A 102,094-nucleotide genomic window follows, 5' to 3' on the forward strand; every position below is an offset into this window, starting at 1 on the left:
TAGATTCACCTACAGTCTAATCAGTCACTGCTCCTGGTTGCTGCCTGCTTCAACTCCACTAGGAAATTTATCTCATGGTGGAACTATTTAAATTTAATCAGGGAGAAAGTTTCTAATCTATTTTGTATTTTATGGATAGTTTATGATGAGCTCTGCTGTCCATTCTCTTCGTATCAATTTTTTTCGGGTTATTTGCACCGAAGTCTCATTTGGTTTTAGATTTGGCGAGTTTCTTATTAAATGCCATTTGGTTTTAGATTTGGCGAGTTTCTTATTAAATGCTGTAGACAAAGAAAGCAATATTTTTTATACGAAGGTGATTGATTGGATGTTGTAGGAAAGAATTGAGATGCTTTTTTTTTTCTTCCAATTTGTGTATTTGGAAACTTATCTTCTATCTTGTCTTGCCCTTGTTTATTCATTATATTCATAAGAATGGAACATTTATAACATGAGGGTTTTGTTTCACTATAATAGTGCTATTATTTTGGACTATAAGAAGAGATTTTTGCACTATGAGAGCAGTTGTTAGATTTAAAGTTGAAATTCTTCGAAGTAATGCAAATTCCTCTAGGTGAGTTTGAAGTCTCTTTAAAGTACTTATTCCCTTCGGACAACCACGATATATATGTCAATTTCTAGATAGTGATGTTGTAGAGATGTATGATTTATCACCTTTATTCTGTTGAGCTATACAAATTTTTGGGACGAGAAAAAAGAAGAATTTATTCGGGTGAGTTAATATTCTTATGTTCGTGATTACATTGAATATATGCATAAAAATTACATTTGCTTACTTTAATGACGATATTGAACATAAAAGTCGTTAACCAGTATGTTGTATTTTAATGACGACATTTGTAATTTTTAGCTATAAAATTCATAATTGAACTACGAATTTAGTTATAAATTTTGCAATTGAATTATGAATTTAGATACGAATTTCAAAATTAAACTATCAATTTTCTATGAAATTCGTAATTGAATTACGAATTTAGCTATAAATTTTGCAATTGAACTACGAATTTTGCTATAAATTTTGCAATTGAACTACGAATTTTGCTATAAATTTTGCAATTGAACTACAAATTTTGCTATAAATTTTACAATTAAACTACAAATTTAGCTACGAATTTTTAAATTGAACTATCAATTATCTACGAATTTCGTAATTGAATTACAAATATAGTAGCTAAATTCGTAATTGAACTACGAATTTCGTAATTGTATGACAAATTTAGTTACGAATTTTCCTTTAGGTTCAGGTGCGATATGCTAGTGTCAATGATCCTCTTTTACCTATGCCTACACATCATCCCCTATCTCCGTTACAAAACCCAAGACCGGTAATGGTGGAATTCGATAGGCGAGCGGCACCAGTGCGCTTCGTTGATGAGGAAGATTGATATTTTGAGGATGAGGTTGATCCCTTCAGAGATGGTGATGGACATGCTCGAGGATTTAGAGAAGATCAACAAGCACAACGGTTCAAACCTGAATCAAGGATGTTTCGTGAACCCGATAATGCTATCCAAGGGAGAACTACACGATTGGACTTCCTAAAATTCTAAGGCGGTGATCCAACGGATTGGGTGTTTCAAATTGAATAATACTCTGATTGTCAAAGGACAGTGGAGGACGCAAAGATCTAGATGGCAAGCTTTCACCTCCAAGGAACGGCATTGCATTGGTATAGATTGGTTATTCGTGGTGGAGGATTTACCGGTTGGGTTGACTTTTGTAGGAGGATTACACACAGATTTGGGATAGCGGCATATGAAAGTTTTGCTACCATATTAAACTGGATAGTTCAGAGGACGATCGTTTTGGAGTATCAAGCTGAATTTGAAAAAGTTAGTAGTCGTTGTGAGTCACCTTGGCTCGATATGACATTGATGAGCCCATTCATTTCAGGGCTGCGGGATGAGATACAGACGAATGTTCGTGCTCTTTATCCTACCACTCTTGAAGAGGCCTTTGAGAAGGCCGTGAGGATGGAGCAAAAACATAAGGCTCTTAAGATGACAGTAAAAACAAGTTGGGGCAACCGTGATGGATGGTTTGCGCCTAGAACACCGGCTAGAAATTCTGCGGGTTCAAAGACAGTGGCTACGAGTACTAGACCATGACCACCTTTGAGACTTTTTTCGATGTTAAAGGAGGCACAAGATCCCCCGTTTGAACTCTCAAACCTACCTAGGTGGAGGAGCAAAGAGTGAAAGGCCTTTGCTTTTGATGCGATGAACGTTTCACCTCCGGTCATCGGTGTTCCAAATTGTTCGGGAGTGTGATGCTCATCGACGATCTCGAGGAGGACGATGAGGTTGTTGGTGATAGAGAGTGTTCAGAGGAGGCCACTAAGGAGGGCGCGAAAGAAGATATCTAAGCTGAAATATCGATGCATGCATATTTAGATACTTCTACGTCGAGGACATTACGGGTAGACAGACTCATTGGAAAGCATTGTGTGCACATCCTCATCAATTCCGAAAGTACACACAACTTTTTAGATGAGAGGTTAGTGATGAGATTGGGCTTGGGTGCTGTACCGACCACGGGGTTTGACGTTGCTATTAGAAACGGCACGAAGCTTAAGGTGGAAAGCTTGTGTCGCCGGGTCGGTATACGGTTGTAAGGACACGACATCATTGTGGACTTGTATCCGTTGGCGCTGTGAGAAGCAGACATTGTCCTAGGCACACAATGGTTACAAAGTTTGGGACCCGTCACTTTTGATTTCCGAAGCATGAGGATGAAATTTAAGCAAGGAAACAAAGAGATGCGGCTTGACGGCGTTCGTACTCCACCAATTCCAGCGATGCAACCGATGGTGGGGCTGCCATGTGCAAGTGATTTGGCCTATCTTCTTCAGTTAGGACCAGTAGGAGATGAGCCTTAAATGAGTCTAGACACTACTATCAAGTTATCTAATTTATTAGACAAATTTGTTGGACTTTTTGAGGAACCAAAGGAGTTGCCATCAAGAAGAATGACAGACCATCGTATAGAAAATATGTGCTCGGGGTGGCACCGGCGAATGTGAGGCTATATCGGTATCCATATGTGCAAAAGAAAGTTATCTCCAAAACGGTAGTCGAGATGTTGGAGCAAGGCCTTATTTAACTAAGTCATAGCTCATACTCATTGCCCGTGCTATTGATGTGAAAAAAGAAAGACATGGCGTTTTTGTGTCAACTATCGGGCACTAAATGCTATTATCGTCAAGGATCAATATCCTATTCTGGTTATAGAGGAGTTGCTAGACGAGCTGGTAGGGGTAACATATTCAGCAAGGTTGACTTGAGGGCCGGGTATCATCAAATTAGAGTTCGCTTAGCGGATGTACATAAGACTACATTTCGGACTCCTGATGGGCATTATGAGTTCAGGGTGATGCCTTTTGGTCTTACCAATGGTCCGGCTGCTTTTTCAAGGCCTTATGAATGATATATTTTGGCCTCTATTGTGAAGGTATGTTTTGATATTTTTTGACGATATTTTGGTGTATAGCAAGACTGAACTGAAGCATTGGCGACATTTAGAGAATGTGCTGAATTTATTGAAGCAAAACCAACTGAAGATCAAGAAGTCCAAGTGCCTATGGCGAGTATTACAAGTGGAGTATTTATGCCACATCATCTCAGTAGAAGGTGTAGCGACGGACCGTCAAAAGGTAGCATGCATGATCGCTTGGCCTATTCCTACTACCACCATAGGATTGCGAGAATTTTTGGGGTTGACCGGATATTATCACCGCTTCATCATCGGGTATGGCAAGATCGTTGCTCCTCTCACTTCTTTGTTGAAAAATGACTCTTTTAGATGGATGGATGAAGCCACTACAGCCTTTAAAAAACTAAAAGTAGCAATGATGACGGCTTCTATTTAAGCGCTGCCGGACTTCACTAAAGAGTATATTATGGAATGTGATATGTTGGGAGTTGGCATAGGAGCTATACTAATGCAAGGAGGATGTCCCATAGCCTTTCTTAGCAAAGTTTTATCACAAAAATCTCAATAATTATTGACATACGAGAGAGAGATGTTAGCAATTCTGCAAGCGATGATAAAGTGGAGGCCTTATTTGATCGGTAGGAGATTCATTATCCAAATCGATCAAAAGAGCTTTCCATACTTTATAGGACAGCGTATTCACACTCCGACATAACAGAGATTGGTCATAAAATTACTAGGGTATGATTATGAAATTCAATACAAGAAAAGAATGAAAAATAGAACGACGGATGCATTATCACGCCAACCCGATATCATCGAGCTTGCAGCTTATTTTTCTCCCACTTTTTTCTTTTCTTGATGAGCTGAGGTATGCATGTACATCTGACCCAGATATTTTGAAATTGTAACAAGAAGTGATGGATGATCCGGAGCACCATCTAGAGTTGGAGAACCGAGGTAGTTTGCTGCTAGACTGCGAATGTATTCGAGTGCCCGCAAATGATGAGTTGCAATAAAAATTGTTGGAGCACTTCCACCAAACTCTAGAGGCAGGTCATGAGGTGTCTTAAGGACTTATAGGAGGATATCATAGAGTTGCACGTGGCTAGGATTGAGGCGCGATATGAGAAGTTTTATCTATGCTTGCAAAGTCTATCAAAGGGCTAAGGCAACCACATTGAAACTGGCTGGACTACTATAGACTTTATCTATACCAGATCGTATTTGGGAAGACATTTCTATGGATTTCATAAAGGGTCTTTTACTGGTACGTGGTTATTTAGTTATTTTTGTGGTCGTTGACAAATTGAGCAAATATGCGTACTTTTCGATATTGCCACATCTATTTTTAGCCAAGTTAGTGACTGAAATTCTTGTGAGAGATGTTACTCAGTTACATGGCATGCCACACTCAATTATCTCGGATCTTGATCGTATATTTATGAGCGACTTTTAGACCGAGTTTTTCAGATTACAGGGGACTCAATTGAACTTCAGTTTGGCCTACCATCCACTGTCGGACGGTCAAACCGAGGTGGCCAATCGAGATATTGAGCAGTACTTGAGGTGCTTTGTTGGAGAGATGCCGAGACAATAGTTGGAGTTACCATGGGCAGAGTGGTCTTACAACACCGCCTACTATAGCAGAATTGGAATGATCCCGTTCGAGGTGGTGTATGAGCGCACGGCTCCGACATTACGCGCTTATGATCCAGTGGCATCTACAAATCAAACGGAGGTGGACTTAGCTTTGATGGATAAAGACGCCACATTGAGGAGGTTGTGTGCCCATTTTAATCTTGCTCAAAATCGCATGAAGTAAGTTTATGATCGCAGCCATAGGGAGCAAGAGCTCAGCATCGGCAGTTATGTGTTTGTGAAGGTGCAACCGTATCGATAGGTGACCTTGCGTCCAATGCTAAACTAGAAGTTAGCACATCTCTACTTTGGTCTGTTTCGGGTGTTAGAGTGTATTGATCCGATTGCATATCATTTGGAGCTGTCGAAGGGGTCGAGAGTACATCATGTCTTCCATGTTTTATTGCTGAGAGAGCAGATTGGAGATCATGAGGTCGTTAGATCAGTTCTATTAGAGCTAGTGGATGAGACAGAGATCATAAAGCCAATGGAGGAAACAGAGATAGTAGAGCCAATGGAGGAGACAGAGATCATAGAGCCAGTTTGTGTACTTGTTAGGCATCGATGACATCATGGTACTAGATTAGATATGGAGATTCTAGTCGAGTGGCTTGGCAAGCTATCCAATGAGGCGATATAGGAGTTGGAGACGGATATTTTGGAGCATTTTCCTGACTTTTCACCTTGAGGACAAGGTGGGGGAAGCGTGGTGGTTTGATACACTTAGTTATGGTCTTTTCTTATTGTATAGTTATTTATTTTCATTAAAATAAAATTTCTGTAGATCGCGTTTGAATACAAAAAGGGTCGCGTTCGAATGCTCTTGTGAACACTTGCATCAAGTTTGCAAATACAGAGAACGCAAAATGCGCGTTCGAACGCGGTTGAGTAGGGGTGTAAATGAGCCGAACCTGAGCGAGCCGGCTGTTGCTTAGGCTCGGCTCGAAATTAATTTCGAGCTTCTTTATTGGGCTCAAGCTCGGCTCGCCTCAGCTCGAGTCAAGCCTAAGCCGAGCTTGATCGAGCCCGAGCATGAAACAAGCCTATTATCAAGCCTTATTCGAGCCGAGCTGGCTCGAGCTGGACCGAGCCAATTTGAGCCCAAGCTGAGCCACAACCTATTTAAAGTGAAAAAAAGCTAAAATTGAATAACAAATTTAATCTGTAAATAAAATAAAAGCCAACAAAATTGACTATAAAATTTAAAATTAATCAGTGATTAGCAATCACACCAATTTCAAAATTTTTACCAATAAATCTAATAAAAGTCAACCAAATGAACTTAACTTAAATTATACAAAACCTTACTAAAGCCAACCAAATTATCATACCAATTGCAAAATATTAACATAGTACCCCGTTCATCAAAATTTGGCTCAAAGCAATCACACCAATTTCAAAAAATTTACTAGTAAATATGACAAAAGCCAACCAAATGAATTTAACTTAAATTATACAAAACTTTACTAAAGCCAACCAAATTATCACACCAATTGCAAAATATTAATATAGTACCATTCATTAAAATTTGGCTCAAAACAAATCCAAATTTTGACATCCAAATCATAAGTCTATCACTTACTAAAATATTACAATATAAAGTACTTAACTTATATCTTGCCAAATATTATAATAAAATCTGATAGCATGCCAAATATTACAACTAAATTTATTTGGCACTCTCAAGTCTCAACACCAAAAAGAAGCTTCATCTTATGACTGCAAAAAAAAAGGAAACAAGTTAATTGCAGCTTAAACATCATTGCAACCAGTATAAACAAACAATGATGGGAAAATTCAGAAAATTCAGTTATTAATTAACTTAAACATCATTGCTCTCAATTCAAAACATTTTTAATATATCCTTGCCTCTTCTATCATCTATGCAAATGAAAATGCTATACAAATGGAAAAGACATACAATGTATGATACCTAAAGATCAAACTACATTTGGAATCTTCACAAACATATTTTCCATCGCTGATACCTAAAGAAAATAAGATTACAAAAAAGAAGTTAGCAAAGTTTATAAAAGCATAAAATGAGACAAATTTATAATGAGAAATATAGTACACATACCCTAGAGGAGCTGATTTGTCTTTTTGATGATTCTCTAATCCAATTTCCTCCACATATCAAAATCTCCACTGTCTCGGAAGACAAAGAGCTTCGAAAATCATTTAGAACTCTTACTGCCAATGCTAAAAGCTGATTCAAATGCAACAGTGGTAACAGGAACCGAAAGGATATCTCGAGCCATCTTGGAAAGAATAGGAAATTTCAACATGTTTAGTCTCCACCATTCTAGAGCATCAAACTTGTCAATCAAACTTGTAGTTTGCTCCTCTAAGTATATTTCTAATTCAGATTTCAGAGGTTCAACTACATTTGTTGATTCCAAAAAATTTTTAAACTTTGCTTGACCTTCTGATCTTTTAGCACCAATCAAGTCATCACTCTTATCAAGTTAAGATCTATCATTCATTTCATTATTTTCACCTGATGCATTCTCAAGTTCATATGATTTAAAAATAGTATACAACACTCTATGGACCCTTTGCATGTTTATTTGAGCTTCTGCAAAGCAATATATTTTTGGAAAACAAAAGTTAATAAGCTTTATTTTGTATCAGGGATCTAATACTATTGCCACTGTCAACAACATATCACATTCTCCCCAATACTTATCAAATTTCTTTCTCATTTCTATAGCCATATCCTTCAAGAAGTAGAATTCACTTTCAGATCCTTTATTTAAAGCTTCTTTCACTTTTCATAAATCAATCAAAAATAGATTTGCAGTAGGATATGGACTTCCCGATATAATTTGAGTAACGTCATAAATTTTTTTCAAAAATTCACAAACTTTTCCAGCTTTAAACCAATCATCTTCTGAAGGTAGCCATTTGTAATTTGCATCTCTCGTTGCATATTGTTCAAAAATTTTTTGGTACACAAAAGCATGCTCTAACATAACATATGTAGAATTCCAATGAGTTGCAACATCCAAAGCTAAACCCTTAGAAGTAGGAACAGAGAGTTGTCTTGCAATTTCACCAAACTTATACATACACGAAGGACTCTTTTTTAAGTAACACTGCATCTGACACTTTCAATGACATTTTGAATGACATGGATCCCATCTTGAACAACTAGATTTAAAATGTGAGCACAACATCTAACATGAAAAATAAGCCCTTTGAAGCACAATTTATCTCTAACTTGAAAGTTATTCATAATAGTCTTAGCAGCAACATCATTGGCGAAGAGGCATTGTCCAAGATAATAATTGATATTTTATCTTCTATTCCCCAAGCAATTAAACAATCAATAATAGCATATGAAATAACAATTCCAGTGTGTGGAGGTTCCAATTGACAAAAGTTGATCATGCGTTTTTATAAAGTCCAATCAGAATCAACAAAATGAGTAGTCAAAGACATATACCAATATTTTGATTTGAGGTCCACAAATCTGAAGTCAAACTAATTCTATTAGTTTCTTTCAAAAGCAATTTCACTTCTTTTTTTTTTGCAGATTCATATACTTTCATGACATCACTTCTCATTATGTTTCTAGAAATCCGTTCATAACGTGGATTAAGAAACTTCAGAAGAATATTGAACCATGTATGCTGAACTATATTAAAAGGATACTCATGTACCATCATCATTTTTGCCATTATTTCTCTCACCACATTTTAGTTGTATCATGATGAAATAGTTTTGAGATAATTTTTTTCTATAGTTGAAGCCCCAGTAACACTAGATGCAGAAGCAAAAGGAATTTTTTTTTTTTGTTCTTTATCTACCAAATCAGTGCAAGATTTCACATGTCTTTTTATGTGTGAAGTGGTGCCTTGCTTAGGAACATTAAATAATGACGGGCAATTATTACACCAATACTTTTCTACCTCTTCTCCATTTTCTTTCACCTTAACTCGCTTGACATACAACCATACATCAAAAGTTCTTCTTCTCCCTTTTGACTATTACTTTCTTCTTCCTTGTTAGTTTCATTATCCTCTTCACCAATATCAATTTCAATAGGTTTATTTTCACTAACAGCATTAGAAAGATTCTTAGTTACTGACTCTGACATCTACATAAAAAAAACAAAAAACAAAAACAAAAGTACTGCTTAAATTTTTATAATACTTAATTAGTACAAAACAAAAACATATATGACAGATACAGTTAATCCCCAAGGGAAACAGCATATCAGATCATCTACAAGGACAGCTTGTTATGGTGCAACAACCTAATGCAGGCTAGAAATAGGAAAAAACAATGTGAAAGGAAACAGCCAAAAGTGGCAAAAAAAGTATAAAGTGTTTAGTTGTCTTGTCAATCAGCTCCATGGAGGCAAACTAATATTCATTGCATGTTTAGGATGCTTGCTTATATAGTTAATGCAATAAACTGGCATCTTAAATTTTTGGTGGCACTAGGCAAAATGGGAATTGTCAATGGCTCTAAGACTTTGGGCAACAAATTAATATCTGCATTTAAAGGAAATAAGCAAAGCAATTTCATTGGCAATTGTAAACTCTATTCTAACAAGCATGACAAATTAAAGCCACTATTCTACAAATTAAAGCCATTGTTCTACCAAAGATCATTAGACCCTGTTCAATATGTGGGAAAAAAAACGGAAGCCTAACTCATGCTGAGTTATCTATCTTTCTTCTCACCATGCCCTCTTCACTGGACCTTATTTTTTTGTACCTTAGATATTATATGGTTCAAATCAATGATTGTAAATATAAAAAAAAAAGTCAATAAGTAGGGATTTTGATACCACCAAAAATAGGAAAAAATACTCTAAAGAAAAATATACTCTAAGAAAAAATTACTCTAATGGAAGAGGACAATAGAGGATACCTCTTGCCGGTCGATGGAGGAGGACGACGCAGTGGCGGCGGCTCGGAGAAGGAAGGTGAGGTGGAGCTTAGAGGAGATGACTGCCACGGGTGGAGGACGACGCGGCGGCGACGGCTTGGAGAAGGAAGGTGAGGCGGAGCTTAGAGGAGACCACTGCCGCGGGAGGAGGACGACGTGGCAGCGGCGACTTGGAGAAGGAAGGTGAGGTGGAGCTTAGAGGAGACCACCGCCGCGGGAGAAGGACGATGCGGCTACGACTGCGGCGACTTGGAGAAGGAAGGTGAGGTAGAGCTTAGAGGAGACGAATGCTGTGGGGAGGGGATGTGGGACTTAGATTTCGGGATTAGGGTTTTATAATTTACTTTTATACCGAGCTGATCGAGCCGAGCTTGAGTGAGCCGGCTTTAGTTCAGGCTCGGCTCGATATTGATTTCGAGCCTCTTTCAACGGCTCAGGCTCAGCTCAGTTCTGACCGAGCCGAGCCCAAGCTGCTCGATAAGCTTGACACCCCTACGGTCGGGTGCGTTCGAACGCCTGTATTATGTTCACATCGACAGAGAACGTCGTTTATACGTTCGAATGCGATTGGGCATGTTTAAAAGCGATCGGCGAGAATCTTCTAGAATTATGGTTAATAATTGTATTTTGGCTTATTGGCTAGCCTCTATAAAGGTGTGGATAGCAGCCAAAATTATTATGCTATTGGATTATTAGTTTCTTGCCTCCTATCTTCTCTCTATTCTCTCTATTCTAATCTCTCTCCTCCCTCTTCCCCAACCTACCACCTCTACCGTTGATAAGGTCTCTCCTAACTTCTAATCTCCCTCATCTATCGAGTCCTCTCTCTTTCTTGGGATCTCAACCACTTCTTCTCCTTCGTCTTAATCACTTAAACAACATCACCCATCCACCCTCATCTCCATTATCATCCATAACCCTAACAACTACTCCATCCGTCACTATCACCATCATCCGCACTAAATTATAATTTAATCTCTGTTTTAGTTTGAATCTATGAAGGGCGTAAATACAAAAAATATAGATTAGGAAATTATGGATCGATTCCACTTGGTTTTGTAATTTTCTAACTACGGGAGAATATTTGACAAATATTTTCTCTCGATTGTGCGAACTGCTTCCTACAATAAATTTAGATCTTGAAGGAATTGTTCCGTAATCTATCATAATTCTTGCTCACTAGGGAGTCCTAACTTGGATTCATCTTGAAGAAAATAAATTTGGCATATATATAAACTTATTGATAATTTGATAAAAATAATTAAGTGCACAACTCAATCTATACTTGACTGACTCTTTTTCTTTTCTCAACACATACAGATTTTATTCTTAGTAGAATTTCATCTAAGCCATGATCCAATCTTTTAACCATTTTTTTTTCTTCAGTAAACTGAGTGGGAGGAAGGATCTGCAAAATATAAAGTTTATATAAACATGTCATGGACATAATTAAATAACTATATAATAAATAACTTTCTACTTAGACCTACCTTCGCAGCACTTAATTGAGGTATAAGAGTTGCAAGAGTATCTTTTCGAAACTTGATAACACCATCTTATCAAAATATTCTAGGAGTCATATCAGTAAAATTGGGTTTCAAAATTTGCCAACGCTCTAGGAATCAAACTTGTAATAAGGAAATATAGTTAAAAAAATCTAAAGTAAAAAGGTTTATAATCATCAACATAATCATGATTACCGTTAATACAATGGTAAATCCACTCATGAACACTTCATTTGCCACACTCTCCATCGCCATCATGGAGTTGACCTTCTCAACTATAAATTGGAGGGAATGGAAGAATAACTCATGGACAACCAATCCCCAATTACATTTATAAATATATTAAAGATTTTCAATATAGTAGATAAGTTCTGAGGGACAAGTATAATTATTACGCTAAAATAAAACAGTACTAAAAATTAACAAAATGTACAATTTAATAAAATCAATGGCACTCTCTTCATTGTTCAAAGGTGACAATTTCTCTAACACAATCTCCATTTGCTTTCTCGTTATTATATTTCTACGAATGAAGTGTCTTTTTACAAAAATAATATCGTACCATTCTTCATTCATTTTTCCACCTTTCGGGTTGCTCATGTCAAAGACTACCTTTTCACCGTTTAAAGGTAATCCAAGAATTACGACAGTTTCCTCTGCCTTTAACTGAAGCTTAAATTTCCTAAAAATAAATGTTGATCCACTCCTCCATCCCTTAATTACCTCTCAAAAAAGTGGTGTCTTGTGAGACATTAGGAAAGTAAAATAAGTATTTAAAAGGTGTTTTGGAAGCAATCTCCATATGTCGATCACAAATGAACTTAAATATCTCATTTATTTTACTTGTATAACATCATGAAGTAATCAGGCATGATTTAAAGAGCCTTCATTTTCTCCATTGACTATCAAAACTAGACCCCTTTATAGCCTTATCAATCTTCTTCCTTGATGGAGGGGTCTGACTGGTTTGAAAATTATCATTAGAGTCCCTCTTCCTCTTTGATAGGGTCCGACTTGATTGAAGTTTTTTCAATTCACCAGGATTAGTGAAATCTCTCTTTCTGGTCTTTATATTTATTCAAATTTTCTGCACAAATCATAAGAACATAATATTTCAAATAGCTAGTAGGTATTTAAGTGTACAATACATAAAATATATGTCTAATTTTACTAATTAAAATCCAAATGACAAATACAAATATTGTTAATAAATTATAATACTAAAATAACAACTTCGAAACCAAAATAATAAGGATGAGTGTTATCAATAAATTACGAACTAAAAATAACAAAGACGTATGTTGTCGATAAACTACGAAACCTAAATAAAAACAAGGATGAATTTTATCAATAAATTGCGAAACCATAATAAAAGGACGAATTTTAACAATAAACTATGAAAAATAAATAACAAAAAGGATGAATTTTATTAATAAACTGCGAAACTTCAATAAACTATGAAACTTAAATAACAACAAATACGAATTTTGTTAATAAATTACGAAATCTAATTAATAGCTAAGATGAATTTTGTTAATAAACTATAAAACCTAAATAACAACAGTGATGAATTTTGTCAATAAACTATGAAACCTAATTAACAGCAAGGATGAATTTTGTCAATAAACTATGAAACTAAAATAACAACAAATACGAATTTTGTCAATAAACTATGAAACTAAACTAACAACAATGATGAATTTTTTCTATAAACTACAAAACTTAATTTACAATAAGGACGAATTTTATCAATAAACTGTAAAACTAAAATAACAATGATGAATTTTGTTAATAAACTATAAAACCTAAATAACAACAGTGATGAATTTTGTCAATAAACTATGAAACCTAATTAACAGCAAGAACAAATTTTGTCAATAAACTACGAAACTAAAATAACAACAAATACGAATTTTGTCAATAAACTATGAAACTAAACTAACAACAATGATGAATTTTTTCTATAAACTACAAAACTTAATTTACAATAAGGACGAATTTTATCAATAAACTGCGAAACTAAAATAACAATGATGAATTTTATCAATAAACTACGAAACAAAAATAACAAAGATGAATTTTATAAATAAACTTTGGTTATTTAATTAAGAAAGCAACATCAACATTACATCACAACTATTCATATATTCTCACATTTATTAAAAAAAATGGTGGTCCCACGAAATTAAGAGAGCTTTCTCAATAAATATGGCCCCAAAAATCTTTACAAATTAGAAAAATCTTCACTATGGAATAGGAGAAAAACAAAGAACTCCAACAATAATTTAAGAAAAAAAATTTAAACATTAACCTCAATGCTACTAGTAAAAAAAAACAGAGAAAGATTATCGGTGATAAAGAATACATTTAAAGGGAACTTTAGACGAGATTTTGGAGAGGGACACGATCGATGAAGCGAAAACCCTCGAGTAGAATAAGATGATGGCTACGACGAATATCCCCTAGCAAAATCCTTTTCCGTTCTTCAAGTATGAAGGAAGATAATGAAAATATTACTTTTTTTCAATAATCGTGGTCTCTGCAATGGGGCAGCAAACTCAATTATAGAAAGGGCAAAGTTGAAAGAAAAATAAAGAAAAAGTCTCAAATGTAAGGGAAGCCGAAAATGACTCTAGTCTACCAAATTAAAAACCGAGTGAGTTTTCAGTACAAATAACATATTTCTTTATTCAAAAATAAAATACATATACATAAATGTTCATAACAAGGATCGTTTGCATACAAACCCAAATGGTTTTTGATTTTGAATTAGGAATCCATGCATAGCTGTAGAGTAATGTGTTTTTAATTTATCAAGGCCTCGTTCACTTTGTGATAAATGTTAAATATGTTATATCTATTTTGACCATTAGAATTAACACCATTTTGATAGTTAGAAATACTATATTGCCCTTTAAATAAACCCCCCTAAAAGAGTGGCTAGACCCCAACGGTAGAATTATCTACCTATACCTGATGAACAATTAATTGATCGTATATAATCGCAAACTAAAAATCTTAATCATGGGCCCATCACCACAAATACCACTCATACCAATGTTTTCACAAGCATCCACACCACTGAGCCATAACGGTTAGCAAATGCATCCTCACTCTGATCCAATAAGGTATCACTAGGTCTATATCATCTTACACTCATACATCCAACTTTATTATCATAAAGGTTTTGACCCTCATCTAATGATAGTATAATCATTCATTTATGTTTGACAAATTATGTGTTCGATTATCTACAATTTATAAATTGACACCTCAAGCATGAGCTTTACTGTACAATAATAGAATATAGTTTTCCTCCCCACTTATCTTAATTGGAGAGGTGTCAGATAGTGATAAGACGTAGATGTCACATTTTTTATGGTCGTGCAAATATGGTAGCAGAATGTGGCATAATATCGTATGACAACCAAACTCAAAAAAATTAATAACAAAAACTAAGCAACTCAACCAAAATTAAAATGGGTTAGAAAGACACATAGGTTGACTCAAGCCCAAGATGGCTCGGTTGGGCTGACCTAGCTGTGCTAGACCCTAACCAAACCATTGACTCAGGCCCATCCCAAGATCGAGCCTAGAACCCAGCCCACAAGGACTTCAGACAAAGGTCAACTTGCATGGCTTGGGTTAGGCTTAGTTAGTTAGGGCTCAACGGAGATATTCACATATTCTCATGTATACTACAACACCAAAAGAAGGGAAAATATCAACAACCACTAGTCGTCAGCTAGCTAAAAGAGATAGGGGGTAATATAGGGTCGTCACAGAATGAGATCATGACATTATGAGGGTTTGACAAGCATTAGATGACATATATCAGACAACAAGGTGAGAAAGGGGAGGGGAGGCCTAGGTGGCTTGGATATCACGAAAAGGACGAGCAATGCTACTGGATGTTGTCAAAGACGAGGACGACAGGGGGTACGTGATAATGTGGTTGCCAAGTTTTGAGAAGGGCAATAGTGGAAGAACTTAGAGGTTAAACTATAAAAATGGTGGTGCAATTAGGTTTGCTCGAGCATCACTAATAGTCTAAAAAGAGTCCAAGCTAAGTCATAACACTTCGATAAGCTACCCAATGTCAAAAGCCATTGATTGGCCAATTTAACCAAGCAAACCCCACACTGGTGAATGTTGAAATCACACATATACTTCGAAGAAACTAAGTTAGAGGAAGGGAGAGATAAGACCTCATTGGAGAATTTTATTGACGAGGTTGGCACCAAGTTTTAATCAGCGATGGCGACTCCAACCAAAGAGAGAGAGGTTTTCTGCAAGTTGGGGGAGTAGACTAATGAAATGCAAAAGGTGGGGAGGGAAGAAAATATATGGGAGGAAAAGAGGAAGCCTGAGACACTTGGCTTGTGGCTGGTGCACGCTACAAGCAAGGGGCTACTTGTGGGGTAGGAGAGGGAAGAAGCGTGTGCGACCTAACTTGGCTTTTCTCATAGATGTCGGTGTTATAGCTATCCAAACTTTTATAACTGTCAAATAGAGGTAAAGAATAAGAATGGGGTCTATAAGAATAGTCATTCAATAAGAACCCAACCTAGGAGTGAAAACAGGTCGGATTAACTCCGACCAGACCCACTATCCAACCTAATTCGGATAAAAAATTTCTATCCAATTCGTATATGGATTCTGATACATATAGAATTTTTGAAAAAATTCTGGATATGGATTCGAATACAGGTCGAATAGATATGGATATCAAATATCTATTTACCAGCATATTTTTTTAAATGATTTATAGTTTTTAGTTTGCTTATTTAAATAATGAATATTGATATTGTTATTAATGATGTGTTATATATTATTTGTAGAGATTAATTTCTCTAATTTTATATATATTTGTCATACAAAAATACTATTTTTTGTGAAACTTTTAATATTTTTGTATTAATTGTGTCTGATAAAAAATCATAATTAGTTTAAAATTTTATTAATATCTATTTAAGGTTTGATTCTTAATCCAAAAATTATTCATATCAGTTTAATTAGGATATAGTTTTAAATTTTGCTATCCATCTAATATCTATATCCGAATCCATATCCGGACTAGAAATATAGATTCAGATATAGGTTGAGCTCTATCCGATTCATATCCATTCCGTTTTCACCCCTACCCCTAACCACTATATTTATTGTTGGGTTTTTAAGTGTAACGCCCCCGCCCGGCACGGGCACGTGCACGCACACGCGCCCACACGGCACGCGCGGCGCACGCGACAGGTCGGGCGGGGCCCGTCACGCACAGATACTCTCCTGTGCACCTATAAACATGACATTATCAAATAACACCTACTAATATATCCATGATCACATAATCCATCGTCGAATAAATCGTACTATCAATCAAATAAATATGTTAACATATGAATATCCAAGTCCACAACAATAAACACTAGACCGCCACATAATCTGGTAGGACCCACACAGGCCACAACAAACCATCAAGATACAACTAAAATAACTAATACAAGGTTACTCTATGATTCGACCTGTATTATACAAATCATTGTCTAATACAAAAGAGTACAAATATCAAATATTAGTACAACTCGATTTCTATATAAACTATCATCTATACCATCTCGCATCTATAGCTCACCTCATCATCCCTCTAAAATATCTTCTCAAGTCGCTATCACGTACCACATATCTGAGAGGGTTAGAAAAGAAATAAAGAGAGTCATGAGCAAAAGGCTCAGTGAATAGACCTTACCCCGAATCAGTGATGCCAAACAGAGAGTAAATCATGTACTGGATAATATGAATCAGAAAGAGTATCATGTCATGAATGAGTATATGAATGTATCCTCAATAATATATAAATGAAAAGTAGATAACATATCATAACTGATAAAAGTATATAATCCTCGACCATGAATAAACAAATCTCCATGTCATACTATCATCATAACTCTCTCTCAAATATGATACATGATGCATGCCGACCATGACCATGCTATGATATCAAATGCAACCATATATGATGCATATTGACCACTCGATAATCAGGTATGTCAGATAATAATGAAATCATATGCATTTCTCAACATCACGATCATCACCGATATCTCGGTATAATATCATCATACTAGACCACTGTGCACAGTCAACACCCGGTACCCGGTCTCAACATCATGCCCGAAGGCTCAGAGCATACTCTGTCATCCGCAAGGAGTATCTCAAATATAACCATACCCTGCCATCCGCTAAGGGTATCAACATCCATCCAGACCGGGCACCCCTCTAGCTGATAGAAATCTCGTGAGGATAACTCACCACATATGCCCTGGCGAACGACATGTGTCCGAATGTCTGCTGCGCACACAGACTAACGACCTCGGACGTAAGGCTAACAGGATCGCGACCATGTCGAGCGATCAATCATCAACCAAGCGCGTCCTAACCCTCGTGCCCACTCGGGTATCCTCACGCTTTCTATCAACTATCCTATTAATCACATTTCATGCTTTCCTTTTTAAAATGACAAATCATATGTATATATCCAGTACGATAACAAGTCAATGCATAACAGGAATTTAGGTGGAATAGGAATCAAGAGCAAAATGATGTAATGCAAACTCCAACCATGTATCTAACACATGCATACTCATGCTAATCTATCACATGCATACTCATGATAGAAATCATCCCGACATAAAACCATAACAGCATAATCATCTCCAATCATCTCTATATATCATCAATGTACTCATATCCCAGATCAGTCTAATCAAGTGCATGATAAAATATGCTCGACTGAAATCATCTTTATATAAAGTCATATAATCATGCTGGAGGCCAAAACATGCATGTACATAATATATAATATATCCTAATTTGAGAAAGGGATCTAGGGGATAAGACTACTCACTGTCCGATCAGAAGACACGAACCACGCATCTCTCACGTCCGTCAGTCAAACATCAACTAATCATCAGGATCCACGGGGTCTCACATAAGGGGGTTCGAGGTCTGAAAATATTTAAATAATATGATGTTAGCCGTTTATCCCATTTAGAATTCATTGGTGTAAAATACAATAAATTATTTGATTTTATTAAATAACTTGATATACATTATACATATATATAATTATGATAACCTTATTCAATTATTTGGCAATCAATACTTTTACCTAACTAGTTACTAATCATATATATATTAATCATTATTCATAAATATAAAAATAATTATCTGAGCTCAGCATTTTATTGCATAGAAAATAATATATAATAATAATAATAATAATAATAATAAGGTGCTAGAAACACATTGTATACTCAAATGTATTAAATATATGCATGTATAAGCATACATAAACATTAATAGAAACTTATAAAATTTAATTATTTTTAATAAAACTAACTATATAAAATATAAGATTATTATCTATATGATTACATATATTAATCTAATAAACAGTGGTTATACTATATATAATCATATGCAAGTACTTATAACTATAATTAATAAATTATTATACTAATAATACTTAACTAATACTTATGCTAGAGAGTATAAATTATTAAAATAATCTATCATCCAGATAACTGATTCACCTAAATTTTAAAAACTAAATCATATAATTAATATAAACAAATTAAAAAGGGAGCAATCCCTTGCCACAGTGCTGGGCTCGGCACTGTCTGCTACAGTGCTGGGCCGAGCCCAGCACTATTGCAGAAGGGAAATAGCTGAGGAAGATGAAGAAGAAGAAAGTAGAAGGAAGAAAGGAAGAAGAAGAAGAGAAGAAAAGAAAAGAGAAGAAGGGAAGAAGGAGGAGGGAGGTGTGGACCCGGGCCGGCGGGGAGGGCACCGGCAGCTGGTGGCCAGCCAGCTGCCGGCCTCTCGCCGGCGGCTCGGCTCCGACGGGCCCGAGCCCAAGGTAAGAAAAAGAGAGAGAGAGAGAGAGAGAGAGAGAGAGAGAGAGAGAGAGAGAGAGAAGAGAGAAGAAGAGAGATGAGGAGAAAGAGCTCACCGGCGCTCGTGGAGGTGGCGGCGGCGGCGATAGTCCGACCTTGGTGAGAGAGAGAGAGAGAGAGAGAGAGAGAGAGGTTTAGAGAGAGACCAAACGGGAGAGAGGGAGAGAGAGATTTAAAGAGAGAGAGGGAAGGCGGTGAGGGGGGGCGGTTTGCGGCGGCGCCGGGGCCCGCCGCGGCCAGCTGGTCGCAGCCCATTGGCTGCGGCAGCGGCAGCGGGCACGTGGCGCCCCCACAACGCAAGCTGCATGCGCAGCTTGCATGGGCATGAGGCCTACGCGTCGTGCCCAGGAATTTTTTTTTTTTTTTTTTAAAAATTGGGTTGTTACATTAAGTTGTCAGTTTGGTGCAACAACAGAAGCTCACTAAAATAAACTTGTTTCTTCCTAGCACTAGCCTTAGCTTTATTAGGGTTTGGTCACCTCATTCTTCTGTCTTTAGATAGTGTTTCTCATTGCTAGTGCCTTCCTCTCCTCGCTCTCCTAGCCTAGTGGCTAGAGGAGGGGAGAGGTTTTTTTCTCCCTCGTGGTTTCTTCTCCATCCTTCTCTCATCATTCTCTCTTCCTTCTCCTTCCTTTTCCTCTCTTTCATTCTATTATCTATTTTTGTTTCCTCTTCCTTCTATTGCAACTCTGATTACCGAGGGCATCGAGTTTCCTATTGGGCCTCCATCTAACTCTAACCATTTTCTCCCTTTCGCACTTCACATGTCCTTTCCTCTAGGTTTTGGCATGAGTTTTTGGAGGCGAAGTGCTATCTCTGTGCCTTATTTCTTTTTCTTTTGCACCACCATCACCTCCCTTTTGTTGTCACATTGGGTTTTTATGGAGTGCTCTTTAGTTGCTACTGTTGATCACTGTCATCCTTCCTCACTTCTCCTATGCATGGTTGCAGCCCATTTTAGCAATCTTGATCCAATGACAATTCCACTCTTTTCACCTTGTGTTGCATCTCCTACCTCCTCTCGCTGTCTCTCTAGGCATCGATAGGATCTAGTCACCGTGCCTTTTGTAGGATCCTGGTTTTGGTTTTTCTAATAGTCTCCTCTGCAGGCTAAATGTGTTGTAGTTTTCTCTTTCCCTCGCTATCTATTGTAGGTTGGAGATCTTAGATATTCCTACTTTTAGGATCCATGAGGTCTTGGATTGCAGGCTTGACCAACCTGTAGGTTGACTCGAGACTCTCTGCAGTTCTAAATTTGTTGGGGTCGTGCTTTATTTTTTATATTTTTTTCTATCCCTGTGGCTTAATATTTTGTTCCACTTGTAATACTATCTATTATAGATTAATTGTGAAGCTTATATTAAAGAGTCATCACTCTATGTCCCTTCTCTTCTATGCATCACACTACCTTGAAAGTTAATGAATCAATATAGCCCGTGGGGCTTTCCCTTGAAAATAAACTTGTAAATTTGGGATCTAGAATCTTAATAGATCCCATTTCACCAACAAATTTTATATTAAAAATTGACAAAATTGTTATCACAAGTTCTTTGTGGATTCACATAAACTTTAGTCCCAATGTGGAGGGAGAAAAAAAGTATTCTCAAACTTTTTTTGACGAACGAGATTTTGCAAATCTATAGACATACTCAATAGTTACAAAAATACTTCTTTCCTCCAATCTTAGGATTTAAACATATCCTTAAATTTGATAGACCTTTTTTGTGAATTAGATATGTTTTAAACTTATTGGAGATACTCCAAAATATATTTGAACGAATAGGCGAGCTATGCATTGGCGAATACAAAATTGTTGTCATGGAGAGCAAATAAAATAGCTAACAACATCATTTAGTGGGTCTAGTATATTTACACCAATCTAACCAATTAAAAAACATGCAGTTTGATGTCATGTATTTGGAAAATTGCATGCATCTACACAAATAGAGTGCAATATCAAAATCAGTTTTTGATTCATGAGTTCCATAAACATATTATTTCAAGTGTCAAGTTAGGATCCTATGCAACATTTTGACATCAAAACACAAGTTGATAATTTTTGTGTTAGTGCAATATTTTTGTAACGATAAATTTGTAGACAAAATCAGATATAATTGAGTTGTATAAATTATATTCAAGTGTATAGTTAAGTCATATAGTCTATAGAAGATCAGACTATGTGAAGAAATTAAGACATCTGAAGTAGAATTCCAATTCAACATACATATTTTAGAGCCTCGTCCGAAGGGGTCAAGATCATCCGAATAATAGAAATGGCACACTAGAATAATTAAATGGCACACTAGAATAATTAAATGGCATCTGGATGACACTTAAGGGTATTCAGACAGCACACGCAAGACAATAAAGAAAAATTTAGATTTTTAAAAAGAACTTTGAGTTTTTCTTTAGTAATTTTTATTAATATGAACTACAGATGCTTCTCACCTTTATTTAAGAGACTTAGAGGCAGAGGGTGAGGTATCCTTCAAAGTGAGAACTCAAGAAATTTTATTAAAGTGTGAGGAGAGCTTCTTCATATGTTTAAATGCTTGAGCTTCAATTGAGGATGATCTAGAAATCTCCGAGAAGTTGAACCATTCATCTTCAACCATTGCCACATTGCATTTGAAGAATTGATCCCTAATTTGGGTGCTTAGAGATGTCTTTTCTTTCACAAGAATAGTTGCATAGATAGTTCTTGTTTAAAAGATTACTTAAAACACTTATGCTTTAGAGTTTTGGGAGGTGGTTGTTAGTAAATCTTAATTTTATGTAAAATTGATTGATCGGCTTTGGATAGGTTCATGATTTTTCTTTCTTTATGTGAGAAAGATTTTTCATGTTAAAAAAAACATTGTGGTGTATTTTCCATGTATACTATTCAATCTTAGTATTTGAATTTCCTTTTATTACTTGATTTCAATTTTCAAAATACAATTCTAAATTAATTTTTCTAAACCCAGTAAGAATAGGTTTTCCTAAACCAAGTTGTTAATATTTTCCTTTTGACTTTGACTTTATTTTTCTTTTTTTATATCTATGAACCTAGTCAAATAAGAAATCCTATCTCCCTTGAATTTTATTTTGATAGAAAGAATAGAAGAAAGATTTAAGGGAAAGATTTAAGGCCCTTTTTCTAATGAAAGTTTCTTAGTCATTTAACACTACAAATGTAGCATCTTAACATGGCACCAGATGGCTCCTAGTAAGTATTTATATAAACATAAAATATTGTTCGAGAAAAAGACTCAATGTAGTTGGTGAGAAGTTTGTATTTAACATTTTATTATGAACCAACTTAATCCGATTCGTAGCGGTTGAGATTCAGATATGCACGGAATTTGGGATTCGTGGGTAGAGGTATGGATTCCTAGATATAGAATGGAGGTGATGATAAATTGGAGGCCGAGTAGTTGATGGTGGCGACTCGACAATAGATGATGGTGGTGGTGACTTTGTAGATGCGGATGTGGTAGATAGTTAAAGGCTATGATTGGCCTACAACTATAATAGCAGGTAAAACTAAAAATCGTACGGAACATAGAGACGGTTAAGATAGAGAGACGAAGGGGGAGAAGTAGGTCTGCCCTACGAGACAAGAGAGATCGGCAGAAAAGAGAGGTTAGAAGCTAGACAAGAGCGGGAGAGAGAGATTAGAAGCTAGACGAGACCGTGCCAACAGAAGAGGTGGCATTGGTTGGTGAAGAGGTAGGAAGGAGATGTAGAAGCCATCTGCTAAGTTGAGAGAGATGTAAGGGCAAAAGCCAATTAATCTTTCATTCCAAGCATGCTTAAGATACAAGTCATAAGACCCTATTTATAAAAATTAAATCAAAAAGTCCTAAACAAATTTAATTAAACCACTCTTCCTTATTTCTTGGATTAATCCTTTATTTTGCTGTAGATAGACTTCAAATCTAGAGAAATTATGAATACCAAAGTTGTAAATCTAAAAATTAGCGATCTTATCCAACTAGTTTGATATTATTCTTCTATTTGTAGAATATTCTGAAAATAGCTTCCTAAAACTGCACAAAGTTAGATTTAGCTAATTAAATAAAATCCTAACCTACTAAGGCTCTAACTAAACCAAATAAGCAAATAAGATAAGTAGACTCAATCCATTGAGCCTAATATTTTTCGAGGTGATCTGATCTAGTCTAAATCGCATCATTCCACCACGCTTCCATTTACCTTGTCCTCAGGATATCCATGGTGGTTTTCAAACCTTTCGTATTTGTCGAATCGTTCCCACCAATATTTGAGCCGAGTCTAAGAGCGCAAGACTTATGGAGGAGGCCATGGCTCGACCAAGTGTAACATAATGTAGCCCGCTAATTGGTGTTCGACCAATTAGTCCAATGCTAAGATTTAACTCACCCACAATCCGATGTAGGCTCAAGTCTAGTCTAAGCCTCGGGCAAGAGCTGATTGTTTTAGGCTTTGGCACATCACTTATGGGCTGAGGAGGTTGTCCTTAGATTGATAAGGAACTTGATAGACATCCACGACCAAAGGATTGGGCCGTCAAGGTATCGGGTCTTTGATATCTTTCAAAGCTTTAATACCCTCAATCAGTGGCTCGGGTGGCAATTGGTAATAGTTGATGACCGCTTTGGGATTCCTAGTTGTTAGTGTGGGCAGCAAAGTCTCTTTTGATGGTGATGTATACCTCGGTGGTCCTTCGTCATATTGTAGAGGTGCCCTTGGTGTAGGTTCAGCCCCTATTGCCATAGCTTGATCTGGTTCGATGGCTGTGCTTGCTCTCATTAGTGTGCCACCTTGATTACCTTCCCCACGATTAGTATGATCAGGTGTACGCCCTGGACGACTTTGGTTCATGTTCATAAGAGTCACATTAATCTCCAACAATGTTTGTGCCATGAGTGCCAGGGTTTGCGAGAGATCGGGAAGGCCTTCCGTCCAACCTTGCGAGCTCAGTGGAGATGGCGATCTTGATAGAGCCATGTGGTCCGTCTCCAAGCCTTGCTCCCTTATTTGCTTTGCTGCTTTCGATCTTATTGTAGCCATAATGGTCTAAGGATCGTTGGCTTTGATACCATTTTGTTATGAACCAGCTTGATCCGATTAGTAGCTATTGAAATTCAGGTCTACACGAGATTTGGGATCAGTGGACGGAGGCACGAATTCCTAGGTATAGGATGGAGGTGATAATGGATTGGAGGCCGAGTAGTTGATAGAGGTGGCTCGGCAATAGATGATGGTGGTAGTGGCTTGCAGATGCGATAGATAGTTGAAAACTATGATTAGCTTACAACTGTGATAGCAGATAAAGTTAAAAACCATACAGAAGATAAAGACGGTTAAGATAGAGAGACGAAGGGGAAGAAGTATGCCTGCCCTACGGGACTAGAGGGATCGACGGAAGAAGGAGATTAGAAGCTAGACGAGACCGTGCTAACGGAAGAGCTAACGTTGGTGGGTGAAGACGGATGAAGGAGATGTAGAGGCAGGCTGCCAAGTTGAGAGAGATGAAGGGTAAAAGTCAATCAATCTTTTATTCCAAGCATGCCTAAGATACAAGCCATAAGGCTCTATTTATCGAAATTAAATCAAAAAGTTCTAAACAAATTTAACTAAACTAGTCTTCCTTATTTCTCGGATTAATCCTTCATTTCTCTGTAGATAGATTCCAAATATAGAGAAGTCATTAATACCAAAGTTGTAGATCTGGAGGTTGGCGATCTTATCGAACTAGTTTGATATTATTCTGATATCTATAGAATATTCTGAGAATAATTTTCCAAAACTGCATAAAGTTAGATTTAGCTAATTAAATAAAATTCTAATCTACTAAGGTTTTAACTAAACCAAATAAGAAAATAAGATAATTTGACTCAATCCATTGAGCCTAATATCTTTCGAGGTGATCCGATCTAGTCTGAATCGCATCACACTCTGCCTTTTTATTAATATGCATATTTTTAGGTATGGATTGGTCTAGTATTTTGGGTTAATTAGGGTTTTTAAGTAGAGTAAGAATATTTTGGTAATATTTTAGTATAATTAATTTAACCTAAGAGCTTGGTTAAATTTAACTAAGAAAACACTAATAGTAGAATATTTTCTGCAAATATATGATAAAATTTGTATTGAAAATGTAGAACTTAAACTACATATAAGGAAAAAAAAAGTGTTAAATACAAATTTCCATAATTTTGAAAACAAACAAAAATTTCAAATAACATCTTTTCATAACGGGTATAATTCTTTGATATGTTCTTTGTCACTTAATCTTCTCACGGTTCTAACCTATTTACAATTATCTAACATATGCTAATTCTCACATAAAATGATCGAAATGTCTTTTTTTTTTTTTTACATCAACTAATTAGAAAAGTAAATATTTTGCGAATATCTTTTTTGCTTCTTTCATTTCGATATTTCTCACTTTTACATTTTGGCTATTACAAAAATTTTAGAACAAGGTAATTATAAAGGGAAAAATGGTTAAAAGCTTGCAAAGTTTAGTAGAAACTGTTGATTTTGACGGAAAAACTAATAAGTGTGAATATGGCGCTTCTGCAGTTGAATTGTATTTAGTTTTTTGATTTAGTATATAAACCAGAATGCATATATTTTTTATAGTCAATGTATATATTATTATAATAAAGGATACATAATTTGTATATATAATATAAACTAGAATTATAAATTGAAATATTAAATATAATTGCATACTTTAAATTGTAACACATCTGTTCTCCTAGCTATTCGATCACACTGGGATTTAAATGCTTAGGTATTACTAACTCTATATGCACCACCAATCCCAAGTATATTGGATATGTACTAAAACATCTTCCATTTTATAATCATTGATTAAGAAAAAAAAAACCAGTTTGATAGAGTTTTTGATTATTTTAAGTCTGCCCTAATTTTCTTACATCTCAGATTTACCTTAAAACTTATTTACAAAATTAGGTGGTTTTTGTATATATAAGTTATTCACTGGGTCAATGATTTATATGAAAATATTAAAAATTGCTTAGAAAATTTAAAATCAATTATTAAGGACAGTGATTTCAGAATGCAACTAGTATTATATATATGTTTTAAAATATACTAAAGTCTTAAAAAAGAGTTTTTGACCAAATTGACCCTCTCCAAAATTTTACTTCTCGGAATATATTTTACCTCAAATTTAATACCAAAATAGATCTATTTTAGTGTTACTGTTAGTAAAATACTAAATTTATCAGTATTTGTTTAGTTTTTAGATAAAAATGCCAAAAGTTCCTTTTAGAAAATGCTAAACAATTTACGATTTTATCCGTAAAAGTGAGACAAAATTTAAAATTAAAATTCAAAGGAGCTATCAATTTTTTTTTTCTTTTTATGTAATTCTGAATGCAATTAGATGCAGAAAATCACTATGCCATTTCAACCTATAAATCTTTTCTATATCGTTACAACAGTATATTTTAGGGCGAATAAAGATAATCGAGTATAAAGTTATGATACTCTAAACTTTTTATTTATATTTTTATATATATCTTTCTTGTTTGAGATTAAATTAAACTCTAACAGCATATCATATGTCCAAAATGAAAGGTTAGAAAGTTCTAATATTCGAAACACAGTAGTTTAGCATCTTAATAAAGTATTAAACAGTTTAATCTTTTTAACAATAAGATGCTTAATTATTCTTATATAGAAAAATTAGAATCCTCTTTTCTTAATAAAGTGTTGAACTTTTTAGTATTTTTCTTTTAATAGAATTTTAGTGTTTTAGTTAGAAAATAAAACACTGGACTTTTTTAAAAGTAAAACGTTTTACAGCTCATTAAAATCAGACCCATTTTAGTATCAAGTAAGGGGCATCGTCTATTTCGGTAAATCAAGCTTAGAAGAGGGCTAGTTTGGTCAAAAACTCTATAAAAAAAAATTGTGCACGGCACGTAAGTAATCATCTCTTATATTTGGGAAAAATGTACTATTTTACTATTTGGCCTCTCCTTTTCAATAAAATTGGGTATAGATGTAAGATATAGTACTATTACTATTAGCCCCTCCTTAAATTTAAGGTTAGTACTAGACGACCAACCAATCCATACCTAAAAATAGATATAAAGATACCCGAATTAAACCAAAATACTTAAAATACCCTAATTAACCCAAAATACTAGACCAATCCATACCTAAAAGTATGCAAATTAATAAAAAGGCATAGTGTTAAATACAAACTTCTCACTAATTACAATATGTGTTTTTGTTACGATACAACCATATGAATTAAGTCGAGTCAAATTAGTTACTTAACTTTAATTTATTATTTTAAATTTTAAATAAATCGAATAATTCGTATGTGAATTCAATGGATTTTATTCTTAGGGTGAACATGTGTTAATAATTATCTACTGTTATAATCTACTCTTAGAAAGATAAAACGATCTAACGGCTACGATAAAAGATAAGGACAAAAGTAATTAATTAAATTTGAAATATAAATGTATCTTTATCATTATCCGTGTAATAGTTTCCCTGTCTTTTTCATCTATATAAAGAAAAATTTATTAAAAAAAAACACCCTTTGTTCTGTTTGTATTATTCATATATTATTATATGAATATTTATTATTTAACCTCTTTACTACCTCAAAACACTTTGAGTTACCTCTAACCTGAACCCCTTTCTTCGTTTTTTATATCATTTTTACATCTGCAGTTAATTTAACGCATTTATCAGGAAAACTAATATATTTTAAGGCATTAAAAAGAAACAATGTAGAAGTTGAGTGTGAACGATAATAAATGCTAAACTCTTGAGGGATAAATATGCGAAAAGTCTTGCTATTATTTTGAGTGTGACCGAATTAGGTGTCCTAGTTGTTAACCCTGCTTATAGCCCACAGGAGTTATTTAATTAAATGTGACCCATCTGTTAGATGGAGTCAACCGTCACAGTTTATGTCAAAATTTTGTTTTTTATCCATTGAAAAAGTGGGTCATAGATGAGTGAGATGAGTCCAATTTGGCATGGTACATAGTCATTCAATTATAAGTGCTTCAATTAAAGATTAAGCATAAGCATATGGATCACATGATGTAGATAATACTAGGCCAATTAATTTGCTTTATTACTTTGATTTAGGCCATCTTTCTTCTTTCGGGTACTTCTATAAATTTACTTTAATTTTAAAGATATTTACTTATAACACTCTATTTTTGATAAAATCATACATCGAGTCCTATAATTTAACATAAATTTTTGAAAAAAAATATTTACTGTTAGATTTATTAGTTAAACTTAACAAGATGTCAGAGTTAAGTTATTATACCAAAAAAAATTCTCAATTAAGTGATACTAAGAATATTTTAGTTATTTTAGAGAAAAAAAATATTTCTACTGAAGAGAATATTTTGACCGTATTAATTTAAAATTTAATCCAAAGTGTTTTCTACAGGAAATAAAACCGTTATTTCATAAAAGAAAAAACAGTATGCTATATGCAAAATTTTATTAATTTTAAGGAGATTCAGGATTATCAGTTGAACATGCTCATCAAGAAGTAATATGCATTGTTTGATTTGTTAGCTAACAACTTAAACATTTTGTATTAATTGATTATCTAATATAATGAGATGTTGTCGTCAAGAATACCGCGAGATTGAGTTGATATAAACCTAATCGTTCCTTCACAAGTAATCAAAGCTTTGAAAAGAATAAATGAAACTTAATTAGCTAAAGCCTGGGCTGCCTTTGGGTTAAGCTTGAGTTTTTTTTCTAACTAGTGTACATAGTAATCAATCACTAAATTATGGTAAAATAAGGGTTTAAGGGCTGTCTACTTAAACACATTCTACTTCCTTCATCCATCAATTATTTATATTAATCAACAAAATTTAATATCATTTTACCCTTAAAAAATACATCATTTTAATCGACTATTTTTTCAATAATTTTCTCTCTCATTTTGTCTCATCTCATCGTCCCTCCACCATAAAATACTAATTAAATTTAGAACAATAATAATAATACTATTATCCTAATTTACAATTAAATATCTAATTTTTCTAAACCGACTTAAAAATATCATATTCAAGATTAATAAATAAGAGTAATTAACCGGGCTTGAAAGTTAAACTACATCCAAATGCCATCTTCGAACTCGTACTGAGTTGTCGGGTCAGATCCAAAATTGCCACCTTATATTTTTCTATTAACAAATTTGAAAAAAAAAATAGAATAACAAGTAAACAATCGTTTATCTCAGTACTATTTTACTAACACATACTTTTTCTCTCCTCTCTTACTCCATCAATTATTGTTAAATTAATTAATTACTATTTTATTCTTACAAAGAAATCTCTCTAATTAATTCAATTTTTCTCTCTTAACTTTCTTTGTTTTTTTCTCAAATAAACACCATAATATTTTATAATATTTTATATAGATATAACTTCTGATGTACAAGTATAAAATTATTCCAGAAGCTATTTTTCAAACCAAGTTATCTCTTTGTTCTTATTTTCTCATCCTATTCTTTCAGCAAATCTCCTCTCTAAGACTCTAAGCTAGTCAACTGGTGCCACATTTGGGTTCCCAATTTGATTAAAATCACATTTAGACTGAAACTAATAAAAAAAAAAGGAAAAAAAAAGAAGAAGAAGAAACAACCCAACTCTTGCCATGTTTTTTTTTCATATTTTTATTGCAAAACACTTGCCATGTGCTATGTGGCTCCCCCCACTAACAACCTATTCCCCTAATGTGATCATCTACATGCATCGATGCAGGAAGTTTTTACACCAGAAGCCTTCAAACCTATGGAAGGAGTGCAAAACACGCGCGCCAGAACATTCCTACATCCTTTTCTACAGGCGATCTGAATGCTCCAGAAATGGTAAGGATAGTAAATATACCCAAGTTTTAGCCACAGTTACGGGATATAAATACCCCTCCGTCGACCCCTTTGCACCTCTTGCTTGCCTTGTCTTCCCCCATTGGGGTTTTTGATCAGCGAGCGAGAGACCAAAAGGGGCCGCAGCTTCCCCGCTTCCCCCCTCGGAAAAGGAGAATAAAACCTTCGGATTACCACCCGGAATAAGCGATCTCCGAACCCGGATAGAGTTATCCCGAGATCAATCGTGGAGAGGGCGAGAGATAGATGGGAGATTTCTCTCCCCAGTTCCGGATCTCCGCAGCTCAAAGGAGGAAATTTTGATCCCCCCCGATCCCATTCCCCTTGTATTTTGTACTTCTCTTCTTGGATAGAGTTCGATTTCCCTCTCTTTACCCCCATCTTTCCTCAGTTGGATTCGTCTCCTCCGGCTAGATCGATAGGATTTGGGCTTCTTGCGTCGAGGGGATGTCGGTGTAGTTTTCTTGCTTGGGGTTGGACGCATGGTTTAGGAGATGGAAGAGGACTGCACTTTAAAAACCATCGCGGTTTCGCTGCAGTCTTGGTGTAATCTCTTCAAGTGAGTATTGAAGGTGGATGATGCTGATTTCGCAAACCCAGATCTTGATTTGTGTTGGGCATGGCAACTCGGCTGGTGACTTAGAGTAGTCGGGGTTCGATTCGAGTTGGAGTTGTGTTTTTCTTGCTGTAGTACTAGTAGGGTTGAGGATTTTGTTTTCTAGGAAAATTAACCTTTTGAATTTTGACTTGTTGATCTTGGTGGCGAATCGTGATACTTTGGCAGTAGAAAGGTTCTGAAATTGGAAATGTGTGCAAGGACATGGTGCATGGGCAAGTGTATGATTGGCAGGCTGTTCCCTTCCTGGAACTGCTGTACTGGAAACTAGGAATTATATCCTATCCAGGGCCACCGTGCGATGTCTCGCTGCTTTCCATTTCCTCCACCAGGATATGAAAAAGTTCCAAGGAGCGTGCACGCAGACTTGTTACAAAAGGTTCATATCTTACAAGTTTGTTTTAATTAGATTACCTGTCACTTGTTAGCTTAACTCTTTGGCTGTTCACCTGATTCTTACATCCATTAATGGTTTATATATACATATATATATGAAAGTACTTACTATATTAGATGAGGACAAGATGTTACGCCCGACCTCTTTGATCCTTTATCTTTATTGCTATGGATAAGGTATTAACTATGTTGCAAAAAAGCTTATACTCATGATGAGACCTCGTTGAAGAGATGAAAAGCTCAAGCATTGATACATTTCCATCTGGAATGGAGACGCTTGTAATATAATTGATTGTTACTTACTTGACATATTTCTAATTTTCTGTGATTTTGCTCCTCCCTAGAGTTGTGCAGCTTTAGATATGATATCTAAATGGAAGGTACTAAACATGTCTTCAAGTTGCTTGATGATTGAAATACTTGGGTTTATTCACTTTGGGATGATCTTCTGGTCTGAGAAATTTCTGCAACTTGTGTTCAACATAGAGAAGGTTTAAGTCATATTTAAAACACTAGGCTAGGATAAACTTTCTGGCTTTAGTTACAATTATTATGTCCAATATATTATTCTTAGGAAAATACAGTGATTCCTTCACCAAATCATTCCTAACTTGTTAGTTGTAGTTTGATGCATAGAACCACATGAAATAGAAAGACATGCTCTTCAATAGCATCTTGCTATCTTTTGATAAATGAGGTTTGTTGACGCTGGTTTGTCATAGTGCAACTTAGATTTTCAAAAATAGTGAATGGAGTTTGGATTTGTAGCTAGTCGTTGTTTGTTTTTGTAATCCCAGCTTTGAGTATCTCCATTCTCAAAGTTCCCTCTTATCCTTATTTTAGCAGAATTTAATGCCACATCTTCATCCTAAAAGTTTGCCAACTCTGCCATGTCAAGAATTTTAGTTTTACAGAATTTTCCTTATATTATGTTGTCTGTTGATAGCTCTTCATAGCTTTTATTTGCCTTAGGTATGTGATAAATTCTTTCTAGTGCAAGATATCATCTTATTTCCTTCAATATTACCAAGTCTAAGGAAATTAAGAAATTGTTCTTATCCTAAATTGTCATTGGGAAATTAGATTCCCTCCTAACAAAGACAGTAGGATCTTAGAGATCTTTAAATTTATGGCAGTATTGCATAGACTGAACCTTGCTTGTTTCTTTTGTAGGATCTTCTTAATTGGTAGCTTTGCATTGTCTTTTTGTAGCCGGACCCATATTAGGTAAGAATTAGGATGGTAATAATAATGATTTGATACTCAAGATTGCTTGTCATATGTTCAATGGCTTTATCGATTCTCTATATCATTTTTTTATTAGAAGCAAGAGTCCTAAAAGAGGTATTACTTGTTTGAACTTTATCGTGATTATGTGTTAAACAATATTCAGCCATTAGAATGGAAAATAATGTAGCCAAATTTTTCTTCCCATTGTCCTACGCATTTTAAATGATCCAGATCTTTCATGCTCATTCTTCAAGCATCAATAGAAACCCTCTCATTTGAGCTCATACATCAATCTGCACCTTTGTCCCGACCTACGATTTATTTTATCCAGTAAGTGTAACTGAGCTTGCAAGTCAATCCGCTGTGGTCATGCCCCAGCCTAAGGCCTAGCTATACCAGTTGCATACCTATTGTGTTACCATGAGACTGGAACCTTCAAGTCGGCCGCTAAATTATCTACACTAATTCCAATTGTTAATGAGGCACGAGAGGTCCTAGTCCAAGTAAAAGATGGTGTGATACAAACTTTAGAACCCTTATCCAACAGAAAATTTAAGCCAATTGAGGAACCAAGAGTCTAAAGTTAACTATTTACATTTTCACTTTTTTTTTGCTTGGGGACCATCCTCTCGCATTTGACTTCGCAATAGTTACACATGACAATTCTGTTTGCAGCAGTGTGGTTATAGTCACACTATATTATTTCCTAATATATTATTCAACATGTTCCACATGTTGGAATGATTCTTTGAATGAATATGTACATAAGGGGCTGGCACAACATACAAAAGGTTCACATATCCTCTGCTAAATTCTCGTAACTGATTAATTGAAAGAATTGTGTTCAAAATAGTTTATTTGCAATTCTGCTTGGTAGTTGATTAACTGAAGTTTCTCCATATCAGTGAACTATGCTTGGCAGGGTGAATAACAACAATGGTTAAGTGATTTTTTTTTTACAACTGCATCTGACACACCTATTCTGCGTGCACACTTTTCGTTATGCTTGATATTGTCGTCTGTTGTCTAGCATTCACTGGGTCATTTTATTCTGGTACCTTCTTTATCTATGCTGCACCTGTGGTAGTAAGTGTTGATCTAGTGATGATTTTTGCGTTAAAGAAAATATTGATTCTTGCGTGCTATTTTATTTTGGAACCTTTTAGCTTTTTATTGATTGAACTGTCTAGTATATATGGAATGTTGAAAATATTGATATTCTTCAAAATATGAAATTTGGTGTTTCTGGTTTTCTTTTTGTCCTTTCATTTAAGTTGAATAATAGTTCTGGTTTATGAATTGAATGATATGCCAAGCTCAAGTCAATAAAACTAGTCCTTTTTTCATCTCTAGCTTTTTTTGAATCAATAAAACATACTATTTCATTTCAAGATCTTAAGTATGCTATCTTGTGATTTTACAACCATACCATTTGTGACTTTTCTTGTTTTACTTCACATCCATCCTTTTTTCTCTATTATTTTCTAATTTTCCTTTAGAAAGCAGTATTCCAAATGATTAGTTGGTAACTGGGTTTCATCTGCTAGTTATTAACCTTTATTTTTCTTTTTTTACTTATCTCTCAAGTTTAAAGATATCTAAAAATTTCCTAGTGAACTGTCTTATGTGTCTCTAAATTTGGGTATGCATCTTCACTTGGCAGCTAAATTTGGCTCTTTTTCCGTTTTGGATCTTTGTTATTCAAACGTTATATACAATTCATTGGATTCATAGTATGATTATTCTCGTGTGTTGTAGTTAGAGTTTTGGAGAACCCTGACTCATGAACTACCTTTTGACTGTGATGCTTGGTGAATGATGAACTTTAAACAAGTATATTTTACCTGTTATCATATAATTTTACTTGTTCACCTCCAGTTATGTTTTATAATTGTACAAATTAATTTTTCTGAGCATTGTATTCTCTATTTTTGGTGTCACTAATAAATGTCTGCTGGTGCTGGCTTACGGGGAGGGGGGTTATTTGGAACTAAATATTGTCTATTGTATTTTGTTGCTGAACTGCCAAAAGGAAGTCTTTTTTCTTACTGCTGCCTATTTGTTAGGGATGCAAACTACATTCAACTATCATCTTTCTACTTTACATCCTTGGGTGAAGATTTGGTATGAATTGGAAGATCTTTATCAGGAAAGACCTATGTTGAGGATTTTGTCTCACGCCCAAACAAATGCTAACAGAGAAAGTAGTCATTAATTGAACATAAAATGGTGACTGGCTTGCATGAACTAATCTTTTGGAGACTGAAAGAAGGTCAAGCGTCCGATCCTATAATATAAATGGAAAAGTTTATGTAAAGAAAAGAAAAACAAGAAGTAAAAGAAATATTTTTTATTCTTGTGCAAAAGATTGTTCTAATTCTAAAGGAGATAAAGTAAAAGATTCATGTATAGCTTTGTGGCTTAAGAAGCAGCCAAATTCCAGGAGTTTTAAGCTAGCTAGGAATAGGATTCAAGGTGGACAAAAGAGAAAATTATAGCACAGTAAATTAAGGAAGATATTTGAGGTCAAGAAGAAAAAAGACTAGAATGTATGGATGAAAAGGTGGCATGTGAATAAGAACTATTAACTAGACAATTGCTTTGTAGATTAATTCAATTCTTCATCATTAACCATGTTTGAAGAATTAAAAACATGGCATCTCTAAGGCCCTGAATTGGTCCTGTTTGGTTGCTATTTATATCTCCGATACACAAGATCTTAAAATGTTATATTTAGTTCTTTTCACTCCATTCTATATCTTAAAATGTTATTCCACGGTTACCTCGTTGGACGTCAAGTAATCAGATGTTTATTTCATGACTGTTGAATAACTAGATAACTGCCATTCTGATGATTGTAAATTGCTCTTGAATCCCTAATCCGTCAGCTTTGGTTAGGGATGGTAGCACTGAACAGTTTACAAGGGATTAGGTCTCCTGATTCTATTTTTCTCTTCTGTTCTAAATTATCTGAATTATTCCATTCTTCATATCATGGTTAGTTTGCTCACCTTATGCTTAACTTGTTACTAAATCTGAAATGAACTACTCTTTTCAGGAGAAGCACAAAGAGAAGAAACATAAGAAGGAGAAGAAGGAAAAAGAAAAAAGAGAAGGTAAAGAGAAGAGGGACAAAGATCGAAGTAAAGATAAGCACAAAGAGAAGAAAGACCGAAAAGAAAAACATAAGGACAAGAAAAAGGGCAAGGACAAGGATAAAAGTCGGACATCTGAAGAAAGGACTGGAAAGCAGACTGAGGTTAACCATGAAGAAAGGATTGGAGAGAGCAGCCAGAAAGCTGAGGAAGCCAAAAATTCTAAATTCAAAGTGGAGTTGGGTAGGAGGATCAGAGATGAAGAAAAAGGAGCAGCAAGCCGACTGGTTGAGACTGGTTCACTTCATAGAAGCATTGAAAATGTTGGTGCTGCTACTGCTGTGGAGAAGGAACGAGCTACTGTTAGTAAGATGGTTCCTATCTCTTCTGGAATTGCACAAAGAAAGAATGTTGGGATGGAACAACAGACTAATAATGCTGTTATTTCAATTCAAAGGAAATCAGAGGGCTTGGACCCTGAAACTTCAATGCAAAAGGAAAGAGGATCAAGCTATCAGTTGGCCCCTTGCCTCACTAATACAGGACAAAGAGGAAATGGAGTGGACCAAACGGTGGAGAATCCTATTAGTTCTGTACAGAGATCTGACAGCACTTTTGCTGCAGCTGTTGCAGGGAACCGGAGTGGCACAATTAACAAAATTATTCCAAATACAAGTATTAAAGTGCAAAGAACAAATGATGGGAAGGGGCAACCAGCAGAAAGTTTTTCCAATTCTATTCACAGGAAAATTGAGGGCATGGGTCTTGCAAATGTGGTGGAGAAGGAAAAAGGTCTTCTGCAGTGTACTATTTCGGAACGTGGAAGAGATGTTGGAACAGACCAATACCTGGATAAAAATGCAGAAAAAAGGGATGAAGGAAAGGAAAAGTGCAAAGAGAGAGAAGCTGATGACAGAAAAAAAGTCAAGGACAAGGGTAAGGATCGTGATGAGAAGAAAAAAAGAAAGGATAAGGAGAAACGCAAAGAGAAGGAAAAGGAGAAAACAAAGGAGAAAGGTGACAAAAAACATAAAGAACATGATAAACCTAGAGAAAGTAGTAAAAATCATCAGATTGATAATCCAAAGTCCTTAGCCCTTGACAAGGACAATGGAAAAAATGCTGGTACTGATGAAAATTCCAAGAAGAGGAAGTACTTTGAGACAAATGGTTTCTTACATGGTGAGTTCTCTCTGGTTTCTATAGATGTTTTCTGTTTTTGCCCGATATTCTTGTCCTTAGAGTGCGATATGTTTTACGGTTTTTAGCTGTTCTTCCAGTTTTCATAGTTACATTTGCAATGTGATACAGAAGATGACAAGCAGCCTGCCAAGTTCCCAAGAACAGCCCCCTCCAACCTTCCTGTGGAGAATGGTAGAATATTGCCGTCATCTCATGTTGCAGCACCTATTTCTTCTAGCAAGCCAGGCTCCTTAAGTAATATCAAGGCAGAGAAACAACTAAATTATAGGGAACAGAATATAAATGGCACTGCAGATTCTCAGAAACCTCCAACTGACACGAAGGTTCCAGTTTCTGTAGTTGCTGTTGAGAATGGTGAAGGTTTTCATAGACCACCTCATCCAGATTCCAAGTATCTCAGCCAAATATACTCTGTTCCCAAAATTGAAGAATGGCCTGAATCTGACGACCAAAACTGGCTTTTTGCTAGCAATCACCTTCAACCAAAGCCCAAGATAAAGCTTGAGGTTGATGAAACACCCCTGGTGTGGGCTGAGGCAGTACAAATTGAAGCAGATGCTATTGCTTTACCTTATGTCATACCTTTCTGATACCTGTCATTTCCGTTATGCCGTAAATGATGATCATAAGTTCCTGAAGGGTATGGCAGCAAGATAGACAGCCTGTTTCTATAGTTGCCTTTACTTGCTACAGCTGTTCTTTTGGATACATGCTCAAACTTGTTGATCAGCAATGCGTACCAGGGATATTGCCCTGTACTCTTGGGAGGAATATCTTACCACTCGTTGCTCCCATTGGGGTGGTGCCTGACCTGCAGGACTTGGGCGAAAGGTTGAACATCTCCTTGTGTATATCCAATTTAGTGAATCGTTTTGAGAAGAAACACATTCATTTTAAATGCACTAATCAAAGTTATAGCATGAACTGGGGAAATTGATCGAATCTTTTCATCTATTCGGTAATTGAATTTTAGTTGGGATCAGTGAGAGGAGTAGCAGGCTTGCTTTAGTGGCACACAATTTTGATTTGTATTATGTATATCTTTTCATAACAAAATGTACAATAGAGCGGGTGAAAAGGAGAAAAAAAAAGAAGAGAATGACTATTACGATTCATTCATATCTTATCTTGCTCCTTTTGAAGGAAGCATCTAGTTATATTTCAGTTTTTTTTTTAATCTTTTTATTAATTTGTTTACAATTTTGTGAGGGTAGTTATTGCTAGAGAAGGGACTTATATCAAGGAGAGCTTAGATTTTTTACACAAAAAGCATTGAGTCACGTTATCAGCTTAAAAACCACTTATAATTAAGTGCTTCTTGACATGGTTAAATGCTGATCTCGTTTAATATCTGAAACATATGCCAGTGCGGCTTTTCTGCCCATTGGCACCTATTCTTAGATTTGGTCTATTTGACTATTATTTTCTTCATTTTTCCTCTCTTCTTACTTAAATATTATATTCATTCTTTCAACTGTTCTAGTTCATGTGTTTACTTTAATAACTCGTCAAATATTGTTCTTGGCAACCTTGGAGTGTGAAAGCTCTCTTGTTTACACTTATGTTGTGTAGACTTCATGTGCTTATTATAAATTTGCTTTTGTCTTTGTTGATCTTTAATCTAAATGTCTCCGTTTTGTGTTATCAATTATATTTTTAGGAGAAGAATGGACAAGAGAGAAGGGAGGATTATAAAGATATACAGATGACAGAAAATGAGTGAAGAGAGAAAAGAGCTTTGCTAAGGAACCCCTTCTTGGATAAACTTACTCCTATATGGAGCTTCTTTAGACTGAGGAGCCGAAGAGATTCTTTACCTAAGAGGAAAGGGCTAAACTCCATATTCTGCTAGATAGAGATAAAAGATCTTGCCGCCCAAAAACTTTGAGGAAGTTGTAATATGAGTTGACCGAGAAAATCTCATGTGCATTAAATCTCGAACTAATTCGATCAGCAGAGTAGTTAATTAAAAATAAAAAATAAAAATCTTGTTTCAAGGAAGCAAGCACTTCAAATTCTTCAAGAATAGCGGCATCACTTGGTATTTGGGAACAGGGTTGGATAGATACCTATCTGTCCAAATGCTAGTCCATTCTCCAGTGTGAGGTTTTGCAATTTAATTATATTTAATTTTTTAATTTAGCTTATAAAAATGAGTGTATATATTTTTTTTATAGTCTATACATATTTTGTTATAATAGTGATGCCCACTAGAATCTATTATTATAAGTTAAAAAATTAAATACAAATAAATTGTAAAATTCCCTCATTCTCAATTGCTATAATATAAGAGATGCCACATCTAACACTATCTCTAGTTTTAAGGGTATCTTGCTAGAAATGGGAGGAGAAGGTTATAAGTATAATTTTTAGAGGAAAGCATCTATCATAATAAGAATGGAGAACAAAATCCTTCCAATTGTTAGTATATTCTTATTTTTTCCTAGAAAATTTTATAAATCACGCTTTATATTTTATCTATTTTTTAATTCACACATTGCAAGAATCTTATAACTCGATTCTTCTTTTTTTATAATTTTTATTTAGTACCCTCAATTAACAAAGTAATATTCTATTATTATAAATATTAATACATTATAAAATATCTAAATTATCCTTGTCTCCTTAATTAGATTATTTTCTCTTATCTTCTCCATGGGATTGATAGAAGAGAAGGTGCAAGAAGATGAGCAAGAGGAGGAGAAAGACAAAGGAAGATAATTGTAGTGTGGTTGGGGGAAAATAATGGAGATATAGAGAGGTAAGATTATTTTAGTAATTTAGCTAATATCAGTTAATTAAAATAATATTGTGGTGTTAAATAAAAATTATAAGAAAAAAATAAGGTGTCGGATTATAAAATCTTCAAAGATGAGATATCAATCACAAAATATATAAAATGTAAAGTGTAAAAATCTTTTTTTTTTTTAATTAGTTGGCTTTACTTTAGATTATATATTGAACCTTGAAAGTTTTTCTTTGGAAATCTTCTTTTCTGCCAAAGCTGGAGGTTGGTTGGCACTTCTAGGTTACATTTTAGAGCAATTATTCTTCTTATTTATTACAATCACCAGCATGCTCTTAGTACCAATTCTTATCATTATATCCACTGTTTTGACCATGAACCTTTAAGCATGTGGGTACATGTTTAATTAAATTGTTTAGTCTCTAATAATTAGGAGAAAAGAGAGATTTTTTAGAGAGAGATAGAAGTTGAAACTTCATAGTTATTATACAGTTGTAAATAATTTATTTCAAGATTAGCTATCAATGAGTAGGCTTTGCACGCCAATTGATTTTGGATTGCCCTCAGATTCATAATATATAACCATTGATCATATGAATTCTTTTGATGCATTAAGTAAAAAATTTCTCTATTATTGTCGAACATTACTACATGAACATATCGACAAAAATTTAGCTTGGACTCTATGTGTAATCAGGTCTTGTAAGACCATAGTACCAAACAAACTCATGCACAAAGATTTATGTAAAAACCTTTCAATCAAGAGAAAATCATGAAACAACAATGCATCAACTATACAAGATGCAAAATGCAATGACTCTAATAGCTTATGTTCCAATATTGTAAGTCCTATTTCTCTATAACTGAACGCACATAATCCCATTTAGAATTATCACTCAAAAGAGAATCTATTTACAAAAATTCTGTGGAACTCTTCCCTTGTGGATTCAAATATAACATTAGTTACTTGACATTGTAATCGTTATGCATGCTATCTTGATGGAGCCTTAGTAATATCAATATTTGATGCTATTATATTTTGTAACTTTGTAAAGAATAAATACTGAATTGGGTAGCATCAAGAGGTAGAAGTACTGATACATAATCATATTTATAAGAAGAGGAAAGCATACACTCGGTGTCTTTGTGAGATACTAACGTGCATTTTCCATGATAAGTTTGGCAGCTTTTAGGAGGTTAACCCAATTACTGGATGATATGTTTGCTACCATCTCCCATGAAGACTTCCCAATCTCCTTGCAGACGTTGTACATCCCTGGACCTTTTACCACCTCGGAGACTGTGTTCACCGCCGTCGCCGTGAAGTTAGACATTCCAGAGACGAGATAATTTCCGACAATTGTCGATCCACTACTTGCAGCTGAACTCAGTCCATCTCCAAGAGATTTGAACAAAGCTTTAAACATGTTGTTCACTTGCTCCTTGAATAGGCACAAGAGACAATTGATGATTACACCTGGGATTTGGAGGAGCCGGAGAAATATAACTACAAGTACAGCTGATCCGTTGAACACTATAAAAGATGCTAAATTTGATAAAGTAGCCACACCGGAGAAGAACAACTTGAGCAAAGCAAGTGCCATCTCTTCTCTAGCTGCTAAGTTCTTGAATCCTAAATTTGAGATAGTTTGATGCAGTCTTCAAAATGGTGGCATATATGATATTGCTATATGATCATTAGTTTATATGAGTTACTTGTTTGAATTTGTTTAAGAATTGGAGTTGTTCTTAGGAACACTGTTGGTGTATTATTTAATTATGGTCAACTGCTAGTACTTGGTGGAAGGAATGTCATGAAGGTAAAGAAGGAGCATTCTATTGGAAGAATGAAACCAAGTTGAGGTATACAAATTCCTTTAGAAAGTGACTTCTTCTGAAATATTAGTCGAATATGTTAAGATAGCTCATGAATTTTAGGTAGGGATGAGAGGTGCAACTGATATTATCCCTAAGATTCAATTTCACAAGGTAAACGCAACAGACTAATATATATTTCTCTTCTATCGTATATATGTAAAGAGAGCCTAGGTGTAGCAGAAAAATAGAAGCAATGCTTCTAGTATCATGTTCTGTGTGAAAATTATAAGGTGACATTCACTTTAAATTTTGCTTATCTAATGTCTTTGTTCCTTTCTAGAGAGAGAGATAAGTAAAATGAATCACAATTTTGAGTGTCATTTGAGGATTTTTTATTGGGCAAAGGCCAGTCAATTTGTCATTTAATTATAGTGGACGATCTACTCCTTATTAATAGCGCTACCTAAGCCAACCTTGATAGCATTAATTTGGCTCTCAAGGCCTACTCCTCCTTTATCAATTAACGTTGAATGTTGCTAAATCTGAATTTCATCTCCCCTTTGGGCTTGTCTATTACTTTGCTCGTGAGGCTAGATTAGGCATTCAAGACCTTAGTTATGAAAGCTTTTGAGTTGTTGTCCTCTTCTATTTTTGTATGGGACGATCTTATCCTTGCCAAGTGCAGTGTTTTCCACCGTTGGCATTCTTGTGTTAGGAAGTCCATTTTTTCAATTGTTAACTAGGGCCAGCTTATTTCTCCCTCCAAGTATCCCTCCATGCATTTCTCTCATTTCCTTTCCTCCCTACTTTAGGAGTGCAATTGGGTATTTTCTATTGCCTATTGCATTAAAACCTTCATGTGGAAGTTTCTTTGACTTGTTTGCCTACCAATGTCACATTTTTCTCCGCTATGCTCCTTTGGACATTAGATATGTTTGATATTTTACAAAACTTGAGGACCTTTCCCATCACTACCTCAAGCTCCCCTAGTCTATTTGCATTTAGGATGCTATCATGTCTTGTTTATGTTATGGTCTAGACCAAGCCCGAGTCTAAGTTAGCTCGAGTCTGAAGTCGATTGAGCTAAGTCCCGATCAAGTCTTTTGCTTATTGTATTTGGTCCAGTTATTTGCATTATTAATTAGTTTGAGTCTAATTTGTAAGTTGGGATATAGCCAAGTCCATTAAGTTAGGTTAGTATATATATATATATACATATATATATATATATATATATATATATATATATATATATATGTGGAAAGTAGCTCTTATCAAGTCATGCTTGAATTTATCTAATTAGTCTCTCATTCTTCTCTTCTCTCCCTCTCCTCCTCTATCGTCCAACCCTAACCCTAGTCGCCCCTTCTAATTGCACCACCTTCTTCCTTCATTTTGCATGTGACCCATCATAGCTGAGTAAAACCCTACCTCAGAGCTTCCTTGCCCTTAATCTCGCCTCTACCTTACCACCTCTATATCTCCGACCTCTATCACAACTCTACTACCAAAACCATGTTCTTAGCGCCATCTCTACCACTAACCAAAGAACACCATTGGCTTAGCCTCTTCCTAGTTGCCATCTCCACCCACCATGGGCTACAATGAGCTCTCCTCTCGGCCACCACTCTCTCTTTCATCCTCACTCCTATCTAGACTAAACGCTAGGTCACCACCACCCACTCCCAAACCCTAGTTATAGCCACCCCCAAGCCATGCATGTGCCCACGTACCTAGCACGCATGTGCAGTCCACAACATCTAGCCAACAGTCCCAAATCCTTAGAACTCTATGCTATGCTTCTATATTCCCTGGCACAAGCTACTTGATTCGCAACTCTCCCGCGTGCTAGGGCGCCCTTTGATAAGCCTATCCACTTTTGTAAGCAGTAAAATCCCTAGATGCCTCTCAAGGTCAGACTATACATGTTTTTATGCTAACTAATTAGCTTTTCTATTTCCAAGCCCTAAACCTCGTGTTCCTTGAGTCATACCTTGCCTAGACCCTTCCTAAGGTTGTCCCACAATCCCTCAAATGCTTAGGGCTTACAAACTCACTATCTATAGGTTGAGACACTCTCCCTAGTTGGACTGGCTAAGACTGTGCCCATTTGGTAACCCAAGGATTCACCTACCTCATTCCTCATTTTCCCTAAGCCTTATGCTTCCTTAGGTTTTCCTAGGGTCCATTAACTTTTTGTTGGCCATCTCCTATCTTTGGAAGGGCTCCCCACATCTAGAGAAATACTAAAGCCCTAGTAGGCCTACCCCATGCACTTACCCTAGTCTAGATCCAAGCCCAAACTTGGACTGCATCAATGGTATAAAAGTCAAGTTCTTCATCATGCTAACTACACATTCGATGAAAGGGAGCTTCTTGACACTGATTATGGCATCGTCTGACCTATCGTACAACCCTTGATTTCTTATCCATGATAGCCATGATGTGTTCTTCTCTACTGAATGGTGATCAGTCATATCGAAGAACAACCTCATTCTTCTCTAGATGAAGTAACATAAATCTAGGTCTTATCAATCATAAATGTAGCCACAGGTGCAAAACCCTATCCTATTGCCTCTAAAGTCATACAAATATGAAGATATGGCATAACAAATGGAACCACCACCTCTACTAGTATCCCTATTGACCATTCCTTATCTCCGCTTCTAACCATCACAGACTGCCCCAGAGCACCTATTGCATCTCAGCCATCCTCTCCATCTAGCATGAGCCAAAACCACTTTACACTTGGGTTGAGCCTTAGTCTGACCTTTATTAAGGCCTCCTATATCCTAGCCAGCCAACCCTCACCTGGCCCAACATAGTCTGAGCGTGCACCTACCAGCTATATTCGGGTCATTCTTTAGGTTCCTAGCCTTGCTCAAGCGCACACTTGGATTGAGCATTGGTTCAACATTTTCAAAGGCCTTCCTCAACCTAGTAGGCCAACTCCTCACCTCAAAACTACCCCTACAAGACTTGGATGTGTCATTGGTCCAATCGACCCAACCCAGCCTACACGCCTCTACCCACCAGTAGGTTATTCCTTGCGTCTGGACCTTGCCCAAGCCCACACCTAGGTCAAGCCTTAGGTAGGCCCTTCCTACAGACGTTTCAGTCTTGGTCGACTACCCTCTCATCTCGGACATACTCCCTTAAGTCTTGGATGCAATCCTAGTCTAGCCAATGCAGCCCAACTTGTGCATGCACCCATAAGCCCAACCAAGACTCTCCTTTGCATCTAAGCCGTGCCTAGGCCCAAACTCAAGCCAAGCATTTGTCACGACCCAAAATAGGAATCATGACCGACCATGCATCTCAATATGCTTGAGATACACGAAAGTGGAGTCCGAGTACATCTCGCTCAGTCGCCCCGCTGATTATTACCTGAAATACATAAACAAATACAAAAAAATAGAACCCATGAGACAACATCTATAGCTCAGTGAGTGGAATCCACTCGAAAGCCAAATAAATTTTAAATCATATTAATGCTAAATAAATTAAACTAAAAGCAATAATATCCATAACAATATACAATAAGCATGCTCTCTAAATAATAACGATGATAATAATAGAGAGATGTCACAACTTGTAACCTTGCACGTTTTCAATATATTAACATCTTTTGATATTTATACTGTCATATGTCTCAATGGGTCTAAATCCTATGGATCCATATCAACTAGAAGTCACCCCGAGATGACGCTCAGGACTTTTCTTCATAGCTGATCCGGTTAGAGTCATCAGAGGGTATCACCCTGTGATCAACACACTCTGTCTTTTCCTCTAACTATTGAGAGAAGTTAGAGTCACTTAGGAAATTTTCTCATTCATCCTAGGACTGTTCTCTAACCCCGCCAGAGTCACCTAAGAAAGTCACCGCAGTGATCTAATTTAGGACTTTCCCCTGGACTTCTAGATAGACTTGAATCACCACGAAAAATCGCAAACGATTTATACCAGGACTGTTCTCTAAGTCGTATCAATATTAGTCTCAATTTTCTTTTCACAAATTTTAATATTTGCACGAAGTATGGTGATGCACTGAATATAATAATTAAATGCACACAGAAAATAAAACAATTAAATTTTCGCACGTACGGATAAAATAAATAGATTCGCACACAGAATTTGCAACAATTTAATTTTTACACATAAGGGTGAAATAAATAAATTGCACACAAAAAATTTACATGGTCTGACAAAGATACGAAATACAATAAAATAAACATATGAGTGAACCCACTCACCTGAGTCTAGGCAAGACTACCGAAATCTCAAATCTCTAGCTCACGTACTAAAAATCACCACCTTAAATAATAAATAATAATCAAAATTTTAATTTGAATAATAACAGTATTTTTAAAATTTTAAAAAACCAAAAGAACTAAAAATGGGTTTGAATTTACCCATTGGATTGGGCTGGGCTAATACTGGCCCGACCCAAATAAAAAGAAACTAATCGGGCTGGGCCAAGGCCCAGCCAAATAGGAAAAGGATTGGGCTGCGGTTTAGTTTGCAGCCCGTCCAATTTAATTGGTTCGAGTCGGGTTTGTGGATCTGAAATCCAAACCCGAACCCGAACTCGCATTTAAAAGAAAAAGGGGTAGCTCGGGTTAAACCCGAGCCAACCAATCCCCATGAATTTTCTTTTCTCCCTTCTCGTGTCCGACACGAGGGAGGGAAGGATCGAGAAAGAGAGTGGCCGCCGGTGACTTTGCCGGCGGCGGTTCACGACCGGCTCCCTCCCTCTCTCTCTATGTCTCTCTCTCTCTCTCTCTCTCTCTCTCTCTCTCTCTCTCTCTCTCTCTCTCTCTCTCTGTTGTCCTCACGAGGTGGAGGACTCACCACCGACGGCCGATGCCAAGGCCGGCGTCGATTGGAGCCACAAGGGCTCCCTAGAAGACATCACCGATACTGGCCTGGAGCACGAAGCTTCCGGTGACGATTCGATTGCGACCCGAAGCCGCCGACCGGCCTGATTTGCCGACGAGATCGAATTCCACGAATTAGGTATTTCTAATCTATCTCTTTAAATTTAAATTAAACTAGAGGGATGAGAGAGGGCTCACCAAGGAGGAGTGTGGTGGTCCCAATTTCCTCCGGCGATGCTCTGGCGATCCAATCCCACAACGTGACTCCGACGGTGAGTAAAAGATAAGAAAACGAAGGAGGAGAAGAAGAAGAGAGAGAAGGGGAGGGGGCTGAGATGGTTAAAACAGAGAGAGAGGAGATTAGGGTTTTTAATTTATAGATTAGGGATAAAAAAATCCTAATCTACTCCGATCCAGATTAGGCGCGATTCTGTCCTGCGCCTCGTCGCGTGCCGGAGAGGGAGAGGGGAGGGGCTGCACGTGCAGAGCACGTGCACCCTCCTCTCTCAACCCCAATTTTTTTTTTATTCTGACAGCATTGATCCAACCCTTACTAGGGTCCTTACCACTTCAGTTGACCCACTCCAAGGTTTGGATAGGCTTAGATGTGCCAAAGGCCCACTCAACCAACTTATGTGTGTGCTCTAGACCATACCCGATGCCACTTTAGCTTGCAATTTGGTCTAGCTTGAGCAATTTGGTCCAACCATCGGGTTGTATCAATTTAGTATTAAGTAAGGCCCAATTCAGCCTTACTATTATTGAGCATGCCAACCACTAGTTTGCAGCCACTTCACCAAGCCCGGCACCTAACCAAACCAAGAACAACCTTAGTGCTCCATAGCCTCCATTCCCATAGTTGGCTGTTCCAACCATTGGCCACCATTCTCCAAACTCTCCATGTACTACGGCTTCACTAGACCAAGCCCTAATCGAGTCATGCTTAACTTAAATCTATGGATAATTTTACTTTTACCCCCATAAATCATCATTGTTTTTCTTATAGACTCCCTAAACTTTTTTATTACCCACATATGCCCCCTAAATAAATTAAAAAAAATTCTATATATACCCCTTGAACTAAGAAAAGAAAAGGTAACTATACAAACATCTAAACTAAAAATTATTTTGAATCAAAGTGTGTATGTGGTAAAAAAAGTTCATGTAGTGTATGTAAAAAATGGTGACAGTTTCAAGGGTCTAAATAGAATTATTCCTTAAATCTAACTAGCCATTCTCCCTTCTCTTCCTTCCTCTCCTTCCTCCCTTCTCGTCCAACCGTAACCTTAGTCGTATCTCCTCTTTACATTGCCATCTTCCTTTCACCTTGCTTGCAGCCCTTCATAATCGAGTACAACTTTACGCAAAATCATCTTTGCCCTCAATCTTGTATCCACCCTACCACTTTACCATCTAGCCTCTATCACCACCCGTATTGTCAAAACCATCATTTTAGCCACCATCCCCACCACCAACCAGAGAACAACAACATTGGCTTAGTCTTCTCCTAGCCGCCATCTCCACCTAGTTGAGCACCACCATTGCCCATCGTGAGTCCTCTCATCCACCTCTCTCTCTATCATCCTCACCTCTATCTAGAGCAAACCCTACATCTTCACTAGCCATAGAACTAGTTGCAGCTACCCAAACCATGCACATGCCCACCTACTAGTGCATGTGATTTGTGCACCTCTAGCCGAGAGTCTTAAATCCCTATATTCTTGACCATCCTTCTATTTCTGGACTCCGTAAGTCCAAATCAACTTTTTCACAACTCTCCCATGTGTTAGAGCACCCTCCTGGATGACTCTATCCACATACATAAGTCATAAAATCCCTAGACACCTCCTATGGCTAGACTATGCATGCTTTTAAGCTAGTCGAGTGCCTGTTCCATATACAAGTTCTAAACCTTATGTTCCTTGAGCCATGCCTTGCCAAGACCCTATCTAAGGATATGCAACAACCCCTCAAACATTCAAGGCTCATAGACTCACTATCTACAAGCTGAGACACTCTTTGGTAGGATTGGCCAAGACTATGCACATCTAGATCAAACTCGAGGGTTCACCTGTCTTGTCCAACCCTTGTCCACATTTTCTTTCTAAGCCCTATGTGGTCCTAGACATTCCCAAGGTCCATCTACTTTCAGTCGGTCATCTCTTACTTTTAGACGTGCTTCCCACAGCCAAATACACTCTAAAGCCCTACCAAGCCGGCCTTGTGCACATGCCCTAATCTAGATTTGAACCCAAACTTCCTTTCAAAGCCTCAAGAACTCAGACTGCATTAGCTCCCATCTATCTTTTTCCTTTAACTAGGCCTATGTTAAGGGTGGCTTGCTTGAGGAGGGCAAGTTGTTGCAAACCCAACCAATCTAGTTTCAACCTTTTAGTTATCAAGTGAGCACCCTATGGCAAATTTGGAAACCAAGGAACTCGACCTACTTTTCTTCCATGATTGGATCATCTTGTAAAACATTTAGACCATGCTAGATAATTATGCCTCTTCCTTGTGTAACTGATTCTTCTATATCACCCATTGAGTTAGGTTATTTCCTATCCCTCCTAACTGGAACAAATTTGATATCGATGGAGCTTACACCTAAGGGGACTCCATGGGAGGTAATAATTTCATCATTCAGGACCCTAATGAATGTCCTCTATTTGCTAGTGTGGAATAGATCCGCTATATTAATGCTATCCAAGCAGAGGCTGTGGCCCTTCGAGCTTGATTGTATGCTTGTCTATATTGAACTACTGAGTGATCTGCATTGAGTTCGATTCACTCACTCTCATCAACTACCTTAACGATGGAGCTGAAATCTTGTGAACTATTTGTACCTTGTTATTGGACCGTGATGCGTCGCTCATCCAACTCTCCCTTGAACCATGTTTTTCATGAATGTAATCAAGTAATTGTTGGCTCAGTTTTTTTTTTTTTTTCTCTCCTTCCTTTCTAACTATATCTACGATATATCTACCAACCTCCAAATCTAATCCATTTTTTTAGTTTGGGCATCTTTGCTTGACATTTCCTCAGCCATAGCAAGGCTTGTATTTTTTTTTTCTTTTTGTGGGGGGTAGTTTTGTCCCTTTTCTAATGCATTTTACTTTTACATTAAAACAAAATGATGCACAATTTTACCAAGTGCATATTTTCCCTAATCTATATCTAATTTATTAAATGTGTATATGCCTTTCTTAATAGAATATGCATCATAATATTACATCAATATTACTGAATTTTTTTATAACTTCTACTCAGCAAATATGCAAATGAATACATCCAAATGGCAATGTCAGTTTGCAGTACCAGGTGATTATGTTGACACAATTAAACAACAAGAGAAAAAAAGAAAGATGTTGATATCTTATTTAGTATCCCACTCAAGACATCTCAATCGTTTGAAAAATTCTAAAGCATTGCGTGCAGATTCAAGCAAACAAAACTATCAATTTTAGAAGATCTCAACAGGCCTTAGATACCATCTCAAACACAACCATTTTCTTATTCTTTTTTAAGATTATGGGTACATTACGGTTTTATCTTATGTGATCCATACCAAATTGCAACTATTAATTAACTATTAATGAAACATAAAAAGACTCAATTATCTCAAAAGAAATTCGATAAGAATTATTCTGCCATATGAACCATGTTGATTTCACCGTATGCCTCATATATTTTGGATAGAAACTCTAGTAGTTATTACTTAGTTTGGATTATAGAGAGTTAAGTACTTATATTTAAAATAAATAAAAAGTTGTTAACATTAAGCCAAATTATATGGAGGTAAACTGTAATTTGCCCTTAGAGAAACTATTCATAGATCTTCTTCATCTTTTCTACAAACTTCTTGACTGCAGAATTGGCCACAAGGACCAAGAAGCTAGGCCATTCATAACATGACACTTTGAGTGTCACCTAGTCATTAACGTCTACATCAAGGAATTATTCAAAGAACTGATGCAAACAACAATAAAAAATAGAAATAAAAAAGCTTTGCATTACAGAAGAAGACAAAAACGATAGTTAGTCAACCACAAAGTTTAATGGTAAAAATAGTTTAATTCAAAGAACTCCTATCTCATTCCTAGATTTAAATCAACCACATAGTTTAATGTTAAAGATAATGAGTCAAAGTAAGTTATAGCAAAAATTATTCCTACCAGAATATTTCTCAGTTATATTTTGATGTTTCCACAGATTAATTTGTTGTAATATATGAAGTTACTTGGCTGACTTTATAATTGTTGCATATCAAGTTCCTTGGTTTACTTTATTATGGTTGCAATAAATCGCATCTTATGATGCTAAATTTTAAGGCATATGACGCTATTCCAAATGCTTCTGTCAATTTTAAATGGTATTAAGCATTGGTTCAATCCCTATTTGCTTCTCATAGATAGCTTTCAGCAATGCTAAGCACTTGTTCTTTTATTACAAAATGAAGAGAAAACAAATAAATTATTTGTCCACTCATCACTTCATCAACAATCCAAGGATGCAAACTAACCTGATACTGTGAAGTAGATACCAATTCTAAATTTAAGAGGAACACATCATTTTAGCTAAGATTGAGCAGGTGGAACATTAGATCTAAGCATGTCAAGTTTGAACTTTTCTAAAACTTAATTGTGCATACAACTCAAAGTAAATTTCTTAGTGAGAAGAACAAGCACATCTCATGTGCTAGACTGCCAACGGAGAGCTTCTTGCATTGAAGTAGCAATAGTTTTTGCATTATAAAGACGAGCTCCTTGGAAGGTTATAGAAGACCATGATATTACTCTAGTGAGTACTACAGCATGACGTGGAATTAACTTTTATTCAACCTCTACCAAAGATGAAACATCCTTAAATCCATATATCAGAAGTGCAGTCACCACCAGGATACCTCATCTCGTGGGCTAGAGACGGTCCGTCGGGCTCAGAACCGAAATCAACGAAGAAATTAGGGTTCACAGAAAGCCCTCCTTTCTCCGTATCCACATCAATCTGCAACATGTGAGAACCCTTTTTTATGAGGTCTGGACCATAGAACTGATCGTCCCATACGCTGAAGAGAGAGTTGGTTACATAGAGTCTTTTTCCATCTAGGCTCAGCTGAATCATTTGCGGTCCTCCTCTAAGCCGATTTCCCTGATAATCAGAAAAGGATATCACTAGTTAATCAACTGCTCTCGCATAATGCAACACTGTTATATAGAGTTACAAGTATCCAAATTTGAAAATGCATCAGAATATGCTAGTCTTGATTTTAAGCAATCCCATAAATGAAATAAAATGACTGAACTAGGAGATGAGAGGTTGAATCACTGATGCCACGAGATGCATTTATAGGAAATAAAATATGACTGAACTGTGCTGTCAAACAATTTTCAGTTCTAGAAGCCCTTGTATTCTTATATAGGATAGCTGACATGAAATACTCGGGACTAAAGACATGGTTGTTTTCATTATACTCTTATAATATTCATGGTTGCTTGAATATCTCTGAATCATAATTTATAGGTAATGCCTCTATCTCTAGTGGAAGTTCATCACCTCTTCTCTTCCTATGACTGATTTTTTTTTTTTTCAGCTCCTTACTTTTCTTTTATTAAAGCAATTTTCTTATCAGAAATAAGGAGCAAATAACATCTTCAAACACAAGACATTGAAAATAGCCAACACTACTTGAAACCATTAACATCTAACTAGAATATACCTTGATTGCAGGAACTTCGAACTGTGATTCTTTCTCATCATCTGTTAAGTAGACTACATCACTTCCCTTCTGAAGAAGTCCACCAACCCATACTTGTCCAGCCAATACAGGCTTTGCAGGATCCTCAATGTTGTACTGCCTAATGTCCCCATGCAACCAATTTACAAAGTAAAGATACCGATCATCAAGTGAGATCAAGAAATCGGTTATCAGCCCTGGCATTTCTGGGAGAATCCAGTTTCGCACCTTCAATGGTTTCACTGATATAGCAATCTATAAATTTAAAAAGAGATTAGCGGTTGGTGCAAGTTTTGCATACTGAAACTTTATACATTTCTTGAACAAAGAACTTGGACGAACCTCATGGTTCCACAATCCATCTCTAGTTTTGAAAAACCTCACCAAGTTGCTAGTCAGAGCACATCCAACAAAGCCAGTGTCTTTTGAAGGGTCATGAAGAAACCTTATCTGTAGATGACAATAGTAAAATAATAAACCACAAAAACAAGATCTTATATGATAACATCAATATAAAGAGTTCAGATTCAGAACGAACTTCCAAGGGAAGGAGCCCTTCATTGCCAAGGTCTAATGTCTGCTTCAGTTCACCATCAGGCCAGCTATACACATTCAAGTGTCTTCCATAAAGCCCATCCTGAACATGTTGAAGGTTGAAGCCCTTCGTGAAAGCTGAAGGAGCTCCCCATGATGAACTGATCATTGTCTTGTGTCTAGGTTGGTACCAGAAATCATAGCCAAACAATGGGCTGTGACCTGGCTTTTCCCACCTAGGATTAGTCAATAGGAAATGAAAATAAGATCTCCAAATTGAAAAACAATTTCAATTGTCATAACTCATTACATGTTCAGTAACATGAACAACATCCCTATGCACAAGGTTCCAACTACTGTGTGTTCTAAGGAGGGCAAAGATGTATGCAGTTTTATCCCTCATTAATAGATAGGTTGTTTCTGCAGCTCGAACTGCTACCTCTTGGCCAGACAAGGCAGATCATATTGTCACACTAACTGACAAACTCAAAATGTTATATAAATATTTTATCCTCGAAATACACAAGAAACGATAATCATGTGCCAATTACTAGTGGATGGTGAAGAACAGATAGATACAATGCCTATCATTCTCCTATTACCCTGAGACATTTTGTTTCCTTGGTCGCAACTCACAAGATGACATTTTCAGTAACTTGGTATGTCGATGGATCTAATAACAATAGGATAAATATGTATAAACACAGATATAAGGAAGTTTGCTTTGCATGTTGCAGCGTAAGGAACTTTTGCAGTTTTTAACATGGATATTCTTCTAAATACTAGGCAACATTGTTGTCCTCATAAATTAATCATGGCAAACCTGCAAGTGTTTTTCCCTGAGACCAATGGCTATTATGCAGTAGAAGTTAACTAACGTGAATTGTGTACTTGAGCAACAATAACAATGGAGGTTAAAGTGGAGGTGCCAGGTCAATTGGCATCACTTCTATTTCCTACAGGAACATGGAAACTCAAAAGGGATATTTTCATTTTCATTTTAAACCTACATTATTTACTTATTGCAGTTTAACCCTGTCTTTTCATTATTTTAGTTTGAGCCATTCAATTTTCATTAAATCGGAGAAAACAACCTAAAGCATCCTTCCTATTGTCATTATATTCCCACAATAGCTTGAGTAGAGTGTTTTCTGTGATTATGTAAAATGGTGGGTTCAAATGAAATATAGGTAGGTTGAAGTTGAAATCACAAATTCATTCTTCTCAGCCAAAGAGGAGGATGCAAAAAGATAATCAGTAAAAGAAGAGGAAGGACAGTACCTTTAATCTTTCTAGTGCCAACAACCCTCAGCATATTTCATTGTTTCTACAGCTATATGGTTGTTCAATTTTTTAAATTGAGAACATGAAAGATTCTTGCCAAACTATATTCATTGAGCAACTAATACATATTTCATTGTTTCTACAGTTACATGGTTGTTCAATTTTTTAAATGGAAAACACAAAAGACTCTTGCCAAACTATATTCATTGAGCAACTAATACATATTTCATTGTTTCTACAGCTACATGGTTGTTCAATTTTTTAAATGGAAAACACGAAAGATACTTGCCAAACTATATTCGTTTTGAGCAACTAATATGATTTTAACTTCCAAAAAGTCTATGAGGGCAATAAACTTCTCTTTTCAAGAACTACAGAAAGATCAGTTTACCAGCTCAATAGAATGAACTAAAGTCAAGGATGACAACTCCATTTTGCCGGTAAAGATGATACTTTGATTATTATGTCCAATAATGAGTCATAAATTTGTCATCAGAGAAAAAGATTCATGTGAGTGTGTATAATTCTATATCTATAGTACTTCTCAAGGAAAATGAACATGATTCATGTGAGTGTGTATAATTCTATATCTATAGTACTTCTCAAGGAAAATGAACATTCTGAAAGAAAGAAGCAGTACCTCCCTTTCACATTGAAATCTGAATCCAGGAGGAGGAAGCCATTCCCAACTGCATTTCCATCTTTGTCTCCAAGGCAAGACATCATTATGTCACCAGATGCAAGACAATGTGAGGTATGAGGATATGCTAGTCCAGTCTTCTGCACAATATCTTCAGGATGGACCACCTTATGCAAAGAAGGGGCTCTTGGATTTGTGGCAGTGTCAATAACATATATGCGGCTTGACCTTTACAAGGCAGAAGGAAAAGTAACCTCACAAGTAAAAATATGTAATGACAGGAAGTAGTAAAAGATAAACTCATGTATACATCAACATAACACCGGAAGAAGGTGCTTTAAACTCATGGAGGTAACCCAGATGAAGGAGGCCAAGACTTGAAGGTGCTAAGATTATGTAAAGCAAGTTAAATTAACAATCACTTGTCTTCTAAGTTAACCTGATAAACTAAAATAAAAAGTTTCTACTTTTCCTCACATTGGGATGCACCTCATGATGATGTGACCTAATCAAACTAGCAATGAGAACCGCTTGCCATCTAGGACCTCTACTTCGAGTAAGAAGGGTGGAATAATGAGTATTTCCTTCTAGGAAGGCTATCAAAATAAATCAAACCAGCTCAAGCTCAAATCAAGAAGGCAAATCATGGTTGGCCTCATTTGTAAATGATCGAAGCTTGATTATTAATTTTAAGCTCGGAACTAGTTTCAAGCCTAGTTGATCACAGGTAGGCTCACTTTGGCTCAGCTCGATAAGGGTCAAAATATAGATATATAAAATTTTGAGACATTAGATCAAGATATATAAAGGTTCATATCTGCTCTCCCAATCAAGCTTATTCAATTCAAACTTGAATTAAGCTTGCATGATACTTGAATTCAGCTTGATTTGGAAAAAGTATTTTGCTTATTAAAGCTCGAGTTGGATCAACTCGAAAATTGATCAAATTGAAAGAAAGTCAATCAAGATCAGCTCGAGTACGCCCCTAGTTCTAAGTATTCTATTTCTAAAGGAAAAGGAAGACCCGAACGCTATAAATAGCCCATCAGGGGCAGAATGTGAGATGGCTTGGTAACCTATTAGAAGTTTTGCACTGAGAAAGCTTGTGATAATTATATAGGCTTGCGACAGTTTAGGGGAGCACATAGGATTTCATGAGTGGTTGTTCTTTGGTTTGGGTTGAATATAGTGATTGATCTTCCTTAAAGATGATGACTATTCACATAAATCTTCTATCTTCTTTTGTCTTTTGCATCTATATTATTGTTTGGTTTAATCGCACAAATCAAGCTACACATTATGTTTTGTTAGCCCTATGATTTCAAAAGTTTACTATTTGATTTTGATCATAACAACAATTGAATTATTTTGATTATACAAACAAGTTAAAATAGTAATTAAGAAGCTTTTCTTTTTAATGTAAAAGTTGAATTAATTCTAACAATATGTTAGTATTTTGGGCATAACTTTTAATTATTATATGATATTAATGTGAATTTTTTTATTTGAAAAGAATACATCTTTGCTATATAATAAATATTTTCAATTCTTAGGTTTTAGTTTTTAAATTTATGTCACAATTTAGAAATTACAAAACTGTATTTCTGGCAAATACATTATTGACATATGTCCGGTTTATTATTTATAAATTTCTTTATAGTGATCTAATAAATATAATATTATATCTGTGAAAAATACTTGATATTCTATAACTTTCATATACATATATATTTGAAATTCAGATATTACCTATGTGAAATAGGGCCTACAAATTGATTATTCTTAGTTGTTTTTCAGGCTGATATCTTCTAGACACAGTTTACTCTTTTAACCATAATTTTTCAGACAAATATTATTTTTGATGTAATTCTCCTTAGGTTAGAAGGATGACTCAAAGATCTTCAACTTATCTTTTGATCACAAAGTCCAATCTAACTGTTTTAGCTGTCAAAAAAGTGTTGCAAGGCATAACAAAAAATCTGACCAAAATCTGTACCCATTAAATGCTTTGCAAAATCGTTTCATTGTTTTAAATTATTTTAAATAGGATAGAGCCTTCTCAAGCCTATAAAAGAAGATCTAAACCTTATGTTGAAGGAATTTTTAAAAAAAACTTAGAGGATACAAAAGAGAGTAATCTAGTTCAAACTATATTGGAGAAGAAGAGAAGTTCCCCCTTGACAAGTTTTCTTTCTCTCTTCTTTCTTTCTTTTAGTGAGATTAACTTATAAATCAAATTCTTTGGGAGTTATTATACAGTGTGATTTATAGAGAAGGTGGAAAAGCCACGTGGTTTGTAGGTGAGAGATCAGGTAGATCTCTTGGAAGAAGTTGATGAGCTTCTTGACTCAAAGCAAAGTTGTTTTGAGAAAAAAGATTTTGGGAGATAAATCTCGTGTAAAAGTTGCTAGAATATTAGTAAGCTACTAGTGTATGTCTTTCTATGCATAGTAAATTCTTAAGGAAAGAATCTTGAGGAGTGGACGCAAACATCGGCTGAACCACTATAAATATCAGTATTATATTTTCTTTCTTTTCTTTGCTTATTTCATTTAAGTTTTCATAGCATAATCATACATATAAGCTTAAAGTTATCTATTTGCATTCTCTCAATTTGCATGAAGCTTTAAATTTTTCATTATCATTATAATTTGTGTTTATTCTTGCATACTTTATCTTTTTATTTCGTTTGTAAACCCAATTTACCCCCTCTCTAAGTTTGCCTAGTTGGGCCAACATGCTTGAACAAAGAAATAAGTGTTGTATAAAATCATAATAGCAAAACAAGTTTAGTCCCTAATGAACTTCACAAATTTCATTTTCATTGACATTTCTATTTGATCTATTCGAGGTTGTACTTTCTCACAAAGACCTTGAAGGCAACACACTTATACACTTCAAAAATCCAGGACTCAAGAATCATCAATCATAATGATGAAGGATAGGTCTTCTTTTATGACCTACACCTTTGCATTCTTATTAATAATTAGACAACTGAATGTGGAATTGTGGAGTATAATTTTATCCTCTTTCTTCTAGGGAGACTACTGTAGCTGGTCAATTAGTACTCATAAGATAAAGAGGAAATATTTCGTTTCCAAGAAAAAATGCACTCACTTTCTTACAGGTTCATATGAAAGTATCAATCTGCCCAGAAAGTTTATCAGGTATATCAAAATATCATACTTAAAATTTTAATTTTTAGGCTCCTATATAGCAAGAACAGAGCAAATCAAATCAAGAGATCTTAAATACTATTACTTAGTCAACAACGGGAGAAACCACATGGATGTGATGCAACTTACATTAATGAAGGCAAGATCAAGAAACGACGAATTGCTGATGGGTCACCATGGCAAGAGCTGCAAGAATTCCAACCAGAGTGATGCAACTCATCACCTACATAGCTGACGGGAAGCCTATGAATAACTTCAGAATATGTTGGTGAGTTAGGATCAATATCCACAGTTGCCAGATAATCAGGTTTGTTTATTCCAGTTCCTGTGCATAATACAGTTTAAAAATCCTTAGAACTTCTTTATGGAATGTAGAATAATAGTTATAATGGTAATAAACAGAAAAATGAAAAGATATCAAAATGTCATCATTATCATTGATACAGAAATTCAATTGATCAGAATTAATATATTCTCTTTGTTCAATTGAGTCTTGTGCTGCTCTGAAAGAGTAGTGATATGAACCGGCTTGACTCGATTCAAATTAATTTCTGGGCAGAAATTTGTACGGAACTTTCAAGAGAGTTTTCGGTAGATCTAGTCAGTGGATCGATATGAAATTTTGACAGGTTATAGTCTTGAAAAAAATCTTTCTAATGAATCTAATATCCCGCAGATCGAATGGCTAGATTAGAAAATACCTTTAAAAAAGTGGATGAAGGTCGAAGGGTTAGCTCTGATACTAATTTGATACGAATCGGCTTGACCCGATTTAAATTATTTTCTGGACAGAAATTTGTACGGAATTTTCAAGAGAGTTTTTGGTAGATCTGGTCGTTGGATCGATATGAAATTTTGATAGGTTGTAGCCCTGGAAAAAATCTTTCTAATGAATCAAATTTTCCATAGATCGGATGGCCAGATTAAAATATATCTTCAGAAAAGTGGATGGAGGTCGGAGGGTCAGCTCCGATACCAATGTTATGAACTAGATCTGGATCAATCCGGGCATAATAAAATTATAAAAATTTAGGTGGTGATAGCCTCATGAGTACATCCCCCTCCAAGACCCATGCGAGATCTCATAATCAATGAGAACTTCATTTTTTTTCAAACAAAAGGTATTCTCATCCAGACAAAATGGAAGATTCTCATTTCATTTATCCAGATTGGTTAGTGAATGTAATACTGGTTAGCGGGGCAAATGGAGGGAAGAGGGTATACATAGATTTCAGAGATTCGAACAAATTAGTTGGGACTTTAGGGTTTAATCTTTTTATGTATGTGAGGATCCTACCAAAGCGCCTTCTACTTCTGACCGGGATAGAGAGATTTTATATAGGCCTTGTGAGGAAAGGGAATAGGCTAGCGTTATGAACTTATAATCATGGAATGGCTCTGATTTCACCTAAATCAGACGTCTAGATGAAAAGACATAAATAAAATAGTGGAGGGAGGTCTAAATAGGGCAGAAAAGTAAATATCTGACATTACAGCGGTCGTCGAAGGGTGGCGGATGGCCAAGGGTGGTGGTGGACGACCGTATAGTAGGGTGACTGCCAGAGGAGGTGATGGCTAGGGTTTGGGTTCTTGGAAGGTTCTACGGTGGTGGCAATTTGGAGCTCTCCTCCATCTCCTACAAGGGTGGAGTTTGTCTAGCCGTGGGTGGCTAGTTTCGTTGCGGCCGACGGTTCTAACTGCGCAAAGGGGTAGTGTCAAGCTAGGATATTGCCGTCAAGACTTGGACAACCTTCTCGGTCCTCTCGGAGCTCTCTACTCTCTTCAATAATTCTTACAACGAATCCATGGACTCTACCTATGCCTTTGCCCACGCCGGTGGCTCTTCGCCAGCGATCACTGGAGATGGCGATGCCACTAGGGAAATACCCACAAGAACAAAAATGAGTTTCTAGTCCTCTATGGTTGCTCCTTCCGTGTTCATCTTAGATCATGTGTTAATCATCATTCGAGGAACATCGGCTCTGATACCAATTTGATACGAACCAGCTTGACTCAATTCGAATCAGTTTCTATACAGAAATTTGTATAGAACTTTTAAGAGAGTTTTCGGTAGATCTGGTCGTTGGATTGATATGAAATTTTGACAGGTTGTAGCCCTGAAAATGATCTTTCTAATGAATCTAATATCCCGCAGATCGGATGGTTAGATTAGAAGGTATCTTCATAAAAGTGGATGAAGGTCGAAGGGTCAGCTTTAATACCAATGTTACGGACCAAATCTAGACCAATCCGGACGTAGGATGATCCTACAATTTTGAGAGGTAAGAAACTTAGAAGTTTCAAATCTAATGGCTTTGGAATTAAGTCAATCAGAAATTCGGATGAAAAGTTATGGTTAAATAATGAAGTAAGATCGACATAACGGTAAATATCCGACGTTGTGATAGTCGTCGGAGGGTGGCAGACGGCCAAGGGTGGTGGTGGATCGTATAGTAGAGCAGCTGTTGGAGAAAGATGGTAGCTAGGTTTAGGTGCTTAGAAGGATTCTACGTATACAATCTACTCTTATAAAGATAAAAATGATATAATGGTTACGATAAAAATGATAAATGCAATAATAAAAAAAATAACTAAACTCTATTAATTCTCAATGCTTGGATGCTTGGATTCCTAGATGAATAAACAAAAAGGCCCATCCCCTCTCTATATAAAGATTGGGTACAATGAGTCATATTTAGACTTAGCCTAAAAGTTTATACGACTCGAACTAGAACTTGCCTTAGAGACTTACATGACTTGCTTGCCTTAGTAGCTTATATGACTTAATTAAACTTACCTTAGTAGCTTACATGACTTAACTAAACTTGTCTTAAGAGCTTACATATGAATCAATTAAAAATAAATAGGCACGATCCATCGAGCCCAATATCCTCATGATGCGATCCGATCTAACCCGGTTCGTATCAAATAGCCCCTAACATCAAAGACGATTGATATATTTCATTACACTTGCAAAAGATGCGCTAGGTAGAAAGCAATACGATTTCAAATTCAATCATATGTGACCAAATCAAAAGCATGATTATAATCAAAACCTTGTAGAATTATTTTTACTGCCATGATGCATAGTTAGAATTACTTACAATCAAGATTCCTGATCTCACCCTTTAACTTATTCCTTTACATAAGGAGTCAAGTGGAATCCCAGATGCAAAACAACCAACCAACAGACCCAGTCTTCTTTTTCATCTTCTCTTAACCGTGGTAATTATTCTTAGCTGTAACTTTCCAATTTCCTAATCTGATATTCCCAATTGTCTGACTATTCAAGGAATAAACAAGGATTGCTTACATAGAAAATACTAAACGAATGGAAGTGCATGTAAAATACTAGAGTTCAAGCATGAAAGGAGAGTGGAGATCACTCAATAGCACAGTATTAAAAGTATATACAAAGAAGATATATCATTTCTAAGTTTACTATTCCAAAGCGCCCTCTTATTTATTACATATAAAAGTTACCAAGGAAATTAACCAATATAAAAAGGGAATAAGACTTCAAAATCAAAATCGGAAAAGCCCAGATCAAAATTACCGACACCAAAAAGTTAGATCATCACTCTCAAAATTAGCACCAGAAAACTACATTTCTTATCTCAATCAGCAATCAACGACGAACTACACTTGAATCGTGTCAACAATATTAAAGCCTCCCTTTAACTTCGAAAATTTGAAGGTTTATTCCTGATAATTCTCATACCGTTTCTAATTTTGGATACTCAAGAAAAGCAACATAAAGGGGAAACGGAAACCTCGATGATGTAGGTGGTAATTTGCAAGAAAGACAACAAATCAGAAGGACCCCACCCCACTCTACCAAAGGATCAAATAGAACAAATAGGCAAGATTCTTTTTTCTTGTCATTCCTCACCGTTGTAGACGCAAGTGACATAAATCAAGGATTCCCGAGGCCCCTCCATGGCTTCCAGAGGCGAAGCGTAGCCCGGACCCTTTCCGCCATGGCCGCAGCAACTCTTGCTCTGCTCCACTTCCGCCATCGTTTGTGTCTTCAGATCGCCCCCCGGAACAAAAATAACCCAGCCAAAAGTGACAAATCAAAGCCGAGAAGAGCTCGCGAGCTCACGTCGCGAGGAGAAATTTTTGTTGGGGTTGGGAGGGTGACGCGGGGAGAGATGGAGTAGCCGTTGCACCTGCGTGACGGCGTGGGATTGGTGCCCAGGTAGGATGCACCAAACCGGGGTTATTTCTAATCCGGGAGATGCACGTGGACGGGAAACGGGGCAACAGAGTGAGGTTTGTCGTACCTGGACGACATTTTGAAGTTTATTTTGGGTCGAGAGATCGACTGAAACGGAGTCTTCCGATCACGTTACAATTCTACAACGTATGGGGCCCACCGGAAATCCGAAATACACGTGTTTCTGGATCACGTTACGAGATTGGTCCCCCCTAAGAAACTCTCTATATCACCTAGGCGGCTAGGCCCCTCTTAAGTTTAGACTGTAAATATTTATTAATAATTTTTGTCTCACATAAATAAATTATGAGATATTTCATTGTACTCATAAACTATTTTTAATAATTCATATAAGGGTAAAAATAGTTTTTTCTTATCTAAATTATATGGTTAGATTTAACTATCAAAATGGTATTTTTGAAAGAGCACAATAATTTCATTGATAATTTTAATATTTTAAAAAATATATAATGATAATTATAATATTTTTGAAAGATTTCGGTAACAATTATTTAAAAATCCTAAAGTCTTACTGTTCTTATATTTTTCTTTTGGATACATATAGGTATATAGATACCATATCCATCACTAGACACCGATGTACATGTGTTGGAGCATATTTATATTTCTGAATTTATCTGAGTCCTTAGCTCCACATCATCGTACCATCGTACGAAAATCATAAACCGTCGCTTACGGACGCTCTCACCCTACTGTATCGAGTTTCGTTATGTCTACGTCATCCTACCCTTCTCTCTCTATCTTAAATACCCTAAAGGGTATGATTCTTGTCGATCGATAGTACTATGAAGGTTGAGTTTTGGTCTGATTTAAATTTTTTTTTTTCTCTATAAACCAACAACCTTAGTTTGAGGGTTAATACTAATATAAGATATTTGGAGCACGAAAAGTTTTCCTTAGAACATTCTTAGCTATTAAAAGATTTTAAAAACAAAATTCATCAGAGATTTTTTATTTTATCTATTGTTGCTACTATATTCTTCGTTAGAGCTAGTTATTATTTCGAGGGCCACTGAGATACGTTGTCTAATCTCAAGGGTCATTAAAATTGGTTCATCAACCATGAGAAATAATTCATTACAGGTTCTAGTGAGCAAGAAAACTTTAGATAAAGTTGTGAGATTCAGCGGGAGGTTAATAAGTGATTCTTATATTTGCACATTATTATTGATTGATTTGATTCTGATGAAAGGATCTATGGTTTTTATCTATGGCTTTTATAGGGTTTTTCACGTAAAAACCTGTGTGTATTTACATTTCTTTTAAATATTGGTTATTTTTATATATGTATCTCTATAGTAAATCGTTATATCCTAAATTAAAGTTAGCGTTAAATTTTCACATTGGATTAGGTTTGTTGTGTTGAATAGTTCTTTTCTTATCAAAACACTAAAAAGAAACACAAGGTTCTGGTGGCTTCATTTTATCTCAAAGATAATACCATCTTATGGCTTCAATCATCTAGTCTTGGGATGAATTCACTAATTTGTCGACTATTCAGGCCTTTAAGTTATGAAGATTTTGAAGTAATATCTCGAAGCTTTCTCACTCCTCCACCGCCCATGCATATCAAAAAGAATTCGACCGAATCTCTAATTGTGCTCTTGGATGGCCGGAGTTCGCTTTAAAGAGCATCATCATCAACATACTACACAAGGACATTTAGGCTGAAGTCAAGGCTATAGGCTATAGCCGCTAGCTAACACTTTCTATAGCTTGAGTAACGAAGGAGAAGATCAGAGAACTTGAGGCCTATGATCAAATACCATGAGGAGCACCATCATCAACAGGCTACATGAGAACATTTAGGCTGAAGTCAAGGCTATAGGCCATAGTCGCTAGCTAATGCTTTCTCTATAGCTTGGGTAACGAAGGAGAAGATCAGAGAACTTGAGGCCTATGATTAAATACCATGGCAACTTTCAGACTCGTGGAAACTACCATAGTCACTCGAGGCTTGATCCTCCATTTATGACACCTGCTACCAGTAGTGGACCCATCCAATTGCAGCACAGGCTATCAATAGGGGGCAACCAATTTAATTCGTCCTCCATACAATCACACCTTTGCTTCTACTATAATAAGAAGTTTGTTCTCGAATACAAATGTATCGAAGTAATCACTTTTATGTTAATAAAGGACTTGGAGATCATCGAGGACATAGAAAATAATACAACAGAATTGAAACAGGAGTTCTTGGCCAAAATCTCACTCCATTCTTATTTAGGGGTCACTGGCTCTGCACTATGTATGTCCTAATGTGCCAACCGCATTCAAAAATCTTTTATTTATGTGTATATTTTTCTAAAATTTATATTTATATGTATATTCCTCAAAACACTTAATTTTTGCATCAATATTCCTTAAAATCTTTAATTTTTGCATGAAGATCTCTCAAATGCAACTAACTGTTAAAATGTCATCAACTTGACTATAAACCGTAAAAGGATTAAAAATTTTATTTCTTATTTAGATAAATTCCTTTTAGCTAAAGAATATCTATGTCTTTTCATCTATTAAATGAATAAATTTTAACTTATAATTATTAGGAAGTGACCTAAAGATTAGCTATACAAACACAACGCATTTTTAAGGGTTTACGTGCAAAATTATAATTTCCCAAGAGTATAGACAAATAAGAAACTTTGGAGGGGTATTCATGTCAAAACTATTTTTCAATATTTTCTTCATAAGCATTTTTAAAATTAGAGAAATTGTAATTTACCCTTTGTAATTATGCCTAATTTTAGGATACCAATATTCTTTTAACTTAAGAATTAAAACCCCTGAGATCATAAACAAAGTGTAATTGTTACTCTATCATTAATGAAAACCTAAAATGACCAAATTACCCTTATATTTTAAGTCATGGGTCAAGAAAAATTTCCCTTCCATTTTTTTTCCTTTCTCTTTACTCCATGTTCATCATCCTCTCACTATTTCTCACATTCAATATTATGGCTTGGTAAGGTGTTGTCGATCTTGATCCTAATTTTATTCAAACTCCCTAAAGAAAGAAATCAAGTACAGATTATTATTAGCCTTATAATTTTAATAGTTTATTATTTAATTAAATTATTTTAGTTAATCAAATAAGTTAAAATAATAATTATCAACCGATAAACTTTTCTCTTTAATATAAAAGCTGAATTAATTATGATCATGTGGTATTCTTTCGGGCATAAATTTTAATTGTTATATGATATTAATGTGATCCTTTTTATGTTTGAACAAAATGCTCATTTATCTGCATCTTTGTTATAATATATAATTACAAATTCTTAGGTTTTGATTTTTAAACTTATATCAAAATTCAAAGACTAAAATTATATTTCTGAGAAATAGATTCTCAACACCGGTCCTATTTTTAATTATAACTTTATTTATATTGATCGGATAAATATGATATTTTATATATGAAAAGTAGACTTAATCTTGGAGAAGATTTATAAGGGAGAGATAAAAGAGAAATCTAAGGGATAAATGTGGAGGGATGTGAGGGAGGAAGGTGGAGATTTTAGCTGGGTTTGGTAGATGGGTGTGGTCTCTTGTGGGAGAAAGATGAAAGAGATATAAAGGGGTATTCATATTATTGTTTTGGTGGGAGAGGTCCACAATGATGGCTACCTTCATATATAATACTAAAAAGTAATGGTTTCACTTTGATTATGATACCCATGCAGTTTAGTGCTTAAGTTAAAAGAATACAAAGGCATAGTGAAATTAGGCCTAACTACATGATGATAAATTAGAATTTCTTCTTTAAATGCTCAAATAATAGAGAGGTTTATGTTATATAAGTTTATTCGAATTCAAGCATAGCACAATCGTTTTAATTGGGACACTATTAAATTGTCAATTCACCGCCAGACAAAATTAGAATTATTAGAAAGAATAAGGGTTTTAATGTTCCAAACATATAAAAATAATTTATTTGCTTTTCAGTACAGTCTGGGTGGTGTAGTTGGTTATCACGCTAGTCTCACACACTAGAGGTCCCCGGTTCGAACCCGGGCTCAGACAATTTAATTTAATGTTTTATTTTTCCTGAAACTTTTTGTCTCTATTATAGAAACGCATGATATTAAGTTAATATATTTAATAATCCATTATGATCCTTTAAGGCTGGCATATATAATTTATGTTAGTTATGAATCTTCCTACATTAGCCTATTAAAGAATGTCATTTGAATATTATCAAAAATCTCTGCTTCTTTTCATACGTTATCTTCAAGGGGTGACCTTTATAGCTCTACATGAGACAGTTTGCAACCAGTTTATCCAGTGGTTTATTCATTTTAGCATGGATGAAATAGAAATAGTTCTAATTTATCAATCGAAAGGTGTACAAGAATTAATACTGTTTTGGAGAACTAGAAAGATATGATGAATTTGTTCATGAGACTACAGGATGGTCCTCCTTTCATCCTGAAGGAAAGAAATATTGCTCATGAGTAATCTATCCAAGTTCTTGTATCAAGTGTCTTCTCAGAAAAAAGAGAGGAAGAAATTCTATAAAGTGGAGCAATCTGAAGTTTTTAAGAAAAAGATTTAGATAAAAAACACAAAATGTTTTTTAGTTTCGTTATATTTCATCAGATTTAATTAAGTTTCCTGTCATTAACTAGCAATTAAGAGAGAATGTTACTAAATTTATTACGACTAATTAGAGTTATAAGTATTACCATAATTTGAAATAAACTGAGCCTTTTTGCTCAAGTGACCAATTTTTCATGGGATGCTAGGAGAACTAAATGCTATGCTAATGCTACACAACATACTGCATACTGTCATTAATAGAAAAAAATAGACCGATGAATATATATATATATATATATAGATCTCGCTATTAATGAAGAGTAATTACATATAAATTTAGTCTTAATGAGGCTCATGTTTCTAAAACAGATTTAAATATTACTATTTAAGGTGCCTATAAATAGAACTCATTTAGGACTTAGGACAAATTAATGTTAACTAGTAACGAAAATATATTAAACTGCTGATATTACCGAGAATGCGAAAGAAAGAATCCTGCTGATTTCAAATCTATAGTCGTCCATTCAATTTATGGTTGCGATTAGGCCTCACATTTTACAAAACTCCAGGCATAAACAACCTCAACTCAGTGTAGTAGCTTCTTTATCAGATCTCATCAGCTCAGATCATCAGAGATGCAAAGATCATTTTCCCCAGGGAGCACGCATAGGGAGAAAACAAGAGAAACTGCAACACTATTGTTTTCTTCATGGCTACAAAACTCAATACATTGTTCCGTTGACAACAATCTTTTCAATATTTCAGCAATCATTCATAATGTTAACAATTATGCTACTTCTCAGCCTGTAATGTATGGGGCGTTACAAGACATTGTACATGACCTTGGCAGATATTGTAGTTTGTTATTGCCTTGTCGGTGTAATTGTGTGATGTACTAATTGGATAACTAAGAGCCTAACTAGACAACAACTATAGTAACAGAATGAAAAAAATAAAGAGATTAACCGAGTAAGATCAACATTGACATTAGCTTTTTCTTTGCTTTGCTTCAAATCTATGTCGCGACCAGAAAAGCATATAGCATTCCTGTTATGATGGCAGCAACTCTTAAAGCAATCAACATGAAATCTCCTTTTTTAAGAAGAGTGTTTACTTAGGGACTTGATGGACAAATGGGTATGCCCGTCTTCCTCTTCCTCCCTAGAATGGATGCCCTCTCTAATCTTGAACCACCCTCGCGCCATTTCTTAAATGCTTGCATTGAAGACCTAGCAGCGTCGAACACTTTCATAGAGAAGAAACAAAATAGCATATATCATTGTCATGAAGCAGCTGTAAAATAAAGGAGGAACGAAGTTTATCAAGAAAGTCTCACACTGAGATTCCTCTTTTGTAAGGCGTGCCACGAATTTGGGAACTGTTGCCACAGGAGCACTATGGGACTTGCTTAGTATCTCCTTGTACCTACTCGAGAATGCATCACGAAGAAAATCTCGAATTGTTTTGTCGCCAACCCTACCAATCGTCAGAATGTTGAGAGATTAGAACTGAAAGCCTGCTACTCATTAATGATCTCCAATTAAAAAATTGTAAACATCAAAATGCACGCCTGAGCACTTTGATCTAAGCGACAACCGCAGAGGAAAACAAGTTGGAGTAGCAATCATGAATATCTGTGAAGAATATGAATAAAGAATATGGATACACAATAGGCATATATATTCAAAGGGAAATCTGCAAAAACAGGCTAGATTTTAGCAATTTTATGGCTCAAACCCTATATTGTCACTATTTGCAAATCACTCCCTATGTTTTCTCAAAAAAATGCTCAAACTAAACCCCAACAATTACTAATTCCAACAGAAATTAGCTACCACTCAAATTAAACTAACCATAAGATTGAAGTACGAAAAAATTCCTAGTCTTTTGCCTAAAGGAAATCTTCGCCCATGTCTCCCAGCTCATATTGCCACCAAGCCCACCAATTGCTGGCGCATTGAACCAATGCTCTATCATCCATGAGTGTGCATTCAGTCTCCCCAAAGCCCACTTCTCTCCTCCTTCCCAATCACGAAAACCCAAATCTTTGCACAATCAACATAATCCTTGTCTCACCCTTCACAATCCAAGAAGTCAAGAGAACTATGTATAAATAGTCATGGATTGCAATATCGGTCAATCCCGAGACGTACGTTGGACTAAATGTGGTTTAGATTAACCAGTTAGCCTCCAAAATTAAATGTGGAATGCAACATGGATTAAACATATTTCTTAATTTAGTACACAGTGGACATGATTAAACCGCTTCAAATTGTATCAATTTCTATTTATGTTTTACGAAAATAAAATGATTTCTGGCAAGTGCGTTCAAATGCAAATGGATGGCATTCGAACGCAGCGAATGCTTGATTTGCATTCGCACATCCAGAGAATGATTTTTGACCATTCGAATGCTTGATTTCGCATTCGCACATCCAAAGCCCTACTTTGGGACATTCAAACGCGATCGGAGGATGTTCAAACGCGCAACGGATAAGTTGAGTCGTAATAGAATTTGTTTAGAATTTTTGGATGATCGGCTAACCTCCATATACGTGGAAAAACAGCCAACTTAAAATAATTGATAATTAGAACTTGTTTTGCATATAATTAGTAATTACAATGATAGTTAGAGTGTTCCATAGTGTTAGTTTTCTAGTTACTAATTAAAAAACTAACGTTGTTAGCTTTCTTATCTACAATTAGCATTTAGCAAATTAATTAGCTTAATAATCATTATTCATTAATCAACTATCAGTCTATCACAAAGGAGTAAGGAATCATGAGACAATGAATTAGTGAAATTGTGAAAAAAATTAAAGAAAGCTAAAGAAGCAATGCGTTCCTTGCTTCTTTAGTTAATTAATCAACTCCTTTTGCTGTGTTAATTACTGTAGCAATGAAGAAAATAGAAAGCAAAGAAAGCCGACGATGAAAAGGAGAAAGAGAAGGAGAAAGGGAATAAAGGAAAAAAGAAGCCCTAGCAGCCTTTCACCCTGGGCGACCATCAAGAGTGCAAGGGAAAGAGAAAAAATATCTTCGTTGTCGCTTGGAGCTGTGAAAGGAAAGGCTATGCTCGGTGAAATGGAAGGCTGTGTTCAGCTACTCGCTTGCCAGTGTCAATTTCTCACCGTTGCTCGGAGCCTCGGAGAGATAGAGAAAACAAGAGATAAGGAGGCTGATGAAGGTTGAGGGAGGGAGGCAATTTTTAGGGCTCGAAGAGATTTAGAGTGAGGAGAGAGAACGATAGGGTTAGTTTTTTTAAACGATTAACAAGTTAGCCTGAAGATCTGACCCGATATCAAATCAGATCCATTGCCATTGGCTTGCAAAAAGATGTAGCAGGCCACTTAGCCCGCTACGCGCCTTGGCGGTCTGCCACGCAATTTGTTGACTCGCTAAGAAGGCCTAGGTAGCCTAGCCCTAAGCCTAGGCCGCATGGGCTGTTTGTGGGACGGCCGCATTGGCCGATTTTTATAAAACTGGACAGCCCTACATATGGGCAGTCAATACGATTGATATAGTCAATACGTACCTTTTTTTCTCTAGCGGCAGATTCCAATTCCGATAACAAGTTTCAGAACCTTGAAATAAACTAATACTTTCTTGATTTTGTAGCTATTAATACCTCAAAAGAAATCTCAACAAGGTGATTTGACTTCTAATGTCATTCTTATATCACCAAGTTGGGGATCATAGCAAGATGCACTAGTAATGTATGACGTACAAGAGTTGGAGGATGAAGTGTAGTTATTTGGAGGCTTGGAACTGTGTCTAATGTAATCTGAAAGAAATTACGATTAAGAGGAACAATGTTGTTTATATTTCTTGTGATGAGACTAAAACATGAAAAAAGTGAAACTAAAATGGTAGTATATGACTTGCTTTTGTTGCATGGTTTTGTTTAAGATACTCAATGAAAAGACAGCCTACTATAATTCTGAATTGCCATAGTTATTATTCTCCTAAAGGCTTTATCCATGCTAATAATCGGCTGGTAAATAAAAAGGAATATAATAGTCTCCATTTTGGATTCGTATCAGGTGCAATAATATTCAGATGTTTATCGGGTTTATTGGATACAGAAGCATATGATTTTTCCTTTCCTTTTTAGAATATAAAGGAACTGAAAGGCATCTTGTTACTTCCAAGAGCCATATAAGCACTAAAAATCCTAACCAATTTAAAAACTATATTAGATTTTTAGTGTTGACAAATGTGTATAAAATATTTTAAATGTTTTCATATATGTATATGAACATATTTATAAGTTTTGATAAGATATGATAAAGATTTTCTAAATTTGAAGCAAATAAGTCGAAGCATTTGAAATGCGTTCGAATGCACCTTGTGGATCGTTCGAAAATATAGAAGCATGTTTTTGGCCATTTAAATGCGCCTTGGAAAATGTTCGAAGTCATTTGAAGATATAGAAGCAGATTTTCGACCGTTCGAACACACTTGGAATTCAAGTTAGGTTATTTGAACGCGATCGACTTGCGTTCGAACATGGTAGCAAAATTTTGTGAAATCTAGGACCTGTGAGATCTAATTTGACTTGAATTTAACTTTATTTTTATAAGGCATCTAAGGGTGAGGATGCCCTAACCCTAGAGGACGTGGGTCATTGCTATGAGAAGTTTTTGAAGAAATATCATTTTTCACTGGCAAAGGTTTTTACTCATCTTCTATATTGAAATGATTCGCCTTAAAAGTTACTAAGACGAAAAATCAATTTCAAGGGTACTGAGATTGAAAATCAATCACGGAAATCAGTGAATTGCGGGGTCTAGCAACCAAAACTGTGTCTAATAAAATTGTGGGATCACCGGGTTGTTTGTAGGTTAGTTTTGTAAACTATTATGATTTTTAGTAATTGGTTTAGTTTGAGTTTGGATCTGTAGTTTTTTACCTATTTAGATTTTTCTACATAAAAATCTTAGTGTTTTGTTATGGTCGTCTTTGGTGAAGATAACTGTCTATCCAATTTGTTAATCTAGACAAAACTCAATACAGAATTTGCATAGGCGAGAATCAAAAGAAAAAGGAAGAGAAATCAAGAGAGGCAACAGAATTAGAGGCAGAAGTAAGCATATATAGAGAGAATGAAGATTTAGAAATTTCAAATAGTGATAATAAAAGACCAAGGAGTACAGATGAACATAAAATATTCCTTTGTAAAAAAATAAAGAGATAAAGTGAACTACTTAGCTCATTGGGTTTATAAATGTTGGCATCTTTTTTAAGGCTATCAATGATAAATCATTTCATATATTGATGGAAGCAATTAGTCAATATAGCCCAAGGTATAAGCTAGCATCTATTCATGAATTGCGTGAGCCACTTTTAAAGAAGCAAGTGGCTAAAAGAAATAATGATTTGGAGAATCATAGGATTGCATGGAAAAAAATGGTTGCTCAATTTTAACTAATGCTTGGATAGATCGAAAAAGAAGAAGTATTATGAATTTATGTACGAGTTGTGAGTTAGTTTTCTACGTTATGGTGATTGCTCTAAAGACACATGCAGGTGAATACATCTACAATATTATTTTTAATGGTATCAAAAAAGTGAGAGAGGAGAATGTTCTCGAAATTATGACTGATAATACTACTGCTAATTTAGCAAATGTACAGTTGCTAAAAAATAAATATCCCCACATATACTGAATATCTTATGCCGCCCATTATATATATTTAATATTGGAGAGGATATCTAAGGAACGAATGATTAAATGAGCAATTGAACGTGAGAGATAAATCACGGCATTCATTTATGGATATCATAAGACATTAAGAAATGATGTGTCAATTCACACAAAAAAGAGATCATGAGACCTAGAATTAGAAGATTTGCTACTTCTTTTCTTACATTACAAAGTCTTTTGAAGAAGAAAAAAAATTTAAGACTTATGTTTACTTCTGATGAATATTTAACATGAAAATGATCAAAAACTGCTTAGGGAAAAATAGCTTACTCTACTATTCTTAATAATTAATTTTAGAGGTAAGTGTCATTAGCAGTTAAAATTTTCACTTTTGGTGAAGTTACTTCGAGTTGTTGATGATAAAATAAGACCACCAAATAAAATTTATATATGGTGAGTTGAAGGATGTTGAGAAGATAATTAAGAATATTTTCAATAATAATGAGACTTCTTGCAAGCCATTCCTCGATGCAATTGATCACTACATAAATGGAAAGCTTAATACACATCTCTACGCTGCTACATATTATTTAAATCCACACTACTTTTATAGAGATTGTGATAAAATAAAGAGTGATATAAATGTAATGGATGGTATTTGTAGTTGTGTTGATAACTTCTATCAAAATATGTCTATTCAAGTGCACATTATAAATGTGAAGATGAAAGCATATAAGAATGCTACTAAAAATTTTGACAGACCACTAACAAGATTAGGAAGAAAAGTTAATAATGATGAATTCAACCTAGGTATATTTAATAGTTTAACACATGTAATAAAGCATGTCTTTTAGTCTTATCACTTATGTCTATTAATACATTACTAAGTTACTTTCTAATTTATCTGGTTATTAGTTCATTGGTGGAGTGTATATGGAGGTGGCCCTTTTACCTAAAACATAGCAATTGAGATTTTTAATTTGACATGTAACTCGTCCAGATGTGGAAGAAATTAGAACTCATTTGAATGGGTAATGTATTATTGCATTAATTAAGTTGTCGATTCTAAATTATATCGACTCATATTAATTTGGTCTTTGTTTTTAGATTTATTCAAAGAAGAAAAATAATTGATCCAACCGTTGAAATGGTCTAAGATTCGGATATGTTCCTCTGGAAGTTAGGAATCAAGCGCAATTATAATCTCGTCGATTAGGCTAGTAAATCGAAAGTTATGAAGAAATAATGACCAAAGGGTAGGAGGTGGCGGAATAGACGTGGATTGTGGTTAGGATTTTGGGAAATGATGATGGCTATGGTGAATGGGTTAGTACTTTAAACAAGATGATGTGAGAGAAAGGAGCTTCTAGGTATGGCTAGTCATTGGAGTGAGGGGGAGAAGCGATGGAGGAATCTAATATGTTAGACTACTAGTTAGTGTATTAATCTCATATGCTAGTTAGTTTGTGAATTAATCAATTATTCAGTTACTTATTATTTTGCTAATTAGTTTGTGAATTACCCAATGGCCTCAATTTTATATACAAAGTAAAAGTAATAAGATATGGCAACTAATTCCTCTTAAACAGCATTTCTGGCTAGGTCTACATCATCTAAATATTTTGTGCTTATTGACTCTAATGATCTAGGGTGAAAATATGGATACATTTCTAATAAAAATAATGCCAACACCGTGAAATATAAATTTTATGGGAAGGTCACTAAGAGAGGAAATAATAGATTTAAAAGCATATTGTAGCCATTAGAGGTGATGTTGCACCTTGTCCAAAAGCTAGTGACGAGGCAAAAAAAAATTATCAAGATGATAATTATATTGAGCTAAAGTTTGATAATGATTCAGATGATAATTTGTTGGCAAATAAAGCTCCACTCGAAGATTGTAAAGAAGACTAGAAATCTAATTTTGAATGTGAACTTATTATAAATGTGATTCTTGTGATGATCGTGAACATGTTAGATATTTGGATGTGATGATTGTGAACTTATTGTGAATTTGATAATTTTGAATCTTTGATCATATTATTTGTTTTGAATATTTGGTTGTGAATTTTGTGAACTTCTTATGAATTTGATAATTTTTAATCATTAATCATGTTATTTGTTTCGGATATTCAGTTGTGATTTTTGTGAACTTGTTACAATTGTAAATTGTGAATTGTGATTATGTTATTTGATATTGTAGCATAGTGCATCATTACAAATTTTATATATACTATATTAGCATTAAAAATTATAAATATATTATATTAAAAAATTTATTTTTTTAATATAAAAATGCTAGACCGCCTTGTCACCTCCCTTTTGCCTTGGCACTAGCTGGTGGGGTGACCACCCGCTATCTGCAACTACCTTTCAAATTAAGGGCTATCAAAAAAGCTCACTGGCTTGCGAGGCTCATGAGCTTAACTCATTTAGAGCTCTAAATGAGCGAAGCTGGGCCAAATTTTTTAGCTCGAAAGTTAATCGAGCCAAGCTGAACTAAAGCCAACTCACTCAAGCTCGGGTCAAATTAGCTCAAAATATATATTATTATATTAAGTCTACTTATTTATCTAAGGTTATCTAGCACACTTGGTAAGAATACTTTTATTCTCACCCATGACTCGTGTTCGATTTATAGATGGTAAATTTTTCTATGTACTGTATTAAATTTTTAAAATGAAGTTATAACTTTAGACCCATATTGGAAGTGAAAAAAATTAAAATGGCCTTTACATATCGTATCTTAAACATTAGAATGTGTTCTTTCCAAAAATAATATTTAACATTTTAGAAACGAGCCACTCGAGCCGAGCCAACTCAAGTATGAGCCGAGCTGAACCATGCCTCTATTAACTAGCTCGTCTCGAGCTCGAGCCAAGCTAGAGTAATATCCATTTCAAGCTGAGCCGAGCTCAACTCAACTCGCTCAAACTCAGCTCATGTACACCCTACCCACTATAATCAAACTATTTTTTAATTACATAAAATTCTAAATATTATTTTAAAATGTAAAAAAAAATTAACAATTTAGAAAATAACAGTAGAAAAATTTAAAACAAAAACAAAAATTAATCACACATGAAGCTTAAAATTTTTTTTTAAAAAAAAAAAGCTCACTCAAAATCATAATGAATTTCGAGCTAAATTTAGTAAATTTTTATGTTCATAAATTACTGCTATAAAAGTAAGATGAAGAGAGATCTCTCCTTTCACAATTGTTCTGCAGCAATAAGAAAATCGAAGCTAAAGAGTGTACAAAGAGACGAAAAATGGAAAAAAAACCACCAACCTAAATTCACTAGAGTGCGGAATAGCTAAAGAGGCTCACAGGATCAACCACCGAATGAGATTGATGAAGTGTGAGAGGTGAGAGAAGAAATCCAACCCTAGCCGATTCTAGAGCAAAAAAACTATTTAGGGTCAGGATCGAGATCAGCCAATTTTGCAAACCATGATTTTATTTATTTTAGCATAGAAAAAATCCTAGATATTGAAAATGGCACTTATTCTACAAATTCCATATAAAATCATCAGAAAAGTGTAATAGCAAAGCTGCTTCATAGTTGTATCTTTATCACACATCTCATGTAATACTTGAATAATCACGTATTTTAAATCTTGATAACTGAACCTATAATACAGAATAATATCATCAAAAGCAAACACAATATATGGCAGCTTAAAGGATAAAGACTTACAGAGGAACAATTTTGCAACCTAACTCATAAAAGTAGGGGCAGCGAGTCCTAAGATCCACGCATGCTGCATCAGCCTTGATTTCCTTTCTAGTCCTGTAGCATTGTTGTAGACAAGTTGCTAATGTCGTAATCAGTAACATTTTGATTTTCTTTGTTATGTTCAACTTATCATCAAGTAATTTACTTCTTCATCAAAGCAAGAAAATCTAGCAAAGTTGAATGATTAAGTAATGTAAAGTATTAGTTACAAACTGGATTAACTTCATATCAGTTGATGCCAATCTACACACCTCTACCAACCGACACTTGTTGTGCCAATGAGGGCATGACTTTGCACTGACACGATTTTTTTATTGTTATTTTTTATATTTTTACACTTCAAAAATTAATTTTGAATGTACAAGCTAGATTAACTTCATATCAGTTGATTTAAACCCAAAATTTCCTATTTTTGCAAATTTTTAGCTACAATTTCAAAATAATTAAATTTCCTCCAATTTTTGAAAATCCAAAATTGTTATGTCAAATTCATTCAAATTGGGTCAAATTTGATATAGGAATTGTTAGATTAATTAACTTCAACTAGATTTTAGTGTCAACTATTGAATTATTATCAAAAAATGAATGTCTTCAATCATATTACGTATTTGATCATCTTTCTATGTAACTGTTGTTATATGTTTAAAATAGGTTATTTACAACATTATCTATGGATAAAAGACTCTAATGTAAAATTTAATACATATATTCAAACCAAAAGCTAAGGATTATCGTGCCAAAAACACTATAAACATCTTTAAATACCTTAAAGAATTTATTAAAAATATGTCAATGGTACGCAGGGGCGTACCGAAGCCATGCCGACCGACACACCCTGTGCCAACTGGGATCGGCATGACCATCATTGTTAAGTTGTATATAATGCAAACTTCTGACAATTAAATAGGTCATATCAATGTAGGGATTAATCTACTTCCTAACCCATAATCAACTCTCTTCTTATCTCTTTTCAAATGAATGGATAGCAATATATTTCTAGAATATACACAATGAAATCAAGTTGTCGAATACAAAATAGCAGTGTATAAGGAAACTGAACATACTTTTGGCTGAAGCAGGCAGGAGAATTAATTGATAGTACTTGTCTCAGGAACAACTCATGAGAAAGCCAAAATGGTAAGTCCACCTTAGCACCCTTTTCAACCTAGATGAGGAGGACAGATTATTAGAACTAGACAGCAAAGAGCTATTTGCACATGATCAGAAACTTACACTGTTTGTCTCAGAACCAGGATCTAGCAGGCCAACTCCATGAGCTCCCACTTGAAAAACAACTGAAATAGGCTGCCAAGCATAACATCAATGTCAACAGAAAATCGGTCAATAACCTTGCCACTGAGATGTATGCACACATTATTAAGTGTTCTGACCTCCTCTTCCATGAGAATGTCATCCATGTCATAATATCTAGCCATTGCTTTTGGCAGAACTGAGAAACAGCAGTTGCTCCTTTTCTAGTTTGAAAAGTGTCTGCAACAACTCTTAACAGCAAATAACAGTACTTTTAAGACATCAAACTGCCGAAAATGAGAGTTGTTAGGTTTTTAGCAGAAGAAGAAACTGCACTTGAAGGACCCTAAGCTTCAAATGTGTACTGGATGTATGGATGCAGTTTCTTTTAACATAATAGATAAATATAAAATCACACTAAGAAAAACAAAAATAAAATTGATTGGAATTGAAGTTTATGCTCCTTTTGTGCTATGGATAAACTACTTTAACATCCCCAATATGATAGAAACAGTAGGCCATAATGAGGAAGACTGGATTCCTAGTCCTAGAATATCAGCAAAGTAGTTATAAACATGCATGCTGAATTAGTTGCAATTGGACTTAAGATTACATCTCTATCCTGATAAAACCTAACTCAATTTTTGCTGCTAGTCCTATTGTGTTTACGACTTTGTTGAAATGTTCTTTACTTCACTATGTATGTTAATGATGTGTAATCATTTTGGATAAATAAAGTTATATTGTTGTGGTGGCTTTCACTTCTCTCACAGGAATACGTTTATTATATTTTCATTTCCATAGACAATCTTGGAGTCATATATAATAAGATGGGTATAGTGTTCCAGGTAAGGAAGATGCATGAAGGACATACGATCTAGGAACAGTTCTTCAAAGCATGAGACGACAAAAAATGATTAGTAGAAATGGAAAGCGTATAAAGCGGCTTAGTAATAAGAAGATTCTTTTAGCTGCTATGCGGCACAATGGGCGAAGAAATTTTGTGATCACCATCACAAGAATAGATTGGTGCATGGCTGGAGCATGTAGAAATAAAATGCATGACTACTAAACAGCAAATCAAACATAACATCCCACGCATAAGTTCACATTACTAACTTGTAAACTGTAGAATAAAGAATGCTTAAGCTTAGGATGTCCACTTGCCTAAGAGATCCACTAAGGTCAAAAATAAATAATCTTTTTTCAATCTATTGTCAACCAATAACATCTGGTAAAAAATTCTAATTTCTCCTACTGCATATTGACATCAACTCTAATGTATTTCTCCTATTGGCTATTGCAGATCGACATCAAAGCAATGAAGCATTTTATGCAAAGCCTATACTTACATGAATCAAAGCATTGTATACTAATAGTATAACGTGATCCGCAGAGAAACACACTGCGGCATTACAAAGAGCCATTCCAGAGCGAGCCTATACTAACAGTCTAATAGTTGTAAAATTAGAAAAAAAAAACTGAAAATTAAGATTAAATTAAGAATTTGCAGGGCTTTCCCGTGGGTTAGCGGGAGGCGGGAGCCCTTCCAGAAATTATCAGAGGCGCAGAGCTGAACCCAGGCCTAAGAGTGGATTTGAAAATAGCCATCAACCAGCAATTGACGCGCCTCGGTTAAAATTCATTAGCTGCGTCATTCGCCCTAAGCGCAAAGAGGGAAAGAGAGAGCAGGGAGCCTCACCTTGGTGTCTTCCTCAGTTACGTTGTGAAGGCAGAGCGAAAGAGAGAACCGAAGTGGAGCAGAGCTCGCCGGAGTCGCCCGTCGCGTGAGGGAGAATTGGTGCCGTCGTCGTCGTCGGAGGTGGCTATAGTTTTCTCCTCCTCGTCTCACCCGTAGCTTAGTGTCGCCGTCGCGTGAGGGAGGGAGGGAGGGAGGGAGGAACGTCTAGGGTTTTCTCATCGGGTGTCGGAAGGCGGCCATTCCTGCAGCTGCTCGGGAGACAGACGGCGGCGCTGCCGTCGAGGTGCTCTGGGGAGATCAATGGAGGGAGAAAAGAGGGATAGAGAGGGGAGGACTTCCGCCGTTACGGTGTCGGACTCTTATTCTATTTAAAGAAAATAAAAAGGACTTTTGGATTGGGCTTAACGGGCTTGGGTCTTAAAACGAAATAAGTCGAACGAAATTTCCCGCCAAAATTTTCAAAAGAGAGGGAGCTCGCAGTCTTATGTAGAGTCTTTATGTACTACTCAATCGGGCTCAAAATTTTAAATTTGGAGCCAGGTTAAGTTTCAATGGGGCTCTAAAACTAGCTTCAAATTTAGAGCTAGTAATAGTGGGGCTCCAAATGGAGCTCGGCTCTATTTGTTATTTTAACCTTTTGAAATACCAAAATTGCCCAATAATTATTACATTCAATAATTTTAATTTCATTTGTATCATTTAACGTTAAGATAACCTATTAAGTAATTTAAAATAGCCAATATAATAATATATATTATATTATTATTTTAATATATATGGAGCCTGGTATGTTGGAGTGTACCGGGCTCTTGCTCCATTGTTGACTCCATATTTGGAGCCTTTAGAGCCAAGGTTGGAGATACTCTAAGTTAATATTTTGTATTTTAACATCCATTCAATTAAAGTTAATGGCAAAACACAGTTTCTCTACCTTGAGAAGTGATGAGAGCTCTACCTCATTGAAAGGTGTAACACCCCAAATATATAAATAAAAAATAAAAAAAAATCCCGTGACGCACGCGCCGAGAGTCACCACCCCCGCGTCCTCTCTTCTCCTTCTTCTTCCCTTTCCCTTGCCCCCACCTCCATTAAACCCCCATCTTCCCCTCCTCGATCGCACCATTTCTCCACCTCTACCTCTCTCCATCTCTTCTCGTGGGTTGCCAACACCGGAGCCGCCGAGCTTATCGACCAGCCCCCCTTTCGGTAAGCCCTCCTCCCCTTTCCTTTTTTCTTTTCCCTATTACTTCCCTCCTCAGCCTCGTGCTGTGCCAGCCCCGTGCTGTGTCGCCACCGTCCCCGTGCTGCCGCCGGCACCGTTGGCCTTGTGCCGCGCCGCCAGCGTCGCAGCCCCTCGGGCTTTCCGCCCTCCCTTCGTCTCCTCCCTCGGAAGAGGAATACCGAGGGAGGGTGGGGGGTTGTTTAACCCCCCATACCCCCCCCCCCCCCCTTAGTGAGCTGCGGTCATACCGCAGCCCACTGAGCCCCTTGGTGGGTTGCGGTCAGATGCAGCCCACTGAGCCCCTTGGTGGGCTGCGGTCCAGACTACAGCCCACTAGGCTTGGGTTGGGTGGGCTGCAGACCGCAGCCCACCAACCAAGCCCACTTGCAGCCCACCTTGGCCCTTGCCTATTGGATTAGGTTTGAGCCTAACCCAATACCTCTAGCCTAGCCCTTTTGGAACCATTTGGACCCTATAACCCCGTTTATCTTTTGCACCTGATTTAATTAGCCTGATCCCTCGTAATAATAATTTAGTATCATGTGAATTTTAGGATAACATAAGACTCGCCCTAGGAGACACTTGACTCATGTAATTGCCAACTATAAATGCACTAATAAGATAATTAATTCTATTAGTTCGCTAATCTTACGTATGGCTTACTTGCGTGGTGAATTAATAGGTTGACACCACGTGAGGAGGATTTTGGGATTCCGGTGGAGCTAGTTAGCTGACGAGTTTTACCATACTGAAGACCCTCCAGGCGAGTAGAGTTATACAAATCTAGAATAACATAATTACAGTCATTATACCTGTCATGACACTGTAGAAAATGTCAGTATTAATGCATGCAGTTAGTACACCACGTTATATCCTTGCATATGTGGTTATTGATAACTTGCTCATCATAACATTATGAGAATGTTAATGTAGCATAAACACTAGTGCGATAATGCTTTACATGTGTCCTGTATGGTATACTATTGCATAGATGTATGATTGCTGTGAATATAGAATATAATGATCATGATGACTATAACATGCTTTATACACTCATAGACACTACACCACTTCCACCTATTATTAGTAGTCGAATTCTGACTATGCAGTACCCTTACTCACTCAGCCTAGGGTTAAGAGTAGAGTGTATCTTATATAACTATATTATTAGCGGCATACACCTGAGGTCGGGAAGCCTGTGTGGCATTTAGGTAGTTATACTGCATAGTTAGGACTAGATTATGATGATATAAGAATATGATTGTGAGGCGGGGATATAACTCTAGCGGTACCCGACAACGTAGGGTTAGGGCGTCTTTGGATGAGCCAAGGGCTCCTGATTCTCCCGCTGAGAGTGGTGATGATTTAGAGAGAGTGAGATACGGGCTTACGACTGGGGTCCTTAGTCTGATGGCTATAGACAACCGGCCACATGTAGTGTCGCCATACACGTGTAGGTGACATTACCGCTAGATGTGTATATATCCCCCCTCGATGTATGAGATAATTGATGATTATTTCATGAGAGTATTTACCCTGTGTGGTGAATAGCTCGGTGAGCGATGATAAGTATGATTAATGCTTTGGTAGGCCTGAGATGATTAAACTGTTATTTTATTGCTATGCATAACATGTAAGACCTATGATTGAGATGTGAACGAATAAGATATTGTATCAAGCTTTATATCTGTATGAACTTATCATGATATGTTAGGAACTAGCATGTTTCAGGATAGTGATTAGTAATCTTTATCAATTGCATTGATTCTGTAAATTGTGGTAAGTCTTTTCAATAAGTATGTCGTTATTGTTAGCAAATATAGGCATACATTCGATATACACATGTGTTTTCATTATTTTTAGATTTTATAGATCCTACTCGTTGGGCTGTAAGCTCACCACCTTATGGTGGTATTATTTTCAGAGCTAGGGGACGCAGGTGCGAGTAGCGAGGAGTAGCTGCTTTTCCTTTTTAGTAGATTTGTTAGTTGTGTTAAGCCCCAGCGAGGGCGTAATGATGATGTTGTATTTTGGACTTTAGCATTGTATTTTGGATGTATATTTGGGAGGCTTGTTGTGGCCTGTGGACTTGTATCCGAACTCTTATAGTTGAGTTATTTATGGTGAAATTATGCTGTTGTGTGTCTTGTGAAATCCTTGTACTGCCAGGTCACGTGATACACCGCGTGGGGGGGATTTACCCACGCGGTTTACACGTGTATCTGGAGGTTTGGGTGTTTCATATACAACATCTACAATTACATCAGACCAGATGTGATAGCACTTGCATGCATTATTGGGGAATATCAAAGAATTTGTAGCATCTTACTTATAAATGTTATATATAATATTGATTATTTCTATTCATTTCAGAATTTATTCCATAATCGTTATTATCATGCAAACTCTTTAGTGCAACTATGTATTTTTGCACCTTTTTTACTGTATATAATTATCTATAAAATAAAATAAACACTTGTAATATCTACCCCTTTTCTAGGCAAGGGCATTTTTGATACTTAGTGAAGAGTTAGGGCAACCAGTAAACATCTTTATAATACAAACTAGGGATATAACTTTAGGTAGCAAAAATGGCTGGCTAATTAGCAGCTTGATTAGCCTCACAAAAATATATATGCTAAACAAAAAATTATTTGTAAAGAATAATGCACTCAGAAATGCATTGATTAGATTCACCTATATCTAATTAATTATAGGGATAATTTTACTTAGACCCCCTTTAGTTACTCCTGTTTTTCGTATATATTTCTTAAACTTTTTTGTTCCTTATATACACCCTCTAAACAAAGAAAAGAATATTTATAAATATTTCTGAATCAAGAAAACAGTGTAACAATACAGACTTGTAAACCCCAAAAAATTAAACTTTTTAGTTGAGAGTGTATGCGATAAAGAAAAGAAAAGTTCAAAAAATGTACGTTAAAAATTCAAAGGGTCTATATGAAATTATCCTCTAGTTATAACACAGAGCCTATAATTTTACTGTCTTAAATTGGCAAATTAGTTATTGGTCCGAAATATAAGCTAGTCGACGGATAGGATTTCTTTACTATCTTTATCCAGTTCCATTATCGCCACTAACACTTGCAATCTAGATTCTAGATTGCCTATAATTTTTATTGGTAATAATTAACACTCCCATCTCTTTCTCTCTTAATACCCTTCATGAGAAGCACTTCTTTTTATCCTTCTTCCTCGTCTCTCTTAAACTTTCAGATAGCCTTTGTAGCCATTTCTATCTGATTGAAAGCAATCCAAGTGATCTCAGAATTAGACAGAGATCAACGCCGAGCCTCATGATGTCCATGTCCAGCAACCCATGTCCAGCGCAATTCGAAGGAAAAGTGACTGTTTATGTTGCCATCTGTGCCATAATTGCAGCCAGTGGAGGTCTCATGTTTGGTTATGATGTTGGTATTTCAGGTAGGGAGATGATGAATTATGATGCTATTGTCTAAGTTTTAGATCACTCCATCTGTTTGCCTTTTTAATTATCTTCAATATGAAAAATCCTAGTATTTGAATTAATATTGCCTGTCTTATTTTCTCTCTAGTTTATCTAGACTATGTTTCATATCTATAGTGTTAAAAGATATGATATATATGATTTGTAACCTAACAATGTTAGGCGGACAAAATGTATATTCTATTCTCTCTCATTTGTCGACGTGCAGTATATAAGACTTTCATAAAAGAGTGTATTTTAGGGAACGATATATCAGGGATTTATGTATAATTGCTACTGATTTTTTTAAAAATATTATAATAACCACTTACATTAGGCAAAAGACTATTTTGACCTTATATAAATTGCTTAATATAATTTTAAATCTATATAATATTACTGGTATCATAGGACAAGAAAAGAAAACCTTATCTTTTTGTAAGGAAAAAAATCGGTGATAAATATTTTAAGCTTTAGACTCCAAGAAAGGAGTTTTAGTCGTTTACATGCATTTGTTCATCTTAACAACCAGTCATTAAGAATATTCTATAAATATTCCATCAAAAGCTAAGTACAATGGTAATTCTGAAAATGTTAAAAGATTTTAGTGATAATTATGATATTTTAAAGAATGAAGTGAGCGGCAATTTACATAAAACCCTATATTATATTATTGGCCTATATATATATATATATATATATATATATATATATATATATATATATATATATCTTACAATTATAAATTTTAGATTAATTTGTTATCTTATCTTAGGTAGTTTGATAGAGAAACATAAGTGCAATGAGGAGAATAAACAAATAATAATCATAATATAAAGCTTCATGCACAATAATGATCGAAAGTTATTATTTCATAGTTCAAATCATTTTCTACTTTTGCATAACATCTCTGCAATTTGTATCAATGCCTCTTGTTATCTAACATATGTATCAAAGCATGTGGGGAATATTACAAGATATAATATGCATTATTAGTTTGTTATCTAATAGTTTAATTTCACTGGACGAAATCATCCTAATTAAGCTGAGACTTAGTCTTCATTGAATGCATGCTTGTTCTAACATCTTATCAATTTTAATACAAATGCAGGAGGGGTGACATCAATGGATGATTTCCTACTAAAATTCTTCCCTCTAGTCTACGAAAGAAAGCGCGAGGTCAAGGAAGACAACTACTGCAAATACGACAACCAAGGCCTTCAGCTCTTCACCTCATCCTTGTACCTTGCAGCCATTGTCTCAAGTCTATGTGCTTCAAAGATTTGTATGAGCTACGGCCGGAAGTTGACGATGCAATCCGCCTCGGCGTTCTTCTTCGCCGGCGTTGTGTTCAATGCCACGGCTCAGAATCTCGGCATGCTGATCGCTGGAAGGATACTTCTTGGTGTGGGAGTTGGATTCGCCAACCAGGTCTGCCATTTTCATGCACACTCCCATATTGTATTCTGCCTTATTTGTTGCATGGCAAGTTCGATCTTTATTATGCATATATTTTCCGTGTTTAGAAGATAGAATAAGCTAGCGTAGTGATGTGTTAGTAAAATCGTTTGAGAGAAAAAGTGGTTAATTTTAGGTGAAACTTAATATTTAGTTGTATATTGTATGTTGGATGCAGGCTGTTCCATTGTTCTTGTCAGAGATAGCGCCTGTTCACGTCCGCGGCGGTCTCAACATCCTCTTCCAGCTCGACGTGACGATCGGAATCCTGATTGCCGGCGTCATCAACTTCTACGCAGCGCACATCCATCCCTGGGGATGGAGACTATCCCTCGGCCTTGCGGGCATCCCGGCAGCCCTCCTTTGTTTAGGGTCGTTGTTGATCACCGAGACGCCGACGAGCCTCATCGAGCGCGACAAACTAAGCGAAGGCCTAGCGGTGCTCAAGAAGATCCGAGGCACGAACAATGTCGACGAAGAGTACCAAGAGATCCTGCGTGCCAGCGAAACGGCGCGGCGAGCGAACCAGCCGTTCCGAAAGCTCATGCTGAGATCCAGCCGTCCGCCGCTCGTCATTGCGGTGGCGTTGCAATTCTTCCAACAGTTAACTGGGATTAATGCGATCATGTTCTACGCGCCGGTGCTCTTCCAGACGGTCGGTTTTAAGAGCGATGCGTCGTTGCTATCTTCGATCATTATGGGGAGTGTTAACGTGTTATCTACCGTTATTTCACTGGTTTTAGTGGATAGAGTGGGGAGGAAGCTGCTGCTTCTTGAAGCTTGCTTGCAGATGTTCATTTCACTGGTAAGACTGCTATTGATAGAGCTACTTTTAATTCTATAACAAATAAAATTACCCTCGCAAGTCGCATGCATGCATATAATCAAATGTAATTTGTTTTGATTATTAGACAATGTCTTACTACAAATTAATTATCAAATGTTATAGTTTGCAATTGGAGCCATCCTAGTAGCAATTTCGCACGCCGGCAAGAACCTCGATCAAGAAGCGGCGACCGGAGTGGTGATTCTCGTATGCATGTTCGTATCAAGCTTCGCATGGTCTTGGGGACCCCTCGGCTGGTTAATCCCTAGCGAGACATTCCCCTTGGAGACGAGGACGTCCGGCTACGCCTTTGCCGTGAGCTCCAACATGCTCTTCACCTTCATCATAGCTCAAGCTTTCCTCTCTATGATGTGCCGCATGCGCGCTGGGATCTTCTTCTTCTTCGCCGCATGGATCATCGTCATGGGGGTGTTCATCGCCCTGCTCTTACCGGAGACAAAGAACGTGCCCATCGACGAGATGAGGGAGAGGGTGTGGGAGCAACATTGGTACTGGAAGAGGTACGTTGATGAGGATGAGGATGAGGATGAGGATGAGGAGCAGTCGGAGAGGGTTGAGAGTGGACCGGATATTATGCCAACACAATCGCGTATTTCCTATGCACACCTATAGATGCAATGCAATTTTGTTCATAGGTTCATTTCAGATAGCTCTTCATTAGGGCAGGTACTCTTATATATATATATATATATGTATGTTCTCAGTGTGGTTAGTCTGTTCTTAGTTGCACAAATGTTGCATATATTATATACTAGCAATCACACCATTACTTTTGGAGGGAAAAACTAATGGTTGCAAATGATGGTAAGGAGAGTATAAATGCTTAAGTTGAATGCTCAAAAGGTTAACTTGTAGTCAGGGGAGATAAAATATATATATATTTCCTATATTCCATTTTGAATATGTTCTATTTCACATCCCTAGCTCACTTCTAATTATCTCATTATAAGAATTTCTAGATATATTAGTAGTAATAAACATTGCTAAAGAATGGTCCACGGATATTAATTTAAATATTATAAGAATTTATGGTGTCTTGATAAAGATGTTTCACCAACATTTTCATTTAATGTCAACCAATGCACATAATTTACTGGTTCATAACTTCCCAAAAATCTTTAATTATTATAAAATGCACCGTATGTTATAGCCTGATGAGATCTTTTAATTATAAAATAACTTCAAAGCCACGTATCACTGGCTCTCACTAGATGGTTGATTAATGTACATAATTAGCCACTTCTTAACAAGGAGTCATTTGGCACGTTCGTTAGCCATTTTAATACTAGCTCTATAAAGTTGTTATCCTAAGATCTCCCCTCTAATTAATGTTGCACGATTTCTATCGTGCAATACTCCATAAAATACTCCATCTATCTTTTACCCAGTGAGATTTTTTAATTAATATTATAAATTTTTACAAATCAAATATTATATTTTACCTTTTTTTTATTCACACCCTGTCTTGAAAGATTTTGTAATCTGACCCCTTATTTTTCTTTATAATTTTTATTTAACACATTGGGTTAACTTGAATTGTAACAACAAAAGAATATTCTATTATTATATACTGAATAATTTATAAAATACCTAAATTGCTCATATCTTCTTCATCCTCTCCTCTCCCATCTTTCCCACCACCACCTCATCATGCCTAAGCTTGAGGTTTTGATTCCCAAATTAGAATCAGTTGAAATGATCGGCTTGGCTCATCTTCTCTGGCAAATTTGTGATCGGAGCAAAGATAGATAAAAGAGGTGGATGGGGAAGAAGAAGAGGAGGAGGAGGAAAATAAAGAAGAATAAGAAGAAGATGAATAAGAGGAGGAGAAGGAGGAGGAGGTGGAGGGAAGGGGAAGATGGTAGAGGGGTTGAGAGAAGGAGAGGGGATAGTAAGGATATTTTAATAATTTGGTCAATATTAGTTAGTCAAAATAACATCAGGTGTTAAATAAAAATTATAAACAAAAAGGTCGGGTTATAAAATTCTCAAAGAGGAGTGTGAATCACAAAACAGATAAAATGTACAGTGTGATTTATAAAATTCTATTGATATTAAAACAACTTCTTTATACCTAAAATAAAAAAAAAATTGTATAAAGTCAAGAAGAAATATAAAAATTATGAATTAATTTATCTTGCCCCATTCTTCATGATCTTTTCTTCCATTCTTACTTGAAAGCAATTGTCATAGTTAGAATTTATATAATTTAATTTAATAATTTTTTTGTAAATTAGATAAAAATAAATAATAGGTTATAAAAATTGAAAGATATATTTGTCTAACTTTTAAGTAGAGTAAAATATAACACATTAAACTAAGTGTTCAATTAGGCTTCCTCACGAGGACTCCTAATTAAACTGGTAATACTAGTTCAACTATATTTTTACTCTCTGTAAGAAGTTTTTATAATTGGCAATATTTGTGTTCTAAATAAAATTAGTTATGTAAACTTATCTAGTTCTTATGCATAAACAATAAAGCAAGTTGGGTGAATTCTGATGAAATAATGAAAGGTGTAGAAATGGATTCTAACCACTAAGAATGTCTTTTGTTGTACTTATAGTGATTTTAACTAATTGTTGGCATAAGTTATACCGATACTGATGTAACTTAAAGAGTAGCTATACAGTGACATTCATGAAAGTGCCATTAAAAGTTATTGATTAGATTAAATTTTGTTTAGTGGCTTCTAATATCGGTAAAATAATAATGACATTTCATTAAATATTGTTGTTTCCTTGGGAGGAAATGTTACTAAATTTTTTGTCTAGATTAGATTTAGCTTAGTGAGATTCAAACAAATGCCAATGTATGTGTCATGCTTTTGTGTGCTTTAGTAGCATTTGCAAAAAAAAAAAATGCCACTAATTTTGTTTGGCATTTGATTTTATAATTTTTAAACTTTTTGAAGCACTATAATTGTGCTAAAATTAGATATATTATTATATACTACAATAAAATGTAGCACCAGTTTTTGTTACCAATAATATTTAATATATGGATAACAAAGATAACTATAAATAACAAGCTTGCAAATACATTATAATTTATAGAGTTCTCAAAAGATGATACAAATATTTGTAGAGTATATGATGAGATTCGGGTCAAATCGGATTATATCATGAAGATCGATGGATCAAATCTAGTTATCTTATTTATTCTGCTTATATAGTTTATTTAGAATCTAAGTAGGTTAGAGTTTATTTAATTAGCTAAGTTCGTTAATTTCTGCGTAGTTTTAGGAAAATATTATGCGGATGTTCATCAATTGATTAAATATTATGAGACCATTTTGAAAAGATCAAAGGTGTCTTGATCTACAACTTTCATATCCAAGATTTCTCCAGATTAAGACTCCATCTGTGATATAATGAAGAAACATTTTGAGAATGATAAGGAAGACTGATTTAGCTAAGTCATTTTTATCTTTAGGTCATGTATCTTTATTGTAAACCCTTAATGCAAACATAGTTAAGTTATGTAAGTCACTAAGAGAAGTTCAATTAAGTCATGTAAGCTTCTAATGCCAATTCAATTAAGTCATTTAAGTCTCTAAGATAAATCATAATTCGAGTCATATAAGCCTTTAGAGCAAAGTCCAAGTATGACTCATTATATCCAATCTTTATATATAAAGGGGCTGGGTTTTATTCATCCTAGCATACAAGCATTGAGAATTAATTGAGTTTAGTTTTTTTTCTTATTCTCGCATTTACTGGTTTTATTATAGTCGTTAGATTGTCTTTATTTTCCTAAAAGTAGATCTAAGTTAGAAACCCAAATTCTACCTCCAACTCATAGCCACCATCACCTCCAGTAGCCACCATATTTTATGACCATCCACCACCGGTTTTAGTGGTCCGCCACCCTCTAACGATTGCCGGAACGTCAGATATTTATCATTTTGCCCCATTCTAACCTTGTTCTACTATTTTAATTATATATATTTTTTCATCTAGACATCTAATTGGTGTGAAACTAGAGCCATTAAAACTCTATCTCATGAGACTACTACCATCTAAATTTTTATAACTTTTTTATGTTCAAATCGATCTAAATCTGATTCATAATAGTATATGTATGTCCATGTTTCAAAATCATGCACTTAAACATGACATGAGATCTACAACCACTCAACGGTGATCATCTATTGAAATAAAATAGTTCTAAAACATTAACTCTAAGTCATTTAATATAAAAGATGAAACAATCAATACATTCAAAAATTAAGGTATAGCTAATATTTTTCACCTTCAACGTGATTTGACTTGAAAATTTAAAATAAAATTAATAGATTAAATAAATAAAATTGTGTAATAACCTATTATACCTAATGTAAACAATTTTATCAGGTAAAAAGGCCAAACTATTATTTTTGTAACGAAGTTCCCAATTTACTAAGGGCGCGTTTTGTTGGTGATAACCACTTTAATATAAACTTTCCAAAATTATTGGTCTAACCTCTCCTATTGATAGATCTTTTATAAAGTACTCCGTATGCCAAATGTTAGTGATATCTTCTAACTGATATTAACATATCAAGAATATTTATAAATTTATCTTATTTAATGCTTTATTATATTTTCTTGCCTTCTTACTGAGAATATTTGTTGTAGTTAGAAATTTACATAATTTAGTTGAACAACAATTTTGCTATGTGAAGAAAATAAAAACACACAAGTATCACCATAGATATATCATAAAACATGTGAATTAGACATATAATAAATAATAGATTATTAAAAGATTCTAGCTACCAAATGCTTTTAATCAAGTAGAATAGAGTATAATTCATTAAACTTATGACTTGATAAGGTCAAATGGTATAGCTAGACCCTAATGATGATTATTCTTCTATGCCCGATGTGCTATGCATAATTAAAATTATGAAAATGCTACTAATATGGAAGCACCTTAGAAGTGTCATACTAAAAATAAACATAAAGTAATATATGCTCATCACTAAATGCAGCATTAGCTTCTTAATTTGTTCAATGGTTCTCAATGGGTATTTTTTGAAATGCAACCACTATTTCCTTCAATCCAGCAAGCTCGGCATTCACAGTGGCTTGCTCCTAAGACATGACATCTATTTTTTCTTTTAATGCATGATTTTCTTTATGTGCTTTTGTTATATCCTGTAAGACAGTTCTTATGCATGTCATTGGAGAAGGTTTTAATTCCCATATATCATAAGGAGAGTGACTGATGTGAATCAGATTATATTGGATCACATCAAAGGGAGATTATGCTCTGAGTCTAATTATATTATTTGGTTATTTCGTTTAGTTGGAGTCTTAGCAGGTTAGGATTTTATTTAATTAGCTAAATCCAGCTTTGCGCGGTTTCGAAAACATATTCGCAGAATATTCTACACATATCCAAATAATATAAAACTAGTTGAATAAGGTCACCAACCTCCAGATCTACAAATTTGACATTCATGACTTCTCTAGATACGAAATCTATCTGCGATGAAATGAAAGCTTAATTTGAGAAGATAAGCGACAAAATGAATGATTAATTCAGAATAAGGAAGACTAGTTTAGTTGATTTAATAGTGTTTTAACTTAGTTGTTGGTTTGTTAGGATTTGTTTGAGTTATTTAACTTAGTTGATGAGTCCCTAGGGTGAGCCTCTATAAATATATGGAGGAAATCTTAATTGGAGAAGAATCTTGGATAATTGAATTGACTTAAGCCTTTATCTCCTTTTCTACTTGTCTTTAGCTATTGGCGTCCTCCCCCACCTCCCTTCTTTCACCACCCAAGTCTTTGGTTGGCATTTTTCAATTTCTAACCTCCCTCTTCTACAACAACTTCTCTCCCTTCACACTAAGAACTAAACCTAACATCTATCTAGCTATTGGTGCGTTATCAAGCTAGGATCTAATTGATCTTCAGTCACTATTTGGTTGATATTTTGAGATCTAACCGTCTGAATTCTATGACATTGGATTCGTTAGAAAGAGCTCTCTAATAGTAACAATATATCCAAAATTTAAGAGGATCCGTTGGTTAAATTGTTTACAGATTTCCTTGAAAGTTACGTACTTCATCGAGTCCAGAACCGTTGCGGATCAGATTAGGTCGGTTCGTAATTGTGACATAAAGCCTAAACCACAAACTTTGACTAGATTTTTTTATGAAAACTTGGGAATATTTATCTCCCATTGTTTGATGGTGTTGTCTTCATTATTTAAGTGTTGTGCCTCAAGCTCATCAAATTAATTTTGTGCAAAATATAAATATGGTAATAAAATATCAATAAATTTATCAAATATAAGAAAATAAAACACATTTTTAAAATTTACAATTTTGCGAGTAGATTCTTTATCTTTGTAGAGTTTGAAGACCTTTGCAAGATTAGGATGAATCCTAGTTTTACATCTTTACTGATCAATTAAAATAAGTTATCATTAACATTAAGTAAAAAAAATAAATTAGTTAAAAACTATAATGATATTTAATTAAATATCTTCTCCTCATGAACTCAAGCAAATATCTTTGTACTTAATGTATTTCTCATAACTTAGAATAGAAATATCAACCCATCTCTCTTTCTTTACTGACGAAGTATTCCACTAACCTCTTTTCTTCTTAATACAAGCTTAGGAGTAAAGATGAATAAGAAAAATAAATTATTCAAATTCTAACTACGAACTCAATCTCTAGTTATGTTTTACCTATCTATAAGAGCTACTCCGATACTCAGCAATTTGTCTCTATTACTCTGAATTTACTCTTTCATCCATTTCATGCACATCTTAATACTTATATTTCAAGTCGTGATTGAATTCTCTTTATTTCTTTCCGAGAAACTTTTATATCCGATCTCGATCTTTCTTTTTAACATTAAATCTTATCTAAAATATATCATTATTACATGCTTAAAGAAAGCAGTTTTAATTGATGTATTATCATAGTTATTATCTTTATTTTATCTTTATAGTGAAGTGGTGCATAACCTTAGATTCACACAAAAATGCCAAGAAAGCTAACAAATTTTGCACCATCAACATATTATCTATATTCATTCATAAAATTGATCCGTGTGTTTTCTTATGGTTCTTGCTTCCTTTTATACAAGCATAAAAATAAAATTGAAAGATCATTGATTGAAAAAAAAGATGCATAAGTTTAACCAATGAATTGTAATCTTTCTTACCAATATTTGTATTTTTTTGAAGTCATCTGTTATCATGCTGTGGAGGTAGTGGAGGAGGATCAAATTAGTTTGGGCCAGTTTCGAGAGGAGTGTCAAGTCTAATTATGGCATAGTTTGTTTGTGATCATAATGTGTGATGGGTTATTACCAAAAAATAGGGTACTAAACGGTTCTTTCAAGATCTGAATTTATTGCAGAAATCAGTCCGTATAATTGTGGAAACATATTCACCAAATATTCTCTGGTAGTTATAAAATTATGAAACTAAGTGGATTAGATTCGTAACTCCCTGATATACAATTTTTGTATTTACGTCCTTTGTAGATTCGAACTGCAACAGGGACAAAAATATGAAATAACGCGGGTGATGATGGTGGTGACGAGTAGAGTGGATGTTAGGGTTATAGATGGGTAAGAACATGAAGGTGGATAGTGGATGTGGTTAAGGGATATAGATGAAGGGGAAGAAATGGTCGAGATCCCAAATAAGGAGGACTCGACAAACGAGGGAGATTAGAAGTTAGGAGAGATCTTACTAATGGTAGAGGTGGAAGGTTGGTAAAGAAGAAGGAGGGAGAGAGAATAGAGAGAAGATAGAAGATAAGAAATCAATAATCCAATAGCATAATAAATTTGACTGCCATCCACACCTTTATAGAGGCTAGCAAAAAGCCTTAATAACAATAATTAATCATAATCCTAGTGCAATTCCACTGATCATGTTCGAAAGCGCCCAATCGTGTTCGAACGCACAAAAGACGTTCTTTGTATGTGCGAACGTGATGTAGACATTTCGAACGCGGCGTTCAAACGCGCCCAACAGCATTCGATCGCACTTTTCGCGTTCTCAGTATTTTTAAACCTGATGCAGGCATTCGTAAGGGCGTTCGAATGCGACCTCTCCTATGTTCGACGCGACCTATAGAAATTTTATTTTAATAAAAATAAACAACTAATGCAGCAAGAAAATATCCTAACTAAGCCCACCACGCTTCCCCCAACTTGCCCTCAAGGTGAAAAGTCAGAAAAATGCTCCAAGATATTAGTCTCCAACTCCCATGTCGTCTTATCTGATGGCTTGCCAAGCCACTCAACTAGAATCTCCATCTCTAATATGATACTATGTCGTCGTCGACGCCTAACAAGTACACAAACTGGCTCTACGATCTCTCTCTCCTCCAATGGCTTTGGTAGAATTGATCTAACGACTTCATGATCTTCAATCTGCTCCTTCAGCAATGAAACATCGAAGACAGGATGTACTCTTGACCCCTCTGACAGCTCTAAACGATACGCAATCGGACCGATACACTCCAACACCCGAAACAGACCAAAGTAGCGATGTGCTAACTTCTGGTTTCACATCGGACGCAAGGTCACCTGTCGATACGGTTTCACCCTCACAAACACCCAACTGCTGATGTCAAACTCCTGCTCCCTATGGCTGCAATCATAAACTTACTTTATACGGTTTTGAGTAAGTCTAAGATGGGCACGCAACCTTCTCAATGTGGCGTCTTTATCCATCAACGCTAAGTCCACTTTCGTTCGATCTATAGATGCCACTAGATCATAAGCGCGTAATGTCGAAGCTGTGCATCTGTACATCGCCTCAAATGGAGTCATGCTAATGCTGCTATGGTAGGCAGTGTTGTAAGACTACTCCGCCCATGATAAGAACTACAACTATCGTCTCGGCATCTCTCCAACAAAACACCTCAAGTACAGATCATTGCCTCGATTGACCACCTCGGTTTGGTCGTCCGTCTGTGGATGGTAGGCCGAACTGAAATTCAATCGAGCCCCCTGCAATATGAAAAACTCAATCCAAAAGTTGCTCATCAATACATGACATGATCCGAGACAATCATGCGTGGCATACCATGTAACCGAGCAACATCTCTAACAAAAATTTCAGCCACTGACAAGGCTGAAAATGGATGTGACAATGTCGAAAAGTGCGCATACTTGCTCAATCTGTCAACCACCACAAAGATAACGGAATAACCATGTACCGGTAGAATACCCTTTATAAAATTAATAAAAATGTCTTCCCAAATACGGTCCGGTATAAATAAAGGCTATAGTAATCCGATCAATTTCAATATGGTTGCTTTAACCCTTTGATAGACTTTGCAAGCACGGATAAAACTCCTCACATCTCGCCTCAATCCTGGTCACGTGCAATGTGATATCCTCCTATAAGTCTTCAAGATACCTTCATGACTAGCCTCTGGAGTTTGGTGGAAGTGCTTCAACAATTTCTACCGCAATTCATAATTTGGGGGCACCCGAATGCATTCGCAGTCCAGCAGCAACCCGCCTTGGTTCTCCAATTCTAAATGGCACTCCGGATCATCCAATACCTCTTGCAACAATCTCAAAACATGTAGGTCAAATGTACATGCATACATCAGCTTGTCAAGGAAAGGAAAAGTGGGAGAAGAATAGGTTGCAAGCTCGGCGATATCGGGTTGGCGTGATAGTGCATCCGCCGCTCTATTTTCTGTTCCCTTCTTGTATCATATCCTAGCAATTTTGTGACACATCTCTGCTATGCTAGAGTGTGTATATATTGTCTTATAAAGTATGAAAGGATCCCTTAATCAGTTTGGATAATGAATTGCTTACCAATCAAATAAGGCCTCCGCTTTGTCACCGCATGTAGAATTGTCAATATCTCTCTCATAAGTCGATAATTGCTGAGATTTTATGATAAAACCTTACTAAGAAAGGCTATGATAGACGTCCTCCTTGCATTAGTACAGCTCATATGCCAACTCCCAACGTATCACATTCCACAATGAACTCTTTGGTGAAGTCCGGTAGCGCTAAAATAGGCACCGTCATCATTACTGTTTTTAGTTTTTCAAAGACTGTATTGACTTCATCAGTCCATCTAAAAGAGTCCTTCTTCAACAAAGAAGTGAGAGGAGCAACAATCTTGTCATACCCAGCAATGAAGCGGCGATAATATCTAATCAGCCCCAAAAATCCTCTTAATTCGTTGGTGCTAGTAGGAATAGGCCAAGCGGTCATACATGCAACTTTTTGAGGATCCGCCGCTACACCTTCCGCTAAGATGATGTGGCCTAAATACTCCACTTGTGGTACTCCCCATAATCACTTGGATTTCTTAATCTTCAATTGATTTTGTTTCAACAAATTTAGCACTTTCTCCAATTGCCGCCAATGCTCAAATTCAGTCCTACTATACACTAAAATGTCGTCAAAAAATACCAAGACATACCTTCGCAATAGATGCTAAAATATATCATTTATGAGGCTTTGAAAGGTAGTTGGAGCATTGGTGAGACCAAAAGGCATCACCTAAGACTCGTAATGCCCGTCCGGAGTCCGAAATGCAGTTTTGTGCACATCTACCGGGTGAACTCTAGTTTGATGGTACCTGGCCCTCAAGTCAAGCTTGCTGAATATAGTTGCCCCTACAAGCTCGTCCAACAGCTCCTCTATAACTGGAATAGGATATCGGTCCTTGATGGTAATAGCATTTAGTGTCCGATAGTCGATAGAAAAACACCATGTCCCATCCTTCTTTCGCACCAATAGCACCGGGGAAGAGTATGAGCTATGACTTGGTTGAATGAGGCCTTGCTCCAACATCTCGACTACTATATTGGAGATAATTTTCTTTTGCACATATGGATATCGATATGGCCTCACATTCGTCGGTGTAGCTCCGGGCACAATTTCTATGCGGTGGTCCACCGTTCTCCTTGGTGGCAACTCCTTTAGTTCCTCAAACAGTTCAGCAAATTTGTCTAATAAATTAGACAACTCAATAGTAGTGTCTAGACTCATTTGAGGCTCATCTCCTACTAGTCCTAACTGAAGAAGATATGCTAAATCACTCTTATATGATAGCCCCACCATCGGCTGCATCGCAGGAATCGGCGAAGACCGAATGCCACCAAGCTGCACATATTTGTTTTCTTACTTAAATTTCATCCACATGCTTCGAAAATCAAAAGTGACGAGTCCAAAGCTTTGTAACCACTGAGTGCCAAGGACAATGTCTGCTCCTCGCAACGATAATGGATATAAGTCCACAATGATATCATGTCTCTGCACCCGTGTACCGACCCGGTGACATAAGCTCTTTGCCTTAAGCTTCCTGTCGTCACCAATAGCAACGTTAAATCCCATGGTTGGTTCAACATCTAAACCCAATCTCCTCACTAACCTCTCATCTAGAAAGTTGTGTGCACTCCCGGAATCGATGGGGATGTGCACACAATGCTTTCTAACGAGTCCATCTATCCGTAACGTCCTCAGTGTGGAAGTACCCGAATAGGCATGCATCGATATTTTAGCTTAGATATCTTTCTCCACACCCTTCTCAATGGCCTCCTCATGGACCTCCTCTAGACACTCTCCATCATCAACAACCTCATCATCCTCCTCAAGACCGTCGATGAGCATCACACACCCGATCGGTTTGGAACATCGATGACCGAGGATGAAATGTTCATCGCATTACTAATAAAGGCCCATCGCTCTTCGCTCCTCCACCTGGGCAGGTGTGAGAGTTCGAGCGAGGTCTTATGCCTCCTCTAACATTAGGTCTCAAAGGTGGTCGTGGTCGTGGTCTAGTACTCGCAGCCGCTGTCTTTGAACCCGCAGAATTTTTAGCCAGCATTCTAGCCGCAAACCGCTTATCTCAGTTGCCCCAACTTATTTTTTGCTGCCATCTTAAGAGCCTTATGTTTTTTCTCCATCTCATGGCCTTCTCAAAGGCCTCTTCAAGAGTGGTTAGACATAGAGCACGAACATCCGCTTATATCTCCTCCTGTAGTCCTGAAATGAATGTGCTCATCAATGTCGGTTTGGACTAAAGTGGCTTACAACGATTACTAATTCTTTCAAATTCAGCTTGGTATTTCAATACATATGCTGCTGTGGCAGCAAAATCTTACTTAATGTGGCAGCAAATCTTCATATGCTGTTGTCCCAAATCTACGTGTAATCCTTCAACAAAAATCAGCCCAACCGATAAATCCTCCACCCCAAATAACCGATCAATATTAATGCAATGACGTTCCTTGGAGGTGAAAGCTTGCCATCTGGACCTTTGCGTCCTCCACTGTCCCTTGACAATCAAGATATTGTTCAACTTGAAACACTCAATCTGTTGGATCATCGCCTTGGAATTTTGAAAAGTCCAAGCGTGCGGTTCTCCCCTGAATAGCATTGTCGGGTTAGTGAAAAATCCTTAGTTCAGGTCTGAATCTTTGTGCATGTTGATCTCCTTCTCTAAATCCTCGAGCATGTCCGTTACCATCTTCGAAGAGATCAACCTCATCCTCAAAGTGCCAATCCTCCTCATTAATAAAGCGCACCGGTGCCGCACATATCTCAGGTTCCACCACCGCCGGTCTTGAGTTTTGTAACGGAGGTGGGGGATGATGTGTAGGCTTAAGTAAAAGAGGATCATTGACATTAACATGTCGCACCTAAACCTGTGGGGTATCGGTTCGATAAGGTCCCACTGTTGGTCCTTCTTGAGGCACCGATCGTCGTCGAGGAGATAACGAAGCCGATCGGTTCATGACATATTCTTTTAAATCATTATGATTCTTTTGCATTGCGTCAACTCTATGCAGCAATATTTGAAACATGCCCCTAAGTTCATCCGCTAAGCCCATATTCACACCCATGGGCATTTGTTGACTCGGTCCTGCCATGGTCACTCCAAATAAATCAGCCTCACGGTTAGGGTTGTCGTGGGTTGAGTCTTCCTTTGTCGGTGTGCTCTCCATTGGTCTCCTTGTTGATGTCATCTTCCTTCTGTCCACCATTAATGGTGGTCTGAGGTTCACGTAGCTTTGATACCAAATTGATAGGTTACGGTACCAAAAGATAAGCTACGGAACGATTCCTTTAAGATCTAAATTTATTGTAGGAAGTAGTCCACGCAATTATGGAAACATATTCATTTTCCTACAGTTAGAAAATCAAACCAAGTGGAGTAGATTCGTAACTCCTTGATCTACAATTTTATTATTTACGCCCTTTGTAGATTCGAACTACAACTGAGACGAAAACACGAAATAACGTGGGTGATGGTGGTGGTGACGGGTGGAGTGAATGTTAGGGTTATGGATGATTATGGAGATGAAGGTAGATGGTGGATGTGGTCAAGGGATATAGACGAAGAGGAAGAAGTGGTTGAGATCCCAAAGAAAAGGGAGGACTCGATATTTGAGGGAAATTAGAAGTTAGGAGAGACCATGCCAACGGTAAAGATGGAAGGATGATGAAGAGGGAGGAGGGAGAGAGATTAGAGAAAAGATAGTAGCCAAGAAATTAATAATCTAATAGCATAATGAATTTGGCTATCATCCACACTTTTATAGAGGCTAGCCAAAAGCCCTAATAATAATAAGTAACCCTAATCCTAGTGCAATCCCGCCGATCGCGTTTGAACGCGTAAAAGACATTCTCTATATGTGTGAACGCGATGCAGGCATTCGAACGTGGCATTCTAACTTGCCCGACCGCGTTTGAACACACTTTTCGCATCCTCTGTATTTGCGAACCTAATGGAGGAGTTCGCAAGGGCGTTCGAACATGACCCCTCCTGCGTTTAAACGCGACCTACAAGAATTTTATTTTAATAAAAATAAACAACTAATGCAATAAGAAAAGATTCTAACTAAATGTATCATGGAGGTGATGAGTAAATAAAGTTGGAAATTCCTCGGCCTTGACCTTTTAAGAAAGAAGCGGCAAGAGACGAGGCCCAAACCTAGGTGAGGCTTCTCGGAGAAGGAAGGAGAAGAGAGAGAGAACGTGAGAGTAGGGATAGGCAATCGGGTTAGGTTAAGCGGGTTTAGGTCGGGTCAGATTTGGGTTCGGTCAACATTACCTTGACACGAACATGACCCGATTAATAAACGGGTTGCAATTGGTAAACATGAAGATGACCTGATTAATAAACGGGTAACACGACCCGACTCGCATAACCCGTTTAATAAACGGGTTGGGTTAACACAACTGGTCTATCCCATATAATTAAACGGGTCATGTTAACATGACACGTCAACACGACCTATCTAACCCGTTTAATATAAATCCTATATGAAATTTAATATTTACTGATTTATCATATATAAATGGTGTATTACACAAATAAAATAACCTATTTTTAACTCAAAACTCATACAATATCAAAATTACAATCCTAATAATTCATCATAATAAAAATCCATACAATGGAGTTTAGAACAAAGTTTCAACTTTTAAAAAGTGTATCATACATTCATACAAATAAAATAATATATTTCTAACTCAAAACTTATACAACATCAAAATTACAATCCTAATAATTTATCATAACAAAAGTTCATACAATAGAGTTTAGAACAAAGTTCCAACTAAGTATAGAACAAAGTCCATACAATCTCATGACAATTAGAACAAAATTTAGACTTTACAATCCATTACAAATTACAAATAGTTTGAAATATACAAACACTATCATTAAACTCTCCATCTCCAAATATCATAATCCTATTAAAAAGAACAAACGGTAAAAATCTAAAATATAAGATATATACAAAAACTTCACTTACATTAGTCAATGAGCATCTTTCGGATTTGGATTTATACATTTGAGCATTCCCTAGATTCTACAACTTCACTTACATTAGCCATTAAGTCTAAATTTGTAATATCTTTCTTTAGCTCCTCCAATGTTACTAAATTATCTATTATGATAAAATAATTAGTAGACTAAACTTTTTGAATATTTATATAAGAAAACAATAACATACTTACCTCTAGTACGAAACAACTAATCTCGAGCACAAATTAAAGCTTCCACAGTTTCAGGCTTTAAAGCACTTCGTTATTGATCAAGTACTCTACAACCAACACCTAAATCAGATTCAGAAGCAACTATAGTAATAAAAATACTTAATATATTGCATGCCATGAGAGAAAGATTTGGATATCGAAATTGATTGGATTTCCACTAATTAAGAATATCCAATTTAGAATTTTGATCAATTCAAGGCTCTTCAAGATATAATTCTAATTGTGACTTTTGTTATTTACTCACAAACTCAAAACTCTCAAATGAATCAAACTCCTACATAAAAAAAATTATTATTCTAAATATATAAAGAACATTAAAAAAATATAGTGATAAGAACATATTAATGGTACGAAATTACCTTCATCATAGAGTTGTTATCTTTAGTATCGTTTGAAATTTTACATAAAGTAGCTGAAGATGTCACATTGGAAACTTTAGAAGTATTCTGAACATAGTAATAAAAAAGAGCAAATAACTTCTCACGGATCTTTATCATCTCATAAGAAAAGTCATAGAGTTTGTTGTATGAGAATTTCACAAGATGTATTTTGAATCGCGGTGTAAAATGATAGCTATCGCTAAAATAATATTGTATTGTTTCAATATTTCTCAAACTTCACATTCATTTGTGTGGCCATATAACTGATAAAATTATCTAAGCTTTGCATGCCTTCCATTATATTCAATTGGATCAAAACCACCTTAGAAAAATATAAATTTGCTATAGGGTATATAGATTCAGAAATTAAAGATATAACATCATAAAACTTTTAAATCTTTTCAGCTTTATCCCATTCTTTTTGTGATAGGCAATACTTATAATTTAAATCACTCAATTGTAAATAAAGAAATGCATGACGATTGTCGCTACTTAGTGTAGGAAGCTCCACATCTAGATGCCGGCGAGACATAGGTAACCATCAGTAGTTATAAAGGTTCATAAGTCAGATGTTAAACTGATTCTTCCAAGAATAGAATGTAACTAATCTTTGAGTTTATTCTTCTCTCTTCTGTACATTTTCAAAACATCTGCTTTAGTTATATTTCTACTAATACGTTTGACCTCATCACATAAGTAACTGTGCAATATTCTAACTCCTTCATAATCAACAAATTGAAAAGGCAATTCATGCTTAATAATTGTCATTGTCATCAATTCATGGTATTTTTCTTGATCAAACTTAGAAACTTGTAAAGACATTGATCCTTTTGATTTGGCAAGAAATAATTGACATATATATCTTTAGTTTTGAACTTTGGGCATATAGATATATGGCGTTTCATA

The 102,094-nt window shown here is 35.8% G+C and overlaps 4 protein-coding genes and 2 non-coding genes across 10 annotated transcripts; 3 read left to right on the forward strand and 3 right to left on the reverse strand.

The window, feature by feature from the left end:
- The first annotated feature begins 30,414 nt into the window (after window positions 1–30,414).
- LOC140768310 (uncharacterized) lies at window positions 30,415–37,996 on the forward strand. 2 transcript variants are annotated; one of them, XM_073108561.1, is made up of 3 exons: window positions 30,415–31,336; window positions 35,642–36,860; window positions 36,990–37,996. In XM_073108561.1, the coding sequence occupies exons 1-3, from the start codon at window positions 31,259–31,261 to the stop codon at window positions 37,469–37,471; spliced, it is 1,779 nt and encodes a 592-aa protein (XP_072964662.1). In that variant the 5' UTR covers window positions 30,415–31,258; the 3' UTR covers window positions 37,472–37,996. The 2 variants fall into 2 exon arrangements, with proteins under 2 accessions (XP_072964662.1, XP_072964663.1); XM_073108562.1 differs by having other exon boundaries at window positions 36,993–37,996.
- A 12,922-nt stretch (window positions 37,997–50,918) lies between these two features.
- LOC140768363 (selenium-binding protein 1-like) lies at window positions 50,919–61,960 on the reverse strand. Its single transcript, XM_073108616.1, has 7 exons — window positions 61,580–61,960; window positions 57,817–58,012; window positions 54,512–54,739; window positions 52,592–52,823; window positions 52,396–52,503; window positions 52,036–52,308; window positions 50,919–51,467 (listed from the first exon to the last, which is right to left on the reverse strand). Exons 1-7 carry the CDS (start codon window positions 61,704–61,706, stop codon window positions 51,183–51,185), a joined length of 1,449 nt encoding a protein of 482 aa, XP_072964717.1. The 5' UTR covers window positions 61,707–61,960; the 3' UTR covers window positions 50,919–51,182.
- A 3,916-nt stretch (window positions 61,961–65,876) lies between these two features.
- Window positions 65,877–65,950, forward strand: TRNAV-CAC (transfer RNA valine (anticodon CAC)). The gene has a single exon. It is a non-coding gene; the product is annotated as a tRNA-Val (tRNA).
- Window positions 65,951–67,162: 1,212 nt separating this feature from the next.
- LOC140768778 (DNA replication complex GINS protein PSF3-like) lies at window positions 67,163–79,154 on the reverse strand. 4 transcript variants are annotated; one of them, XM_073109181.1, is made up of 7 exons: window positions 78,807–79,154; window positions 77,245–77,344; window positions 77,087–77,158; window positions 76,918–77,018; window positions 75,815–75,907; window positions 67,803–67,942; window positions 67,163–67,711 (listed from the first exon to the last, which is right to left on the reverse strand). In XM_073109181.1, the coding sequence occupies exons 2-7, from the start codon at window positions 77,287–77,289 to the stop codon at window positions 67,581–67,583; spliced, it is 582 nt and encodes a 193-aa protein (XP_072965282.1). In that variant the 5' UTR covers window positions 77,290–77,344; window positions 78,807–79,154; the 3' UTR covers window positions 67,163–67,580. The 4 variants fall into 4 exon arrangements, with proteins under 4 accessions (XP_072965282.1, XP_072965279.1, XP_072965280.1 ...); XM_073109178.1 differs by having other exon boundaries at window positions 77,245–77,355; XM_073109179.1 differs by having other exon boundaries at window positions 77,245–77,391.
- LOC140769421 (U4 spliceosomal RNA) lies at window positions 78,618–78,781 on the reverse strand. Its single transcript, XR_012105904.1, has one exon. It is a non-coding gene; the product is annotated as a U4 spliceosomal RNA (small nuclear RNA).
- Window positions 79,155–81,438: 2,284 nt separating the features above from the next.
- Window positions 81,439–86,411, forward strand: LOC140768381 (sugar transport protein MST4-like). The gene is made up of 5 exons (XM_073108638.1): window positions 81,439–81,481; window positions 83,266–83,472; window positions 84,606–84,925; window positions 85,131–85,757; window positions 85,902–86,411. Exons 1-5 carry the CDS (start codon window positions 81,439–81,441, stop codon window positions 86,409–86,411), a joined length of 1,707 nt encoding a protein of 568 aa, XP_072964739.1.
- Window positions 86,412–102,094: the final 15,683 nt, after the last annotated feature.

The sequence above is a fragment of the Typha angustifolia genome, chromosome 10, assembly GCF_048772165.1.
Source record: "Typha angustifolia cultivar Huaian chromosome 10, ASM4877216v1, whole genome shotgun sequence".
Taxonomy (NCBI): domain Eukaryota; kingdom Viridiplantae; phylum Streptophyta; class Magnoliopsida; order Poales; family Typhaceae; genus Typha; species Typha angustifolia.

What these genes read in the sequence shown, in the direction of transcription:
- LOC140768310 (XM_073108561.1), top strand. Translation starts at nt 31,259, where the DNA reads ATGTCTCGCTGCTTTCCATTTCCTCCACCAGGATATGAAAAAGTTCCA. An exon ending in ACGCAGACTTGTTACAAAAG is followed by an intron (nt 31,337 to 35,641) that starts GTTCATATCTTA and finishes TACTCTTTTCAG; the next exon opens with GAGAAGCACAAAGAGAAGAA. An exon ending in GACAAATGGTTTCTTACATG is followed by an intron (nt 36,861 to 36,989) that starts GTGAGTTCTCTC and finishes AATGTGATACAG; the next exon opens with AAGATGACAAGCAGCCTGCC.
- LOC140768363 (XM_073108616.1), bottom strand. Translation starts at nt 61,706, where the DNA reads ATGGCGGAAGTGGAGCAGAGCAAGAGTTGCTGCGGCCATGGCGGAAAG. An exon ending in TTGATCTTGCCTTCATTAAT is followed by an intron (nt 54,740 to 57,816) that starts GTAAGTTGCATC and finishes TGCCTTGTAAAG; the next exon opens with GTCAAGCCGCATATATGTTA. An exon ending in GATTTCAATGTGAAAGGGAG is followed by an intron (nt 52,824 to 54,511) that starts GTACTGCTTCTT and finishes GACTAATCCTAG; the next exon opens with GTGGGAAAAGCCAGGTCACA.
- LOC140768381 (XM_073108638.1), top strand. Translation starts at nt 81,439, where the DNA reads ATGGCTATAGACAACCGGCCACATGTAGTGTCGCCATACACGT. An exon ending in GAGTTGGATTCGCCAACCAG is followed by an intron (nt 84,926 to 85,130) that starts GTCTGCCATTTT and finishes TGTTGGATGCAG; the next exon opens with GCTGTTCCATTGTTCTTGTC. An exon ending in TGCAGATGTTCATTTCACTG is followed by an intron (nt 85,758 to 85,901) that starts GTAAGACTGCTA and finishes CAAATGTTATAG; the next exon opens with TTTGCAATTGGAGCCATCCT.
- LOC140768778 (XM_073109181.1), bottom strand. Translation starts at nt 77,289, where the DNA reads ATGGCTAGATATTATGACATGGATGACATTCTCATGGAAGAGGAG. An exon ending in CCTGCCTGCTTCAGCCAAAA is followed by an intron (nt 75,908 to 76,917) that starts GTATGTTCAGTT and finishes ACAATGCTACAG; the next exon opens with GACTAGAAAGGAAATCAAGG. An exon ending in TACAAAAGAGGAATCTCAGT is followed by an intron (nt 67,712 to 67,802) that starts GTGAGACTTTCT and finishes TCTCTATGAAAG; the next exon opens with TGTTCGACGCTGCTAGGTCT.